The sequence below is a fragment of the Ciconia boyciana genome, chromosome 5 (genome assembly GCF_034638445.1).
Source record: "Ciconia boyciana chromosome 5, ASM3463844v1, whole genome shotgun sequence".
NCBI lineage: Eukaryota > Metazoa > Chordata > Aves > Ciconiiformes > Ciconiidae > Ciconia > Ciconia boyciana.
The window spans coordinates 17405024-17528459 of NC_132938.1; the positions used below are offsets into that span (position 1 = coordinate 17405024).

The 123436-nt window shown below is 39.9% G+C and overlaps 3 protein-coding genes across 13 annotated transcripts; all 3 read right to left on the reverse strand.

The window, feature by feature from the left end:
- Positions 1–3312: 3312 nt before the first annotated feature.
- Positions 3313–9407, reverse strand: FGFBP1 (fibroblast growth factor binding protein 1). Its single transcript, XM_072863176.1, has 3 exons — positions 9397–9407; positions 5366–5518; positions 3313–4054 (listed from the first exon to the last, which is right to left on the reverse strand). Exons 1-3 carry the CDS (start codon positions 9405–9407, stop codon positions 3313–3315), a joined length of 906 nt encoding a protein of 301 aa, XP_072719277.1.
- Positions 9408–25183: 15776 nt separating this feature from the next.
- Positions 25184–25810, reverse strand: FGFBP2 (fibroblast growth factor binding protein 2). Its single transcript, XM_072862845.1, has one exon. It carries the CDS (start codon positions 25808–25810, stop codon positions 25184–25186), a length of 627 nt encoding a protein of 208 aa, XP_072718946.1.
- A 2441-nt stretch (positions 25811–28251) lies between these two features.
- Positions 28252–95463, reverse strand: PROM1 (prominin 1). Of its 11 annotated transcripts, none has more exons than XM_072862898.1 (28): positions 95308–95463; positions 88299–88712; positions 70009–70067; positions 66800–66826; positions 65051–65256; positions 58354–58474; positions 55498–55561; positions 53059–53148; positions 51554–51771; positions 51065–51139; positions 49746–49809; positions 47768–47927; positions 45560–45712; positions 44605–44728; positions 44081–44184; positions 43582–43666; positions 42077–42223; positions 41730–41801; positions 38918–39010; positions 37738–37791; positions 35648–35728; positions 35497–35565; positions 34862–34954; positions 33212–33327; positions 32500–32523; positions 32054–32122; positions 29899–29939; positions 28252–29667 (listed from the first exon to the last, which is right to left on the reverse strand). In XM_072862898.1, the coding sequence occupies exons 2-27, from the start codon at positions 88516–88518 to the stop codon at positions 29921–29923; spliced, it is 2607 nt and encodes an 868-aa protein (XP_072718999.1). In that variant the 5' UTR covers positions 88519–88712; positions 95308–95463; the 3' UTR covers positions 28252–29667; positions 29899–29920. The 11 variants fall into 11 exon arrangements, with proteins under 11 accessions (XP_072718999.1, XP_072719000.1, XP_072719003.1 ...); XM_072862899.1 differs by lacking the exon at positions 95308–95463 and adding an exon at positions 95097–95163; XM_072862900.1 differs by lacking the exon at positions 28252–29667 and adding an exon at positions 31633–31679.
- Positions 95464–123436: the final 27973 nt, after the last annotated feature.

Genomic DNA, 123436 nt, shown 5'->3' on the forward strand with positions numbered 1-123436 from the left:
GCACAACTACATGCATCACAGGTGAAAAGCACCCAGGAACTGTTGAGATCAAGCACGTTTTCCTCCAGCAAAGAGCCACGCATGAAGATAAAAGTCAGTCCTGAAAGAAAACAAGATGAAGCAGCAGAAATGTAATGCATCCCTGGAGAGGAGCGTGCAGCTCCCACACGTGGGTCCAGGTGCTGAAAGTCCTGCACACGGAGATGTAACTCACAACTCTGGAATCCCGAGCTGGAGTTTGCTCTGGGATATGTCATTGCAAACTCTGTGTGCCTGGCTGGCTGGCAGCCACAGGGAGAGCAATGCCTCCTGGCAACTGAGAGCGATCAGGGGCGGATCACGCTTCAGGCACCAAAGTACTTACCATAGCACCCGTGAGGGTAACAGCAGCTAAGGGTAGTTAGGATTGGACATCTTCCAAAACATCTGGTGCAATTGAGCCTCTTAAGCCAGGCCTGCCCAGTGCTCTGGTTGTGATCTGGGACTGTTATACAGGTGTCTGTGTACTGGATTAGATATTCATAATTAATTGCTACAGTGTATGATTGCTTGAGCCGAATGTGTGCTCCTAATCCTTCCTTTGCATCTTTTGACTTCATCTCAATGATCTCCTAATGCAAAGTGGTGTAGGCCAACATGCAAAGTATCTAGCAGATGCAACTCACCTGCACTTTCAATATTTATGTATCTATCTACCTACCTTAATAATAAGGAGCTGGTAGCTGGTTTTCCACCCTGCTTGGCACCAGAATGGTTGTGTCTCCCAGCCTCCACAGGAGTTAGCATTGATGACCCTTTTTACTGGAATTTTGCTTTTCTGTGGGCATCAGTCTAACAGAAATTATCCTGCACAGCCTGGTAATACTCAGTGTTTCCACAGGGTGTGCAGAGGCTGGAACTTCAGTAAGAAAACCTGCTTCATTTTTTGCCATTCAGAGTTGGTAAAATACAGCTAAATCCTTCCCAAACACAGTTTTCCTGACTAATAGCGTCATCCCACATTCCAGATATTAGTCACATAGAGATCGCAATATTGTAAGTAACAAAAAAATGTAAATGAATATCATATGAAGTACTTATGAGAGCCTCCAGAATACTGTCCTCTTTAAAATACTGTGGCTACTGCTTGAGCTGATACCATGCCTTCTTCCCGACTCTGCCAAAATCATTTCAACCCTGTGTAAGAAGGCTTGATTCCTACTAACAAGCAAAAAAAAAAAGAAAAGCTGTGTGTTTAGTAGCACTTTTCCCTCTTATTGAGGACTTCCATCTAAATTTAAGTATTTTTGCTAAGTTAATTCTTCATTGCAAAGAAAATACTAACTGATATTAAATAATGGCAAGGGCCTTTCTGCTGTAGCAACAAGACAGAGTAGCATTAAAATGTCCTCCCCAGACACGCTCATTTAAATAGCGAGTTAAATAGTGAGTATATGTGACAATGAAGGAAAAGCGGGAAGTTGCAGAGGTGTCGTGGTTTAGTCCCAGCCGGCAACTAAGCCCCACCCAGCCGCTCACTCACTCCCCCCTGGTGGGATGGGGCAGAGAATCAGAAGAGTAAAAGTGAGAAAACTCCTGGGTTGAGATAAAGACAGTTTAATAAGTAAAGCAAAAACTGCGTATGCAAGCAAAGCAAAACAAGGAATTAATTCACTCCTTCCCATGGGCAGGCAGGTGTTCAGCCATCTCCAGGAAAGCAGGGCTCCATCACGTGTAACGGTTACTTGGGAAGACAAACGCCATCACTCTGAACGTCCGCCCCCCCCTTCCTTTCTTCTTCCCCAGCTTTATATACTGAGCGTGACGCCATATGGTATGGAATAGCCCTTTGGGCAGTTGGGGTCAGCTGTCCTGGCTGTGTCCCCTCCCAGCTTCTTGTGCACCTGGAAGGGCATGGGAAGCTGAAAAGTCCTTGACTAGTGCAGCAACAACTAAAACATCCCTGTATTATCAACACTGTTTTCAGCACAAATCCAAAACACAGCCCCACATCAGCCACTATAAAGAAAATGAACTCTATCCCAGCCAAAGTCAGGACAAGGAGGTGAGTTACTCATAACACCTTACAAATATTTTCTCAAATATTCTAGCGGTGAGATAATTGTAGAAGGGAATTGCCTATATTTTCTCAAGAAAAATAAATACTATTTTAATTTGCTAGAAATGCTCAGGAAAATTGTATTTCATGAAAGTTCAAGTTTCTCCAAGTGGACCGCTGTGGTAGGAGACCATCCTTCCCAGCTGCGTGCCACCAGAAAAGTGTAACTTGTATATTACATTTCTTCCAGCTAGAGTTTCAAATATTAGCAAAGCTTAGTTGTCATTATTTAACTTTACATTTTCTAAAATGTCTATTCTTGTAGAGTTTGGTTTTCTTTTTTTTTTAAATACAGATGAAGTCTAATGCATAGAAAAGTATTTATTAGTGTGGTCCATACATAAAGATAACAGAAAATGGAACTTCAAAAGAATGTACAGGCAGTGTTGAGCATAAGTGTTTTAGCTGCTTGAGGAAGGGGTCCAGTCCTGTGCCTATGTACGAACTTGTATAAGTCATTTTATCTCTGCATCTCTGTTTACCTGCCAGAAAATGAGTATAACATGCTTCATACTATAGGAGAAAAGAGAGAACGGAAGTTTGCAAAGTTTTATGACATCCTTTGATGAGATTGGAAAGCTGAAACTTTGCAAAGTTATGGAAAAATCTGAAAATCTTGTTGCCCTTCATTATCACGGTGATTAAAAACTAATGATAATGTAGTTCCCTATCAAAATGTTTCTTGGACTGGCTGAGAAAGCTGAAGTCTGCAAAGCTGCAGAAGTATTTTTGAAACTGCTTTATAAGCAACACTTTGCCTAGATCCTGTGAAAGATCAATCTTTGACAAAAGCTTAGCACTTGCAGAGAAATCTAGTTAAACACAGAGAGAGAGAATATTTTGAATATACTTTGAAGTTTATTTTTCTTAATAATTTTTAGATCAAAAGTATTGTACATAACCAAGAAGTGCATAGCACTGAATTCATCGCTTTGGCTAGCACAGCGCAAAGAGGGGCAAGGAGACTACTTATATACTTCTGTGTAGAGTATGTAACATCCATTGTTAACACCTGTGTAGCAATCTACATGCAAATAAAATCTATAACATCTTCAACTACGGCAAGTGTAGTCTGTTGTGTATATACAAAATCAGAAAAATATATGCTTTTTTTACTTATATACACTATATAACATAAGAATAAAATCTGGAATAGTTTGCAGTAACTTAGATGAGACTGGACTTTCAGGTTACAGCATTTTAGAAACACTTCCTCAGCATTTTTTGTCTTGCACCATTGTGATAAAAAAGTTGCAGAAAGAAAGAAAGCTTTCTGGACAGTATTCCTCAGCCACCTTTTTCTGATCAATATAATCTATGTCTTCAACACAGTCTTGAGGACTGTGTTCTAGCTTTTTTTCAGTCACAGAGGCAGCTGCTGGAGTCTGAACAACTTCTTTTGCATGATGAATTGTGTTCCCTTTCGCAGGACCCACTGATGTTAGTAGGCTTGAGCGGGTCAACTTGAGATGCGCGCTTCGTGGGCCTTTCCTACATACTTTAGATTTTAGGACACTTTTGGCGTCTTGACAGATCTGCTTCTGCTTCTTTAGGGATCGGGAGACTTGTTTCCAGTAGGATTTCTGGTTTGCTGCGTACTGTGGACAGGTGGAAGGGTCGCCAGAGAATTCACACCAGAACTCGCTGTCACCATGCTTGCACTCTACGTGCACAGTAGCAGCATTCATGTCAGTCACTGCCCAGGTGCACTCAGCATTTTCTTTGGTTTTAAACTTGCCTTTAGGAGATGCTTTTCCTCCTTTTGACTTCCGCCCTTTTTCATTTTCTTGGTTAGATTCAGTTTGATTTTTCCCACTGTCTTCTATGCCTTGTCTTCCCTTTTTTCTTTCCTTCTGTCTTTCACAGGTGGCTAGTAGCATCTGTGAGACCAGGATCAACACACAAAGAAGTCCAAAGTTTTTGATCCTCATGATCTCTGTTTTGCTTGTTATCTGCCTTCAAAACAAACAAACAAAAATATAAAAATATTTTCACTTAATGCTGGACTCCACTTGACAGTTGCAGTATTTCAGACATGGTATCGCACTGCTCTTTGATACCTATTAAAATGATGTTACTGGCAAAATCCTCTGTTCTTTGTGTAAATAATACCTGGTTTCTAGAACCATTATATATTATCCTTGAGAACTGTAGATGGCTATGGAGTAAGTCCTTCTGATCCAATTACTTAATTATCTATGCAATGTGGAACAGAAGAGAGTCACTCCCAGGACGTGCTACTGCCCAGTGACTGAGGTACCTTAATTAAAATCTTTTCTGCAGTCAGAGAAGGAATTTGAACCTGGGATTTGTCAATCTCAGATGGATATGTTAAGTTATAACATATGAAGAGGTTGTTGTTCCCACGATCTCCCATTTTTGTAAATGGCACATAAGCGATTTTGACTCCAACCTCTGGCTATTCTTCAAAAATATGCCAGACAGAAAGGAAACCATTTGGTTCAAGTTGAGCAAAATTATTTCTTAGGCATCCTGAAAATCATCTTAATTCACTGGTTATGCCAGTATTTCAGTTTTCTGTTGAAAAAAAAAATTATAGTAGTCTTTCCAGACACCAAGAAGTAACTATTGCTGCATTCTTTGCTGCCTTGACTGCTAAATAAACAGAACTATCTTTTTGCTTTTGAAGACACCTGCAGTGTACTGGGCTGTGTCTAAAGCTACAAAATTCGAGGGACAAATATGCAACTTCAGTTTTGAAATGTAGCTAGTTAGCAAATTATTGTCAAGCTGATCCCTCCATCTGCACAGAGCGCATTTATTTCTGTAGGTGTTTCTCTTTATGAAGCAGCTTTCAGGACCAGAGCATACCATAATAGTAGAGGGTTTAAATCTGACATTTAGTAGATTAAATCCCTAAATGTATTTTTCAGATGTTTCCATCATAGCCATTTCTGTAGCCAAGTTTCCGTGTTAGAAAGCAGAATTTCATGTGTAGGCAAGCTAATAAGGAACCTATTTCAACATTCAACTATCTGCAAATATCTTTACTTACATAAATTTAGAATACATAGGTAGCAGCAGAGGTGAGCAGGTCCTACTTTTGCATAGTTCTTACTTGACTTGCTTCATGCCTTATGCTATACACAAAGATTTTCACTCCATAAAACCCTCTTTAGAGAACATCATGTACGATTTACAGTTCTGTTGCAAATACAGCAACTAATAACATTAAAATGAACAATGTGACGGCAACTGTCTGTTGCAAGTGGAACAGTGCAAAAGTAAGATAACTAAAAGACATACCTTGCACAGGGCTTAGAGATACCCAAACGCAACTCCTGATGCAACTCCTCTCTTTCAAAAGAATCAGAGTTAGCTGTAAAGGCAGCGTGGTATTTATAAAGGCAGAGACACACCTTCAGGTCTCCAGCAAGACTATTACAACACAATAGGGTACTTCAGTGCCATGTTCGTTTACCTCTGACACACCTCCTTGGAAAAGTGCCAGCTCTCATCCTTAGCACAAAAAAAAACCAAACCAAAACCAAAAAAAAAAACCAGCTATGGTGGGGTGACAAGGTGTGTTTGTGCAAATTAGACGTTACTTTAGCCAAGTCCTTCCCTCTTCATGAACAATGATAAGAACTTTATTAGGTCATGAGCTTCTCCAAAAGAGCTTTTCCCAGCCATTGAGGGATGTATCCTGCAACGCCCTGAACAAGTTGCACTAGCATTGTGCTTAGCAAAATTTGGGTAGTGTTCGGTGATTGATTCTTTGTGAAATCAAAAACATTCCACAAAGGATTTCAAAGTTACCTTTCGAGAATTTCGTTACCTCCTGTCCCAAAAACGTATTGGAGAACATTTAAAAATCAAAATAAGTAATTATTCTGCATTAAGGACAGCATTCATTATGGCGAGATGGTCATAAGCACAAAGTTCAGAAAGAAATACAAGCTCCCTCAGAATTAGTGACTGTATGGGGTCTAACAGTGGGGATCAATTGCACAGCACTGATCTATGCTCCTACCTCTCTGCCAGCTTTTGTGTATGTAAAGAAGTGGGCTACGTCATGAGATTTCATTATGGGACCATGTCTAATGCATATTAATCTGAAAAAGATGATGACAGTGAAAGAACAAGCATTAGACAAATATGAAATTGCATTCAGAGTTGGGAATAGGCGTCCCTTAAAGAATGGGTAAAGCAGCTAGTGCCTTTGTAGCTCGGTTGTTTCAGGTGGTTTTACTGGAGAAAAGTAAGTGGGACTTTTGTAATATGTGCTTGGGAAATACTTACAAGAATAAAAGGTAGGACGCAAGAAGAGATAAAAGTAGAAATTGGTGTAAGATATAGGCAGGTCTTCCTCTTTGACTCTTTCCCATTAGATATAAATGGAATGAGACAAAGGGACAAAGCTATAGGCAAGGCATTGTCTGGACTGGTTTGGTGATGAGGAGACTGTTAACTTTCTGTAAAAAAAATCAGAAGCCAAAAAGGGAAGAAAAAGTGTAATTCTGCAATGAGTGCAGGATAGAAATGTGGGCAATGGGATTCATTTACCTGAAATACTAAGGACCTGATCTGTGTGCTGGGACGATCCTAATCTATCTATGTATGTTCACTACCTTTGATGCTTTCTGATCAAGTTCAGCCATTAAATCTCTCTTGTGCACCTTTGATTGGCATAAGTTAGTATGAAACTATTCACAGCAGTCCACTAAATGTGAAAGATTTGTGGTTAGCACTGGCAAGGGCTAATGACTAGGGGGAGGGATGACTCATGGATCAGAAAATGTTTAACAGTGTCTCAGGTTGGATGGGGAATCAGAGAATGAGGAGAAGGTAAGAGATAAGTAAGGGAGGGACTATTTTGCTCAGGAATCCTAAACTAACACCACATAGTATCCACAGTATCATCTGGAGTATTTAGGTTTATGGTATTAAGTATTAGTATCAGGTTTACAGTTGGACTCGATGAACTTAAAGGTCTTTTCCAACCTAAATGAATCTATGATTCTATTTAGCGTGGATCCTCCAAACTGTGCAGCTGCATTAGTGCGGCTATGTGCCCTAGCTAATGAGCCTCTCATCAGGGCTAATTACTTTGGGGACAGCATCAAGCCAAAGTGGCTACACTACCTCAGGTTCTGGCACTAATTCTCAGGTATGTCTTTATCATGCCTCATTGCCTTGTGTAAGCATAGTATAAATTGATTTTTGTGTAACAGATTTAGGGGGTTGGTTCAGGCATATCACCAAAAAAAAACCTGCCACCAAACCGCCAACACACCCCACCACTGTGGCTGAAAAACTTCTACAAATAGGGAAGAGAGGAAGGTTACAAAGAAGTATGTAAGGAACCACAGGCAACGGGACCAAGCACAAGGTTTACAGTAAGGAACTACACGTTCCTGTCCCAGCTCTGCCACAGACTTTCTCAGAGATACTCACTAGGAGGTGCCAGATGTTCTTTACCTAGAAAGGGAATATAATACTTATTCCTGTAGATGACGTTGCAACGATTTTTTTGTTGGGGTTTACAAAACACCATTTACTGGTGAAACTAATCACAATGTATTGAAAAATATTTAAACCCTCCACCATTCATCACTTCCAAAATTGCCTATTTTGACAGCTTTGCCTAGCAAATTAGGTTTCAATGTCAGTCTCAGTTCAGCTGCTCCATTGTCGATGGGACATATCAGCACAGCCTTCCAACTTGATAAATAATGGGAGAGACAGGGAAAGAAAAGGCTGTGCAAGAGATTTTCCATTCTGCTGCTTTGATATTCCCTGCCTGAGGTCCCGGCAGACTGGACACGTGTTAGCTCTTCCCATCTTTAGCATGTAGAAACTTCTGTGGCAAATTCTGCAGTCAAGTTGATATGGGTGATTACATCTTTGAAATGATCCATCTTGACCCAGCTGGACCTCTTGCCTAACCTGCCTAGACGATTTCAAAATCTTGGTAAACCAAAACACAGTCTCAGTCTATGGAGGCTGGCCTGGATACCCTGCAGTTTTATTGCTATGCCCCCAGAATATCTTTTTGTTTTGTTTTGTTGTAATTAGACATGAACTGATGTTTTATGGATGCCTTTTACCTACCTGGGCATATAGAGCATATTCATACCGTACCCCAATGATCCTGCTGGGAGCTGCCTCATCACTATCTCCAGGTGATCAGAACATTTGTTTTCTTCAACTTTCACCTTGAAAAGAAAGTACACAAAATTAAAGTAGGACCTCCATTTCTTAGGTGCTTAATTAGCACCAAGAAATATTTCCAATAAAGTATTTTTTTTTCTTTCTGTTATGCACATTTTAAAATATACCTTAGTCTTGCCCTTTGCTGAGCTGAAACACTGCTTGCAAACTGCAGGCACAGTTTTGCCGCAGAACAAACAGTTCAGACTAGTAATCGAAAGACAATTTGATCCATACAACATATAGCAAACCTGAACAGCTAATTTTGCAAGATCAGATTTATGGGGAGCTGTTTAGTTATTAAAGTAGAAAGGCACAGAAAACATTTGGCAACACTAGCAAATAAAAGTAATTGTTGAGAATTACAAACATGGATACCCAAATCCCAGTGTGAGTTTTGGATAGAAAATCTTAATCCAGATGTGTTCCTGCTGCCTTTTGACTGAAACTTGGGACAGTTAATCAGCATTTTAAAATTTTCATTAGAACTGTTATAATTAAATCTAGCTGGTGTCTTTCTGCTGTTCAAGCAAAGAGAGGAAGAGGCTTTGTCTTTATTCCTAACTATGATTCATTGACGTGGAAGAAGTGCAGTATTTTCTAAGTTAGTCCGTATTGCTGCTTTTATATTATCCACAAATATATGTATTTTTATATAGGAAATTATACATTGGTGCATTATTTGCAAACAGCAATTTGCTTGTGGTGTCATCTACGTGACATTGTGAGGCTCCTGTTCATTTACAACTTTTTTCCCCACAGAATAGAAAGTTAATTTTATATACAAACAGTAAAAAGTTAATTTCATTTACAAGTAGTAAATGAAAAATTACTTCCCTTGACGACCTACAAATTTAGGTGGTCATAAGAATGGCTCCATATAAGAGTATCAGCTATTTGTCAGTCACACGTGTAGGCATCAGGATGTTGGTCTCCGTGCAAATGCTCAGGCAGAGTGAATTAAAATAGATCCAGCATCAGTGAAGTGAACAGCTGCTTACATTTCAAACTAATGGCTGTGAGTATCGCTCGGCAGCATTCAAGCAATCCTGATGATGGGGAGTGACTCACTGCATCAGGTAATGTTCCAAGGATACAAAAGGAGGACTTGAGTTTAATGGGACTCCAGAGACATGTGTAGAATCAGTCCCTCTGTCACAATTTTCCTTTTAGCTTAAACAGTTTGCACACAGGCTTCCTTGAAAACTGTGTCACCTGGCACAACGTACCTCGCAGTGGTTCTCCAGAGTAAGTTTGCAAACTTTGTTAAGAGAACGGGATCAGGCATGAGTATTATATATCTCACTTGCTACTTTTACATATACACTAGAAGTGAATATCTATTTGCTGCAAGACCTGAAGAAAGAATGACATTAAGCAGTCTACCTCTAGAGTTCCTTTAAAAATTACCAGCCTGACTAAATGGATGATGTTAAGCTGCAGTTACTTTCAGGGGCGGGGGGGGTGGTGGTGGTGGTGGTGGTGGTGTTTGTTTTTAATGTGACTAGCATTCCAGGTGTTCCCTGCAAGTAAATGAATACCATCAATGTATGTAAATCAGACATTTTCAGTGTATAGGTACACACATTATTAATATGCAGTTCTTACTATAATTAACACAGACTAGCCCGTTCATGTACTGCTTACTAACAAAATATAATCATGTACAGGCTGTAGGTGTACACCATTTTGCTGAAAATACCTGCTGAAAGACTAAGTACGTTAACAAATGTGGCAGTCATACCCCTACCTCCAAGCGCAATACCCTTTTTACTGTGGCGGTGGGTTGTTCTCTGGCACGTCACTTCCATCCCTAGGCAAACAAGCTTCAGGCAAGGAACTCATAACTTTATTTCCTTTTTAATTCTGTGAATCTAGTGTCTACAACAGACAGTAAGCCGACAGTCCTACATGCTGAAGCCCTCTTACATAGCAACAAAAAAGTTGTCACATGGGCAGTGGCACCAATGCCAGCTTTTCTGTATCTCACCACCTGTGCCCAACACTTCAGAAGAATATTCCACAGCCTACTGGCATTTCTCTGGAAGAAGCTAGTTAATTTAAAACGTGGTGATGGTTTCAGTGCTCTGAGATCTGTTTACTAACTATTTTACACAGAGGCATAACTATTTGAAAGAAGGTTGAAGAAAACTCATCAGTTAACAATAATTTTCAGTTACTTCTGACCTGGAGTTAAATTAACATTAGTTAACTAAGTATGAAAAAAGGCACCGGATTCTCTCTTCATTGAGTCTTTAACAGTGTCCAATTATTTCACAAGCTGGCCAAAACTGACAAGTGAATTTGGCAGAACAGCATCCACGTGAAAACTGCTATCATGAAACCCAAATAAGAAAGAAACAAAAACTAGCTAATTCAAAAAAGTGTTAACTTTAAGTTAATCACAGAACAACAGAAACTGTATGACTGCTGTATATTAATTATAAGGTAATAAAAAGAAGAGCATCTTACAAGACTAAATGGTAAGGTTCTTTTACAGCAAACTCCAGTTCATGCTGAGGTTCCCATTTGCAGATGCTCAGACAAGTAAATTAAGTGAACACTGCTCGTTCATACAGTGGTTATCTGTGAGTGAATCCAACAGCTAAATAATTTTATCCATCATTTGTAGCCCTAGTATTGCTGATTACCTTCCTCATCTATGAATCAGTAGTTCTTACTTGCAGTGTCATTCTTCGTTTACTTGCTGCATTGTGTTGGCAACATTTTGATTAAAAAATCCTGAAATTCATTACTGCCAAGGTGTAGTTTCTCTTCAGCAGAGCTCTAACCCTCTTGGCTCCCAGCTCATACCTGGCAGTCAGCAGTTGTTCATCTATTACCTAGCTGCTTATCAACACACTCTCACATGCAGTCAGAAAAGGGAGAGTTTGTTTTCAGACCTGCAGAGTATTGCTTTATCTTGGTAGGCAAGGACAGTGGTGTTTTCAGAAAAATGTAAGTGGTTTTAATTAACCAAGGAGATCCAAGCCAGTGATGGAGCATGACCATTAGGAACGTGTTTCTGAAATGATGAGGAAATCCCTCGTTTCATTAGATAATACACAGTAAAATTCTGTGGACCACATCTATACAGGTGACAGAAAACTTTGATGCCAAATGGGGTTGACAGAGTGTTTCGCCTTGGCAGGAGGAGGCTTTCCAAATTCAAACAAGGATAGGAAAATTTTAGATGCCTCTTCTCCCTTAATTTTATTGTGAAAGTATGTTGAACCAACCTTAAAGAAAGTTTGCCTTGACTTTGAAACAATTCAAAGGCAAAGAAGTATAAATAATTGCCATTGCTAAGTAAATATGATTACCCTCTCTGTACAGGATGTTAAATGCTGCTACCATGATAAAAATGATTGCTACCATACAAGAGTTAGTGGAAAACGTATCCCAATCTAAGCAGATCCTAAGATTTTGGTCCCTGCATATTAGCATCTGATAATGCTACAGGGTCGCCAAAGAAGAGATGGGATTAGATAGATACAAAAAATCTGTTTTTTCCTCTTCTTTAGAATTTAGCTTTCGCAGAATACAAAGGCTATATTTTACAAAGAAAAAAAAACTGGGAAGAAAAATAATGTAAAATAGAAGGATACTATACTGAAATGTGTTTCATACTGATTTTTCCAATATTAGGAGGAACTTAACCTCAAAATCTGAATTTTACATCTTTTCATTTAATTTTGGTTCTAATGGAAGTTATCACTTCTCAATCACAGCTAAAGACTCTCCAAGCACAATCATTTCATTGTCCTGTGCTTTTATTTGAGCAGGCTGGCTGCTTGATTTATTAGCATAGATTCCAGGGCATGCTCAAGTTGTTTTGGCAGCCAGGGGAAACAGCTATTGACTAATTGCCACCTGAACTATTTAGCCTGCTAAGATTTTTATAGCTTAGAGCAATGCAAGAGCCTGTCTGTCTGACCAGAACAGCTTCAGAAATACAATCAGACAAAGGATCGCTCTCTTACAGAAAGATACAACAAGTAAAATAATAAAAAGATGCCATTGTAAATTACTGCCTGCCGTTAGACTGGAGTCTGCTCAGGGTAATGGCAAGTCATGCATATCTATGAGAAGGAAGAATTTGACACGTTACATGAAATCATCAGACACATATCTCTAGAACACAAGGGACTGTCTTATGAGCAGCACTGTTTACCATAAGCAGTAAGCTTAACGTTCCAACCAAAAAATTCTTTCAGCTGTCACGAATGCCTTATCTCTCATTAAAGCACTGTAGTAAAAAATTCCCCGTATGCTTACGCAGATGAATAGCTGAAAAAAGCCTTTGCATTAAGGCAATACTGGTGAAGTTACTAGAGGCAGACGAGGGTAAGAAATGAGATTCAGCCCTCTTCTAGTTCTAATCCACCTTCTCATAAAGGTAAGATTTTTTTTCTTAGTGGGAATGTGAAATGACTTAGGCATTGTTTTACTTTTTTTCTGATGTATACACAACAGTTTCCACTGAATTCGTTCCTTTACAGGCAGCAAAAATACTAATTGATCCTGCATAGCTGAAGGGAACCAAGATCAGCTGAGGGTTATAGTGTGGTTTGGAACATTTCAAATATTGACCAGATCAGCGGTAAAATTCTTCCACACTTTGCTGTGGTTGCAGAGTGATACAGGATGACCATGAATGGAATTGAAGACAGAGTATGTACGGGCCAAGATGTGGTATATTAGAAAGACATTCTTTCCTAGCTGCTGACCACTTTTTTTGAGCTTGTGTCTGGGCTTCTGTAAACCACATCTGTTCTGAACTGATATAATCAACAGTATTTTTTTCAGGGAAGATGCAGCAATTATCTTTTCTGCCTTTTACTTTAAGAAATCAATGCAGCTTAGATTTCCTTTCTAGTTTTTCTCTAATGCAGTCCTGGTCAGAATAGATGGACTTTCAAAAGTCTCTTTTTGGTATCAGTGATAGTTCTGATCTTTGTCTGTTCTCAGGATCCTTTCCATAAAGCTTAAAGCTGTTGTGTAAATAAATTAAGCTGTACCAATAAATATACATGCGCATATATACACAGATGTATATATAATAATATAATATAATAAGCATTGAATAGTTTTCTCCCTTCCTTTATAATTAATTAATATTAATGGTTTTATTTGTATATTTGTTGAAATAAGGGGTGCATATAAGAGTGTGGAGAGAGAAGAATAGAGATTTATCTACTCTGACTAAGACAGTATATTGCGTAAACTCTTATGAGTTTATCAGTGCCTGGTCATTTTGTGGTTTTTAGCACTGATTCCAAGCACAGCAAGATGTTTCTAGCACTTGCTATGGAATAAACATTCACTTCAAGTACACATGTTAAATATAGCGGAGAAAATGGAAACAGGAACCAAGATACTGTTCCAGGAGAAGGAAACCAGGAACCAGGAATGGAAAACCAGGGACTTTATAGTGTAGGAGACTGCTGGGTCTGGCTGGGATGGAATTAATTTTTTATAGCAGCCCATATGGTGCTGTGTTTTAAATTTGTGACTAGGATAGTGCTAATGACACACTGATGTTTTAGCTATCGCTAAGCAGCATCAAGGCCTTCTCTGTTTCTCACTCTGCCCCCTCTCCAGCAAGTAGGCTGGGGATGGGCAAGAGACTGGGAGAGGACGCAGCCAGGACAGCTGAACCCAGCTGACCAAAGGGACCTAAGGGATATTCCATACCATATGATGTTGCGCACAGCAATAAAACTAGGTGTAGTCTTTCTAGAATAGCTGTTGCTTGGAGAGTGGCTGGGCATCAGCCTGCTGGTGAGAGATATAGAGTGAATGTCTTTGCATCACTTGGTGTTTTTTTTCCCCTCTTCCCTTCACTTATTAAGCTGTCTTTATCTCGACCCACATTTTTTTCTCTCTTTTGCTCTTCCGATTCTCTCCTCCATCCCAATGGGGAGGGGGAGTGAGTGGCTGGGGTCAACACACCACAGAGACTTCAGTCCTGCAAATAACTAACAGAAATTTTTATTTCAGTGGATTCTAGTTGGAAAGAAACCAAGAGGGAGTTCAGTCCATGTGCAGAACTTCCCCTTCGCTAAAAATACCAATGTCAGGTTACACTGATACCGCCTTGGCTCCATGCTTCTAAACCACGACAGTTATCACAGCAAAGACAACAAGAAGGTACAGTCACAGTTGTGACAACTCCTTTGCTGATTTAGATTACTACATTTGAAGAAACTATTTCAGCTACATGGAAAAAGTGATCTTGGGCTAACACAAGCTATGCCTTCACAAGTCATGTCAGCCACCACAGCCTGACCTATGGACTGACAGGATGAGACATAAAGTTCATCTTCCATAATCTTTGTGTTATCCTTGAAACATAGTATAAGCATCCTTTAAATGCACTTGGGCTGTAAGGCTCAAGAGCTCACATCTGGAAGGGGCTCTGAAAAGTCCTCCTGAAAGGTGAGCAAGTCGGAAGAATGACTATAAAGCTCTACGTTTCACAGCTACTGTGTGGGCTGGTAGCTCTCACCATTTTAACAACTGACATAAGTCTCTGAAGGCACAGAGAAAGGACAAAGGGAATGGACAAATCTTATGTCTTAGCCATTTTCACTTTACTGAGATCAGCATGTTTGGGTATATAGTGAATAGAAGCCATTAACAAAGAAAAAGGTTTCTTGACCCATCTTTCCAAGTTCTAGTGCAACTTGTTACGGTTAGCAAAAGCTGAAAGGACACACATGCCTCAGCATTTATGATAGATTTGGGGTTTGCTCAGTTAACCAAGAGAAGGTATGACGTCTCTGACTATATTGTTCTTTCAAAACTTAGTGTTTTTTCTTGGATCATTTCTAACTCTACAGCTCCTCCATGTGGAGATCATTACCAAACAAGAAATTAATAATTCTAAACACTAGCTATTAATACTTTTTTTTATGGGTTTGCAGACAACTAGCAGCATTCTAAATATTTAGGACATTTTTTAGAGGTATTCAACCCTGTTCAGCCAGAAACCCATTTTCTGAAAACGGGTGAAAAGCAGTGCAGTAATTCCGTACATCAGAATGCCGCTGCTAATGCTGCAACGTCACAATTCCAATTCTAGTTTAAATTACCCTTTTTCCTCTGTTATCACATAAATTACACAAACTAACCTTTTACTCATGTTTAATTCTATTTGTTCCTGTGTACCTGCATAGGAATCTCACATCTGTGTCCTACTTCATGCCATCAGGGAATTTGGGGATTTTTCTCCTGTATGTTGGTAAAGAGGACCTAAATCCTGGTTAACTAACCTGCTGGTTGGGAACAGGGCTGAAGGCTGTATCTAGTAAAGAACAGCCTTCCCATAACCACTTCCCACACTGCCTGTCCACAGCCTTCAGAAACTGAGTCCTAGATTATTTAATGCAATATTTAAAACAATTATTTAATAGATAGTGAATATTATCTGCATGTTGATGATGACACAGTCCAAATGACTTCATTAAACACTAATAAGCATTAGGCTTGGGGCAAACTGAAAAGATAAAAGAGAACCACCTAACACTCCGCAGGAATTTTGGAGAGTAGGCGCTGGCAGCCTCCATCCCCTCGCACCCCTCCAGAAGAACAAAGGTGGTATAAGGAGAGACTGTATCTCCCCTGCCTGTTCTCACAGCTGAACTGGAAACGGCCAGTGTTCTCAAAGATGGTTCAGATAGCTTTTGGTCATCACAAGGATACCTGATGTATGCCTGTCACTTACAAAAAGATATCTTTTAACACTTTTGGTTGAGGGTTTGAGGTTGAATAGGAAATGGAAGAAAATATGGAAAGAAGAAAGACTTCAGGTGCTGCTAGATTTGGCCTGCAAACCACCCTTTTAATAAACGTCCAATGGTCTGAACTCACATCCACTATTGATTAGTACAAGAGTGCATCTCAGACATGGTAAAACAGTCTTTCCTGATGCTTTTATAAAGCGTTTCCTTAAGCCAGGCCTCAGAATAGTTAGCGACAGTTGTGGGATTCTTTCTGTTAGCTCTGGTCAGGTTTTGACCTCAGATCTTAAAATAAATGGAGCTAGCCAATTGCTTTTGAGAACAGTATTTTATAGCTTTTTGAAGTATAGTTGAGCTCAGCAAAGAAACCTTAGTCCTTCCTCGCTTCAGCACGACTAAAGCCCAGAGCTGCTCTGAACTAGAATAAGCTGCTGACTGAAGCGTTCTGTGTGACTATGGTCTACAGCACAAAAGGGCTTGATGGCTGCCCCACCGCTATGGGAGGGAGTGAGATGGGGTGCACCAGACAGGCTTCTTTCACTCCCGCATTAGGTTGAAATCAAGAAGAAAAATAATAACATTTAGACAGTTTCTGCTCTGAAAGAACAAAAAGAGATTTTTGAAGACAAACAAAATTGATGAAATGATCTCATACCGTAATTTATTTTAAGGATGGCATAAAATAGAATGACTATAAAGGGCAAAAGCAACCTTTTTCATTGCTGTCTTCTCGCCATGTAGACACTTGTAAATGTTAGTTTTGGAATAATCAATGAAATCTTGGCATTCTCAAGGGCCCTTTCCTGTTAACCCATCAATATGTACTCTGTTCCTCCAGCTACCCCAGACCAGTTGCTTACTATTTGTACAAAGCTTTTTCTACTATAAAAACACAGACTAGGTTTTAAATATTATTTTTGTTCCTCTCCTTATCAGCTCTTTGTCCCTTCTCGGAATCACTATATTTAAGGTAATGAACGGAAAGAACCAAAGAGTAATGGTTTTAATTATGTATAAACATAACTAGCCCACAGAAACACTGTTGCATTCAGATGGGAGATTTACATTAAACTGCGTGCTGGCACACATAGGCAGGTCTGTATTCACCAGGCACCCTATATATATTAATCTGCACTTTGCAGCATGACAGATTTATGGTTGGAAGAACTAATGAGATGCGGGCAAACAGATATGCAAGCAGATAAAATTGTAAGCAGCAAGACCTGAGAAAGAGATAGAGTTTGCAGTGCAGAATTTCATTATTGGATCTACATGCATAACCTACTGATTACAGACACCGTAAAACTGTGTAACGGGCTGGCTCTGTTTGAGAGCCCTCACTGCATGTTCCAGATCCAAAGCTGAGGCGTGTGAGAGAGACTTTGTTCCCATGTGTGTACTCATCTAGTAGAATTACAAAAATGTGTGTTAAATTGTTGTTTCTGCTTAAACGCACACCTAGTACTGTTTAACATACTAGCTTCTGTCAAAACATCTGCTGTCAGAGGCCCCCTTACATGTCTCTCTTTCCTAACCTTTTAAAGGTGGATAACGACATTTGTCTATGTCAGAGAGATGCAAGAAAGTTAGCTTTATATTTCTTGTTTTGTAAACATCCTGAAATGTACAAATAGAAGGCAATGTGGAAATAAAATGTATTACAATTTTAAACAATTTCTACAACTGAGAAACTAACTTCTAGCTGAGTTCAGTATTCTGTTGTATTCAGTTTTCCTTTCCAGGTCTACAGGCTGACAAGTGATGCACTTACACAAAGCCGCTGTAGAAAGCACACTACGAATTAAATTGTTATAGGTGTCTTTAAATAGCAACAATTATTTTTGTTTTGAAGAACTTTTAGATAACGCAGGAGAAAACAGAGACATGATGATGACGTGGAAAATTAACTACCTAAGGATTTCCTTTTCAGGTGGATTTCTTCCTCTCTCAGACATTTACATGTCTTTCTTCTCACAGATGCTGAAGGCAGTCAGTTTTCTACACTGCTTTCTAGTCCTTGACAGTATATTTTCTTTGCTCATGTAAATTAGTCTGAAGCTGCAAAGTAGTCATATACTGTTCTTTGCTATTCAACTAGACGTTTAAAAAGGGCCGTGATATACCCAGAAGAATAATTTGTCTGGTGGTAAGCATTTAAGGTAATCTTTAATTTTGGATCCTGGGGTCTTTCCAAGCCAGAAACAGTTGTGACACAATCCCCCACGAAACGAATGAGTAATAGTGAGGAAGAAAAAAAAAGTTTGCCCGTTCCATCAAATCACTGATTGATCTCTTGCACTTCAAATGCAGTACATTCCTGCCAAAGGACACTGCTGCTGCTGAGGTCAAATATGAAGTGTTCTATGAAGTTTTATAGTTCCCTAAACTGAAGGAAACCAGTGTGTCTGATTTCTTTCAGTTGTTGACTCACCCTGAGCCAAGAAGATGTCCAGATGCCATGCGATCAGCATGAAGCAAAACCAAAGGCTATTGAATTGATTCCAACTATGTAAAAGAATTCAGGCCCGAGAAGGCAGGGGAAGCAGATGGTTACAGGTGACGTTCCTTGTTGGTGCTACTCAATGGCTCTTACCTCTTCTTGTCTGGTATATTGTGAAAAATATGTCCTGTCATCCTGGCACAGCTTACCTTCCTGGCAGACGCCATGTGGATTTCTATGGGCACGTTTTAACAAGAAGTCTTGGAACATCTTTCTGATGAGATAAAGTGGCACGGGATGAGTCATGGGGGACAGCAGTATTTGAGGCCGGTCTTGGGGAAAGACGGAGATCTTGTCCTGATGAACCACGTCTCCATAGCCTGCTCCGGCATCCACCCTTGAGGCAAACCCATCACCCCATGGCCCAAGTTCACCAACACAACTTGAAAGACAGTGGTGTCTCTCCCACGCTGGCCTCCAGCCCCCGGCAGGGTCCTGCCAGTCACACCTCCCTGAGCACTGCTGCTCCCAGCCGGACCCTGCAGAACTGCCAAAATGCCAACATCTGCAAGCAAACCACCCTCCTCAGCACCGCTCAGGGCCCCAGAGCCACAACCCAGCCCCAACAGCGCAACGTGGCCCCACAGCACAACAGCATGCAGTCCCCAGGGCCTGCACAGCCTGCTCGCACCTGGGCCGTGGGAGGCTCGCTCAGATGACGACCCTCATGGAGGCCGTGCAACTTCTTCCCCACGCAAAACCAGGTGCTGCTCAAACACTTGAGCTTCAGCTTCATTTGTGCCATCTGAGGCACCAAAGAGGCATGACGGTCTCGGGTAATGTTTTCTGCACACAGATGTGGAAACCCTACTCCACATTTCCCTCCTGTCACCTTCCCACACTGACCAGGTCTCCTGCACGATCGCGAGGGCATTAGATAACCTTCCCTAGCTGCAAACACCAAGTTGTGGATTCCCAAGTTAAATTTCTGGAGTGTAGAAGATGGGGGATCATCTCAGTACCTCAGTGACAGGAGCCTCGTGGCCTGCGCCTGTCTTGAAGTGGGGGGGCAAGAGGGGAGAACGGTGAGCAGCACTCTTGCCTGCCAGCCTGTTTTGGCAGAAGAAACAGCGAGGCCCCTCTGTCAGAGTTCAGAGCCTGAATTTTGCTCACCATTTCCTTTGGCAGGAAGTTTCTATCCCTCTTCAGTTCCTAGGCAAATTCTTAATTTTATTACAGCCGCATTTGTGGGGAGGGCCCCCTCACAGGCCACATTATGCTGGTAAGACAAATAAAGGGGCAACCAATTTCACCATTTGCACATTAATCTTTACGGGCGGTAGCGACAGAGTAATGCAGTTTTTTACATCTGCAGCCAGCAGACCTAAAAGGACACCTCTGTTTCCCCTCTTGACTACAACCATTGTAAGCCTGGAGGCAGTGGGAGCGTACCATGGGCTGGATGCCTATGGCGAGCAGCTGGTTATGCAAACAGTTTTATAACCTGCTGAGGAGCAGGAGGGGAATGTGAATTTCTGCTCCAAATCAGACATCAGCTTCATTTCTTTCTTGCTCTGTACATACTGTAATATAGCTACTCTGGAGATTCAGCACCTGGCCTCCTGCCTAATGTTTACACAGTTAACTTTGTATACAAGACATGAAAGTGAAATAAATAGATTCTCAGTATGTCTGATGTGATGTGTCCATGAGATAACACCAATGTCTTGTCATCGTACAGGCTGCATCTCTTCTGCTTTGTTTTCTTATTCCTGTTTTTGTATATGTATCACATACTTGTTGTCATTGTACAATGATCTGTGAAGTCCAATGAGAGCAATTCTCTTGTTTGTAGGGAAAAAGCAGAGAGCCAAAAGAAATCTCCTCTGCTGCATCTGACTTCTCTTCAGAGAAGAAAGCAGAGATTGGGAAAGGTAACAACAGCAAGAGAAACAGAAAAAAGAAATCAACAACCTTAAAGCTCCTAAAGAAGCAGGAAGGGCAATGGGCAACTTTGGGAAATTTTAGTTTTTCCTTTGTCTTCTTATTTTTGTGGAAGATCTCTGTCCTTAAAATCCATGCCATATCAACTACGACACCTACTGAAAAAATCAAGAATGCAAAACGTAAGACTGCAAACCATGCAAGAATGACCAAACGACATACCTAAACAATTCTCTCAGAAAACACCAGAGTGCACTACTACATAGTTGAGATGATTTACAGGCAGACTGAGCAACATCATTATTGAGGTGTGGATTTGGTCTACTTTAACACAAATAACCTACACACTGCAAACGGTGATTTTCTTAGTTTCAGATACTTGATTTTAAGGCAAACACACCTGATGTTTGGTGTTCCTTAACACCTGAATTTCTTGTTGATTTTCTCTGCTGTCAAAACCAGGCTAAATAAAAATATGTACCAAAAGACAGAGGTACTGAACATCAAGTTATCCAAGATGATGCATTCAACTTAATGATGGGATCTGCCATCAGAACATACTTAAGAAAATCATCTCTCTCGTTTGATTTGATATAGTTATCAAAGAGCATTTGGCTTATCCAAGAACATTTTTTGCACTTCAAGAAGACACAAATGCTAACAGAGATGTTCATTATTAAAAAAACAGAACTTTTAAGCTTTCTTCTGTGTTTCTGTTGTAAATCATAGAATCATTCAGGCCAGAAGGCACCTTGGGGTTTGTAGTCCAACCTCCTGCTCAAAGCAGGGTCACAGTGAATTCAGACTATGTTGCTTAAACTTTGTCCAGTTGGTCCTGAAAAGCTCCACTGATAGAGATTCCAGAGCTGCTCTGGGGAACCTGCTCCTGTGTTTATCCTTACAGTGAATGTTTTTCCTTACACCAAGTCAGAACCTCACCTCTACCAATTTGTGACCATGATCTCTTTTCCTCCTATCACAGAAGTCAGTGAAGAGCCTAGCTCTACAGCCTTCTCATATGTATTGGGGGGTGGCTATTAGGTCCCCCTTAAAGCCTTCTCCAGGCTGAACAAGACCCGTTCCCTTGGCCTTTCCTCACAAGAGCGTGGAAAAGTCCAGCCCCCACCGTCTGGTGACTCTCCATTCGACTCGCTCCAATCTTTCTTGGATCTTAACTATGTGTGTTAAATACACATCCTTTTACACACAGGTTCTCCAAACGCATCATTTTGCTTTTCTTGGAGGCTTACTTTGTCAAAGTAGCAAATACTCATGATGTTTCTGTGGGAACCTAAACGTGAGGATCTTGAGGCAGGTGGACTACCTCACATCGCATTGAATTAGCAGCAGAAGCAGCAGGCCTGGATATCAGGGGTCTCCCTGGTTGCAGGAATCCAGACAAATATTTTTGCCTGCTGTTCCTGTCAAGAAAATAAAGACAAATTCCATCTCCATCTCCTCTCACTTGAGCAGATTCCCTGAGGTACTTACATATATGGGGACTAACAGGTTAACCTAAAATGAATGAAACAGCAGGTTTCATTCATTCACGAGGAACTTGAAGATTGCATTAAACTCACCACGAGCACTTCTCAATTCACCCTTTCAGTAATGAATAGCACTTTCATACCAAGAAGGTAACTAAAATGTCACGACTGTGACATTTGAATGCTGATAGTGCTAAACACAATTAAATGGTAATGTAGCTGGTACAATCACAGTGCTGTTACACTAAGGTGGGGTATTTCAGTTAACATCCAATTTTTAAACATTTTGAAAGCAAGATCATTATAGTTAACTGACTTACTGAGGCTGCATAGTGTTGCCTAATGAAATGCAGTCCAAGCCATGCATCACCTTGGTACCAAAATCTTCACCTTTTTGTAAAATTTAGTGCTTAACTATGTATTTTGGATCCTGGATATTTTACAAAAAGCATTTAATGAAAGAGGGGCCTTTGGTGCAAGACTATTTGATTTCTAGTTTCCACTTCAACAGTGAAGCTTCAGGTGGTCATTCCAGACAACACAGTGCCAAGCACGGAGCCCTGTGCAGCAGAGCTCTGCTCTACTGAAACAAGATATGAGTTCCCTAGGAAACAGTGCACTAGCAAGTACGTGACATTTGTCCTCTACTAAGCAGGATCAATGATGGCCATGTATTTTAGACTGTATCATCAAGAGTTCTACAAAGTGGCAGACAACTTTGCTGCCTTCTGTGCTCGGTGCATATACATAGAAGAGGGCATAAAGAGGAAAATTTCTTTTGGTGAACTGATGAAACCTCCTATTTTCTCTTGCTATCAGTATGGTGGGTGACTGACTCTCCCAGACTTCTCTCAATGCAAGACATTGTCTCATTTTTGAGGTCGTTGCTGTTGTAGTGGATACTGCTGCAAAATACTCACTCTGCAGTGTGGATTTTGCATCATACAGAAGAGGAGTTTTAAAATGTTTAAAAAACACACCTCAAGAAAACCCTCAACCTCCCCTCAACATTTCCAAACAGTTCCCAAATACCACTTAGATGCATTTTGCATGTTTGTAAATCAAACAATTATATTCATTTCTATGACAGAAATAAGTGAATAGGTGTACTACTACATTCTTTACTCACAGCACAAGAGCCTGGCAAGGGTAATTGAAGTTACAAATGACGATTAACCACATTAGATTTATGGCTGACAAAAATACAGACTTGCTTGAGCTTGCATTTTATCAGCATTCAAGCTGTATTTCTGCCTTGTACATACAACCTTCTGCACTGATCCCGTGTTCATTACTTGCTGTTCCTTTCCATATATTTCAAGAGGTTTGGGGATAGAAAATGATTTCAAGTTTTTTTGGTACAAGGCACAAAGTTTAGTGACTGGACAGTCACTATCTGGAATTATGAAGTGAGATTTACAAATCTGTGAGTAAAGCTGGAGAAGTACGTAAGTGTAACAACGCCTTGCAGAAACTGTTTAACAGCAAATATAGAGCACTACTAATTTCTGTGTACGAAGTTGTTTTCAGTTATATCTGTGCTGTGAAGCCCACTTGGGAACAAAAGGGATCATTGTTAAAAAAATAATCTGAATAAAAATGTGCTGTAATCTCTGACAACAGGCTATTAGGTCTTGCTTTGTGTTTTGATGAGATTTATGCAAGTGCACAAGCACACAGATATGAGTTACCTTTCAGAATATTTACTGAACCCAAACATTAATATTACCACTTACAGATGCTAACAACACTGAACTCTGCAGATGCATCACAGATGAACACTTCTAATCTGCTATGTTTAGAAATCTATTCTTACATTACTCTTATTTCTCCAATCTTTTTCTCCCTGCTGGCTGAAACTTATCACTGTAATATAAACGTAGTAACATTGAAAATATTAATATTAATGAAAACATGTTCACAGTGGGAAAGTAATGACTCAGACCTGTAACTTCTCTTACACATTCTACCAACAATCTCTTAAGAAACAAGTATCAAATACCATGACTTTATACAAGTAGCATCATTTAACATTTTAAGAAAGCACAAAGTATGTTTTCAAAAATCTTATTTTATTGTTTGCACTAACTGTAGCATCATTTACAGCTTTCACCTCTAACAAATTGCAGCGAATCAGCACACACAAAAACCTATTTAAGGTCAGCACTCTTAAAGTGGATCCTTGGCTACATAAACGCGGTACACCTTGGTGTGTAACAGACCTAGGAACAGTTAGTACATCCTAACACTTTAAGTACAGTCACTCCAGTTTCATGCATTTTTCAGGGCTGTTAAAAAGTTTCATTTTAGGGGTGCAAAGAGAAAACAGCTACAAGATTTACAGAGATTACTCATTTTTAAACCAAAATTCTTACATCTAAATTATTGAACTACAGCAAGGACCTTTCTTCAGCTGTAAAAATTTTGCTCTGCAAAACAAAAAAGAAAAAAATTAGTTACTTTGCTGTATTAAGCACGAGTAAGATCATTAGCAGCCTAAACACTTGCTGGCTCATGCTGCGTATATTCCCATTTCTGTCAAAAGTTTGCCAGGTTTAGTCACCAGCTCCTGGCTTTCTCTCTGAGCTGAAATGGAAGTGGGTATAAAACCAATCACTTCTGTGAGGGCTTTGCCTTTTTAAATCCTGGCTGAAAACCTGAGACTTACCAGACAAGTGACTGCATGCGGTCCTCTATCACCTCTACAGAAACAGACCCGCAAACCAAGCCAGTCTGTTTGGTTTTACTCATTTCTGCAAGTTGTTCATGAACTAATTTTTAAAATTAAAATGGTTAATTATTAACTAGTAGTTTTGATGAACAAGCCTTATCCTCTCAATTTCTGAATGTAGTTTTAAATTATTCCAGCTAATCCATTTGTTATTGGATCTGAAACATTTGTTATTTATCTTACTTCACTGGCTTAAATCCAAAAGTCAGCACAAGAGGGAAGGAATGACAGAAGGTGGAAAACTAGCCCCATTCAAACAGTTAGAACTGAAATACTATAGGATTAATAACAGATAGGACAAACATCTCAGTACATACTAAAGACCTCACAGGAGGCTGTCAGGGAGTCCTGAACTAGCAGCCATCACTGGGAGTTTAAGCTGTCCAGCCTCTCAGAAGCCACAGTACAGGCTTTGCCACATTAGATTTTAGTGAGCGAGCCTAGAAACTCCCTGTCCACGCTCCTCAGAGACCCCCAAGATCAAAATAAAAAAACCTACAACTGTATTATTCTTAGGTGTATTCTGCTGTGCTTCAAGATGGGAGTTTTACCTGAAGCAAATCCTTAACCTCTAAAGATGCCAATAATGTAGGAGCAGAAACCATGCAGGGATTCCCAGCAATGTTCCCGTGCCAGTTTCATTGCTTCCGTTTCATTTTCAGACCCTTGACCGTGTTGGGTTGGTTTTATAAGAGGTAGTACTGGAGGTTTCCCTATTTTCTTAACAGAGCTTTTCCCTGCTCCCCTTATAGAAGTGGAAGGTTTCTGGACTGATTTGTCCTCGTTTGCTAGATCTTCTGGCTCCATACCAGCAGCTATTTGCTTCATGAGAGCCTCCGTGGGAGCCTTTTGGCACATGGTGGTCTTCAACACTTGTGAGGATTCACAAGCGTGCAGGAGCTTTCTAAGTTCCATGGCGATCTGATTCCAGTAAATCTTTGGATTGTTTCTGAAAGCGCGACAGACTGATGGCTTGCCAGTGAATTCACACCAGTAGGACATGCCTTGGCTTTTGCATTCAATTCTAAGTTTCATCTCCTCGTCCCCACTCATGCTCATCGTGCAAACATCTTTGGTTTTAGTCCGAAAATTGATTTCTTCACCATTGCTTCTTTTCTTTGGCTTCAGCTTCTGTCCCAATCCTCCCATGCCACAGATCACTACTAGGAAAAGAAGAGCAAAACTCTTCATGGTGAGAGGAGCTGACTGAGATCCTTGAGCAACACGATCTGAAAAAGTGAAAGCAATAAGTGGCTGCTCACAATTTAAGGGCTTGGTGCACAAAGAAGCCTCTTTCCAGTGAAACGTGGAAATTTTTTTTTAAATAAAAATAATAAATCACACTGCAGTAGGCATGTGCCCGTAATTTATAGCCTGAGGGAGTGTCGAATAACCTGTAAACTCCCAAGAAGGTAACAAGACAAATCTTGTAAATGCAGTTAAATACAGAATGATAGTTGTATAACTGAGAAGTACATTCCTATTCAGGATGAGCATGTCATATTTGATTTTCAACAGATATTTTCCATTCTCCAGCTGCTTTATAGCTATCTTCATGCCAGAGCTTGTAAGACCATACTGAAGTAAAAAAAAAAAAAAGTGCCAAAACAATCTATGCAGCTACATCTGGATGATTATAAATGCGTCCTACTAATAAGGGCTGATTTGTGGAACAGGTTTTCTGTGGATTTGCACAGTAAGAATGCAACTTTAGTACTTAATTTTGTCAGCAAATGACAGGCAGTGGGGACACACAGAAGAATCAACTGCACATTCTTTGAGCCATGACAGATTTTTAGACTTGCAATATTTAAGCAAGATAAGGAATAAAACTTTAGCAAAATAAGGTATTACAGGCCTAAACATGAACCAAACATTTGGAAGTTTTATCATCATTGTCACACCATGGGTTATTTTCAGCCAACAGAGCAAGACAACAGAACTAGCTTATCATGGGTCTGAGCAGCAGGGAATAGACCCCAGAGCGTGTCAGACATATATTTGCACTTTATCACCTTTCACTTTTTTTTTAAATAGATATTTTCCTGTTCATAATAAATGAACTGTAAAAATGCCATAAAACAAAGGCAAGAGAACAGAAATATTTTAGTGCAGAATCCTGTACTAGCAGTTTCTGCTGCAGTAACTAAAAGCAGAGCTAAGGAAAATCATGCTAACTCCCTTGGCATTCAGGAGGTCATGAGGAAAAATCCCTCCCATGCTGCTGCAAGCCACAGTACTTTTCTGTGCAAAAGGCATTCATTTAACACAGACAGTGAAGCAGAACAAAAAAATAAGATTGCAAAAAATGCTTCTCTAATACTTGACAATAGAGTCCCTAGCTGCTGTGGCAACCCAGCTAGTCTGAGAGCTGCCTGCTTGAAGATGGAGCCCCCTGGAACAGCCATTCTGGGTAGCCTGAACCTTGTTCTTCCAGTTAATGTGTCATGAAGTTCCCCATGACTAAATACCATTTGATGGAGAGAAGAACACTGTTTTCCTTTCATCCCCTCTCTAAGGCTATTTTAGTAACATTTTTAGTAGAGGTCTCATTTCTAGCTTCTTGCCATTTGTTCCTCCTGACTGTCTCTTTCAAAGCACAGTGGTGTGGCTCTCCGGGCAAGTCTTAGGAGAAACAGCAATGGTACAAGCCTACTTAAGATTTACAATTCACTCTTCTGTTGTTTTGGGGGGAATCTTCTCACCCGTCATCCAGCCAGAAGAATCTTGTTGCCCACCGCACACTTCATTTCAATGACTTCAAATCTCTACTGCAAGCACTCAAAGACCTCCTAATACTTGACAAGCAAATGTATTATTTACACTTGGTTATGCACAACAGCACTGACAGTTCCTAGATTAGAAATTAAAGGTATTCATCTCTCTTGTTCTAATAATTGTTAAAGAGTTCAAAACTACTTAAAAGTTACTTTATACCAGTTTCAGATCTCTTGTTCTGAAAGTTTTTAATAAAGTGTAATCATGAAAACAAATCAGACTACAAGGATAAGGACAAATACCAAAGCTTGGACTCAAGAACTCGTATATTTATGTATTACAGTTAATGTTACTGCCTAGTGTTTGTCTCACTCCCATCTGACATTTGTGTCCTCTGTCTGCCTGTGCTTCAGATGAAACAGTTCATGGTCTGTTCTATCAGTGGAAACCAATTGTCCTTTTACAAGTTAAGCTAGGATGCCATCAGTGAACTATGGGAGCTGAAGAACTGCCAAACGTTTAATTCTGCTGTCAGTGCTACAGAAACAACAACAGAGGCAAGCGGTAACACCTCGAGCACTTGCAGGGTATGTGGATATCCTCCACAACTCATTAGCTCAAATCCTACCATCTTTGCATAAATCACATCCTTTGTGGAAGACAGAAGCTCCCTCACCCAGAGTCAATGTTCTTTCAGTCCTTCCTGCTCCAATTCTTGGTCTCTTATCTTGCTTAAGCTAAAGTCATCAGTAAAGTCAAATATAGCAGACATTTTTAATTAGGGTAAAAAAAATAATTTTTGTAAGATCTTAACTCGGTGCAACTCTTCTGAGACAGGTCTACGCAACAAAGCAATTGAGAATCAAACACCAGGTAGTTAAGCAAGTTCTTTTTTATTTAAATGAACTGGGAACATTTTCTCAAATTAAAAATAGAAACTTTTAAAAATCTGCAGTTCTGAACATTACATATACACATATGCTACATACTGTCAATTACAAATGTTTCCATTTATGACCTAAAAATGAAAAATTTAAGGTTATTCCAGATTAAAGACTGGTATCACTTTTCAGCATTTCTTTAAAATTATATGATGATTTACAGGATTATCCCTGGTTCAAGCGAATGAACCTTGTTGGAAACACAGTTAACAATACTGATATATGAAGAGACACTATTTTAGATCAATATACCCAATTACTTCACCTGCCAAAATGTTTTACACTAATAACATAGACATTTTTGGCCTTGTTGATGAATTCTGCTGTTAACTAATCCAGCAATGCAACTGTACGCCTAAATTCAAGGCAGTAACTCTAGTAGTACAGACGTTAACTCCAGTTGCTAAACACATTTGAATTTCAATATTGGAAATCATATTTTGAAATTACTTAGCAAAAATAGTATCACTGCCCCATGAAAGAGCCACAGCTTAGCAGAGATACTATTAAGGACATTACAGAAGTGAGTGTGAATGAGGAAAAGGGGGACAGAGAAGGTAAAGCATTCTAAAAATCACCAACATATGACATCTCTCATGCTCTTTTTGAGTACTACTGAACTCTAGAAAGCTTAGCTTTTTTGCTATATTACGCATCACACACACTCCCAACCCTCCCACCCAAAGAGTTTCAAAACAAACTTCTCCAAAAAGTCCCTTTTAGGTCTATACTGCAAAACTGACTAAATATTAAATAATTAAAAAAAGAGGGAGAAAACAAAACTGCAACTGAACTTTTCAGAGACACAAGGAGATACTGTGGATCGCACTACACTTCAAATTTAGTCCAAAGTGGTCATTCAAGAGCACCAAATAGCAACACTGATCATGCTGGTAAATTCATTTGTGAAGAGTATTACACAATATTAAAATCTTAACTAAACACTTATAAGTTTTAAGAAAAATGTATATACAAAAGTCTCTGTATACAAAATGTGTATTTATGTAAACGTGTATGTACTTTATTTAACACAAATCAACAATTTAAGATAAGAATTTGACCAATTGTCAGAGGATTGCTAGGCAAAGGGTGTTAATCTAGTTAATTTATATACTGTGATATAAGGTAGAAAGCCCAGTGTAAAAAAGTAAAAAACAAAAAACATTTTAATTCAAGCCTTGAACAGTGGTATTGGAGAGGCAGTGCCCTGATCGCAAAATATTCTGAACAGTAGTTTATGGCATAACATTCAATAGTACTTTTGGGATTTACAGTACAGGTGACATAAAACAAGTTGCTCAGGATTTGGAAGATGAATGCAAATGCCAATACACTTGGAAGAATAATGATATATTCTCGTAGAAGAATCTTGAGCCTGATTTATATAGCCTGGAAATAATCACAAAAACAATTGAGGAAAATTTGATGAAGGCAGAATGATAATGTAATTTAAGCAGAATGAAGACACAGATTTTCATATGAACATCAATATGGTTCAATAATTTTTTAGTTTTTATTTTTAAACCTTACACCACTCATGTTACAAAAAGCAGAGCAGCCTTCTTAAAAACAGTAAAGTAGGAATAGACCTAGAATTGACTTAAAAAGCTTATTACTTACCCCTTCATGTTTCCAGTATGTGTTACCACTGTTCCACAGAGCTGTACAAGAAAAAACACAAAACAAACCCATAATTTTCTTTTACCCACAAATGGAACAGAAATACAGTGTCTAACTAAGGTGAGACAAGCTCAGTTGGCACAAACTCTTCTCAAACTTCTACCCATTTAATCAAGAATTTTTCAAACAAAAGGAAATAGATTAATGGTTTCCTCCACCAACTTTTCTGGTTATCTTTGCTTCATGATAGAAAGAAATGCTTGGTTTACCTATTCAACACCATTCTCCTTTGAGAACTTAATTGAGCCTCCAGTTCTGCTCTCACAAAAATGGTGGCTGCATTTGAGGTTATTTGTATCTTCGACATGTATATAAAAACACCTGTGTGAGATACCTATACAAATATAAATATGCCTCATACAGATCTCATACTTGTATTTACATATCTTATATTTATAAAGAAAGATATTTGCATCTCTTTCCAGCAAAATAATCCAGCTGATTTCAAAGGACAAAAAAAGCCCCTATGGGATTCTTTACATCTGCAAAAGTACAGGTGTACAGAGATCTATTCAAAGTCCTATCTCTCAAAGTATCTCCCAAAATAATTTGTAGGAAATGAGAAAAAGCAAGGATAGCATAAAAGCAAAGAGTTTGCTGAAATGAAAATGAAAAACAAGACTCTATTGCTATGGGAATCCCAGACTGAGAAATTCAAAGCATGTATCTCATATAATTAGCAGTTTTTCAAATTATCTCAGTTAGCACATCAGAAGACAGCATTGCTTCAAACTGAATCCTTACATTTTATTATGGAAGTCCATGCTGAGTAACTTAAAATTTAGGAAAAGGAAGTCAGGACTGAACTAGTGGGTCTTTGTTTAAAAGATTATTTTATGTTAGTAATTTTTAGCTTATTCAGGAACACTGTATTAAACTATTCATCAATCACTGAAATACCACAGAAAACATGCTATGAACCTCAAGAGTATTAACGTTCGTATTAAAGAATCAAAGATCAGAAAGGGACTTCTAAGGCCTGAACAATTATTTTCCTCTTATGTAAAATATTGAAAGACCTTAAAACTGAGAGTCCTTAGATATGCCAGTGGAGAGTACTTTTGAATTCAACACCTTGTAGGTTAATTTAGGGAGTGCCCTTAAGCTGCAGAACAGACCACGACAATCGTCATCATAAATATCACTAAAAACACAGTTATATATAAATACTTCCTTCAGAAAGAAATGTGGAATCAAGATTTGGTCAGTAAATAATTATTGTAAAACACAGTTCTAATAAATAATAATATACAACTGATGCAGCCATAAAATCTGGCAAGAATTCCAAACTTTGAGCTCTCTTGGTATTTACCCATTGCTGAAAGAATGGTGATATCTTACTTCTCTGCCAATACTCAACCTATACTTTCAGTCATGAAATTGCAAGTTAAGGCACAGTGAGCTACAGATTTCAATCATAAATTAGATCCTTCCTTAAGCAACTTGAATATTTTGGAAACCCAAATATTGACATTGTGGGACATCCTATGTTATCCCTATGGAAACTGAAAGTCTCACAACTAGCTACCGTTTTACAGCACTAAAGTTGTAGAGACAGAAAAGAACCCAGATCTCCTCCTTTTTAAACATAACTTGAATTTCTTGTTTTGTGATGTTACACTAGTTCTAGCCATGCAGAAACACCAATTTTCTCTGTTCATGTTTTCTGCATACCCTGGATCACCTGCCTTTTGCACAGCAAAAGCTCTTCTCCTCACCATCTAAAAAATAAAACAACTCAGCATTAAGAATGCATCCCATCCTATCCCTTTTAACTGCTATCAGAGTATTTTAATACATTTATTAATTTAGGACCACCCACTGCGCTAGATAAATACCTAATTACCTGGATTTTAAGATCAAATTTAGGCAATTGGTTTGTTAAGTTGCTGGAAATTACTACAATATCTGCTGTTAAGTAAAGAACATTTGAGAAATAGAAATCATACAGCATTTGCTATAGTGAGTAATCATGCAAAAAAATAAATAGAGAATTAAGTGATTCACTTCAAAACATGCAGAAAATTGGAGAAGTGATTAATATAGTAGATTAAGTAAGGACACATGAAGGCATGCAGTTTCAGACTTGGTTTACCTTGTAAAAACAGGATTGTGTATACCATATAAATGCTCTTTATGATAACCATTATTACCATTTTCTGTACTGTAATAAAATAAATACACCAAGAAAGACCATGTTAACTATAAGATGTACTATGTACAGTATGGTTTCTAAGACATGTATATGGATGATGGTATTATATGCAAAGATAAACTGTGTCTGTACAATAGAATATAACTTTTCCTTTGTAACATTCAGGAGTTATGGCATAATTATAATTTTACATTTTTAATATTTTCACATTCTCCAAAAATTAATTAATTATTTTGCTATTCTTGTTGAGTTGGATACTCTAATATAAACTATAAAGTCTAGTGAAACAGAACGTTACCTCTTTTGAAGTAACAAGTTACATTAAAAATATAAACCCTCCCACCTGAATAAAATAATTTTAACAAATATCAGCAAAAATGTCTTACGTTTTCATGGGTATAGTTTCGACACTAAAAAACACAGAAAAGGAGGAGTAATTAACTAGACACCAGTAAGTGAGTAGTTTTAGCTGTACATGCCTGTTTCTGCTCTCCTGACTTGTGAATGTGTAATGAAAAACAACCAGTGTGAAATTTGAGAAATGCAGTGCACAGGCTAACTGAACAATGAGCAAAACAAAGAGTAGAAAAGAAAACAGTAAAAACAAAACTGATGGGAAAATATGTAAGAACAGTTATCATAAAGTAAAATGCCAAGTCCCTGAGACAGAGGAACTGCAATTGAAAAAGGAAAGACTGGTTAGGAATAACTAAGACAGTAAGAAAGCAAATAATTAATTCAAGGAGATTACAAAGCAGGCATAATTCACCTTAACAGGTTACTTAGCAAAGCTAATCACTTGCACATTTGGAAGCTATTTATATAAATGCTGTACACGAAGCTCTGAAGACATCATTCTGAAATAAGTTTCTCAGAGCTGGCAGTATCTGCACAGAATCATGGCAAGTCAAGGCAACCAAAGCCCACCTGCATGAAGCACTTTGCGGGCACCAACCCAAACCTGTAGTATTTCACAAGAACATGCAGTTCTAATCTGACAGTACACAAGGTTTAAGGATTATAGAGCCTTCATGTGAGACACTAGAAAAAAAAATTCAATCCATTTGCCATTTAGCTTACTTAGGAGTATATACTTACTCATCATATACATCCTCTGTATCCATTCTACGATAGTATTTGGAGAGTTTTACAGCAAAAATTATAGCAGGAATTAAAAATATTGACGAGCCTCCCAAACCAAACCAGAAGGTATTCTGAAACAAAGCAAAATCCAGAAGAAAAAAAAAATCAGAGAAAATCTATCAGAAAAGTACTGAATCCTTCCTTGATACTCTAAGCATTGTTACTGGAAGAACACAGTAGAAATTAGTGGCACTGGTCTTGTGGACTATCTGAGGCTCCTTATACTAGTGTGGAAGAGGGCACATTAAGCATTCTCCACTGTCAATGTGAACTAAAGTAAGAACACCACCATCTTACAAATGTAACCAAACAGGAGTATGTCCGAAGTTGCTCAAAGCTACACAGCCATAGTGCCCTAAGAAGTTATTTCAATGTAGTCAGCCTTGGGCTAGAAAGTAATTTTGTGTCTCAGCATTACTTTACTAGCCACATTATTTCTTTTTCCATTCTTGATATTGTAAAGTATTTGTCTTTCTTGCGGTTCTTGTCAAAATCTGAGTTTCCGGCACTTTGTCAAGGTACTTTTTAACTTGCTAACTGCAGCCTGTTTGTGTAACTAATGCCATTATCATACAGTTGAACTGAGTTATCACCAGATGTTAAAATGATGATTTTTCAAATTTGATTTGTATTGGCTAGAGGCAATTTGACTTATAAGTGACTCAGCTAAGTTCTATCATCAGGAAAATCATGGTCCATCTCCCACCAGATGGTTAGTGGCTACACAAAGGAGAACAGAAGCTCTGTAACATATGAGATAATCAATGAGTACAACATGATTCTGGAAGGTTAGGAGGTTTTCGTGGTTAAGCATTATCAAGGCTAAGCATTATCAAGGTTCGAGTGCTTTGGCTTTGACTGATCACATGCATTTACTGTTGGTATGATTAGGATCTGGCTAAAAGTGTAATAAAGTTAAATAATAGCTAGGAGATGTTTTAGGTGGTTTCCAGACACATGGTTTCTTATTTTAATACATGCTGTCCTCTTTCCAAGCTCTTTTGGCAAGATGAAAAAGCCAATATTGCCCTTATATACTGCTACCAGTCATGCTCGAAGTCTCCACTGTACAGGAATGAAACAAGATCTGTCTGCTACAAGTCAAGTGGTAAAACCTCATTCAGGTTTTCTAGATTCCAGGAAAGATAATTGAGAAAATTTTTCCTTGGTATTTCTCACTCACTTCCTGCCCCATCCTCTTAAGTTAGAAATGGTTACAGCTGAAACTTCAGATCTTTATGCTTTTCCATTTCAAGGTGGGTCAGAATCAAGCTGAAACCCACCCTTTTCTAGAATTTTTATTCCAAACCAGTAGTACTGTATTTACTTTGCAATTCAAGTTGGAAGAAATTTAGTACGAACAGTTAATTTTACAGAATTCTTGCTAATAGAAGCCTAAGTTTAATGGGAACCTTAAACAAGTCCAGCACTGGTTTGACTTAGGACTTGATCCAGATCAGAACATTTTTTCCTTGCATAACTTTAGATGTGATACTTTATTATCATACTTCAGAATAGTCTAGCCAGAATAATTAAATGCAGATTTATGTTCAAAGAATTTCCCACTTGATGCCCCAATTTTGAGTAACAGAAAATATTTCTTACCACAGAATCAGTTATATAGCTACATAAAAAAATATCTACTGCTGTATCTATCACATTGGCAATAGGCTTGCATGCTGCTACCTCCATAGCAATCTGAAAGACAGACAAAAAAAAATACAGCTTGAAGTGTCTAACAGAATAAAATAAGAATCTCAAAACTTGCTTACAGATACTGTTTACTGAATTGTTATCTCTCACCCTATCCAAATTCTAAATAAATTCCAGTGGGATATGCTATCAACTGAACATACACATCTTTAAAACATCAGTTTACTTTCTCAAAGGCTGCAGCTGAAGGAAGAAAAAGATGCTAATAACATCAATTTGAACTAAGCAGGGTCAGGCTCAGTGCAGTATTAGCACAAATGGCAGATTTCAGGCTAGCCCTGGAAAAAAGATACTATGTTAAATTTGCATTTTATTCCAATCAACACAATGCATTGTTTGTATTCTACTTTGAACACAACAAAACTATTTATAGGTGACAACATTTCCCCTTCATAATAAGTACAAATATCTTACAAACTGAAACTATAAAACATCCTATCAAAGTAACATTTTAATTATTATTGTTATGTATCTTCTTAATTTTTTTTTTAAACGGAGCTTCTCTCAATGAAGTAAATGCACCTTACCGACTCCTTGACCCACTCAATATATTGCTCAAAGTAGCCAACTATGGTATCCATGTACTTTTTTGTCTCCTAGGAACAGACAAAAGTAAGTGAACAAAAGTAAGGAAACATGACATCATAAATTAATGTCCTTTAATCAAATAAAGCTTACCTGGACAATAACTAGAGAAGCGTTGTTATTTATGAGAAGCTGGGCAGCATTAACAGCACTAATTACATTTTTCACCTTAACCTGGAAAGGAAGAGATGGCATTTAATATAAATAAATCCCTTTCAGGCTGTTACAATGGCTCTGCAGCCATTGTCAGGAACCTATTCTCTTGATAAACCGGTGTCACTGTCCTGTCAAAACCTGACAAAACATGCAATTCCAGACAGAACATGAGCCTGCCTAAGGATTCATGATCATCTGACAAAATTCTCTCACTACTAAAAAAGGAAGGTATCAGTGGTTACGAACAGTATCTTTTCCTGGAACCTATGTAACTGATTTATACACTAGATCAGCTTTCTATTCCATTCCTTAAGTGTAGAAATACTTTCATCAATGTATGTATATACATGACAGACACACACAGTGCACGGGAAGAAAACAGTGGGCCATATACTATCACAACACTTGATTACTAGAGTATGATTGTATACAGCTAGAATATGCTGCTGATCAATATCCAAAAGCACTGAGACACTTCTTCAATACATGTACAACCCTATAAAGTCTCTCAAAGAACACACACAAAGGATAATGTACATACAGCCTGAAACTGCAGAGATGTTCCTTAAATATACTTAAGGGTCAAACATCATCCTTTTCTTATCAACACCTTACGTCATGGCTTCTTACCTCCCCATCCAGGTTCAAATTGCAAATTCTAAAAGAAATCTAGCTGGTCTGCTGCTGTGGATGGGTGAAAACCTTAATGGGAAGAACTGAGGTAGGTATGGCCCATCAAGCTGTTGTGACTATGACTCTTAAGTGCTAGCTAGCGTGGCTGGATTCTTGCTACCAGAGCCAAGGCAGGCTGCTGGTGACAGAAAGCTTTGCTGCCAGAAGAGTAACCATCCTGTTGTTCATTCTCCTGAGTCAGGCAGAACGTGAAGGCAGCTGGTCTCAGTGTGGTGCAGGCACTAGCCGCTACTTAGAGGGGAAACGTGGGCTGCCCTGGGGAAGCCTCTACACAGATCCAGGTTCCCACAGCGAGGATGATGCTGCAGAAGCACGAAGGTAACAAGTACAATGCTAAAGAAACACGGCCCAGTGGGAGCTGGACATTGGACAAGAGGTGGTTAAGGATGTGAATCTGTCCTTGTTTCAGCTGGGATAGAGTTAATTTTCTTCCTAATAGTTGGTATAGTGCTGTGTTTTGGATTTAGGATGAGAATAATGTTGAAAACACACTAATGTTTTAGTTGTTGCTAAGCAGTGCTTACACTGCACTGGTCAAGGACTTTTCAGCTTCCCATGTTCTGCCAGGTACACAAGAAGCTGGGAGGAGGCACAGCCAGGACAGCTGACCCCAACTGCCCAAAGGGCTATTCCATACCATATGGCATCACGCTCAGTATAGAAACTGGGGGGAGTTGGCTGGGGGGTAGCAATTGCTGCTCGGCGATGGGCTGGGCATCGGTCAGTGGGTGGTGAGCAATTGCATTGCGCATCACTTGTTTTGTACATTCTTTTATCATTATTTTCTCTTCCTCTGCTGTCCTATTAAACTGCCTTTATCTCAACCCACGGGTTTTACTTTTTTCCTGATTCTCTCCCCCATCCCACCAGGGGCAGGGGAGGATGAGCGAGTGGCTGTGCGGTGCTTAGTTGCCAACTAGGGTTAAAGCATGACAGAATCACAAAGCTCTCTGTTCTCAGTTGTATTTTTGCATTTTGTTTCTTGGTTGTCCCCCCCTAAGTGCTGCATTCAAGGATTCTAGAAAAAACAACTACATTTTTAGCAACATGAATAACACAATATAAGGAACTGTACTGAAGTCTATTTTATCATGTGACAATTAAGTTTACAATTCATACTTCGAAAAATATCCCAAACATTCTTTTTTCTTGTAGAAAAAGCCATGCAGAAGAGATATCTAAATCCCTGTTACTACCTCAATGCATTACAATCTCTTCCAATAACAGAACAGCTAGAAATAGAAAAAGCTGTACTGAAAATATATCCCCTGCATATGTGGCAGATGGATTTAAAACACATAAAAATGTTCCTGTTGCCAGAAAGAAAAGCTTACCATAAGTTCAGATGATGTCCTCTTCAGTAACCTAATGCTCTGATTTAAAGTGCTCTATTAGAAAGACGGGGGGGGGGGGAGATTAAAGTCATTACTACAGGTAAGAGCCCACCTGTTTTAACATTATATGCATGTTTTGATCTTCTATAGATTATTTTGTTTCTAATACAACATTATATACAGTAACAACAGTTGTATTAAAACTAATATATTGTGGTTTTAATTGTCGCATCAGTATTTCACCGACAGCACTAAGTAGTTATGAATTGTGTACTCGAAGACTTCAGATTTAACTAAAGTTAGTAGCAATAAACTGAGTAAGATTTATTTGAAGGGAAGAGAGAACAGTTAAAATCAGAACCAAGCGTTCAGAGAATTCTATATTATGCAATTTCAGAAGGGAAAAAGCACTTACCCTAGCTTTAACATATTTCTTGACAGTCAGTTTTGTAAAAGGAAAAAGAGATGAGAATAATTAGGAGTTAATTAGGAAAGAATGGCATAGAATTAGAGTGGAACAGATTACCTAATGCTTTTCTACAAGAGGGCTTTGATAGGAGCAGAAATACTGTATCAGATGCCAGGATAAACGAAAAGTCTTCATGTTATGTAGAGGAAAAAGCAACACCTAGCATATATGAGATTCACAGCTTGATACTATACAAATCAGTGCCTGACAAAATCAGGCAGGAGAAGCCCTTTCACATCTTTTATAGCATCAAGAAAAAAGATTTTTCTTTGGCTCTAAATTCTACTGTCAGGAGTTTCCAATTCCAATACTGTTAGGTGATTGCTAACTCCAAGAAATAAAGTGTGAAAGTGATAACTGCTTTTATTACTGAAAACGAATAGTAAGCAAAAAAGCAAACGAGTGATTTAGGGTTAGAAGTTTGTAAAGTTCTCTCCTGCTTCCTCTTTTATTTGTATATAATCACAAATAGATACAGAAAAAAAACAGGGAAGAAAAAGGTCATGATTTTAGACAGTATTATAAAGTAGTAATATTGCAAGTAGGAAAACTATTAAGCATATACTTTAACCAGATTACTCCTCAGTGACATAATGCAAATGCGATCTGTGCTTATATAATAGCAAAAGTCCAGCTTTCTAAACTGTATTTAAGAGATGTAGAGATTCATCTTTTCTACAAACATGTTTCAATTTTGATTTAATATTTTACCATAGCTTGCTCCAGTGGAACGACTTGCTGGTTATGAATCATTCGAATGTTGTTTGCGTGTCCTTTTAAGGCATTTTCCAGTGCTCCTTTTGGCTGCAAAAAGTGCAATTATGCAGTATTGTTTAGTAGTCTCAAAGCTTTCCAACAAAGCAAAAACCAATGAAAGTTGCACATTATACTCATCCACTGCAGAACAGCTGATGCTAACAATGGGATATGGCAAACTGAATTCCCTCAACACAAGGAGGGGAAAAATCACCATATTAATAATTCAAACCTCAAGCAACCAAAACAGATATATCATACTGCTTTTCTGGCTATAACATTATCAGCACAGATTTAACTGAAAAGAGTTTTTGCATGGTGCACTAAGTAATTTTAAATACAGAAGAGCGAGCACATCCCCCTCTCACTTGCCACAAGCCAGACTTCATCACAAGAACCCTGCAGCACGGCCCCCCAGCTGGGACAAGCATTTCCCAGTCATGGGTACTTGCTTTTGTTTTGGGCACAGTGGACATCACCCTGAGGCACTCTCTGCTTTCTGAGTGGCACAGAAGTTTAAATATTTTCAGCCAGTAACTTGGAAAGGCGTCTGCGAAGGGTATTTTTCATTTTTGCAGCTTCCGCCTTTCAGCCAGAAGATATGAGTTTGTGCCCTGATTTTCAAGTCTGAATGCCTGTCTGGAGCTCACACTTGTTGCAAAATACTGTAAAGTTTGATTTTACTCTCAGAAATACATTTCTTTTCCATCTCCTTGTGGTGGCAAAATGACTTGGCTCCCTGCATACACACTGAATACACAGTGAATACACACTGCTAACTCTGTTTTGAAAGTGTAATAATGGCAGACCTCAATGCTCAGAGATGTGTTTGCTTCCTGGGAAGTGTTCACATAAGCAGTCAGCTATGGTCACTAAGCAGCTTCAGGATGCTTCCTCTGCTGTACTGACAAGCTGAATCCACTTACCTAATAACACCTGTGAGCGGTATTGCTCCCTCCTCCATACCCTGACCCCTTGGTTTGATGCAAGTTTTATTCCATTTGCTCCTTCCAGTGTAAAAACATACATTCAATTTTGTGTAAGGTGCCAGAAAATGCAAGCTATACACCCAAAGTTAATTAATTCCAAAAGTTCTTAGTTTAATTTTTAATTGATTGCTCTTGTAAACTTAAAGAACTATCACTAATAACAAAGTGGGATTATAAAATATCCTTGGAAACCAGTATCAATTTTGAAACAATCTAACTTTTATAATATGTCACATTGTTGTGGGTTTTGGGGGGTTTTTTGTTTGGTTGGTTAGTTTCAGTTTTTTAGACATTTCATAGATTACACTAAATAGCATCACAAAGAAGAAATAAAAATGTACACTGTGACAGTGAACACATTTACTATTGTATTTTTCTTTGTCTTTTATTAAGAAGAAATTATTCCACCTGATCTATTCTCAATTCTAATTCTTCCTCTAGATTCTATTACAAAAAAATAATGAAAAACCAATCTACCAGCACAATATATTTTCCTTCACGGACCTATGTAGAATATACCTTTAAAGAGACATCTCAGAGGCAATTCTATGTAATATATAACATGTTTGAGGAACCTCAGCTTTCACTTAGAAAATAGCCCCAAAACAACAGCAAAACATCCCCACCTGTATAACTTTCAAAATGGCACAGTAAAAATTGAAAATGGAAGTGAAGTGTGGCCACAGCTACTGGTATCCATCTAAGTCAGCAGACAACCCACATGAGTAAACAGGCAATGTGTGGCTCACTCATGGTGCTTGGGGAGGATGCTAACTACAATACAAAAAACCCAAAAGCAGCCTAACCTTGACATAAGTGTGCATGTGGCAGAAAAAAAACCCACAATAGAACAGGTGTGATCAAATTATGCAAAAAGCTGGAGTAAACACACCAGGAGCCTCCACTGGTGCCCTCCTCTCCCTGGAGGAGGGATGGATATCTGATAAATTCCAAAAGGCGTGGTTTCACTCTGCTGTCTGTGTCCCTTGGTGATCAAAGCAATTGTAGTATGTGTGCAGCATAACTCTTTCTCCCACGTCGCAATGCAGGAATCTGTCTTGGGACAGTGTCCAATCTAGTGTCCAAACTATGACTCTCATTTTGAAAAATAAAGTGACCTTGACATGCATACGAACATATCAACTGAATATTCACTATCTGTTAGCACAGCTGTGTCATTCTGCAGATTCATTTGCAGGCAATGTTGTAGCTATACCCTCTGATCACTGTCCATGTGTCTGCATTCAAAAAGCCCTTCAGAGCAGACAGGATCTCTTTTGTGCATTCTCCCTCCACAATGGAGCCCCAGTTCTCATTAGAGCCCTTATGAGCTGCCACAGTATTAATTTCATTGCTAATTGCAAAATCTTCTGCTCACTAACTGAAAGAAAATTAATTCAAATAATATTTTCCATCATGATCTAACCAGTTTTATTTCCAACTGGGACCCTAAAACGTAGACAGCATCACAAGAAATACTCGAACAGAGTATTCCCCTCGTTTCTTAAACAAACAGTGGAATTTAAGAAATCACACTTCCAAAGCAGAAACTGTACAACAGTTAGCATACAAAAATCAATAATTAGCAATATTTAAAATACAGCTCATATGCAACATTGTTGAAAGTTTTTCCTTACGTGACAATGCATCATGTATGTAAGTGTCTGAAGTACAAGAATTCTCCTATAGGAAGTCTAAATACTTTGCTATGTATTTATACTTGTATAGTGTATATACAATACATTTTATGTATTATTGTATTAGTGAATTAAACTTACCAGCTGGTCTGCTCTTGCTTCTAAGTCATTAGCAAATGACAAAAGATCGACCTTGGTAACACTTTTGTTGATCTGAAACAAGATATGAAACAAGTAGGGAAAGAAAAAGAGTATGTTATTATTGCATACACAGACTGTTTGCACTTAACCACACCACCTTGTTTAGCCTTTTTTCTTTAAATGTTTATTGACCTTAACTGCTGAAGTGCTTTTGCTCCAAGTTTTGTAATTCTTCAAAACATGCCCTTTCACATAAAAGCAGATTTTTCTTCATCTTGCCCATTGTTAAAGAAACATTTCATGTTATGCTTTGTCCCAGCCTTGGCTCTAGTTTACTACAGTCTCACCTCTGTCAAATATGCTGCAAAGTTTATCCCTTCTATTCCTGAAGAGCTGAAATTCAGAAGATTCTCCTTCCCAATTTCATCCAGCAGAATGATTTTGCTGAGGTTTATCTGAATATGTTCAATTTTAAGTGCTACATCTTCTGTATACTGAGAGGGAAACAAAATAAAGCACAAAAGTAGTTTGCACCTAGTGCAGATTCCTTTATGCCCCCCCCGCCCCGCCCAGCATCTTGCTTTTGCTGACTCATCACTTCCATTAAGAAGCACACATTGATTTTTGCTTACATCAGTTTAATCAATTAACTTTGATAGAATCCATCAGGTAATGTTCTTCCCTTCCCTGCAGTATCCACACAGTCTAGCCATGGCATGTTCTAACCCATCTATGCATCTTTCATACCAATGAATTATTGCCTTCCATTATGTTTTAAGCAGGCTTCTCTGAAGAGATGTTAGTCCCTCCTAAGAGGGGACTGAGATAAAACAGAATTCTCTTTCCCCTCCAGGAAATGTTATCCTTAAAAATGTTAAGTTGTACCCCTGGCCCTAATCAAGGAAACCTAGAGAATTCAGTATCTCAGCTGTGGCCAGGACAGACTGTCTGCTGTATTGGCCACAGGACTGGACAAGACTCCTCTAAATATGTTTGGTGATGACTCAAGATGACCTGCTTATTGTTACCTGAAGTCTTCCTGCACTGCACCCAAATCTAAAATGTTACCTGTCCTGCACAGGCCTCAGAGCAATACATCAGGAATCTGGAAACCTGACTTCCTTCCCAGCCTCCACCATTAGTCTGTTGCGGAAACTCAAAATAATTTTCCCTCTTAGTGAATCTTGCCTGTTCATTTTAATTGTATATTATTTGAGGCAGGGACTGTATCTATTAAGTGTGGGCACAGTGCCTGGCAGAACGGAACATGGGTCCCCTAGGGGCTGCTGTAATGGAGACACAGTACTACAGGCAACCCCAAAATTAGTACAGTCATGTAATGACAGTGCAGTCATGTATTATTACAGCTTAACTGAAAAGATTTTATTTTATCCCATCTCCTTCCCACCAAAATCAGAATCACTCTTAGGTGGTTATGCACAGCATATCATATCCTGGATCAACATAAATCTGACTGGAATCCGAAGACAACACACCAAGAAAGGCATTTATATGAAGAACAAGACTCTCATTAAACACCATAAGCAGCCTTTGGAAGACTTTAAACTTCTATGCAAGTTTCAAAATTAAAAACAACATTATTATCAGCACCCATAAAAAAACCACATCAGAAAACCTTCCATGGCCCACTGAGACTGGTAAAGAACACCCTATTTGTAAATAGATTTCTTTCTTTCAAATCAGCTTGGACAGTTCTTGCCTCCTTGAAGGATATATTGTATATAAAAACCAAAATCCCATGAAACCCAGACATGCTATATTGTGTTTAAGAGCAAACACCTCTCCAGCCTTCAAAAATAATAATGAACTCACTCATACTTCCTTTACTTACCATACTAATATTTAGAAATTCATTGATATTGAACAGGTGTTCTAGGTGAAGGGAAGTATAAATTCCTTTGTTTTCCTTGCAGTCACTATAAAAATAAAAATACATACATCAGCCTAAAAACAACCTTGAGGAGCAAGTGTTAAGAGAATGATTAACAATGTTTCCATATTCTAAGAAAATCAGCTGTTTAAAAAAAAGTTTTGGCTATATTTTTTGAAGCTCAGTCTATAAGAAAGCAAGTAATTAATTTCTGCTGGTCTCACAAGATGCAAAATATTTTTTAAAGAGCTCAACTAGTATCGCTATACAATATTACTCTAAGACTACCTCTAATAACTCATATATATGAGAAAATTGCTTTTGTTAGTGATTCACTAGAAAATCAGAATGTCTTCTGGAACACGTGCGATTTCTGCATGCGCTTGAAATATGACACATGGAAGACACCACAAAAACAATATGTATAAATGGAATTAAGTCGTGACCATAACTTTAATACCTGTACACTTTTTCAAAAGTCAAGTTAATATTTGGATTTTTAAACAGGATGCCAGAAAGGTAGTTTTTCCAGTGTTGATTTAGTAAGTAGGGAGTATCCAAAACCTAGAAGACAAAATTCAGTAATGTTACTATAATACCAAGTTTTCAATTCATTAAGTCATTCATATGCGATCTTTTGACACACACCCACATTTAAGCTTAATCACCCACGAATGGAAATACATGCAAAACAGCAAATTCAACTTCTCTGGTGCAGAAAGTGAATATTAAAGCTCCATGTCACCAAGAAATGCTGAATCATTGAAAAATTAATCTCCAAAGGAAGACAGGCATGCAGTATTTACACTGCAAAGCAAATTAAACCAAGAAAGGATGAATGTGTCTATTCGGTGTGTAAGGGGAAAGTAAAACCAGATCCAAACTCACTTGAAGTGTCCCATAAAAAATAATATGCCATATGTAACTGACAAGACCATCGGGACTCATGGGGATTCTATTCATTAATGACTTGAATAACTTCACCTTGAATAAAGTTTTATCTTCAAAGGGCTCACAGACCAGTTTTTCTACATTTCCACCTGTGACAAAAGTGAGCACCACTACAATCATCAGCACCCAGGAGAAAAGAAAACTGAATCCAACACCACTGAAAAAGAAATAAGTCGAGTAAGTTTTTGCTTTTTAAAAACAAAAGTATATATACTTCAGGCAACAGTGAAGCCAACAGTTAGCAGCTATAACAGATATAAAAACTGGTAGATGGTTGAAATAACTTCTATTTTCCAAATACGTTCTTACCCTCTTAAACATCTTATACATTTCAGCCCTGTAAAGTCTTCAGCTAAGGTGCATCTAAAATGCTCACATTTGCATTGGGCGTGCAAACTCTTTTAACAGTTAAGAGCCACAAAAGCATACAATTTTCTTTTTTAAATTCAGCTCTCTAGCCTTCTGCTCTAAAAAGAGTTTTAGACAGATTTCAGATGCAATCTCCTCTTGCACCCAACAGAAGTGACATTAAACCAGTATTGGGAACTTCCAAGAGCAACCCCAAACCTCCTAAAGTGCTCTGAGAAAGTAAAGTGTTTCTTGTCTCCTTGCATAGCTTTTTTTCTTTTGAGCAAGTGCTCAAGTGTACTAAAAAGCTACTAATTCCCTTTATATTTTCAATTATCTGTTCCCAGTTTTTCCAAATGGGCTTACATAGAAATTCATTAGCTACAGCACTTGCCTTAAAACAGTAGATTCAGAGGTTTTATCCTTCAGCTATGATCCTCACTGAAAGAGCAACCCAAAATCCCCAAGTCCCTCAGTGGAAGAGTACATGAGATTAATATTTATCTTTGTTCTATTTTTTTTCAGCACATATACACAGGTAACAAAACAAATTCTTTTTATACATACATCCTTCAAAATCCATAAAAACAACCTTCTACAGGTACCTTTATTTTATTTTTCACCAATAAGTGAAACTTACGCCATAAGAAAGTTTCCTCCAGTGTTGGAGATGCAGCCTCTGGTTGTTGGAGAAGCATGTTTATCATAACCACAGGTGCCACATAGCAGTCCAAGATAGTAAAAGACCAGAATCAGGACCACCATGCAGCACAGAATGAGACAACCCAGCCACCTAAGGAATAAAAGCCGAAGTGCTTGGTTATTAGCATGCAAAGAACACACTGGAGACCTGCAGAATACATCAGGCAATACTATATTCCCAACTGGCCCACTCTTGATTCTGTTTGAGCAACAAATGTTAGCAATGAAAAAATGCTTTTACTACACTAGCATATATTTTGGGCCAGAACATATTCACTGTTGGATTATAGACAGCTGCTACCAAAGGGCTGGGGAACAAACATCACAGGAACAAGGTGTTCCCAACTCCAGTTACTGCAGCTGGACTGTACAGAAGCGTCAAAGTACTCCAAGTGGAACAAACAATGACCCAGAGGAGGCAGATGTTCAAACAATAATTTATTCAAGAAGCAACAGAGAAATTTATGAATGTGGACTGGCTATTGGTCAGGAAGTACATAATTGCTCTTACTGTAAGGCTTACTACCTTTTGCACATGGTGTGTTAGGCTCGTAATTGTAATTAACTGTATTTAAGGCTATTAAAACCTAGGCTTTGTGTGTCTGTGCTGGAACGCTTTCAATGTATGGAGCAGTTAACGGAACTCGATCAGGAGAAAGATCTTGGATAGGAATTGAACTTTTATTTTTATTAAATCAGTTCAGTTCTATCTGTCCACATTTTGGAGCACATCCATTTGTCCACACATTTTATCTCAATCTAGCCTTTCACCCTCTCCTAATTCCCTCTGCTCTTCCTTTTCCCTTTCGTCGTTACTTCTCCCAGCTTATATTTCTTAAGTTCCCTTTTCTCCTCCCTGTACCTTTGTAGAGAGAAAGCAGCAACCAGAAAAATCAGAGAAAGGAATATAACGAAATGTGCACAGCCAATAAAGAGAAAGAAAAACATTAAGGCTGACAGGCATATTCATAAAAGAATACTTATTAAGAACTACAAATAATGCACCTGTAATTAAGAAAGGGATGGATAGAAAATAATTTGGACAACTACAGGCTTGTTGGTTTCATTTGTACTTCAATCACAAACCCCACTACGTTAGGTTTGACAAGAATGGGTATTTAACTGCCAAGTAGATTGAGATATATTTCTCTACTTTTTTGAATCTAAATACAAAATTAACAGAGGCATACTGTAGCAGAATGAAGCAATATATTTATTTGGTTAAATTCAATCTGAGCTTCAAAGAAAATATTGATAAATTTGTCAAATTAAGGCTCATCACAAAAACTGCCAGGTAAGGAATGGGCTAAAGGTAAGTTTATAAGTAAGGTTCTTAAAGTTCAGTCTTCTGCTCACTTTTATTTAACATTGCATTAAAGCCACTAGCACACTTATTCTGTAGCAGTGAATATGTCACAAAGATAGAAGCAATTATCAATATAGGATCAACTGAAGTGTCAGAATGTGGGGACAACTTGATGAGCTTGAGGACTGAAATGACTAAAACTGGACAAAGTTAAATGATATGAAATGAAAAGCATATGAAATGAAGCATATGAAAATTTATGCTTCAAAATATGAGATTATTACTAAATTACAGGAGTCACACAAGTCTCAAATAGGATGAGTATGTTTTTCTCTAGGTACAATCAATCCATGCATTCACAAGGACAAGTACTACACCAGTAGGAACAAGCAGTGGTGCGCAAAGATTTACAAGGTGTGAAGCAGAATCCCTGCTACTCCTCCTCTGTGGTAGAAAGGGTGCAATAAAAAGGGATTGGCTTCAAGGCCTCTCCAGTCCTGTGCTCTCACAACTTACCTGCAACTCAACAAAAACAAGCCTGGCATTGTGAAACAATCCTTTATGCATTACATCTTCAACATCTAGTTACGTCTATCCTTCCTGAAAAAGACCTGAAGGCCTACAGTGTAGAAACTACCTCTTGCTGTGTAGTGGAACAGCATCCAGTCGTTGCTGCAGCTTTGACTTTTGCCAAAATGCCAGTAACAAACAATTGCCTTATAGCATCTTTGTTTCACTGTGTTCATCATTAATAGTTTAATTGCCTTTACAGAACATTAAAATATTACAAAGTATTAACAACAGGTAGCACTTCACTCCTGCCTTATTTCCTGTACATACCTGTAGAAATCGTACTGCTCCACTACTGGAAAATAGTCTTGTACGTATGCTTCACTCTGTGTAAGATATATTGTCAAATCTGCTAAAATCTTCTGAACAGGGAGTGTTTTTGTGAAAGTAGTGATATTTGAACCAATGGATTCCAGCACATTTTTGATATCTAAAAGAATAAACATATTGCACTGTCACAGATTCACAGAAGAAATTTACATTCCACGTATGCATTATAAAATGCTATTAAGCCATTAGCCACATGTAACAAGCAAGCCATGAAGACAAGCATGAGGAAGAGACAAGCAGGCAACAAAAACATTGAGCTTCAAAGTAACACAATGGCATTTTAAAACGCACACTTTATTTTTAGCATTCAGTTTAATGATGAAAGATGTAGATGGCGAGCCAGAGTTCTCTCTTTCCTTTTGTTATAATGAATGTGTCACTTTTTATCTAGCCAGCTTAAATCTTGCTTTTCATGCAATATTGCAAATGGTAACACTGAGCAAGATAATTAGGCACTAAGTTTACGAAGGAGAAGATCAAAATCTATTTAAACTCCATCCCTTGGGAATACAACACTGTGAAAGAAATTAGACTGCCCATATTGAGAATCTATACTAGTTATTTTCAATCTTATTAAAAAAGATTACGTAAATAAATTCATTCCAATTAGTTAGCAACTCTTGAGATAATGATCAATTAAGCCATTTTTTTCCTCAAATCTTGAACAAACATGCTACCCTATACTTACAGTTTAGATACACACTATCTAGACACACAAAGATATGATTAATTCACTTATTATACATATTGTCTATTTGTAAATCGCAGTTTCTGTTTACTCTTCCCCTTCTTTCAACTTGGACCATACTTGAAACAGCAGGATGTATAACTATAGGTTGCTATTTGGTAGTAGGCAACACCTTTCTCTCTCTCAAACAACAACTGGACAAGTTTTTGGCTGTTTATTTTGATGTTTACTCTTCTAAATTCAACCAGGTACCAAAACACTCTTCTTTTAAAAGTTTACAAATAAATGCAATTTTTTTCTAGTCAAACTATTTTTTTAATTTGATTTGTAACTCAAACTCAGTTTTTATAAGAACAAAACCCCAACAATTTATAAATAGATAAATTAAGATGGCCTGTCTGTATTTATGCATATCAGCACATACCGAAAACGAGTAAATCTGGACTAGATTTACTCATGAAAAGCATAACATCAGTTTTAGAAAACTGGCTCATTTGAGGCAAGTTCACACAGTATACTATGCTTGTATACATACTGTGTTTCATTTTGCCTAGGAAAAAAAGAAAAAAAAAAAAAAAAGAAAAACTTACAAGGAACAGCTGTTTATATATGCAGAACAGGTCCACAATGCAAGAACAAAAATTAAAACAGATTAGTATACATACACTATACTACAGTTTATTCAAATGTCAAGTGTCTGGGTACTGTCAAAGAGTAACAGTTTAAAGCCCAAGTAACAAAACAATTAAGACAGACATTTAAATTATCCTTAAGGCACATTTTTACCTCCCCTTTGCCATCCACTACATTTTAATATAGCAGCATGCAGTTTTAGTTTTTTTAACATCACACTCCGAAATACGTCACAGACACATCGGTCAAGGAAAATAAGCTTTTCAACCAAATAAAGATAAAGTGTCAGTGTGCAGTTGGGATCCCAAGATTTCTCATTACTTGAGCAGTAAAAAGCGTAACAAATAAAACTCCTCCATAAAATACTATATGGTCTATTTTTAGATTTAATTTTGGGTCCTCATTAAGACACAGTTGCTGTCTAGGGTTTTTTTGTGTCACCAAATTTAAAAAAAAATAAATTAAGTTTTATATTTCCATTTTTAATGATCTTTAGCCCAGAAAATATGTTACCAATAAAAGAAAACAAAAACATCAGTAAGTATTTAATGTTGATGTTTTTACATCAATCAAAGTGAAAAGATAGTTTGTCCTCACCTGATAAAATGTTCCCGGTTTGATTCACCACTAAGTCTGGAGTATCATTAAATGCTGCATAGCCCTAAGCATAAAAGTTGGAAAAATTGTAGTAAGTTTCTCATTGCCAAATTACTTGCAATTTTTTTCCTGTTAAACAAGGAGTAAAAGTATACACATGCTAAAATGCACATGGTAATACTATGAAAAATACATTTTTATCACTGCACATTAGAAAAGGTCAAAGCAAAATAGGAACTCAAGTATATTTCAGATTCAGTTTGCTCTCCAGGATATTCCTTGGGAAAAAAAAGTAAAAAAAAAAAAAATCTACATTTAATTACACATGCATCAGTCACAATCATCTCAAACTTTATAGTACTGTCACCTGTCAGATCTATCTCATACAAAACTGAGACTGTTGCCTGTCAGATCTATCTCATACAAAACTGAGAATGCACATATGAAGACTCACTGAGTGAAAGGAGTTACTGAGTACCAGTCAAACACCTCCTCTTTGCAATTGTATGCCTTCTTAACATGAAACGCATGTTACAAACAATGAAATCCAACTTCCTCTAAAGACACTGCAATGCTTTCTTTGGTGAGAAGGGGAAAGAAAGGGTCTAAACTGTGGGGACCAAGCTCAGTAGCTCATCTGGACAGAAAGGAGAAGCCACTGCAGTGGATGCTCAAAGTCTTACTTCCTTCAGGCCTGATCACTTCAGAAGCAGGCAGGGGTCTGAGCCCCCTATACACAGCCTTTGGTTTCAGAAAATGCCTTCTACTCCTAGCAAACGTTTTCAGATTGCTAGATCTTTAAACTGCTCAAACTAAGCCATCTTTTCTAGGTGAAAATCATGGTGTTTTATGGACAGTCTTGCAAAAAATACTAACAGTAGTTACATTAGGTCCATTGCACCAGTTTTAATATCAAGTATGCACATAAAGAATTTGAAAGACATATTTCAAAATAGCTGGAATACAATACAACTAATTAGGAGATCATGGATTTTTTTTTTTCTTTAGTTTAAACCAAAAAATGTAGAGCATGCTAGTAGATCCATGCTTCTGCCTTTTTGTTTTTTAAGGATTGTTCTTTCAAGCAGGCAATTAGAAATACATTTTCGATCTGTAGTATCCTGGGGATATAAAGCACTACATTCATTTCAAATATTAAATCTTGGCCAAACAATGGAATAATAAGGAGACACATCCACCATGAGGCAGGATGAGGTGGGAACAAGATAATTCTGCTTGAGAAAGCCAAGGGAAAACAAGTGATATGTAAGCATCCCAGTTTACTAATTAACAGTTTACAAGCCTGTCAAGAAACATACCTTTTGAACCAGACTAGAAAGGTCTATTTTAAGGACATCATTGACCTTGGCAAGCTGTGAGCTCACTCCTGGCAACTAGGAAGCAAAAAGCATTCTTGAGTCACATCAAAGTAGTAGTCTTGCTAATTTAGTGAATATTTCAAAGATAGGAGAGAGGGTAAAGAAACTAGAAAGACAATTTGTATTAGAATTTTTCTAGCACACTCCTGAAACCTTTGCTGTATAAAAGTAAAATTTAACCTCAGTATTTTTGGGAGGGCAGATTATTTCACTGCCCAGAGCAGCACTTTAATGTAGCTGCTTGACACCCACTTTATCCTCTTCTACACAGAAGATGAAAACAGTGACTGGAATTACCCAGAAACACAGAATAAGGGAAGGTCACTTATCTCACAAGTGACAGCACATGCAGAGCCATTAAGTTGCAGAGATACTCCTGGGCTTATTCAAGGCAATCACACTGTAAAAGTCTGAAAAATATTCTCTTACCCCACTAAAATTGGCATTGATGTTCAGTTGATTTAATGAATTCCTGATGATATTGCAAGTTGAGGCAGCCTGAGCCGCAGAGCATGCAGAATCATTGAGGGTGTTGGTTAGATGCATTTTAACATCTGTCAAGTTTGCATGAAGCCTCTCTGTTCCCTCCTGCAAAACCTCTACAGAGACGCTCACATTTTCCAGTGCCTCCTTCGTTTCTCTGATGGCTGCAAGGATGTAAAGTTTTTTAAAAAATCTTTAGTTAGAAACCAGTCTGTGGATACAGATAAGAGGAGAAAGTGAACATGCATAAATGCTATGATATTCTTAACTCTCTAGCACAGAATACGTATTTTATTGCACATAAAAATACATGACTTATGTTTTCCTACAAACAAATGAATGTGCTCAGGCTACTTTTATTGAGATTCTATCCACTTCCCAGATTACTCTTTTCTACCCTTTCCCTACCTCTCCTTACCCAGTGATTTCAGTAAAGAACTTTAACACTGGGTCATTAGAAATTAAAAGAAAGCCCATATCCACAAAACAGTATTTTCAGTATTTTGGTTATAATCCAATCCACAAATTATGTAGCTGCAAGATGAAAGGAAAAGTGATCATGTTGCATCAGCACGCATTAATGAGTGTCCAACACTGTCCGGCTTTAGATTTCATCCCAATCACACCAAACCAAAAAAACAACCACTGAACAGATGTCTACTAGACAAAAAAATCCCACAGATACAACTAAAAATACACAAGTTACAAAAATAAAGTGCACTTCACACAACATAAGGTTTTATTGTATTTTTTACCTTTGATAGCCCTTTCCACTTTGACTTCAAGACAAATAAGAGAAATAAAGCAAAAAAGGAGAACGATGACAAGTGAATGAGAAAGAATTCATGGGTGAAAAACCAAAAGTGACTCAAGTTCATGGATGCCTTTCCCTTTGCTCTATAAACTGTATCTGCTTCCTGAAAAAACACTTAAGTAGGAAAATAATAGAATATTTTCTTTAAAGGGAGACAGAACTAAGCATGAGCAATCCTAAACTCAAAGATACAATGAAGAAATGATGGTTAGTGCTCTCATAACAGGCTTGGCAGTAAGTATATAGGAGGGGGCCATTGTATGTTCATTCCCTGACTTGTTGAAGACTAAACTGCAAAGACCTATGGACCAGCTCTTAAAGCAGTTTTCTTAGTCTCCCTTATATTCAATGGAAAGGGACAACCACCTGGAGCAGGGAATTCGGATTTCATCTCTCTTCAATGGCCGCTGAAACTAGGTATCAACAATGGCACATAAATCGTGATTTAGTTTTTAAATCTATTTATAAACCTTAAAATATCTGAAATCCTCAGTTTAAAAGAAGCATCAAGGCATGTAGAAAAATGGTAAGTTGAATCATGGTACTGCATAAAGCCATGCCATGCTGTGCACTAGAGAGATGATGCCTGTCTTACCATGGCAACAGAACTTTAATACAACAATATGTACATTTTTACCTCCTGCCATTGTCAGAACCGCATCAAGTGCGGGACGCACTTCTTTTCCCAGCTGTTCTTGAACTCTACTTCCAAGCAAAGGTCCAACATCTGTAGCATGGAGAGATAAAAAACCCATTACACACTAGTTCAATTTAAACCCCCTCTTAGCATAGGTGCTGTCAGACTCTTATTTAACAACGTATACATATACTATTAAAATTTCTCTAAAGGCCTGACAGTCAGAACTTAGTGACAGAAGATAACACAGGAACACAGTTCTCCTTTAGCTAGCTATAGGCCTATAAATGAAAGCAGTAAATCAAAATATGGCAGAGAATATTCACTAGCACTTGACCATATAGGTAAAGACACATAACATTTCAACAGACTCCAAAATATGTATTTCATTGCATTTACTACTTTTTTGGAAACAGATTTTTTTTCCACTATTTTAAACAGGTCCAACATCTGGACAGGAATTTTGTGGCATACACTTTCACTACACGCTATGTTTTCGTAGTGCAAGGGAAAAAAGAAAATTAATTATTTTCCTTTCTCCTGTTCCTCATGTATCCAACAATGTCAAGGTCACCCACAACCCAGACCTGCAGCTATCTCCATTGAAATCCCTTAAGCGTGTTAACCACACATCTGCCAGTCCCTGCCCCCTCACGCAGTGCATTCACAGCACTGATGCTCACAGTGCTGGCTTCATGCTTACCCACGGCTATCCCCACCTCAAACCCTCCTGTCTCACTGCCCACAAACAGAAATGAAGCTTAGTTCAGCAAGAAGACAGCCAAATGCTGAGCAGAGTTTGGTGAAGCATCTTAATGTAACATATCCTTTAGGTAGTCGCTGGGTGCCCTCCATTTTCGGATCATGGTAAATGGCTTTTGAGTTTTTTGCTCTTGATGAGATGGGAATACCGCATGGTACAGAAGCATCCATTACTGTCAGCACTGTCATGTCTGGCTTGAGATGAGAATTTGTATCAAGCAGAAAACACTTTTCAGCATTTCCTTAGGGTGGGCAAACTGAACTCATCTACATTTCTCTCGAGGTTTATGCTACTGTTGATTCCATTAGAATGAAATCCTTTTGTCCCCAGGTATCACACACTTAATTCTGGTATTTCAAGAAAGTAAAAGCTATCTTTATTTATTGATGAGCACTCTCATCACAGATCCAGCTAGGTTCCTGTTAACTAACATATTAAATTGTCATTGAGAACAAATAAATATTTAATTTGAAATTTCATTTGGAGTGCCTGGAAAGCTACAAGCTCGTACTTGAAATGCAGATGTCTCTTTTTTTATTATTATTATCACAGACTTAAAGATGACACACATTTTTTTAGACCAGAGTGTTCCTGCCTAGAATTAAGTAGGAAGACTACTACTACTACTACTTTTGCAACCACATTCAATGTGCTTTAGTAGCCTCATATAGACAAGACACACTGACCTCCAGGTATGACAAGCTGGCTGCATTGAAAACTACCTTTAAAATAAGTTTTAAACCTGGACAGAAGCATAGTTTCTGGGCATGATAAGTCAAGTCATGATAAGTGGCATGCTGCCACAGTTGCATAGTTTGACCCCAGCAACAATCCCGTTTAAAATCGGTTTTGGTATTTCTGTATTTCACTTCAGTCTGAAATGCAGACCTGTACACATTTATTAACACCTGCTAACAGTACATCTTGAATCCTAATCTGCACTGAATATGGTCGGCCCTTTCTATTATTAAGAGTTTTGGAAAGTGATGCTTAAATTTAAAAAAAAAACCCCCAAAAAACCCAAACCACACACCCCCCCCCCCCCATCAGTGGTTTCATTGTTTCTGTTTACTGAGAGCTTTAAAAGGTGATGCTTCGTATTGTAACTGTGCTGAAGGGAAAGTGCAGCAGTTGTATTTCAAGTTTTATCTCCTGCTCTTCAACTGCTCATTCTGAAATGGCAAATACGTTAAGCAGCTTTAGAAAGAAGATAAGCTTATACCTCAGCTTCTAGCTGAGTAGAGGACAAAGGTATAACAACAAAAATAAACAAATACAGAGATCTCACTCACTGGAACCATCAAAACGGCTAGTAGCTCTGTTCCTTGACATTTGGCTCCACAGTTAAAAATTGAGGAATAATACTCTAAAAAAGCATTCAGTATTAGTGGTTACTGAACTATAAAAAGGAAAATAAAATATTAGCTTGACTTATTGTATAAGCAATTTAATAAAAGATTTTTATTTCAGGAAATAATATGCATTACAACAGCTCCGAGACATTTTATGTGAAAAGAATTTTAGGTTTTAGTCTCATTTACCACTGAGAACAGCACTTCTACCTGAAAACCATATTCTCATAAATAAAATTTCACTTTGCATTATGAGCTATTTACATCATCTTATTGAAGTCTTTAAATACACATCACTAACTCCCTTTAAATCAAAGTACTTACTATTTAGGTCAGAGAGAGCTTTATCCTTAGTTGTGTTGTACTGGCTCACCAAGTAGTCAATTTGCTGAAAAGAAGATGATAAAAAACCTATTAAAATAATTGGAAAAAATGCAATGCTTTTAAATAATGATTCAAACTGCCACTTTGAAACAATCAAAATATTTGTGCAAACCCCCCAAATCCTGGCTCTCTACTGTTTTCAGTTAACTAAGTATTTTAAAACCTTGCTTGGCAGAACTGCACATAATAAAAGATGTGTTCAATTGGGAAATCTATTTAATTGGAACATCTCTGGGGTAAATGATTCAGCTTAAAAGTGTTAAGTAGCAGGAACTGTGGCCTTATGAAAGCTACACATCAGTCAGGCCAATAAGGTTTTGCATGTCTTCATCTCTGTTATTTGATCTTCTAGTGGCATTAGTTCCTCCTTCACGGAGAGACACTAGCAAGTTGATGGAGTGGTAATTCTGAAGTCGTTCACCAACCAGACTGGCATGTATCTGAGCAGCCTCTCAGAACTGCTCTTGCAGAAAGGAGCTGGCTGCTCCGTCTTAATGCAAATGGTTTTCCCTACCCCCAGGTGGATTTGGTCCAGTCACAACTTAGGCTCTAACAAGACACCATAACAATATGAAACAGCAACTTAGCTATCACCAGATCCTGGGTTTGGACAAAACGCTATCAAAGAACCATCCCAAGTGGAAATCTTACTGTACTAATTTTGAAAAGACATTAAATAACCTTCATTGATTTCTGCATGTTTAAAATAATGCATTACGAGTCCTACCCCAATTGAGTTAAAGTAATGTAAAGGTTAATACACTTGACAAATGAGGTTCCAACTTTAAATGTGACTCAAATGTGGACCAAAGTATCTGGCTTCAGTCTCAAACTTTCCGTGGAGTAAAGAAAAAAAAAAAAACCAGACAAAAAACCACCCTCAAACCAACCTATCGACCATACAGCAGTGGACGTAATTAAATGACAAAAGTATGAGGCAGACCTCCTTCTTCTAAAAAAGGAGAAAAAAAAGTTTCTTATTAAGAAGACTGTAGATATATTTTTGTTTGTTTGTTTTGTCTTCCTAGGCTAACCTGAGGACTAAAATTTTGCAGGGCTACAGGTTTTACGTCATCTCCAGCAATGTCACAGACAAAAGGCGATTGTGTATAACTAAGTGTTATCACTCAATACTCATAGTCTGCAAATCTTCTATGACATGAAATCTTAACATGTGACTTCTTTTCACAAATCCTCTTATATGCTGTACACCTCATACTGATGAGTCATGGACATCAGTTAGGATTTCAGAGCTTTATACCAAATTAGTTGGATTCTACAACTTTTTCAAGAAGCTGAAGTCCTTCTCCTGTCCTTAAGAAATTCTTACAAATGTGTGTGTATACATGATACCCATGTACCTTGTCTGACAAAATGACTTAGAAGATATATCTGATGACTGCATTGTTAAGTGTCATCAAGTCTAGAAAAGAAAAATTAATAATCTTGCACAGAAACTAAAAACCTACTACCTAACTGAGACTTTGAGGAACCCCTGGCACTAATGTTCAAGTCCTGACACTTTTAAATTCAGTAATTCAGATGTTTTTATTAACTTTTTAGCTAGTGTCTATTTTTTTTCTCTATTAGGATAGTTACTTCTACGTAACAGATTTTCTACTCCAATGTTTCCTGTTGTCAGCAGTCAGTGTGCTGTGAAGGGGAGTCTAGTAGTTTCTGATGCAACTGGATTACATCTTTCTGTGCCCTGAGTCAGCTCCAGACTGATGAAAGGCACTCTGTTTCAAAAGAGATTGTTAGCATTACCTCCACTTCCTGCCATATACCTCCATCACCGGAATGTCACAACACCACGTGCAAGCGAATAACTGTATAGGGAACAACTCCAGATATGGAAACATTTAATGGCATCCCCTAGATGTCTCCTGTTCTCATACAGTCCTGTCAGCAGAAAAACAGCTCATAGGTTGCAGGAGCCCAGAGTTACTGTGACTGGGATGCTACCACACTCGTGGATCCCACGTAATTGTGTGAATTCCACCTATTTCTAATTTATCAGTCACGTGCAAGTAAAACAGATTAATCCAATTAAATTTAATTAATTAAAATTAATGAAAGCCAAGATAATAGGACTGTTGAACTTTTTTCCTCCTAATGCATAAAGAATTGAAATTTGTACATGGGAAAATTCACAAGTCTTCCTTACTAGCATTTCTTTTTTTCTTTCAATGCAAAAAAGATACACAGAGGACTGCTTTTGGGACTTTAAGGAAAGGCTGAAAGTAGAAAGGAGAGAATCTTTCCTGTTCAGTATGGCACAGTATGACACTGGTTTAAAGAAAAAACGGTCAAAAATACTTCTGGAAAAGAAGTTATTGTAGCTCACTCCCAGAGCACATATGAGTAAGTTCAAAATACAAGGAAACAGGAAAGAGCAACAAGGAATCCCAGTTTTCATGTAGTATCTTTTTTTAATATGTATTCCTTTTAAAATCATATTTTTTCCAAATGATTTACCTTCTGCTAGCAATCTACACTAGTTCAGTAGGAGGAAAAGGGCCTACAAGCATCATAGCAGCATACTCCAGGAGTACAGCTCAAAAGTTGCTCAAAGAATGCTGATCCATCAGGATAACTCCCAAACATTTACTGCTACATGAAAATGTCTTACCTTGCATCATTTATTCTACTTCGTGAGACTGACACACAAAGAATAAACAAAATACTGCAGGTGTGATTTATACCAAATAGAAAGAAATTATTATTTTCTGCAATACTTATTTCTTACACCTCTTCCCTCCCACCCCCATTCCCCATAAACAAAAAATTCTTTACCGCCGGAGTGTCGTTAAGGAAAATTTTCAGATCTTTAAAATTACTGTTAACCAGTTTCTTTGCTCCTCGGACTTGGTTAGTTAAATGCTGGTTGGCAGCATATGCACAGAGCACTCCAACACTACAAAAAATACAGATAGTAGATATTTCTTTATTATTGTAAATGCCCATTTTGACATAAAACAGAACCAAAAAATTACACCAAAAAAGTCAACATTATCAAAATAAAGGTCTCCATAAATTTACACACTCTCTTTTTCTTACAGGTTCTCACATGCATCATGAGGCAGAGTAGAGGAATTAGCCATAAGGGCCGATATTGTATTAATAATTCAAAAAAAGAAGGGAAAAAGCAATATTAACCCGAAGTCTTCAGAAGTTATTAACATACAGCTACCTATCCATTTGCATTGATACTGTCAGAAAATGTGTATAGCCTAGGTAAATTGTACGAGACTTAGAAATGTCAGGCTCTTTTACAAATTATCATTAACTTTGACACAGCTACAAGCAAATGCTCATAAAATAACTGTAAAAAGAAATATTTTACACTTGAAAACTTCAGCAACATTTACTCATAATGGACCAATTTATTTACATAATTGCATAGATCTTTTAAAAGCACAAGAATAGTCCCTATTAATGCTAAAATAATATATAAGCATTTCCTGATAGTAAAATGAAAGGTGGAAAGTGAGCTAGACTTCCAGTCAGCACTGCTGCTGATTATTTTCTACTTCATCATTCCCCACTGTAAAATTCTAATTACAGCATGGCAGATCTGCAAAAATAGCAAGTAAAAAGGCAATTAAAAGTCCCATGAGAGGCTTCAAAAGCTCTCTCATGAGCCTTAGTTTTTTGTTTAGTTTAGGCATAAAATAGACTTAAACAGAAGGATGACTTTTTGTTTTTAAACGTCTCACATTCACAACAGTTAACCTTTTAGACAAGCACCAGAAAAATCAAGAGTAACCACTGGAGTGGTAGTAGCCTCAAAAGCAGGCTGACTACAAACTCATTTGATGGGTTAAGCACTAACTTTCCCCAGATTAACTGGTAGACAGCACAGATCCACTCAACACAGGCATAACACATTCCCAGAGGGCAAACACTGCCTAGAGGCTGCAGTCAGGCGCATCACAGGGAATTCCTGGATGGCACATTTGTTCAGTCTCTTATTTTGCATTGTAGTACAGCAGCTCAATACTAGAGAGGCAGCACCCTGAAAAGCCATTACAGACATCCAAACAGGAGAAGGGAGTCATTAACACAAATGGTACTGTACTCCTCCCAGACTGTCAAACCTCCTGAGCTGGGGTGTCCAGAAGACCTAAACACTACTATTCGTGAATAAGACTTTGAGAAAACCCATACCAGGCTTCCTACTGGGCAAAATGTATATGGTAAGTATAATTCTTGCTCCAAAGAATGTATGTTTAAAGGAAGCCATAATACAGCCACTTAAATGAGAAATTAGATGGTGGAGAGCAAATGGGTCCCTAGAATAACATGATTTGCATATCCTGGCAAGACAGGAGCAAACACCCTGATAATGTTCGTCTCTTTCTTATAAATGAACCAAAGCCAAACCTTCATCTTTATTTTGCTTTTCCTATTTTAGCTTTCCTGACAAGGTAAAGGCTTGTTCTCCCGGTAAAACTGATCTCAAGTACAAGAATTTTTGCTGCTCTGACAAATACGCTCAGTAGGAAACTTTTGAATTCAGATCATGATATAGGGAGAGATGGCAAGACTATACGCCACAGGTGCTGGTCTATTAGGATTGATTCACTAACATTTTTCTCAATATCCAAAAAACCTCAGAAGAGGATGACAAGAGTTTGACATAAAGAGGTTGTTTGTTTGCACAAAATTTCACAGCTATGTCTTCAAAACTGGCTATTAACTACCTGCCCAGAAGTCACTAATGAACGAAGGGACACCAACATTTATCTTACTACTTATTTAACTAACAGCAAATGCCATAGTTTTATTTCCACTCTGACCAACACTCGAGCAGCCATTATCATCACCTACCACTCATGGAATGAGCACTCAGAATGCATAAAATACCAAGAAACTGAGTAACTTTCAACATAAGCAGAAGTAAGCAGTTTCATTTTGGACAATGAAATATATATTATTTCTTTTCACTCTACAGTGACAGCAATTGTTTTTAAAACTTTTCTTTTTTTTAAATCAGAAGGTAAACTATCTCAAGCTATCAGGAAAAGTAAACATTTGTATATCACTCTGAGGTTCAGAGTTTATAACAACATCCTTGTTCTTTGGACAGACAGGATTTTTATGTCCTTTCAATGTTATGCTCACAGAGCAGAAAGGTCAATTGGAAGCTAACAAAACAGTACTTTGTAAGACTTGAGCATGATCATTTTTCTCTTCAGTCTCCTAAATGGAAGGAGTGGGAGGAAACAAGATAGTGGAGATTCTTTAAGCAGACAAGGCACTTGGAACACTTTTGACTACATTCTGAACGTAACTAAACAAATACACAATATGAGACAGGAAAAATCTATTTATTATATAACTGAGCCTTGAGTCAACATTCAATAAGCAGCTACAAGGAGAGAGGCATAAAGAGGAATAAAAAGGACAAGCTTTTTCTATAACAGAGTAGAGAACTGTTTGAACAGTCTCTTCGGGCATCAGATATTCCACACTCAATTTCTTGTCAGGTTTCACAGACCGATATAAATGTTACTAATCCAGCTGGGGGAGAGAAAGGGGGGGACACCCAAGCTTTTCTTCAGCTGTGCTTGCAAAAAATTTCGAGTCACACAACAGAAACCCTGAACAGATTTACATACTGGGGAAATGCCACCTTCCTCACTAGTAGCTAATGAATGTAAGAAAATAACGGGCTAGAGATTTCTGTACCAACTTTTTCACCGATTCTTTCAGATAATGTTGATTCCCAGGTTCTGAACAACATGCATTACGAATTCCGCAAAGCCAAGAGGCCGCCTATGAAGCCTGCATTAGGTACTTGCCAATATACCAAGTATCATTCCCCTCCTTCAGACTTGGGTTTCCCTAGCTTCATACGCAATAATATAAGTTCTTTCTTGAAGTTGTGGATAACACAAGCTCTCTTGGAAGGACAGAAAACTGACTATGTATTTTTCTATCTACTGGCCAGGACACTTTCTATCACCAGTATTACATTTGGTATTGCAGTGTACACTTTCTTAAAAATCAAATGTCCCTTCCTTGTCTTTATGATGTAGAGGAATTAATGAAATTGCATTTCTTTCCCACAGAAAATGTGCATTTGCCTAAGCCTACAGATGACTAGAAAATAAAATGAAATAGCAGCTCTCTGTCCCTAAACTCTCAGTTAACCTTTGAAGAAAAGCACATAATTGTTTTAATGATAAATATGGAATATCAAACCTACTCAGCTACCTATTTGACAGATTATTTCTATATCCCGTGCTCTTTAGCAATAGAATCCTACTTTGTATGACAACATGCTTGTATAAAACCTGTGAATTATCAAAAACATGACATGTATTTCTGACTCAATCTACCAACAGAAATATATCAAACACAAACCGCATCTACTAGAAATTACACACTTAAGACCTATTCATTTTAAGATAAACAACTGTGTACATAATCACAAGACTTCTGACTTGCTTCTTATATCGCTCCTTGAGGAAAGCATACTTCCTACATATGCCTCACTTTCAGAGAGCACACCTAGGTAGAACTTTGGTTTTTTAAATTAAAAAAAAAAACAACTGTCATCTTTATATTTCCTTTACATATTATTCCAGTAAACTTAGTATTAAAACCTCATCCTAATTACCAGAGCACTGTATCAGTGGAAAAGTGAGAAGAAATAATATTCCTCATGAGTAAAATCTACTAGCTGAAATCTTCTAAAATCTACATTACCAGCATATATCAGTCAGTGTGAACTTGCATGCTGACACACAGAAAAGCCATCCCCGTGTTACTAGAGTTTTCAAGAGTTGTTGCCTATATACACACAATCTACTGCAAGCTCTGTGTTCGGCGTCTTTCCCCTGCTAATACTGTCTACCATGCATTTGACCTGTCTTTCCCAGCCAAGGAAAGATAGCTTAGACCTGTCTTTCCATAAAAAGTACTGAAAAAAAAAAATAAAAAAAAAATAAAAAAGAAAACATGGCTCATGTTTCCTGCTCTTCAAAGTTCTGATCCGTTGACTGAGAGAATCCCAGAACAGCTGGCACTACGAGAGAGAGAGAGAGAAAAGATGCAGAACATACACTTAGACAGTACACATCCTGAAGAAGTCCATCCCCTAGAAATCCTTCCCGTTCCCTCCAGCAGCTGTCTGCATGTACGTTCCACTGCAGGGCCTTTAAAGAAAAGCTCCATTGGCAGAGATGTGGGTTCAGGGTACTGTGATGGATGCGTGCCTTGCTAAATGCATCTTCTGAAGTGGCACAGCACTTGATGAAAGAGTCTATGGTGTCCCAGTCACCTGGCAGGGGTTTGGGAGACATATGCCCAAAGGAGGCCCCCAGTGCTGCATGAACTTTAAACTATACCTGAACAATGAGAGAACCCACCCTAGAGATTTAACGGCACATCTTGATATAATCCTGTATTAGTGGAGATCATTCAAGTTTTTGTTCTTCTGGCTCTGTCTGCAAGTAGCCATAAAGCATTTTACTTGCACAGGACTAAACTCTTTTGATTATTGTCACAGCTTATGTATGCAGCTGTGGCACATCTTGAATGTGTGGTTTTGGGAAGAACAACTACAGGTAAATCTTCCACCTAAGCTGAAATTGCACAGTAACTTGGGGGAAAAGTAGAGAATAAATCCACAAGGAGACTTAGTCTGAGTACAGTATAAGAAATAGAGAAAGAGTTGTAAGTAAATCTCAGGCTTTCTCCAGTTTTTTTGCAAGGCAATGGCTACCAACAAGACTGTCCTTTTGAGTTTCAGCATAGCAGTAAGCAAGCTGACATGGGCTTAAATAGATCCAGGCATGGCATCTTCTCTTCCCTTATGAAAGACGATCCAGGAAGGGCAGCAGAATCCTGCTTTGTACGGAGGCGTACTGGAGACCTGAGCACTCCGTCAGGCAGGGGTCAGTAGTATTAGGCCTGTAAAGTCCTGTCTTGCCTTGCACAGCACTCACAGCATTAGAGACTTAGCCGGGGAGTCATATGAGATTATCTCCACCTGTGGAAACCTGCAGACAGAGCTCAGGCCAACCCCTCCCTTAGGGGTAAGCATCTGATACTCCTGATGTCTTATACAAAAGGAAAAAAAAAGGATGAGTTAAAGAGGCAGTTTCCTAGTCCTGGAAAGCATGTTACTAGGGATCACTGATCTCCCAATCATGACCTGGGAAGAAGTATTTGCTAATGCTGGATATGCTTAATATCACAAGAATAGCTGGCAGCAAATGCACAAGTTAAAGATACCAACAAGGGGGACGATCTCTTAATTTCTCTGCTAACAGGCAACATTCCTCAGCCATTATAACCAGAACGTAGTGTCCTGCAACACAGCATCCTGCAACATGGTGTAAAGATAGCTGGCAAGCTCTGTGAGCTACCTTCAGTTTAGGCATGCTGAGAGGTAATTTAATAACTTACTTTCTTTGAGGGACCATTGTACTATGAAGAACTTTTGTCCTGTTATCATGGCAGGGATGCACCTATCACCTACAATACCATTCGGCTTTCTGGTCTTCCGAATACTTAAGTGTCATGTTTGCTAGTGATGCCTGGGAGCAAAGAGCATACTCCCATACCTGATAGCAGCGTGGTCTACGTTTGAGCATAGGCAAGGTCTCAATTTGTCATGACAAACCGTAGTAAAAAGAAAAAAAATTCTAGATTACAGTGAAGTGACAAGGTAAGTCTCACCTGACTGAACAGTCACACAGTATAGATCAAAAGACTTGATTTTATTTTTTTTTTAAATATAATCACAGAATAAGGATAGTAGGCAGGTGAAAATACGAAAAAGTTGAAGGAAAATAAAAAACCTGAAAGCAGACAATGTATTTTGAAACCATATACAAGGAAAAGAAAAGTCTGGATTGTAGCCCCTCATCGCCCGTTACACACCCAGCACAGAACAGGAGTATGTTCCTAACACTAATAGCGCAAAAATGTCTCCGAACTCCAGGATTTTACAGTGAGTGCATGCATGGTTTAAACAACTCAGTGCCCAAAAGAAAAAAACCCATTATTTTGAACTAATAAGAAAATCTGGAGGACAGCAAATACTGAAGGAGGTCACACAATTGCTTTTCTCACCACTACTACACTATCAAGAACAAAGCAGTATGTTGTACCTCAAGTTCTCTGTGGGATGGTAACTGAACATAGGACACAGTACCTTATATTCATAAGTTTAATGTAACATTCTGCAATTGCTATTTTGAGACTGGCAAAAACTTCATTTGCCAAATTCAAGCTTAATTTTTTTTTTTTGTTTCACGCCTACGTTCCTCTCAAGTGAGTACATAATGACCTGTGGATAACAATGGCAGCAGCATTTTTATAATGCAGTCACATTTTCTTTAATAAGCAATAATATTACTTAGTCTAATAAAATAATTTCTGCACCTGTAGGCTAATACAGTAACATTATTTGTCATATGACACTGCAAAATTAGTGCTATACCAAGCTTCATATTGTTCTCTTTATTACACTTGCCTTATTATTAAAGAAGCAACAAAAAGAAATGTTGCAAAACAGCTCCTCTGACAGTCAGCATTTTTCTTCTGTCTTTGATGCATTTCCCCACCACAGTTGTCACAGCAACGACACATACAGAAGCAAAGTCCCACAAGAGGCAGTAACAAAATAAATAGCAATCCCAAGGCTGCGGAGACTATAAAACCGATTTCATAGTAGATGGCCTGTAATTCAGACAAAAATAGTGGTAATAGCAGATATCACACAGTAACTGCAATCAATATAGAGCAAATAATTAAAAATCAAACTACAAACTAAACCATCTACTAAGTTACTGAGGTTATGGACTTGGTGTATTTTGTCAATAATTGACAACTTTTCTAACAAAAAGATACACAACATTGTAGATACTGATAGCTAATAATTATTTAGCTAGAATATTAGCTAGGTAAACTACAGGAGTGAGTGCTAAGAGAGAAATATGCTCACAAGAAACGAATGTGAATCAATGCAATTGAAATAGGTTAAAAATGAACACATTTGATTTCCCGGACTACAAATTTACTGTTTCTCACATCTGTTTCCAAAAAGGCTCCACAAATGTCAGCAAGGCTGACCAGATCAACACTTCATCTGGGAGGGGGGAGGGAGGCTTAGCTTGTTCTCCTTTTTAATCAGTTATAAGTGTAAAGATTTGTATGAACCGCAAAGAGAAGTACTTCACTGGATGATCGATGGCAATGGCAGAGGTTTCTCCAAACTGCTGAAGTAAAAACTGCTTAGGGACTGGAAAACATGAAGGAGTGGATTTTAAGCTCTCTCAGGTAAAGACTTTTATTCTGCTGCCAAACAGCAAAGCAGCAGCAACTAAAAGGACTCTTTCAAAAGCTGGAAGGAGCAAAAAGGAATGATGCAATGCAATACCCTAACCAGCTTTTACGCTGGAAGCACTGCAAGTGCCCCAGGACCAAGAAGCTGGGCCAGGCAGCCCTGGCACAGCCCCACGCAAGGCGACGTGACTTCCAGGGGACAAGCTGTGAGCTGGCCATGCTGTTTCCCTCTGCTGTGAACACAAGCCAACACATCCAGAAACGGATCAGGCAGGTGTCTGCACACCGAGGTAGACAGCATGGTGTGGGCATGCCCTAGTGGTCTTTCTTCCCTGATAAATCTCTTTTCTCCTTTCCTTTCCCAATTTTAGCAGAACTAATTCTCACACCAGTACTTTGAGTCCTCTTGTGTTTTACTAATCCGCCAGCACAAGGGCAACTTGGCAGTAAAATGATTAAACTGAGGCTGTGTATCATCCTGCAAAGTAAGTTACAATTTCTCACAAGCTATCAATCACGCTCCAGTTCCAGCTTTGCTGATGCCCTTCCTCACAATCCCTAATTACCAACTGATCTAAATACAGCAACCATCACCATTAGCAGAGTTGCAAATTTCTGACCTAATTACCAATTCTAGGATGAAACCATTATTATTATTATTATTATTACAACTGTTGGTTAAAAGCTGTTATCCCTTATGAAGAATACAAACTAGATGCTTCGAAGAACAACTTGGCTAGATTCTGCAAAAGAATTACTATTTTCTAGTTAGCTGAACACTTCAGAAATTATTTGATAACATAAATTTTAAAATAAGGTAGATGGAAAAACACATTTTAAATAACATAAAAATTAGTTATGGATGTTTTAATAGAAGTAGTGCATATAGACATGGTTAGTTTCTTTTTAAAGCTGTACATCTACCATAAGACATTACCTGAAGAGTCAGGACAACATTTTCTGGCTGTGGAAGTCAAAACAAATGGAGAATGTGTATAATACACAGGCAGCATGCACAAAAACAAATCACGTGAATAATGAACAATTAACCATGACCAAAACAATTAACAACACAGAAATGATAATAAAAAGCCACTAAAGTAAAATAATGCATAGAAGCACCATTAAATAATTATGGAAAATTATTTACAATAAGATACATAGCAGATAATTTCTGGTTTCCTTGGTAAGTGAAAGGAATCTAGGATTTGTCCAACAAATACTTCCATCTTAAAACAACAACAGACCAGTTATTTCTACACGTATAATTCCCAACACGTCTCGCAGAACAGAAGCCCAGAGATTGCATTACTTTGTGGTTTAGCAATTTCTCGATGAATTCCACCTGTCATAACTGACCTGTGATATTCCTGACTAACTTTTTCTTTTCAACGCTTCTTTTATTTTGGCATAAAAGCAGCAGTTTTAGTAGCAGTTTTGGGACCTTAACACATTACACACAAAATTCACCCTCACTTTTAACTAATTATGTAGAGGTTTATTTTAAATTATTCAACGGTAAAAAAGAAAATGCATTCAAGAAAGACTGAAGAAGTCTATTTATCAGGTTCTTAACTGATTTCTTATCTGTAATTTCAGAAAAATACTGAAAACTAAATATTCAATGACAGGAGTTTCAGAAGAACCCAATTTTCCCTTCATTTCCACAATGGAAATAGAATTTCTTGTACTTTTCCCCTTCATCTCTGTATGACAAGTTCACAGCTGATAACACTTTCCCTTTTCTCACAAGCAGAAGAGAAAAGGGAAGTGCACAAGCTAAAGACAGCAAGACCCCTCAAGCCCAAAGTCTGATGCGTGAGAATCAGAAATGTTCTCAAGTTTTAGGAAATTTTTTTTCAGCATCACACACAACTTTATGAAACTTCTACTGTACAATATGCTTAAAATTTGTGCTTGGTTAAATGTGCTTGGTTAAAATGTTCAAAATCATATTTGAAACTATATTTTTAATGGAAAACAAATGCTTACCCTCTCTTAAAAATCTGGTTCCAAGTATGATTTTGAACATTTTAACCAAGCACATCTCCCAGCAGAAGTAAAGCAATGGCATCAGCAGCAAGCTGGCTCCCCGTGAGCAGGCACGGGAGCTGTGCTCAGCTGCTGGGCTGTCCTGGCAGATTGCTGTCCCTGACAGGGGATGGGGAGACATCGATGGTAAGAGTCCAACTGGGAACAGAGGGACACGCAGCACAGAAGTGGGAAGTGCCTCCTGGGTCACTAACACATTCTCCAAATAGGTTAAAAAAAAAAATATATACAGAGGAACAACAGTAGAAATTTAACAGGATAAATATCAGAACCAGATTTCCTGTTCTCACTACTGAAGGGCTATTCCTAATGCTTGGTGAACTAGTGAGTCTTCCTACCTGGATGTACACATGGCCCATTTCTGCCCCTTTGCTTCTGTGATAGCACCATCTTTTGCCCAAATAGTTTTTTCTTCCTGGTGTTTCCTCTCTGTATATATTTATAAGGAGTAATCACCCCCCTTATCAATTATTTTGCTAAGCTGAGCAAACTCTTCCAGTCTCCTCTGAAGACCTGTGTGTTTCCCAGATCATCCTAATACACACTTTCTGAACCCATCCTGCTCCGAGTTCATTCTCCCTGAATTTGAGTGATCAAAACCACAGGCAACATTTCTAACTACTTACCCACACCCTTTAGTGACATTCACACTTCCCTATCCCCACTGGAAATTCCTCCATCTACAGCCATGCTGGCCTCTTCACAGCTACCTCTCACTGATGCTTCTATCTTCTGAGGGACTCTCTACTTGTCTTGATAGATTTTCCTTTACCAAATTTGTTTTAAAGTTTTGCATTGTATTCAGGTCAAAATTATGACCTATAAATGGTCTATATCTGCTCTACTTCCTAAGCACACCTAATAGTGTATTTGCCACCCTCTAATCACACAGTATTTTAACAAGTGTTTCCACTACACAGGATTACAGCTGTCATTAGTCTCAAATTTCTCATGACTTACATAGTAGTTACTAAATACTACACTTGCACTCATGTATGCCACCTATGGTCTAATGGTTTTGTCCAAAGACTCTGCCAACCAAGTTCACTCTACGTTCCTCCCTGGGTGTGCAGACACTCTCACAGAGCCCCACCAAGCAAGCATATGGGACCGGCAAGAGTCGCTTGATGCAGCATAACGGCAATACCCACACACTTGGATGTCATGCAGAGGTTATCAAGCTACTGGAGTGATAGGTTCATTGTCGGGAAGACATGGAAGCACCAGGCTTTCCCCCTTCAAATCCCAAGATCATTCAGGTCATTCTGATTCAAGGCAATAGCTCGGTGCCTGTATGCCAAGTTCCATACTCATCTTCCTGACAGGTACACCATACTGCAGGGAGCACAAACAAGTAGCTCACACAAAGCAACACGTCCATTGTGTGGGCCTGGTTAAGGTTCCTATTGCAGGCACTCAACCTGTGACATTGCTTCAAAGATGGGGTATTGTCCTTGAGATCAGCCTAAAATCAGATCCACGCTATGTTCTATCTTCTCTTGCTACCAAGTACCCTACAAATTTCAACTGTTACAGGATAATCACAAACCTAAAGAGAGAACAGAAAATATCCTTGATGTGATTAGCACGCTACATAAACTAAAATATACTTTATAAGTAGGCTATGGAAACTTCATTTTACAAAGGCACCAGAACCAGCATATACATTCAGCTTTTTGAGGACAATAGCTGAAGCTAACATGAGAGCTGAGCAGTAATGGTTCTCTCTAAGCATTTTTAAATAAAAGCAGTATTTTTCAATACAAAGAGCCTTCAATGTTTGTGCAACAGACACCACAATCACATTACAGCTGGAATTTATAATTGAGACTTAAGTATGCATAGCTTCTTTACAGAAGCTTATTTACAGAAGCTATGCATACTTTCATATGGCTTATGAAATTTTCTTTGTAATATTTTTTGAAAGGTTTTGGTCCCAAATTTTGTATGAAACCATCATATATATCATTCACAAATTTCATTCTTGCACCCTGTTGTTATAGCTTTAAAATACTATTTCCTATTTTAGAAAAAAAACAGAGTTTCAAAGTCATTGTTTTCATTATTTTATGCAGATACACATAGACAATTTACCTTTTGATAATCGCCCTGTGTATTTCCAAACTTCTGCTGTGCTAGTTTTCTGATGAGATCTGAAAATAAGCAAGAATATTCCAGAGTTTTAAACACCATAAATAATAAAAACAGGGGAAAGAGGATGGTATGAATTCTACTGTTAGGTAGGCAAGATGAAATTAAGAACAGACATCAACAGGATAGGCAAGCACATAAGTGTTTCCATAAACCTGTCTAGTAACAACATTTTTAACCAACTGTATATTTTATGAGCTCACAGGAAGATACCCAGGTTATCTATCAATTAATCAATTCCTGCTGAAATACAGTGAAGGTTTTTCTGAGGTCATCCTCTGTACCATAGCATCATCATTATTAAACATGAATCCCAAACTTATCAATTACTTGGACAAAGTTCAGCGATCAGCTTTGCTTCATGTTTATGACAAGTACATACATGCATGCATATATATATACACACACACATATACCGAATTAGATAGATGATGTGCAAAACAAGCATGTTAACAATGACTTCTTGACTCAATGGTACAAGGAAGAAAGCCTTTATTCTTGCCAACACTATTCCAATCTTTTTCTCCCCCCCCCCCCCCCCCGACCAACAGACTTTGCATGAGAATATGCAACACCGCCAAAAAAAATCAGAAAGCCTAACAAGTGCCAACTTACTGTGCGTGCAGCTCCATCTAACACACTCATTTCTAACTTATTCACAATATAGACAAAATACAGCAACCACCAAAAAAAGAAAGTAGTTTAACACAAATAGTGCCACTTAACATTATAAATATCATTTCACCACACCAGTTTCTTTCAGTAAACACCAGCAGCTGCAATGAATGGATCCCCTTTTTGGGACATCACTAGCCTACCCTTATGGAGGTTTTGCCAATCCTATGGGAACTACGCTGGGAACTGTGGCTCCCAGCCATTTCTGTGACATCCTGCACTTGAAGAGGGGCACCCCTAGCTCTGCAGACCCCCAGCCTCAGAGGGGCATCAGCAGCTCTGGGTATGCTCCATGCTAAGTTACCATGCTAGGTAAAAGCAGCCGTGTTTGGGAGAAATGACTGACTGAACTTCTGGTCTCCTCTGATGAAGAGGAAACAACATTAGGAGGGAGCACACTACATCTCAAGGAGGAGCACTCTGCCCCACATACAGCTCTGTTCATACAGAGCTACAGTTCATGGTACTATTGCCCCGTCATTAGTCTCTCCATATGCAACTGAACATACTTGAGAAAAACCTCCAGGAGGTTATCTATCCTGTGGATCAATAAAAGACCTGTAGGTTCAAAACTGGCTGTTCACCTTTCACCTCCCAAAAAATCCAAGCCCTCTCAGGATTTATTGTAGCACTCGTGAAATATGTTCAGTGAGTTCACAGGGGCTCTGCTCTCTCACGCCTCTCTAATCCTGCATGTGGCTCAGGAAAACAAACCCCTAAGCTAACAGCGCCCATAGTCCTTCCTCCCCAACGCCCTGCAGAGCAAGCATGGACTCAGCTGATCTGCAAGCCGAAAAGATCATGAAGAGTTCCTCGCAGAAAACTATGCCCAAGGAAAGAAAACACACAACAGCGAGGCAACAACTGCTCTTTCAAGGAAGGTACTCCCTGCAAGGAAGCTGCAGCCAGCAAGACTGCCAATTAAAAAATTAAAAAAAAAAATCCGTTAACATATCACAGGAGTGTCAAGCTGCAAATCATCCACAGAGGGGAAGTATATTCTAAAATACAGAAAGAGTGCTAGCAGTAGATGATCAAAGACTCTTTACAGTGAGGCAACCTCATTTTGGAAAGACCTTACATATGCTAGAAGATAAGGCTGAATCCCATAGTAACAGAAGTAAACCCAAAACATATGTAGAATACTTATTCTGTAGAACACTTATTCTTGTTATTCCTGTACCTAGGAAGAACAAGAGAGTTACGATCCCTGCAAATCCTTTCAAGCTCTGCACCTTGAGTGTCAGGAGACCGCTGAAGGAAAGGGCACACACCACTGCATGAGCAACATAACAGATCCACCGCTGCAGCTCTGAGACGTCTTGCACACTGGGACCAGCAGAGTCCTCCCTGTATCAAGCCCATCCCCAGGCAGCATCCGTGTTTCTCAAGGAGTTTCAGCGGCAAGGAGATATACAGCCAACTGAGGCAGAACCTCACAAACCTCAAAAATGTAATTCACATTGGCTGTTAGACTTTTTTTTCTTCTTCATCAGAGGCAACATTTCTTTCTTCTTGTTTATATCTAGATACCTACCAAGTAAGTAAATTTAAGAAACACTGGTGCATAAAATACTTAGTGCAATGAATTTACTCTACAGATAGATGCTTTTTAGCAAGCAGGAGAAGAAAAGGGCTAAAATAACCCTTGTTTACATATTTATTCAACCATTTAGCATTGTATGACAACACACTGCAGAACAGCTGCTAAAGAGAAATTTCTACCAACTTTAATCAGAATGCAATGGGAAGGAAGAAAAAGGAAAAGCTTCTGTGATCCCCAGTGGCATGAAGCGGTATAGACCGTCTGTGTGCAGACGGTCAAACATGGGAGCCGACTGCCCAGGACCCTGTGGCATCACCCTCCTTGTTGCTACTCCAAAGCCAAGCAGGAGAGCCCCCAGCAACCTGCCCTCACTTCCAGGCTGCTCCTAACTCAGAGGTTCATCTTGCTTTGGAAAAGGGTTGGACCCAATGACCTCCAGAGGTCCCTTCTGATCTAAATTATTCCAAAATTACCCTACAATCATGCTGACTTTTAATTATAAATTATTTAATGGAGGAGTCAAAGCACTGCCAGGAAGCATGTAAGAAAGCTAAATTTTATTACTGAAAAAAGCTTCCTTTGATATATTTCCTCCTGTCTGGAATAAGTACAAGATAAAATTTTAAAAGCATTAGCCTTTCCTGTTAAATAAAAGTTCAAAGTTTTTATCCATTCTTCTAGTTGAGTGTCTGTCCTGGTCATAAATTAAAATGAAAATTAAACAAAAACCCATTTTACATCAAGTTTTACATACATCTACACACACACATATATTTATGGATATCTGTATGCGTATGTGAATGCATATGTAAAACAACTCAAGAGAAACAGAGGATGGTTGAGGCTGAAAGGGACCCCCCAGGACCGTCCAGTCCAATCCCCCAGCTCAGCGCAGTCACCCACCGCAGGTTACTCAGGGCCATGTCCAGTCAGGTTTTGAGTATCTCCAAGGAGAACATCCAATACTTACTTAAAAAAAACAAAACAAAACAAAACAAACCCAAAACTGCTCTGATTACTTGCTCAGAATGTTCCTGATTCAGTTTTTATTTATACTGTTTCCATAATTTAGAGCCTGCCAGTCAAAAAAAAAAAAAGGGGGGGGGGGGACGGGACAGAAATCAACCTGAATACACTACCACAAACTGATGCAGAAAACAGCATTTTCAATGTGTTTTTGAAATTTAGAGGCTCTAAAGCCTTTTCACCAGAAACTAAAACACCTTTAGGTTTATAGTAAACAAGAAAGCCTGAAAATAGGTACAAAAAGTCCCACATGGATTGAATAAGTTAAATAGTGAGAATAATACAGGTTTCAATAGCCAGTATTACACAGCCCATTTTTTCCCTTAATTTTCTAGAATGTGAGATTTCCCTGCTGAATAAAGATTTACTACTTATATTACTTTGTAATGATTTTTTAGAAGTAACATGAAGTTTCAAGGTGTTTTTCTCACCAGGCAGCACACAGTGATTGACCAGACTTTGCCATGAATTTACTATTTCAATAGCCTTCAGTATCAACTCAATGAGACATGTTCCCAGTTAATTCATTTCAAATGAAATGTGGAAGTCATATATATTCCCATAAAAAATAATTTTGGCTATAACTGAATGTGAGATTACCTGCAGTTACTCACTCACACATCTGTAAGCACAAACTTGCCTTAGTGGTTTTTGCAGAATCAAAAATCTCCCTATTAGGTTTAACATGCATTGACAGTAATCACGGTTACTACTGCAGCACTTAAGGGTTAAGCAGGGGAATGCCCTGTGCCAGGTACTGCGCAAAGACAAGCATCATGTTTTCAGATGTGGCTACACTGCTCACCGTAGCACAGTGAAGAGACACCTCAGCTCACATTTAATTCAGTCTGTGATTTTGGTTTGCATCTGAAGCACCTTTCCTCCCTAGCTAGAACATCTCATCTCTAGCATTCAACTAAGTTTTTATTTAAAATTGAACTAAGGTAACTCCACACGACTCTCTTCTGCGTTATTGGTAGAGTACTACCTTGAGGCTGATTTCTGTTTCAAATATAAAAGTGCTAGGAAGGCGTGATGAAAAGCAGTGTCCTCTGTTTTCAAATTAACAGGATTACTTCTGAAATCTCGGCTTGACCAGCTGCACACATTGTTTCACAGGACCAGTAATCCAAGGCTTTAGCACAGAACACATTTTATCACTTGAGGTTAAAGAGATTTACCTTGTGAGGCTCATTTACACGGCTAATTACATTACTGCTTTGCTCAGTCTCCTTCCTGTTCTCATCACACATGCGAAATGCCATCTGCCCTAGTAAATCTAACTAGCCAGATGAACTGTTAATTTACCGATGCAATTTGTGATGAAATATTAAGCACCTCTGATAAGCCCCGGCTAAGAAAACATAATCACCAACTCCTGCATTGCACACGTATTGTGTACATACACTCAATATCTCATTATCCAGACAAGAAAATGAGGTTAGCACTAGGCTTGCTTCTTAGAACTGTTCTACAGAAAGGGATAGCAAAAATAATAGAGATTTAACAATAAGCTGTCTGGCTATTAAAAACCATCATAAATTAGTTACAAATTCTTCTGCCAAGAAAGCTTTTCAAATCTAGGTGACAGGAAAGCAGTTGGAGTAAAACCTTTGGGAATGCTATGCTTCATCTTCACTCAAACAATTCGATTGAGCCCGTTCAGTTATAGTGCAACTCCAGCATTAATCAAATTATGCCAGAAATTAATTTATCTTTTTATGCATAATGTAACATATTAGGCTTCTATTCTGAAAATTACTTCAAGCAAACCAATAAGAACCATGACTGAAGCATTCAAGTCGCATTGAATGGAAATTTTTCATGACAACGGGGGAGAATTACATAGATAATATACATGATAAATTAATAACTGCTTTAATGCTATCTCATTCTAATGTGTATCATAGTATTTCATCCCATTCCCCTTCATCTATAATAGAGTCAATGGACTACACACACACTGAACAGTTCAGCATCTCTCTGAACATGGGTCAGTTTGACCACATTTAGTGTCATAAATAAGTAGCAATAATTAGTCTGAAATTAGTGAATTAAAATGACTTCAAGCTTGTTTTTTTCCCCTCTCTAATTATGACTCAGACTAATGAATAACTCTTGCAAGTCCAAGAAAACCAGGAAAGCTATATTAGCCTTTCAGACTTATCAGAGATAAAAATCTTTCCGGTATCTTATAGCAAGTTTTACTGCAAGTTGACTTTATAGACATTTTAAAATACTTGCTTTGACTTGAGTGGGGCTTTGGTTGCTTCCCCAATGTTAGAAAGCCTCTAGCCATTTGTGCTGGTTTCAGCTGGGATAGAGTTAATTTTCTTCACAGTAGCTGGTATAGTGCTGTGTTTTGGATTTAGGATGAGAATAATGTTGATAACACACTGATGTTTTAGTTGTTGCTAAAGTAATGTTTACACTAGTCAAGGACTTTTCAGCCTCCCATGCTCTGCCAGGTGCACAAGAAGTTGGGAGGGGACACGGCTGGGACAGCTGACCCCAACTGCCCAAAGGGCTATTCCATACCATATGGCGTCATGCTCAGCATATAAAGCTGGGGAAGAAGAAGGGGGGCGATGACATGTTCGGACTGATGGCATTTGCCTTCCCAAGTAACCGTTACATGTGACGGAGCCCTGCTTTCCTGGAGATGGCTGAACACCTGCCTGCCTATGGGACGGAGTGAATGAATTCCTTGCTTTGCTTTGCTTGTGTGTGCAGCTTTTGCTTTCCCTATTAAACGGTCTTTATCTCAACCCATGAGTTTTCTCACTTTTACTCTTCTGATTCTCTCCCCCATCCCACTGGGGGGGAGTGAGCAAGCAGCTGTGTGGGGTTTAGTTGCCGGCTGGGGTTGAACCACGACACCATTAGCCTTTACTATGGTCAGATTCAGCTCCCATTGAAGAGGTCTCCTTCAGCAGGTAACCCAGGGTATTCTCCTTTACTGCCACATAACAACATAACAGCTCTGCTCACTCTTACTGTCCCTAATCACACAGCAACCACTTGGCTCTGGTTCCACTGCAGAGCGAGGTGGGAACTCAGTAACGCTGATGGCCGAAGAATCCATCATGCACATTGGTGCAGAGACTGCAGAGAGGGTCCTGCCGCATTGCTCACCCTGTGCAGTCTGTCCTCTTTCTGCAGAGCAAGAAGAAAACTCACTCTGTAGGGCATGTGGGAAGTCTCTGAGGTGAGATTTTCTCACTTCCCACACAATAAGAGACCACTTTAGTCCACAGATGAGGAGTCTAATCCATGCATTCACTCAGACAGTCTAGATCATTCCTTTCCAACTCCAGCTTCAGAAGGTTCACTCCCCTCCCTCTTCACAACGTCTCCCTCAGACAGATGAGCTATAACCCTTGTCCTCAAACTAAGAAAAAAACCAGTCTTCTCAGATAAATTCTCCCCACAACTTTTAGGCAAGCTCTCTCTATATACAATTCCCAGGTTTTTTTACCTTGAGTTACTGGGAACATCAGACTGGTTCAGCTTCCACCCTCCTGCTCCTTGCAAGAGGCCATTCTGGCCTTCTTCCCTTCAAGCACAACTCCTGAGTGACACCCACCTTCCCTCGCTTCTGAAGCCCACACACAAGACCATCTACTTACACTACAGAAATTCCCTGGTCAATCACTTGTTTATTCCCGTGCATTAAAGAAATAACGTGCGAAAACTATAAACTTAAACCACCAGCCATGCCTTTGGCCAATAAAAAAAGGCAAGTAAAAATGAACCTTGCTGCTGTACCTCACCACTGATGTGCAAAATGAAGCCCTAGAACCTGTTATTCTGCAAATGGCTGGAAGAACTTGTTTGAATGGAGGTAAAAAGCGACAAATACATACTAAATTGCTTAAGTATCTTAACTTCTCATCTCATCTGCTACGGCAATCTGCCTTTTCACCCTCTTCTGCCTTCAGTATGCCATTTCCTCTCATCAATACGATCATCGTCCATTCCCATTCTGACTCCACATTCTTTAATTACACGTTGATCAAAAGCAAGAGAAATATGCTTAACCCGCAGTACTCTGGCTCGGTCTCAAAATCCAGCAACATACAATATGACATAAGCAAAAACATAGTAAATACATTTTTAAGGTCTCAGCAGACTTGTAAAGCACATACTGCTTTATTCATAGTTGAAAGGACAAGCTACTAGACCACCTAGAAATGAGTCTTAGCTTATACTGGATGCAGTGAGGGGAATTGTGAGAAAGGGTAGAGCTGCAATATGAAGTAGCTAATGAAGAGATGAACAGCTATGAGCAGGATTGAAACTGTAGGAGTGGTCTAAACAGGGTAAGCTTTAACCAGAGCGCAGGTAGGACTAAGCACGGTGCAATTGCTGAAGATGAGGAACTGCAGGGCAGCAACAGCTGCTGAAGGAACCGGGATATGAAATTAAGGAGACCACTTTTGCACCCTTCCTGACAGAAAATACCATTGATCCACTGAAGAAATTATACAGCAGTGGATCAGATAATAGTAACAGTAAATGAACTTAATTCGTGCACACAAGAAGTTCCCCAATTTCCCCAAAATATGGATGAAACAATGGAAATTTTATAAATTTAGCTTCCTCAAGGTTGTTATTACCAGTTTGATCTTTCTGACTAATTTAAGTCTTCCACAGAAAATCCTCACACCTTACAGCTGCCGCAAACTTGAGTTAATTCCTTTAGCGCAGTCACATTTTCTGTTTAGGCACATTCTGCTTTCCATCAACGTGCACAGACAATGTTAAAGAGCCTGGTCAGGAAAAGGTTTAAAGAAAAAAAGAAATTGCCACAATATTGACTGTTACAGGACACCTAGAATGAAAGATTTCTCCTTTGAAAATAACCTTTGCAGGGACTTTCTAGTTGTTCTTTGCTACAAAGAAAGTTCTGTTCTTGCTGAAGTTTTGGAAAAAGAACAAAAACAGAGAAGCCTTTAGAAAAATCTTTGCTTAGGAGGCTGCAATACATTTGCATATATCACGGAGACAAAAAGTCAAGTAGAAAGCTTTGAAGCCGTATTCCACACAGAAACTGCATTATCTCATTTTCTGAAGGCAACAAAACTTCTGTAACGCATTGTTTGTGCCATGGCAGCTATTTTTTGCCACTTTGTTTGCAGTAGCTACCTAAAGTTCTCTCTAGGCCACCATCTGGTAAGGATTTACAACAGATTATGGGCAAAGATTTAACTTGGTGCACTGTATATGCTTGTCTGTTTTAGCACTCTGCAGAAACTGAGCAACTTCTTGATAGTGTGGGTTGTGTAGACATATTGGACTTGTAACTTTGATCAAAGTAGTAAATATTTAGACTGTACGAACAACAGCATTTTTCCTACTCCTTTCTCTCATCAGAAGTTGCTGTGAGCTGAGGAAAGCACAGCAAATCCTCTCTTATATTGCAAAACTTGAACTACTGGAAATATGAACACAGATAATTGGGAATGACATGCTGGAGCCCTGCTGGTACCAGCTTTTAATTACCTCAGCGACTGGTGTTCTGGCAGCTTCACTGAGATTCCTCAGAATTTCCTCCGTTTTCCCATTTCTGCAAGGGCCACAATTTTCCACACATGTTCGATAACTGTGGCACACATATTGGTTTTGAAGTACTACAGAGATCACTACTTCACTCAAAAATCAAAGCAAAAGTAAAGGTTTCTACTCTGAATAAAGTTAATTAGGCCTCAAATTTGTATTTGTTCTGAACAGGTACACCCAGGCATCTTTCAGCTGAGTTAAACAGCCAAGGCAATACTTAGTAGTAGTAAGAATATTCACATTCGCAACTGTAATCACTGTTTAAAGTTCACAAAAATAATTTGCTATATTTTCAGAGAAAAGAAAGATCTTGACTATGTTACGATGCAATACAGGTCATAATTTAATCGCAGAACTGCTTTTAGATGAGAAGAAATATATCTGCATATTGCAAAAAAGTGTCAAAGCAGATTTGTGGGGTTTGTTTTGTAACTGGAAGGCTTACACTAAGAGATATATATATATACTGATAGATTAGCCAGCTTAAACTACAATAGCTGACATTCATGGCAGCTGGTTTCCCTTCTAACAAGAAGATAACTTGCTTGTGGAAGAGGAGGAAGTATACTCAAAAACTTTAATACCAATATGGAAAGATTTAATACTGTTAAAAGGATGACAAAAACCACTAAAATTAATACTTGTACATTTATTTTGCTCCAGCAACTTTTGAATAGTGCATATTCACTTAGAAAAAAAAGCATCACTTTTGTTAAGATCTAAAAGTTACACAAAGCATCTTGAGAAGCAAAAAAAAATAGTGAGAAAAAGGGAGAGGAAAAAAATTCTAATTCTCAATTTTCAATGTAATTAAATATTTAATATGAGGAGCATGGAAAGATGATTTGTTGCAAAGATCTATCAAATTTTTATTACTCTGGCTGACTTCATTCAAGAAAAAGCCATTGTTGAACAAGATCTATGAGTTTGTTGCTCTGTAAATGACAACCTAAGCAAATTGTCAGACAAAAAATGAGAGGGCTAGGCTAACATTATGCAACTATGATGGTCTATAACAAAGAAAAGAGAAAGTCAAATGACTGCTTTTCCAATAACAGGTAGTATCCATACAGTACCTCACATGATTAACTCAAAATGCTTCATAATAGCCAAGATGATGAAGGAACTGAGAGGTCCCTTAGAGGCTTGTGAAAACATTATTCCAGTAAGTTCAGTGACATCCCCTCTCTCTCTCCCCATCAGTTCCATGAACTACAAGTTAGAAAAGAGAATGAGGTTCAACACTATGCGGCTAGATAAGCTTGTAAAAATTAAATGGAGGGGGAGGATGGACAGCAGAGTAGTTGCCATTGTTAAGCTAGGAAAGTCATGGAGCCCTAGCAGAGTGGCCTGAAAACCCTGAAGATGCCTGCAGTCACAGATAATTTTCAAAGACGTTCATGCACGATACACGTTACCAGAGGATCTGGCTGACCCAAAACCTATTCCATCCCACTTCTCACCATACAAGGTGCTGCAGGTATGCTCTGGAAGTCTCAAATAAGCTTTCATGCTTTTAGTGGCTTAGATTTCCTGCTAACAGAGCGAGGGACACAAAGAACTGCCGTCTTCACATGGTGTACTCTGACTGTGATTGTGCACTGGCATCTGAAAGGCAAAACTTAGGCTTTGACCAAGTTGATGTCCAAGTTGCTTATCTCTTTGCTATGAGATACTAAATGGGATGGGGAATCTTACAGAGAAGTTAAGAAAAATGAATGCACACAGAGCTTAATTCAGTGTTTTACTGTAATTGCTAGTACACAGACACCATGCTACATTCAACATATCTAACGTAACCACCCCCAATACACACACCACACAGTAGTACTAATTAGCTAGATACATGCATTTTTAGGATATGGTACCTTTGCTTTTTTCTTTAAAAATATACAAACCCTATCAACGAAGCTTCTTTACCTAGAATGATAAACAAACAACAAGGCCACCTTCTGTCACAATACCACCCTGTACCTCCCACCCTTCCCTTCCTTGTAGTCAGCACCCCTGGATTTAGCTGTGCCCAGAACTCATCCCCTGCACACCAAGGCTGGGAACGCTCTTTGGTTATACCTTGTGTCTCCCATTCATGCCCACAGACAAAGAGAACAGGGTTAGGACAGTCTCAAGCACTGGCCTGGCATTGCCCATGCTATAACTATTAGCAGGTTTGCTGAGCCAACTCAGTACCTGGCCCAGAAAATGCTCAACCCACTTGCCTGGAAAAATTCCCAACAGACAGAATGGACATAGCTGTCTAATTTGGAAGGGGTAGAAGGCAGTTTAGGTTTGGGAAATATGAGCTGAGTCTCAATACCACACAACTGTAGGCCCATTTTATTTATTATTATAATCTAGCCTCCAAGAGGTACTCCTGCTTGAGGTGCTCTCCAGCCTGTTACAACAGCCATCTGTGGTAATGCCACTTCTGAACACCCTCCCCACAGAAAGTAACCCAACTCCCTCAAACTCCACTTGAGGTTCATTTTCATTAGCTTCTCCCTTCTGTCCTAATAGCGTTGAAATTGTGAAGCTGGATTGTCATTTTCCAATTGCTGTCAAGGCATGTTTTTTTCTCCTAGGCGCAGCTGGCAGGCAGTATTAAACCAGATCAGGGCAACCATTGAGGATACTATAGAGAAAGGATTCCAGATGTGTGTATAGTGCAAGATTTTCAGATTATCAACTAGGCTACACTGATTAAAAAATGACTTGCATATTTTCCACATAATACCTGTCTGCGAGACTCATTGTTTATGTAATTGAAAAGAAGTGGGCAGGAAGACACCAGAGAAGTGTTAATGTCTGCAACTGTAGTTTTCTGCGGTAGCCTCTAGTAGATAATCTGTATAAGCCTCCCCTCCCTAAAACATCTGTCTCCTCCCTGTGCACAAAAAGTCCTTTTGAGCAATCTGTTAGATAGTCTGCAGTTTGGAATAGTTCAGGGAAAAAGGAATTACTCCTCTGACGCCTAAGAAAATAAAAAAGCAGGCCTTAAATCTGCTTCAAAAATGTTCTCGGTGTTCCTTGTTTACATGGGTATGTCATCAAGTAGAGCACCTCTTAACTTCCCAGCATGAAATGAGCAATGATTTTTTTAAACACTATTTCCTTAAATGTATACGAGTGGGCAGAGAAAAGAGGCAGCTAATTTATCTTGTATCTTCCTGCTGCTCCGTCTTCTCCAGTATTTCCAACATTAGACACAAGACATTTCTTTCAATGTATATACCATATTACCAAATAAAGGAGCACTGTAAGTCCTCCTTCTTATCCCAGTTCTACCCAAATAACGTCACCACTACTGGCTATATATAACCTCTGTCACTGAAACCTGCATTTTTGATATACACACTTCAGCTACTACTCTAAGTTCACACCACAGCTCTAGCCACAGTGCTGGGGGAAAAAAAAAAAGTTACAGGGATGTGGTGAAGGCACTGACCCTACAGCTTACTGAAACTGTAATTTCACAATACAGCTTAGTCAATCTAACAGCTAACTTAAAGGGCAGGTCTTGCTCTTCCTCCCTTCTTCTCAGTTCCTGAACCAGCAATTGCATCTGTGCTCCCAACCCAGCTCCAGGACATAAGCTTGAAGAAAACCAACCCACATGCAGCTATCAAACACTAGCTCAAAAAAGCAGTCTATCAAATCAGTGCAGTTTCACACCCAAACTAAAACTGAGACTTCACAGAACAGGAAAAAGAATATTGTAATTTAAGCTTTTATAAAAGGTCATAATTGCTTTGGATACCCGAGCAGTATCTTATGTTGCTGAACTGCAGCATCTGCACGTAAGTCAGAGCCAGAGTGCAGTCCTTTCACTGAATGCTGGTGTGGACATGCTGAACACTGCTGGGAAAGTCTCAAGTTTAAAAACAAAAGGGCATTACCAGCTATGCATAGCTGAGCTTAGCTCCAATGCTGGAACATCCAGACACATGCATTTTTTTTGTAGGGGAGCTGTGGAAGATTTATTACTAATAGGAAGCAAAACTAAAGTAGAAACAGACAACCAAGAACTAAATAGTTAAAAAAGGCAAAGAAGTTAGTTTTACACACAAAAAAGAAAAAATTCTGATTTACTGAGTTTTTAACTGAGGGGGTGATAAAGCGTTTTGATTATTTGTTTTAGAACCTCACATCCAACACAGTTAATATATTTAAAAAAAAAAAATCAATATCCTAGGAGCTCAAACCTACCTACAACAACATGGTTTTGCATATGCATTTTCTATTACGGCTATACTAGCGAGAGATGCACTGTTTATTTGCATATCAAGTTATGTGATTTCAAAAAAAAAAAGTTAAGATGTTTTAATTGCTGAACACACTCATGTGAGATATTAATTGCAGAGATAGGGAACACAAGACTAACTTGCTGAACTCCACAATTTGCAGCTGCTTTAAAGGCTGACCAGGTGAAGAGAAAGGAAGACCAAAAGGGGTCAGAGAGAGGACTTTACATTAAAATAGTCAAGTTCTGATCCTCAGTCTTGTGCTCAAACTGTTCAACAAAGCAAGGCTCCATAAACAGAAAGAACTGGGAGGTGTAGTCCAGGTCTAAAAACCCGTTTGTTCTTGTTTCTCACAGGCAAATAGTACATTTAACTCTTCATACTATGTTTTGCTGAGGAAGTACCTGCATTCAACAGCTGATTTTGATGTTGAAGTTTTATTCCTGCTTCAGCAGACACAGGGTGATCCAGAATAAAAAGCAGAAGCTGGAACAAAGCAGTTGTAACTCAACATAAGCAGCACAGTTGTCCTGCAATATGTTCAGGCAGAGTAGAGTAAGGTAAATGGGCCTGTAAGTTTTTGTCTTATTTCACCTAGGAATAGGAGCAGGAGCTTTATTCCCAGCTTGTTTCCTTTGAGAACTCTTCACATTTTCATTGGAAGACAAGCTGTGAAGCCAAAGATTTGTTGTGCACATCCTGCTGGCAAGTGGAATCTCAGATTAACATCATCTTAACTGCAACTAAAAACTGGTTTCCATGGGAACAAAGACAAAGCCATAAGATATTCATAGCAGCCAGAGGATCACACTGACCATGCCCTGCCTACACCAAGTTCACATCTGAAGGTCTCCAACACAACAGGTGACATGCATCATGTCACAACCATGAACTGACTTAACTTTTTAAATAAATTAATGCTTCGGTTTATGACAAATTCTAAGTCAGAGAAAAATTGACAATTTGTTTTGTTAGATGTCCTCTTAGCTGAGTGATAGAAGCAACTTGTAATTTTCCTATTATCATCTCTTTATTGTAAGTGGTGCTATTAACAGGGAAGAATAATGATGCTCTATCTTACACAGTCCTCAACTAAAGGAGCAGTAGCACCACCACTCCATTTTACAAATGGAGAAACCAAGGCACAGCAAGATTTAAGTGACCTACTGAGCCTCAGGTAGCAAACTAGTGACCAAACACACTTTTCCACTCCAGTGTTTCATTAACTCAAAGTGGAGGCTGCTTCCCTGCATAACAGTTTATGCTTGGGAGTAAATTCACTCCCATTTACACCAGTACATCATCTAGTGAAGACAAAAGTATTTGACTGGTAGAGTTGAAAGCAGAATCTATTTACACTCACTGAAGCATTGCAATCAGGTATCCTAGTTCACTTTTTTAAAGTAGTTTCTTGCCATATTCAAAGAGCAGACTGCTGGTCTTAAAGATTCAGCAGTTTAAAAAAACTTAAGGAGTTACAGTTCCTTGCCCTTGTTCTGTTACTGTGCTTTACATGAGCACTTTATTTAATTCCATTAATAACTTACCTATTAAATCTAAACTTAGAGTAGGTTGTATGTCCACAAACTGGATGGCATGAACAAATTTAGAAGTGAGTAAATAATTAATCACTTAGATTTAACTAAAAAAACTTACAGAATATTTCAACTTATTTTTTTCTTTAAATGAAGTGATCCCTTTCAACTTTTAAGTAACGTATAAGAACATTTAAATAAACATTAAGGTTTAGCAGCATGCAAATACTTTAAGAACAATGTTTCCCAAAGACTCTGATGTACTTCATATTTTGCTTTATCATACTAGCTTTCTTCCCAGAAGGCATACTTGGGACTAAAGGGGTATGAATGTTATACTGTAACTTATTCAGCTCCATCGGAGCACTATTGCAAGCACAAAAATGACTTGCAAATGCAGGAATATCTACATGCAATTAGACAATCCTGTCACCTTTTTTCCTCCCAACTAAGAGTACTAACAGTAGATTGGAAAACCTACTACCTGACTGGAAATCAAGTACTTCCAAGTATTAGGAAAAAAATATAATACTACTAAGATCAAAGGTCTAAGTGATTGATGCCAAGTCCTGCACACAAATCACACTTCTCCTTTATGTTATGATTATATGCAATACACTGGGGCATCAACCTGGAGCTAACTCTTCTGAAGCACCAGCCCAATCAGAATGATGAAGTTTTGAGTTAGAAACATCAAAAGGCTTGCTTTCTGTGCCCATTTGTGATTACGTTTATTTTCATCTGTGAATCAGAATTAACTCTATTTCAAGTTGGCAGTTTAAAAACAAAAAAAGGCATTTCAAATATGTAACTATGCCATTAATTCACTGAATGTGAAAATAGAACAGCATATGGCAAGAGAGATTATGGGGATTAACCAATTAAATGGTATGACTCAAACAAACAGGATCCGTCAAATCTGTATTTTGCAGTGAGGTATGTGGGGATATGGGAAAAGGACTTCCCCTAATACAAACACCGAAAGCCAAACTTCTAAAAATAACTGATTTGGCAAAGAGTATCTGTGAGGAAGGAAGCAAAGGTATGAGATGTTCAAAGCTTACAAGCTGAGAACAAAGTGATTTACTTCTGCATGTCTCCTTTCTCTTTAATACTGTATTTCACAACACCTACTTGATGCAGAACTTACTACAAGCAGTCCCGCAGGACTATAATCTTGATCGTAAATTCTATACTCAATGATTATTTACAAGCTTAGGACACATAATATTAAATTTGACCAAATTCCTGTTAATATAAAGACACAGTAAATATCTCCCTGAAATTAAGTTTCCACAATCGTAACAGAATAAAATATTCAAGCAGGGCTTCAGGCAGAACGGAAGCCTGTTTCTAAGAGTTGAACACAGATGACAATCCTAACATACCAGGTCTCACGGAGAGGCAAATAGTTCATCTGCATATTTAATTAAAGAAAACAGGCCACAAAAGCAGAGGTATCTGGAAACAGTTCCTCCAAAAGAATCACAGAATGGTTTGCGTTGGAAGGGACCTTAAAGATCATCTAGTCCCAACCCCCACTGCCATGGCCAGGGACACCTTCCACTAGACCAGGTTGCTCAAAGCCCCATCCAACCTGGCCTTGAACACTTCCAGGGATAGGTCATCCGCAGCTTCTCTGGTCAATCTGTTCCAGTGCCTCACCATCCTCATAGTGAAAAATTTCTTCCTTATAGCTAATCTAAATCTACCCTCTCTCAGTTTAAAGCCATTACCCCTTGTCCTATCACTACATGCCCTTATAAAAAGTCCCTCTCCAGCTTTCTTGTAGGCGCCCTTCAGGTACTGGACGGCTGCTAGGTCTCCCCGGAGCCTTCTCTTCTCCAGACTGAACAACACCAACTCTCTCAGCCTGTCTTCATAGGAGAGGTGCTCCAGCTCTCTGATCATCATTGTGGCCCTCCTCTGGACTCGCTCCAACAGGTCCATGTCCTTCTGATGTTGGGGGCCCCAGAGCTGAAGGCAGTACTCCAGGTGGGGTCTCACGAGAGTGGAGTAGAGGGAGAGAATCACCTCCCTCGACCTGCTGGCCACGCTTCTTTTGATGCGGCACAGGATATGTTAGCTTTCTGGGCTGAAAGTGCACGTTGCCAGGTCATGTTGAGGTTCTCATCAACCAACACCCCCAAGTCCTTCTCCTCCGGGCTGCTCTCAATCCATTCTCCGCCCACCCTGTATTTGTGCTTGGGATTGCCCTGACCCATCTGCAGGCCCTTGCACTTGGCCTTGCTGAACTTCATGAGGTTCACATGGGCCCACCTCTCAAGCCTGTCAAGGTCCCTCTGGATGGCATCCATTCCCTCCAGCGTGTCAACCGCACCACTCAGCTTAGTGTTGTTGGCAAACTTGCTGAGGGTGCGCTCAATACCACTGTCCATGTTGCCAACAAAAGGTGACAGTACTGTCAGCTTCATTGAATTGCGGTCATTAAACCCTGTGTAAGACCTGCTCAGAAGACAGATCCTGCAGCGAACAGGACAGGTTTTTGCTCTCCAGGTTAACACCTGGGACTTCAGGCACTTGTCTAAATAGAATTCATTCATTCAAGTTCATTTTAGCTCATTCTACAGTTATTGAAGAAATGTCAAAAATACAAGCAAATAACAGTTCACAGGTATCATACAGGTATGTGACCAAAGAATTTAAGATTTCAAATGACTAAAGGTTTTAATATATAAATTGAAAGATGTACTACAAAATAATATAAACCTCTTTTATACATAGTTACAGCTAAACCACCAAAAGGAATCAATAACAAACCAAAGGCGTTCTTAGATTTTATTAAGACTTCACCTCAATATAATTTTAAATGCCAATACTATTCAAACACATTAGCATTTTCTTTTAAGAGCTAAATGAAACAAAAAGCTTGTTGGAAAGTCAAATTGATACAACTACCACATCCACAAACACAAAGAATTCCCAAAAGCACCTTTTAATCAATGCAACCTCAATAAGCACACACTTCTCTGATATCTTAACTTTTCCTTTAGAAGAGACAACTTAATAAGAAAGGAATGGAAAAAAATATCTCAATAACACAAATGCAGTTGCAAGTCTTAACTTCAGCTCACAAAGGAACAAGAAGTTACACATGGCTGTGTAATGTAACTGCCCTTATATAAAACTCAACTGTGGATGCACAGATATGGAAACAAATGAAATTTATTTCAAGTTAAGTTTCCATTTCCTGGGCTAAATCTCATAATATTCTAACCACCTGACTGTTTATCATAATATGCAAATCTCAGAGCTGTCTCTTATGAATTTAATATTAAATACAAAGCAGTTTATGCTTAGTCCTATCCTATGCTTCTGAGCATACATAAGAAAAAGTTTCAGTTAAGAAAAAAAAAAGCCTCAAATGCATCAGTGACAGCTTTGAGATACATAAGCAAAGTTCTGTGAAATTTTATCAACATTTCATTTTCATTAACAACCACACACACACGCTATGCTTAGCGGAAAAATGTTAGTTTATATGAAACTGTATACATCTCCAGGCCATAACACATGCTACTAACAAAGCCCTTCATATCATTTAGTTCCAGATGATGGTCTTGGTATCTACAATAGGATGAATGCATCAATAACAAAACTTTATTAAAACAAAATTTATCTACTTACCTTGAGGAAAAGAATTTGGCTGCACTAAGTACAAGAATGCATGTACTATTTTAAACAAAATTCCTATTGGCCCAGGTTCATGGTATGCACCTGTATCATACGTCTTGGCTGGTACAAATCCAAAATCCAAAGTCCCAGGAGGCAGTTTGTATATAGGCTGTACCTCTGAAATAGTACTTCCACAAAACAGCAGCAGCAGCAAACAGAGTTCCACAGCCATAGCTAGCAGTATTCATAAAATTGGAGGTAGAGATATTTGTCCCACCAAGTCTAGAAATCTTCAATACATTCACTTGGGGGTTAGCTTTCTAGCCAGGAAAACACTGGTGCACCCTTACACCTTTTGTTCGTTAATGTATTCTTGCTTTGGAGTGGTACAGAAGCCTCTCGTGGAAGTGACTCAGCGCACCATCTCTGGCAAAAACAAGAAAGAGCTTGTTAAGGTGTGTGCAAGCAAATAGGAAAGTGCAAGAAAACCTGTGATCTTCTGTGGAAATTGAACATATCAACAGTTATAAAAGGAAGCCAAATAGGATAGAACAGGGGGGAAAAAAAAAAGATTGAGGTCTGTGAATAATATGGTCTACTACATACACTGTCCTTGAAAGACAGGGAAAAACAATTATGCATAGTTCCAGGTCAATGAGTTTTCAAAAACAAACAAAGCAGAGCATTGGGACAGCTCCAAGTGAAACAAAACTAAAGGAACAACGTATGAATTGCACTTCTGACTAAGTACAATATGTCATGTCACAACAGCTACACAACGCATTTAATCAGCCACCTGATGTTACCGTAGTTGATGGCAATTATTACAAGTGATATCCTGTAGCTTCTTTAATCTCAACCTTTCAGTAAAACCTTCCAGCTTCAATCTATAACGTTCCAGTTTATACAACTCTGCTTTCCTTCCCCGTGTATGAACTAGCAGATGGCACCCTTCCGACACCTGTTTCACAGCTAAGGCCATAGATTCCACCTCAAGGTAGAATTTAAGATGCCAGCCACTCCTAATTGTCCTCCAAGACAGAGGAAAGAAATTAGTCATCACTGAAAAGTTAACAAAACCAAAAAAGCAACTAAAATTCACCCTCCTGACAGGTGGTGTCAGTAATTACTTTCTATTAACTCAGACTATCTCAAGGCTCTCCTTAGGAACTGGAGAAGTCAAGTCAACAATTTTTATTCATAGCTTGCTAAAGATAAGTGGCATTAAGATGACTTCGGATGCTTACACGTTTACGAACATTCTGAATCTAAAAAATCATAGCAATTTAATCAACCACCACTTAAGAAACGTGAACAGAAACCCCCTCAGGTTTCCAACAAAACAACTGACCACATCTTCATCTACCTGGGCCTACGTAAGACTCCTTCACTTCAGCATGGGCCATGGTGGCCTCCCAGGACACAGACAAAAAAACCCCCAAAACAAAACCAAACCAAAAAAGTCAACAGAAAAACTTCTGCCCCTTTCTGACTTTGGAAGTCACATGTACTCGGTGAGTGTGCCAGCTATCTCCACACTGACTTTCCCACCCAGACTGGCTTGTCTTTGAAATGTCTTTGGTGATACACCGGAATGCCACTGGTGGGGATGCCTGGGAACACACTGCCCATGACAAGCTGCCCACTTCAAACTGGGGAGCACCCAGCACAAACTGTCTTTGCTTAGCATAGTTGTGCCTCTGTTGTCTTTTTCAGCAATACTACCTCATACAAATGTTTTTAATCTCCACCTTAGTGTTCAGAGCATTCACTTGCAAGAATGACAGCAAAATAACACAAACACCTCACGGCCTCAGTCAGCCCAATCCTACACCAATATCTTGACTTCCAAGGTGCTTCCAGGTCAAAGAGATTCTGAAGACAAAAGACTTAAAAATCGGTAGTAAGGTGAGACTTAAGTATCTCCCATGCTTTACAGTCTCTGGTAAAACACAGTCTACCTTTCTGAAAACCAGTATTGACTTGCAAGAAACCATGTTGCAGGCTTGTTTAGTAGTCTGTACTGCATTCAAAGGATAGATCAAGATCAAGAAAAATACAGAACAAAGGAATACAAGACCAGGTCAAAGAACTAGAGACAGTTTTGTTTTCCTGAAGTCCAGTCTAGTTAAGAAGAAAAACTCTAAGCTTTCCCCCTCATGGCTAGTGAAAACCAAGAAGAATGAACAGTAATAATGCTATGAATAGCAGAATTATCCAAGCCTTATTCAAAAAGACAATGTTAGCAACCACTCTGAAAGATGATGCTCAACACAGGAACATAAGAACTTAGAACACGTCAAACCACAAGTGTCTTCCTACCTGGAAAAGAATGTTTTGCTAAAGAATAATGAAGGAAAAAAAAAAAAAGTCCAGCTCCAAAATATTGTTTTTCCTTCTTTAATTTTTTCTTGAGACTAGTTTTCTTCAGCCTAAGAGATATTTTTCAGTAGAATTGTCTTTTATGCACCTGTTACTTTAGGGCTGAATGTAGAAATGGTCAGAAACTGAAAATTGCTTAGGCTGCAGTTTATTATCAAATCTACAGAAACTCTATAGGACAAAATAACACAAGACCAGAACTAAGTGAAAAAAAACCACAACTATTTTGCTTTAATGACAGAACAGTGAAGATTGTGCAAGTTTGATACAGTACAGTTCAACCTGGTTTTCTTAAAAAAAAGTTTGAACACTTTTTCTAAGTAAAGTTTAGTTTTCTGGAGATTTCTCAAGTACAGTTGCAACACTTCAATGAGTCAGGAGAAAAACCTCACACATGTTGACTGAGCCTTGATTACAACAATTAAGGAAACAGATACAAAAGTGTAGAATACAGGGAAATGTTAGGTGTGTTTGTGAAAGATTAAATTGAGAGGAAGATGGCCTCCCTAACTGGTTTCTTGAGGCAACGCTAGACGACAGGGCGTGTTCTCTGTAGGGATTTCTGTTATACTATAGGGAGGGCAGAAGAAGAGAAAGTACATACAACTTATTTTTAGTCAAATTTTAGGTTAAGGACAATTTAAAGTGTATCTAATTGTACCAACAGGCAAATAAAGCACTATCAAAATGTCCTCCCAATGTAGGAAAATAATCATTATGCCTGTTAGAAACGTGAAGTCATGTATTAACCAAGACAGAAAGTTGGCAGTTTTAAGACAAGGACACTACTGAAATTGCAAGGACACTCACTACCTGTACTGCAGATACAAACAATATCCTGCTAAGTGGAGACACGTAAGCAGCTTTCAATTCCAAAGACACTACTGAAGTCTCCAACTCTACATAATTTTCAGGTAAGCTTTTATAAAGTTCAGAATTTTTCAGCAAAGCAGGTAGGTTTCTTGCAGATCAAAGAATCTGCAGAATTCTGACCACATTCTCTTCCTCTCTCTTTGCTGGCAAATATATCACAATAAACGTGGTATATATAATCTTACTGAGCAATTCCTCTAGGCTGACACCAAACCTTCTCTATACTACATAACACACTAATATATTTTCAAGGTTACATTAATAATGATCAGGAACTTGCAGAAACACTATTAAACCTATAACTCGGGATACCTTTGAGCATTCAATATGTATTCAACCTACCTAAAAATAACTCTGATGTAAAAAGCTCCCAGCAGTTAACCTTATCTTGATATCTAAAAGAAACTTAGCTGGAAGCATTAGTAGTTAAATATTAGTAGTTAAATATGCTAGACAAACAGCATTAAAAAGAAAAAATCTATCCATGAAATTTGCAATTGAGAGCTGCAAGAATGACATACACACATGTGACATAAAAAGAATTACACAGCAGTTTATGGTACTCTTCATTGCAGCGTGTGGCCATCTCATTTCCTCAGAAACAGTGTGGCGTCACTGCAGTCGGTGCTACAGTAACTGCCAGTACAACTCTCCCCAAGTTCAAGTAAATAGTCAATGAAAAGAAGCTGTGTGAACCTTTGAAGTGCTTACATTAACTATCAAATAAGATATCCATTTCATTACTATGTTTCAATTAAAAAAAACAAAACACAAACCCTGTTAAGTACTTAAGATATACAATAATGAAAGCATTTCATTTATTTTCTGTGTAGTTTGCAAGTGTCCATCTTTAAAAGACTAGAGCTTTTGCTTTTTATTCTGCAGTTGTCACCAATGTTCTACATGTACTAGTCACTAAACATAATTCCTGGGGTTTGAACCACTATCTGTGGAGAACACCATCACCCTTTTACCAAGTATGCTGCAGTATTATCATATCTCCGATATATCTCACAAAATATTGTAATATTTTCCAAAAACCATTAAAGCTTCAGCAACTCCACTGTAAGTTTAAGAGGGGGAAGGGAGACAGAGCGAGAGATGCAGAAGTTGAGGAACTGCTTCCATGATAAATCAACTCTAAATAGCAGAGCTCAGAAACAGCATGATGTCTAGCTCTTTATTTCAACAGGACTGGCGTCCTTCTGTTTAACACTGCAATCCATGCAAGTACAACACTGCAGTGCAGTAATGCAGCGATAATTAACCCTGTGAACTGAAATTCAATCAACCAGAAGCTAGATTGCTAAAGCTCAATGTGGGAGCCTGCTGGCAGTGAACCACGATGGGATGGGATGGGATGGTGGAAGATGCAGTTGTTCATAGGAAGCCTACACAAAGGACCTGGCTACGTTTGTTACATTTTTTAATTAGTCATTTGAAAATCCAAGTCCATAATCCCCTTGAGTGAGATTGCTCCAGTGAGAGCAACCACCAGAAGAGCGAAATAAACAGCCACAAAACAGATAGTTACAGGTAGACTAAAACTCCTAAGTATGCATTAACAAAACCCCACAACGCCACCTTCCCATTCAAGAGACATAAAACAGCAAGCCAAGTTAGATGGTAGCAGTTTAGAAAGGTACAGTTTTCTGTTACAAAATCTGTCCTAAACCTACCAACAATTACAACCTGTTGCCATAGGAGGAGTAGGAAGCAAATAAACCTAATAAGCACTGGGGACTGCAGAATAGTGTCTGGCAGCACTGATAAAAAACAAACAAATGGAATCTTCCACACAAGGTAGCCTCAGTATGTGTCTGACATGCTTACTATATGCTCAGAACGAGTAAGTGCTCAAGTCAGGAAAAACTGGATATTCAGAACCCAGTTCACTTTGAGCAGCTACTTAATAATTTTAAAATAAATAAATAAAGAACAAGCAACACCAAAAAAATCCTGCTGTTTTACAAGTCACAGACATTTGCTAACACCAGAAACAGACCTGTAAAAATTCCAGGTGAGTATCTTCCCCAGAACATCAGCAGATCCAATTTTTAGCTGACTGCCTAAATGTTTAAAGTATATTTTCACTAACTGAACAACAATAAAAAATATTTAACTTGAAGTAGTGCATTTACCCCTGTATTCATAGAGCATTCCTTGTGAGAGCACTTTTCAGCATCACATAGAAAATTTTAAAACACATTAAAGCCAGCCCATAAACAGGCAGTTTTTTGGCAAATGTAAACTGATAAGGGCTGAGTATGTATCCCAATAGCAAGGTACTGCGACGACAGACCCCACGTATTCCCACTGGCAGCCGAGACGAAGTCTTTCCTTTGTCTTCTTTCCAGTTACTAAAACTGTAGAGACCTCTCCCTCTACCAAGCTGCTTAGTCCTTGATCTGCAAACTGCATAGTAGCACGGGTACCGCAGCCCTGCCTCTGCTGGAATACCGACCGATTTGGTAGTTTCTTCAGTTGCTCCCCTGCATGTGCGTGCAGAGGAAGACACGGCCCGTGTATACCACAACTGCCCCGGCCCCCCACTCTCGGATGAGGTCCCCAGCTCACAGCAGAGCTCACCCCTGCCGAGAAAAAGGTTTGACCATCCGGGCTGGGCTGGCGCGATCTGCCCAGGTACACAGAGAGCAGCAAGCCACCAGCAGCACCGCCTCAATTAACTCCTCCGAGGCGGCATTCTCCGCAGCGCGCTGCCGTACCGAGCAGGGACCCTCGGCGGGAGCAGATGGGCTCCCGCCGAGGGTCCCTGCTCACATCCACGGTTTCACTGCAGAGCCCAGGCAGGGTTTTGCCTCCCTGCCTTCTCCGCCCCTGACGAGCTGATTTCGAGGCCAGCACGGTGTCCCCGTCCCCCTCCGCCTCCCCGGCGCCGCTCAGGCCCCACCGCCCGCTTCCCGCCCTCCTCGCCCCAGGCAGGTGCCCTCAGCGGGCGCCCTCCTCCCCACGCAGCGGCCCCCCCTCACCCCGGAGATCTCCGGGGCTCTCCCCGCCCCGCTCCCGCCACTCCGCTCTCTTCAGCGGCCAGAGACTCACAGCCGGCCCCCAACCCCTCCTCAGCCGTCCCCGCCACACACGGCCCTCCGGGGAGGAAGCCCCCTTCACTCGCAGCGGCCGCGCCCGCCGCCCTGCTCTCCTCAGCGGGCGGATCCGCCCCGACTCCCCGCGGACCGGCACACACCGCCCCGCCGTGCCGCAGCCCCTTCCCCCCGGCCAAACCCGTCCCTCCCGCAGAGCCCCTGCCCGCAAGCCCGCTTCCCCGGGTCCCCTCAGCACAGACCTGCCCGTCGGCCGGTCCCTCTGTCCCCGCCTCACCCCGCGCTTTCAGGGCCGGGGCTCCCCTCCTCAGCGCCTCCATCCCGCCACTCCCGCTCCCACAGGTCGCTCTCCCAGCCCCGACTGGAGCCCCACGGAGATGCCCACCGACCCCCTCCCCACAGGCAGCCCCGCTCCCTCGGGCACCCGCCTTCCCCGACGGCCACCCGTCCCCCCTCACCCGGGTGCCCGCAGCGGCCCCCCGCCCGCAGACACCTCTCCTCCCGCGGGGGAAGGGGCCCTTCTCCCCCGCGGCCGCACTCTCCCAGCCAGGACCTCCTGCCGCCCGCAGCGGGAGCAGCCGGGGAAGGCGGAGGAGCCCCCCCCCCACCCGCTGCCTCCCCCCGCCCCGCCGCGGGCACAGCGGCGGCGGGGGAGGGCTGGCCCGGCCCCCCTCCTCACATACCCCCCGCCCGGCAGCACTCACCGGCCAAGCGGGGAAAGCGAGACGGAGGCGGCGGGGCACGGCACGGCCCGCTCCGCCTGCCGCCTCAGAGCGCCGCGGCGGCGGTGGTGGTAGTGCCGCCCGCGCATGGATTATGGAGGGCGGGCTCTGCCCCGGGCCGGGGCTGCGGGACCACCCCGGCAGGCTGGGGCTGGAGGGAGGGAGGGAGGGAGGAAGAGGAGGAGCGTGAGGGGTTTAACGGCGGAGGGACCTGCCGGGCGAGCGGGAGCGGGGGAAGGGGGCAAGGCTTCGTGCGCGGCTATTTAATCGCGGCCGAGCGGGTCAGGCTGTACCTGTACTGTACCTGTGCGGGCAGGAGGACGCAGCGAGCGGCGACCTGTTGCTCGCCGGGCCGGCTCCGAGGCGGGACCTGGCCCCCGCCCTCGTCCCGGCCGGGAAGGTGGCCCGGAACGCCGGGACCAACGGCCGGCCGCCGCCGAGGCACATTCTTCCTTGCCGCCCCCGAGTGTGGCTGTGCCATCCCTCTTGGCCACTTCTCCTAGGGCTTGGTTTGAGTTCAGGCGGGTTTGCTTTTGCCATCAAGGTAAATTACCCCATTAGCTTTTGGGAAAGCATCTTGTTTTACCCTTCCCGAGGGGTTTTACCCTTGTTTCCTGATGGGGTTATCATTTCTTTTAGGGCTGGTATCCGTGTTCCTAAGTGGTTTTTGTTTCTGAGGGCCAGTGATTTATTGGTAAAATGAGAAGCACTTTTCCTACAGGCTGCAATACAGTAACATACACTTTCAAAGGCTCCTGCACTTTCCTCCTTCTGCCCGTTTTGATTTTTATTTGCAGCTGTGATATTTTAATACAGTTCCCTCATTGCAGTATTAAAACATAAACATGATTCTTACCTCTCTTACTAGACCCTCCATTATTCAGCATCACATATCAAGGCAAAGCAAGAATTTGCGCTGGACATCCAAGGTCATCCTGGTTCCTTGGAAGTCCTTAAAACACTGATGGAGAAGGTGGTCAGTCTCCCTTTTGACAGGCAGAAAGAAATCAAGGCTATGGCTATGGCAGCAGTCTGCATTGCTAATGCAAGTTTGGCCAAACATTGAACAGTTTTCCCAGAAATGGTATTTGGTGTTGCTGAACTCGACCTGTATTTCAGCTCAGGGCATTTGCCAGCAATGCATATCAAAGAACAAGTTGGCGCATCGGCTGCACATAGAAAGAATGATTATTCTGACCACAGCTAATCCTGGACTTGTTCAGCAGGAGGATATGTAGTGGTACAACCCAGAATGGAGTGGCACAGAGCTCAAAGAAAGGCTCTTGACCTAGTTCTTGTTATAGATCTCATATGCACCCTAAGCCATGTGTTAAAGAGGGGCAATGCTGTAGTCTTGGGGAAAACACAGAACATCTTGACAAAAGGACAAATGTGTTAGTTAGCCAGATAGACCTCAAATCTGGAAGTACAGCTCCTGTCTTAAGCTTTGGATTAAAATTGTTCTAAACATAAGATAATATTCCTTCCAAATAATGGGCTGTGAGTGCCCAACACTATACGATGATCTGCTGGATTTGATTCCCTTGCTTTCATACAGGGTTAAAACAGAGAGGCCAAATCTCACCGGCCTCATTGACTCATTGACTGATTTTAAACTGCAGAGTGAAGGCATATGGCTACAGTGATAAACAACTGCAAGGGTGGAATAGTCTGTAGGAACCTGAAGAGAATGTGGAAATGTGGAAGAGAACAGCACGGAATGAAGTTTCAGGAAATCTTGCCTTTCTGGAGCCAAAGACACTAGGATTTTCTTTTGGATTACTAATTTATACAAGTTAGAGGTTTACTACCATTTATGGTAGGCTACCACAGGACTTCTAGGTGAGAAATGTCTGTAGTTTGCATAAACAAGGACATGCAACTAGAGTTACAGGAAAAAGATATTAGCTTTCAGACAATAACTGAAACTAAATCAAGACCAACACTACTAATGGAGGCATTTCTTTAGTAGACTAAGCCAACACCTATTTTCTGATTAGTATTATCCATGTGTAACAGGTTTCCTGCTTTTTTATGGATGATGCCATCGATATAAGAAAGATCCAGTCGCATCTGGTACTATTGGTATCTAGCCTGATACAAGGAGTTTGCCTAAGGTCTCTGAAAGTGACTGAGTTAAGATAATTTATATCATATTAGGTACTGAAAATGTGTTCTCTGAGTAGCACCTAGTTAAAATGTCAGAGCTTGTCACTGTGAGATGGTAAATGGAAGCATGACCTCTTCAGCTGCCTCCCATTACATTGCTGGCAACCCCAAGTATATGTCTGACCCGAAAGTGCTCTGAGCAGCTGTTGACCTTTCCTTGATGTTTCTTCTCTGCTAACTGCATGTCAGGTAGAGGCGGACAACTGTAAAGTGGGAAATAGTGCACCAGTTTGCAGCCCTTTCCTTTGCTCCCTGTCTCCCTGCCATCCAAATCCCTACTGTGTCCGGGCTTGCTTTGCTGCACCCTTACCTGCTTGAAGTTTGGCTGTGGGCACTGCGAACGATGTGCTGGTATGTGGTTTGCAGGCACAGTGTAACGCAGTCACATTAGAGAAGCAGAATGTGTAAAAACGGTGTGGAGTCTTAGCAGGCTCAGAGAGCATCAGGAAAGCTTGTCCTCCAGGGACTGCACCATCTTTTATCTGTGGTCCTTTGTGCCTTAGGGTGATTGGGCTAAAATTAATCAAGATGCCTTCTAGCTTTATTCTTTGTGGCCAAAACTTTTAAATGATCTCATCGCTCAGAGCTGTGGTCAGGTTCCTGAGACAGCTAAACCCCTAATTGCTCACATAAATGAGGACGCGGTCTTTCAAACCACAGCGCAGCAGGTGCTGAGGCCTTTGAAAACCTGCTTTATAAGCATCCAAAACAGGAACAGCTGGATGAAAAAACCTGGCCTGTACTCTGTGGTGAGCATTTGAAAATGTGGCTGCGTATCAATCATCTCTGTTATCTCAGAGGAAAATCCTCAGATAACAGGAAGATACATGAGATTTAGAGCTTAACTATAATGGTTGTATCATGTAATTGATTTTTAAGTAGAGCTCATGATTAAAGGTCTATTAGATAAATAGCCTTTTTCATTAGTTGGACTTAAGCTAGGCATAGCATTGCCTGATGAGATCTAAAATCATAACTCCAACCTTTCCACCTCCCAAAAAGAAGTATGTCGAGGTAGAAAATCTCTTATGTTGCGTTTAGTCTTCCTCTGGCTGTTCCCTGAGTGTGTGTTCAGGGAGAGAGGGGTGCATGGAAGTGGGGGAGAAGAGCAGTGTGCCTTCCCTGCACCAGGGCTATGGAGAAAAGTGATTTACAGCCTTTGCCAAGAACACACCTAAGAGTGAATTATGACAATACCCCAAAATCCAACCAGTCTACTCATCCCTCTTGTCAGCTCTACCCTTTAACCCAATGCCTGCCTATTTTGTCCAGCTCTCTGTGGGTTATAACCTCTGAGTCCTTCCCTGCCCTCCACCACCATGCACTCTGCCTAGCTCTGCCCTCCCTCCTGCCGCCCGATGCCACCCTTCCCTTCGGGTCTGGCTTAGCCCTTTGGATTCTGCCAGCCCTCCCAGTTAGTTAATGCTGCCCAGGAGCACCCACCAGCTACCTGCATACCCCATGCCCTTTTGCTCCACTCCCTGTTGGCACTGTTTTTCCCCTCTCCAACATCCACAGCTGCACCCTCCTCATCCTTAATTCTCCTGTGGGATGCGAGGCTTAAGGGATTATGGGCTGTGTGAGTCCACAGCCTGAACTCCAAGCCGTGAACTCCAGGCTGGAGCCAGGCTAGCCCAGGCTCTGCAGGCTCTGGCAGAGCAGGGAACTGGGGTCACAGCAGGCAGGAAGAACGTGTTGCTGTATTAGACACAAAACACATAAAATTTGAAAGAATGATTAGGATCCATAAAAATGGTGGGAACCAGCACAACTGCTGTGTGCTATAGCCTGCCATGTATTTGCTTAATTTCTTACTCCTGAGGGAAAATAAAAAAAGGAAATGGACAATCTTACTCACATTCATTCTCAAACTTAGAAAACAACGTGACATTCCATTGTAGACCTTTGATTCATGCCAGTTTAGGATATGATTTCAGTGAGGATTGCCTTCATTTGCACGGAAGATTTATCCTTCTGTATATCACTTTAGGATGCCTTCAGAGAGTTGATGTTTTGTCAGCTATATATGTCTTGCCATTACACTCTGCTGTGCCCCCTTCTCGTGACTGTGATAGATCTGCATGACAACTCGTCAAAGAACTTAAAAATTATATTCAACTCTTTTCATCTGAGGAAACCACTAGTAGTTGCTATAACAGATTTCACAGCTAAACAAAGATACAGAATGACAGGGATTACATGATGCATGTACTTGGAGCTTGTAGTTTCTTTTATGAGCTCCCCCCACCCTATTTTTCCATCATCTCTGTGTTTTATTTCTGCTCGCAAGCTTTGACACTTGACATCCTGATAAATTACTATGTCAGGAATGCTTGAAATTAAAATGGGAAAGGCACATCTTTTTTTGACGCTGAAACAAAAGGAGCATGACTTGGTTCTGATGCTGTGTGATATCAGACTGGGGAATAGTGGCCAGCTATCACCCCAGATTTTGGTTCCAACTCCAGCACCTTACGCTTCTCTGGTGACATAAAGGGCCTGGACAGCAGCTCCCAGGTTCTCCCTCTGGGGGAACTGTACGTAATGAGCCGTCTGATAGAGGACATGGCCGCGTCAGCAAGGGCTTTTCAGTTTGTTAGAAAGCAATTTACGGCCTTAAATAAATGCTTTCAAATGAAGTCCTGAAAACCTCCTGCACAAGTGTAATTTCACCTTGTAGAAAAAAAGATTTTCAATAAGGATGCTCCTGTTTACCAAACTTGCACACACAGTTTGGTGCCTTTCCCCTCAGAAACGAGGGTATGGCCATGGGGCACATCTGTTCTCAGCTGCTGGTAATTTCTTGCTTGTGACCAGTTAATCGCTGACTACCACTATGGCTGTCTCTTGTGGTATACTGGTATCTAGTGGAGGCACATTGGGGCTTCATCCAGGCTGGGTCCCACAGGCACAGTCACAAAGTTGAGTCCTGGCTAATGAAGTCACTGTGTGAGTGATGCCAGTGGCCAGCAGCTGTGTGTGGTACAGCACCGAGCCTAGCCTGCTGCCTCGCCTTGGGCTACAGTCATGGACACCTGGAGATTAGGACTGATAGATTGTTCGTTCTCTCTTGTGGCTTATTTATTGGATTTGATTTTGGTTTAATCAATGCATTTATTCACCTCTTCTGAGAGCTAGGACCTGAGCAGTCTGAGAGGCAAGAGAAGCTGTAATATACGGTTTAAACAAGCTATTCATCTAATAAGACTATCTGTATGTCAGTAGGAACAAAACACTACAGAAATAATTAATCAGCCAAACCAAGCACACCCATGAAAGCTAGCACAGAAGCAAAGTCATTGATCTCGGTAGTCAGTTGTCAGGAAAAAAAAAAGATCAGTTTTCATCTCTGTTTGTGACCCTATGATAAGCAGAAGTCCCCTCAGTGCAGGGTAACTCTCCCATGCTTCCCACAAAATGTAATCCTACCTTAGGAGCTTAGCTGCTGCAATGACCTTCTTTTGTCTGCTTGCTCTGGAGTAAATTCTGTCTGACATGAGTAAAGAAGATTGGAAGAAGGTTATTTTTAATATCAGTATAAAATAATCTGTAGCACAACAAAATACAAGAAAGGAAGGCATCTGTTCATTATGTTTTCAGGGAGAATGACACCACCACCTACGACAACTTGCAGGAAGCGCATAAACAACACACATCGCAGGATTAACCTGACAGGGCCCCTTCGCTCTAGTTTCTATTATTAACTTTACACCTAGTGCAAGCCTCCTCAAATGAACTATATGAGGTACAGTGATTTATCTTACACAGACTGTACCTCGGCTGAAAATTTATTACCAGGATAGTAAGAGGCCTGGGTTTTATACGCCCTTCACAGAGATGTGCTGAGTATCTGATCCCTAAGTTTCTTATAGAGTGGGTAGAGAACAATTTTATTGTTACCTTGTCCAGGCTTCTGGTCTAGGTGGTGAACTTTTCCCTTCCTCTCCTCATGTTAAACTGCACACTTAAAAAAAAAACCCTTTTCTGTCCCTCCCTATCCCAAGCCTCCACTTTCCACTGAATGGTTGGGTCGGCAGCCTACTAGCCACAAGCTGTTGTCATGCAAAACAGAAGTGCAGCTTCTCCCCTTTGCCATCGCACAGCTCCAGCTCCCTCCTTGGTCTTCTCAGGTTTGGCACAAAAATGTTCATTACAGCTGAGCAAAAGGCTGCAGCCCTGATGATAACATGCTCCAAGCAAAATGCCATTTTAACCTCTGTAATATAATGGATTTTTTTTCCCCAAGGAAGGTATTTTCAGAACTTTATGGAGGAGATTGGCTTTTTTCCCCCTAATGTTCTCATTAATTTATTATTTCCTGTATTCTACCTCCCTGCTGAATAAAGTATGAGAGACAAAGAAAGAGAAAAGTATTTCTGCTGTTGAAGTATGCAAGACATAAAAAAGAGAAGCTGACCTTTAACTCTGCTCCTTTGCCTTTTGCACATCAGAACGTCAAATGATTTTCCATATTATAAGTATTCCATGGCAACACTAAGCATTTGAGAACAAGGAAACATTTATACTGTCGGAGGATACCTGAGGTTTGTTGCTTTAAAGTTAAACTGTAGTCTTAAAATCTAGCCTGGGTAAGAGGTAGCACATAGCTATATTTGTGCAGGCAGCAGCGCAAGAATCAGCCTCACGCTCCAAGAGCTGCAGTGTGCCTCTTGGTTCTGCCCTGCTGCAGGCTACAGCTTCCCTCCCTCTGTGCTCGACTTTGCAGTCGGGCTGAGGAGTACAGCAGGGGCACATCCACGTTGTCACGCTGGTTTGCTCTTTGCTCAGGTTTCCAATCTCTGGCTGCATAAGTATTAGTTCATGTGTAGTCTCCAGACTGGCAGAGTTCAAGGGATAGTGAAGCCTGGGGTGCAGGTCGTTCACTTGAGCACGTCCCACAGTCTGCACCCTTTGGCCTGGGGTTGGAGGCCCACACAGGCACAGAAAACAGAGACATTGCACACATAATCTGGGCAAAACAAAGCCCAACTTTCATCACCCATTCATTACTTACTCATCACCTGCTTTCATAAAAGGGACTGCAGCAAGTCATGCACTCTTTGGTCTGCTCTGCATCCAGTGAAGAAATTAATGATCCAGTGTTGTTTCATAAGCTCCTTGATTCCTAGTTGTTTTTTTTTAAGTCAGAGAGGACTGTTCTGATCACCTTGCATGTCATTCATATGCACAACATACATGAAGCCATGAAGACTCACATACTAGTTTCAACATCAAGCTCATCAGGTATGGCAGACTTCTGGAGAGAAGTACCTAGGTTTCGGGTGACAGTAGATCTTTGTGGGATTGTGAACTCTCTGAATGGCCATCTTCTATCATTATTAAAGACTAAAATTTTAGCCTTCACCTGAGTTGTCTAGTTTCAGCTTCCAATTTCGTTTCTACTCTTTTGAACAGCCTCGTAATAGTGATGAACACTGTAGCGGCTCCACAGCACCAAGCAATACCAAAGAATTAGGTGTGGTAGCACTCAGTGGTGATACCAGTCTTCAAGTCTACCCTTCACATCTTAGCCCAGCTCTGTTTGGTGCCACAAACTAAAGCTGTTATGACAGTGTAGCACCTATCTTGATGAGAATCTTGCTAAGTATAACTTCCATGCTTTTCTCTCCTTTTCTGAACTAAATATTAGAAAGAACCATGTTAAAGAATGTGTTTTAACACCCACCAGCACGGGTGTTGCCTCACCATTTGATTATAATAGTGCCTGTGATTGAATGTTGTTGGCTTTCCCTGCGATCAAGTATGGCACAAGCTATACAGTGTAGAAAAGGAGGGTCTGTGCTTGGAAGAGTCAGTGGTCCAAAGTGGACATGACAGATAAAAGATGGGGATTTTGGTGCCAATTCCAACTAGAAAGCAGCAGTATTCTCTTCAGCATATAAAGCCTCCAAATCCTACACAGCTGCTAAAGTAGCAAAGGTATTTTGAAAATCTGGAAGCCATTGTTTGTTACTCTAATGCTTTATCTATAAATCTGAACCTAACTCATATTGTGGCAGTCTTTCTGCTCTTTAATTCCCTGAACATTGAATTACAGACATTTGAAGAGCTGGAGGTCTAATGAGCTGAGCTTAGATTGCAAACTCCTGTTCCCACTCCTCTTGCTAAATGGACACTTCATTTAGCTCCTCTGCATTTCATCCTGCCTATCTGAAGAGGCAGTCACCAAAAGACCTTAAGGACAATCAAGGGCAGCTACCTGCCAGGCAGATTATTCCCACAAACTTAGGGACTTTGTGGTTTTTTGTTGTATTTAACTTTACAAGTCCAAACGATAGTGATTTTCACCGTATTTTGGCAAAGCTTTCCCAAGGCTGCCAGATTTCAGTTTCTGTTGCACCTTGCTCATCCTAGCATTTGCCTCTGTACAGGCTTAAATATTTGCTTTTGCAGATTTGTAGTATTCACCCTCTGCTGTTTGTAGTAACGAAAATAAATAAATTCCCAAATCATGCTTCAGTTGTAGAAGCAATCATTGTATTGAAAAAAGTAATCCACAATACACTGCAGTAAAACATATTAGTTTATGTATTCTATATGAGCTATCTGAGAGTTGATACAGTACAGGCATGCAATTAAAAATTGCACATTAGACGTATTTTAAGCTTTCTTTAGCAGCTGTTTCATATTACCAAACATGCACATTGCAGTGGTTTTGTAACTGGATTTAAGTAGCTTGCAGGGTATCTCAATACACAGAGCAAAACCCAGCAAAACATTATAAAAAAAGTGTGCATAGTAATTCCATCCAAGAGTTGCCAAAGCAAAAGCAGAGAGATCACATGAAAAATATTTCCTGCGTATGTGCAATCTGTGAAAATTCCCAGAAAGACTAGGAAACAAAGTCTGCCCTGGGATGGGAATACAGTTTACATTGAACCCAACAAGAGGAGATATATGTGTGTGTAGCTGTCAGCCAAATCTGAATTCTGGTATACATCAAATGTTATTAGTTTGTACGTAGTGACACAGCATGCAACATACACTTGAAGAATCCTTCCAGTTGAATTTCCAGCCTAAGTGTGTGTATATTATAACCATTCTGATATTTATTTTCTGCAGTCACTTCGCAACATCTGGAAGACAGTAAATTAAATATCTTGTCTTTTGATTTTGACTGAGAAGCCAAATTTCTTTTTTAATATTGAAGTTCTTCTGTGATGGAGAAGGGGGGATAGTATTTTTATAATTGGATGCTTAAAGATTTTAAGTATACATTTTCTCCTCGATTTTAGAGAGGGGAAAAAAATCTTCTAAGATGTTTTTGCTGCTGAAGCAGGATTTGCAATACTACCAGGGACTGCTGTTCTATTTGTGAGCTAAGATTACTCTCAGTGAAATGGCTCGGCTCCCCAAGGTTCGCAAAATTCCCGTTACGCCTTTGCCAGATTCACAATAGTCTCGCATTTGTTATTTCACTAAAAAGAAAAAAAAGGAAAAGCACGTGCATGGCTGAAATAAAAAGGAAAAGCATGTGCATAGCTGAAAAGCTTCAAAAGCATCTCCGCAGAGCACCTATGTGCTGAAGAGTGTAGAGGATCATTTACTGCTTAACCAGGAGCTGTGTATCCCAAGGCTTGGAACAAAAGACTAGGGGACAGACATTGTGAAGCTAAAACATCTTTCTATGAATCTGTCTGCCGCCCTCTCTCACCTTGAGAAAAACATTGTACTTGCTGCAGGTCACTTTACCGGTTGGCAAAATGGTTATAATAAAACTTGCCTTTTTCACAAGTTTCTGTCAGCATATATTTTGGAAGTGCCTCTGGAGCCCTGTTTGAAGAGCGCTGTATGGTACCGTACAGTGTCTTGGGAAATCAGACAGATGTATGCCATGTTTAGAAATGATTTGTCTGTTAAATGAGATCATAATTGGTTAAATTACCGGGTAATTAAGGAATTTTTGCTCTTCTTATTAGAGAAACAGGCTTTTTATTGCAAACAGTTCTCGTCTTTCTAAATCAGTTCCAGGAAACCCTATAATGTCAGTCACTATTAGCATTTGGAATAGCATTAAGAGCTTTATACGAGCTCATATTAATCTGTCTAGGTTAACCTTTGTATCCAGGCTGCCTCAGTTGCTGTATTTCAAATCTGCAGAATGTCAGTTCTTCTCGATGGGCAGGAAGAGGTTTAGCACAGATTTAGCAGTGCTTTGATCATCGTATGAAGTCATGTTGAACTTATTTGTGACCAAAAAAATTTCTCTGGAGCACTTTTATTCAGTCTTATCAAGTGAGTTGCTTAACCAGTTGGAGCAAACTTTTAACTTCTGTCTTTTCCTCTAGAAGCTGCTATGAAGACCAGAGGAACGTTAAGACAGATAGTAGTGTCAGGAATATTACATTTCATTTGGGCACGGATCTCAGAACTTCAGAAATACCACACAGGCATACAAACAGAGTAGGAAGGGTCCCCAGTTCCCTCTCCCCGCTGCAAAGTCCAGAGCATGCCGAGGCACTTGCCCAACCTGCACTCCAGCACCTCCCGTGAAGGCAGATTCACTGTGTCCCTCAGGCAGTCTGGTCCAATGCTCACAATGAGAAAGTTTTCCTAATATCTAACCTAAATATTCTTCTCTGCAAATTAAGTTCATTTCTGTTCATCCTACCCTCAGTGGACATGGAGAATAATTGATTGTCATTGTTTGAAATACTGGAACATGCACTGGAACATGTTACCGTGTCCTTCCCCTGGTCTTCTGTTTTCTGGATCAAAGCCCAGTTCCTCTAAAGCTATCCTAAGAGTCATGTTTTATTTTCTGTCTTGTGACCTCTCTCCGATTTGTGCATGTCCTTTAAAAACCATAGTTCCTCTGGGTAAACATGCGACTCAGGGTTCCCTTCCTGAGGAAAGCAACCTAATGATGTCCCATACCATACATATAATTCTCTTCTTCATGCACTGCTGAATCTGCCTTCTTGGTAAGAGCATCCCATCCTTGGTGCATACGCAGTGTGTGTATTGGTCCTTGCAATGTCCAGAATCTCTTGTGCAGTACTACTGCCCAGGCAAATATTTCCGGGGGTTTTTCTGTGTGTTTGATTTTTTCCCTCCTTTTCACTTTGCTTTCTTCAATTTCATATATTTGATTTAGGACTTTCTCAGTTTATAAAGATTCTTTTGAATGATCCTGTCTCCAAAATGCTTGCTGTGTCTCTCAAATTGGCGTCAATTGCATACTTCATAAGGACACCCTCCACTCCCTTGGCTGTTTCATTGAGGAAAGTATTGGAAGGCACAGAACTGGGTCCCAAAAGACCCCGCTTGAAATGCCTTCAGAGGCTGTCACTGAACTATTGATATCTAACCTCCCTGTTGCGTTCAATGAGAAGATTGACATGCCATCAGTTTTCTTGGTTGCACGCAGAGCAGGGTTAAGCATGGTTTTGTGGTAACAGCACAAAACTAGGAGTCAGAGAGTTTTGATTTTTTTTTGTTCATTTTGTCCCCAACTTTTAATAGATATGGTAGAAAGTTATTATAACCTCTCTTTTCATTGATTTCCTTGTCTGTAAAAAGGAAACGAAGATGTTTGTGAAGTGCATGGCTCCTCAGCCGGAAGATGCTATTGAAGTGCAGAATATAAATGGTTGTGTCCGGCCCTGTCATCACTCATGCTAGTTGAAACTAACGTTGCTGAACCCAGTGAATCTGTAGGACTCACGCTCTTGGTATCAGAACCCAGACTTGTAGCATGCTGTTGTCTTGTGAGGACGCTTTACTTCGATTTCCTCTTCTAGCGTTTGGCAGCAGGATGTGTGTTTGTGCTTGGCTGGCACCAGCGCTGTGTGAAACGCAGCTGGAAACAAATTCTGATTACAATTCTCTGTGTGCACCTGGCACAAACTTTGCACCATTAAAACGTACCAAAGTCACCAGGGGAAATGGGGTGTGGGACGAGTCTATGTTAATGGTTGTTGCTATGATTTTGTAATTCATATTTAAATAATTGACTTATTTCCTTTCTGCTTTTAAGCTTCCTGGCAATTATGCAAACCAGTTTTTTAAAGCTTATTTGCAGCAAAAGGTTATAATAATACAACAGCTTGAAGCTGCAGCGAGATTTGGAATCACAGGGGTAGACAAAACTTGTTCCAAATAAAAATGCACCAAAATGCCTGCTCAGTGCCGCCAACAGCACGGGGTAACCGATCGAGGTGGCCGAGCCCAGCGTCGGCCCTGCAGCCCGTGGGACAGGGACCTGCTGCTGTGCCAGGCACTTGGGTTTCAGCCCCAAGGGGGGTGCCGGGCTCCGTCCCAGCCTCCCGGACCGCTCCCACGCAGCCTGCCGGACCCTGCCCGGCTTCTCTGTGCTTGGTGGCACCAGGGGGACCGTGGTGCTGAGCCTTTGAGGGGAAAAGAAGAAATGTGGATGATTCTGGAGGGATGGTAAAAAAAAGTTGATGTTTATAACTGGCTGCCTGCTTGCTATTTAAACATGCAGGGAGACATCTGATAAATATTTAAGTAGCACCAATTTATTTAGTGCTGTACATGTTTAACAAGATGAATACTAAAGAGGCTAAATAGATTAAGATTTCTAAAATGATTGTGCCAAATGTGTCTTTTTACTTCAGGCCTCTGTGTAGCAAGGATGTTTCCACCAGTGTAACTATCTTTTAATACATTAATAACTCTTGTGCTTTGAAACGCCAATGAACATATCCTGCACCAAGGTAGCCACGCTGAAGTAAGCAGTGTTTTGTGCCACTGGAACGCATCCATGGTGTATCTGTACCAACAAAACACCTTCAGGTCAGACCAGGCTGGGGATTCTGCGTGTCTGCTCTGGCTGTCACCTTGAACATCTTTATTCTCACCTTGAAAGGCTTTGCTTTTGCATGAAGATGGTTTTAATGTTTAATATTGCCCTTCCACACATGCACGCTAGTCTCACCAAACTCACAAGTAAATGCATCTGTATATACATGAAATATGTGACCCCAGTGTGTTTCTGTCTCAGTCACGTGTGGTGGGGAGTAAGTTTGAGTGTGGAAGATTAGCTTGAGTACTTTGTATGACATATAAAGCCTCAGTGAATCTCACTTGATTAGTTCTCCTGTCCTGACCCTAATACAGAGGTAAAAATACTTAATGGCCTGTACTAAATTAAGTAACACCAGACTGTGACTCAAGTATGCATGACTAAATCTAGTTTAGTGATTCTTATGCTTGAAGTGTGTCAGCAAGCTACCCCCAGAAGAGAATGGCTTAGGTGATCAGCTTGCAAAGGAAGAACCACTTTTGAATACGTGTTTATATTAGTCATAACCATGCAAGAGCCCTCTGGCAGTGCTGAGCTTTTGTTTCAGATAGTAGAATACCCATTAGAAATGAAATTACAGCATCGGCATCATTGAGAGCTTTTTCCATTTGTTGTATTTTGATTGAGAGAAAGCCTGCCTTCAGCATGACACTGTGCAGCTATCATGGCTGTTGACATCAGAACAGAAGACTCTAAATATACATTAGCCACCATTTCGTGCTTTTATTTGCTCCCCCTGCAACACCAGAGAAGCCCAGCTGAGATCAGAGTGTCGTGGTACAAACACAGGCTCGCACCCTGCTCAGAGGTACAACTTCACATGGGCCAGGATGGGACAAGGCCAATGCAAGTCGTCTTAACGAAGCAGACAAAGCTGAACTTCTGTTTCTTAGCTGTGAACATCTCCTCGATGCGGCTCCCGCTGCAGAACGGGGGCAGAGCTGCCTCTGCCCCACCACCGGAGCAGCCCTGCCCCACGCAGACGAAACCCTCACCACCAGCAGCAATTCCCCTTTTGTAGGCAAAGGAGGCAGTGGCTGCTTCTTGTAGGGTTTTTGCTGTCCCTGTCAGGCTTCTGTTTTCAGCAACTGCCTGTTTTGCCCATGGTATTAAGCCACTTAAAGGAAGGGGAGAGTTTCCACACAGTCTGGTTAATTCTTTTTTGAGCAGAACTGGAGCTATAAAAACCTTAAAAATGCTTTAGAAATTATGCTATCATGTATGAGAAATACAGCCTATGCGTCCATATATAAAACAGGATTCCATATTAAATGCATTTATCCTCATTCTGTCATCCACACAAAGTTATTTTCACCATTAAAATTATGTGTGACAACTTGTTTATCCATTCTGAATGCACTGGACAGGAGCTAGTTTTCTGTATTTAGAGCAGAACATACATCACCTCCAAACACAAATATCACATCTATTTGAGATGCTTGCTGGAAGATTTAATTCCTATATCAATTTTGTTAGACAGCATTTCAGAGCATTTCAGACGGAGCTCTGGGTTCTGTACTGTGGAAAGATCTTCCATCGGTCTTACTAACATGCAGTAAGAGAAAGGCTGTTGAAGCTCTCTCAACAAACAGCAAGGAAGGGACACTTTGCCAGTGAGGCAATAAAAAGCCTAATGGGAGGCTACCAAAGCCACAGCATTATTTTATTTGGGAGAGGTTTGCCAGGACAGCGGGAGTCCTGGTGACTCAGAGGCTGGAGGCTGAAATAAAGACCAGAACACTGCTGTCAGCTGGAGGAAGACCCAAGGCCTTCGACTAAGTCTGCGCAGTTAATCTGTGGAGATCAGAGACAAGGCAAAATGGGGTTTTCTTGTCCTCTGTAATTGGAAGAAGATGCAGAGGAGTTTTTTGCTCCGGATTTCACGGGACTTGGTTACTTTTACTTACCAAAACATAACGGGAGGGTCTGAAGAAAGACTCCCCGGCTTGTGGCCCCACTTTGAGAAGGCACAGTTTTTGCTCCTGCCGAGCAAGGTTACCCAGGGCTTCCTCCACCACCAAGACCACTGCAATTACCAGAGCAGAAAGGCAGTAGATAAGATATCGGGATATAGAAAAACTAGTTGCCTACTGCCTTCTGTATTTACGATTGTTTTGCACCAAATACAAACACTGTGATCTATTCCAAAGAGCCATTTAGGGATGTGGAAGCAGAGGAAGAGCTCAGAGTAAATTAGTGCTGCTTTTGAGTGAAGGTTTCAGTAGCGTACAAACACTTGCAATGCTTGGTCTCTTGCTGTGAATATCTTTTTTTCCCTAGTCCTGGGGTGAATTGCAGTATGAGATACAGCCTTCAGAAAAACATTAATTAGTATTTCCAATCCACAGCATCGAGCTTGAGCCAGCTGTTCTTTTAGATTCATCTACAGCACATGTCCATCTCTGAGATTTTATAAGCAAATTAGACTGTATGTACTTGTTTTCAGTAGCACACAAACAGGACACACATTTTATGTGAATTTACCCTCTAGCGTCTGGAAAGTTCAGTATTTGAACAAGTCATGCATTGGAAGCCCCCATCCATATAGTCACAAAAACCCCCTTGGGATGAGTGAGGGCAGGAGGGGAGAAGGAATCATCAAAATACAATTCCCAGCTTGTCAGCCTGCCTTTGTAATGGCTGCTGGGAGCTGTATGTGTTCATGTGGCTGAGACGTATTTTAAGCATTATTGTCAGGCATCTTCCTGGTACATTCTCCTCTGTTTCAGAAGCAACGGGTCAGAGTTACTAAGCGTATGTGCATTATTTACACATCAATGCTGCGCAATTTCCATCATCCACCTACAGAAAATATCCAAATTCAACAGCACACTTACCTATTCATTATGCGTAACTTCCCAAGTCTCAGATACACACTTCAGGCCATGCTTTCCTACATGAAATTCTTCTTTTTTTTTTTTCTTTTTTACTAATTTACTCCTCCTTTGCCCTACAAATATATATAATTAATTTTGAATATTTTATGCAAAATGCAATACTAATGGGATTTGAGTCTTCCTGATAAGGATTCAGGTTCTGTAACTGGTATTCATACAAAACTTAGTCTCTAGGTTTCAAAATAGATGCGATTCACAGTGCAAAGCCTCTTAAAGGCACAAAAATAACAATGTTTAAAAGGGAAAAAAAAAGGAATAAGTGTCACTCATGCAATTCCCCAAGAATTCTTCCTGAGCAGGAAGAGCTGCTTCTTCCCCAAGAAGATGACAATGCTGAAACCTCTCCCATTACCCATTTGGAAGAGGATGAAAAATAAAATGCCCATCCTCAAGCTGGCAGCTGGATCATGCTGCAATAGAGTCTTGTTTTCGGTGTTCACAGTCCAATCTCTAGTCAGCTTAAAGGGGGAGGATGACATGCTCCCTCCTGTGGTTTGGAGCAACATGCACCCTGAAGGCATACAAAAAAATCAGTTCTTTTACTTTCCAGTTGCAGAGAAATAGAGATATTTTTGTTCAGCCTGGAGCATTCTCTCAGTATTTTCTGGGTGCACCCAGTTATACTTATGCCATGAGAAAAAAAAAAAAAAAGATTTGAACTATTTGGCATCTCATCCTCTCTGGCTGTTTCTTTCTCTCTACCTGCAATTTGGTTGACTGGAGAAATTTGAGTTTTTATTTGCACTCATGTGATACTTCCACTCAATGTTATAGTCCATATCATACCGTGCCCTCATCATTCAGCATCCCTCTATTACCCATAAAGGGTGAATATTGCCTTCCTTATGGCATTCATTGGTCAGGGAGCGCTCCTTCATGCTCTCAAAATCAAAGGAACCCTTTCTTTTTATACAATTGTGTTCTACACAACATTTTTTCATACAATGGGACCAGACCCTCCAAGCCTATTCATGCTAATAGCCAAAGCAAAAGTAAGGACACCTCTAAGCATGACCAGTGAATGAAGCAGCGTCAACACCCCTCTTAAACTGCCACATTGGGTTACCCTTTATTCGCCAGCACTCGTCATAAAGAAGCTCCACGTGAAGTGATGTCTGACATCCAAAAATTGTCAGCCCAGTGCTCCATCTGTACCTTTGTCAAGCATCTAAGAGACAACCAGAGCTTGTGCAGCCTTTGCTTGTGCAGGGCTACAGTCCCTGTTACTTGAAGGAACCCAAGACTCTCGCTCAGACAGTTGTGGCTGTGCAGAGTTACACTGAAATCACCTGTAAGGCAACTGTAGCTTGAAAACAGACAAGTTACGTGGCAGAAAATTATACATCCCAGATGCAAAGAGTCAAATTTTTTCAGGACAGAATACGTACAAAAACAATGGGAGTTGATTTGGCTTCCTGTCAAAATAACATGCAAGACATTCACTTTTTTTCCTGAGTAACTTGCCTTTTTTAAAAAAAAAATAGAAACCTTAGAGGAAATAGTGATCCTACTAGAAATAACTCTCAGATATTCATCAAAAGAATTTCTGGTGACAATAGTGTTTTATATTTTTGAGTTGGACATCAAACAACAACTGGGCAGAGCAGCACATAAACCTGGAAAATTTCTCCCTAGAGTCTTTCACAGATATCAGATTCCAGCTCAGTCTCTCAATTGTTGAAAATCTGTGGGAATTATATGAACTACCTCTTGCTTGTGTGTGTGCAAGTGTCTTCCCTGATCATTAGGGCTATCGGGAATATTGCAGGGTCTGGGAAACGGACAGAGACAAATAGAGCAGGATGGGTCCAGAGCAACCTCCCCTGGCAGAACGCCAGCAGCTCCGTTCAAACACTGCAACAGCTTGTGCAGCGCCGACTCGGTCTCCCTGCAGAGTTCAGGTTTCCAACATATGGTGGCCATAAAAGGGCACAAACAACTTGCACTAATTGTGCGAGAGAGAAATAAGCAGTAAAAAAATGGGAAGATCAAAGAGGGAGAGATTATTAGTACCAACACCAGATGTTCTGGAAAAAGCGGTCCTAAGTGACTGGAAAGGAGAAATTTTTGACGACCCTGTTTGTGCACTAATTCACAGTTGCATTTATCTTCGTCTCGTCACTATTGCCAGTGAAAGAGGGTCTTCTTTGGAAAGGGAGCTGCTGTTGGTATGCTCAGGCACCACTATCCTTTTCTCTGCTGATCATTGCTTTCTGCCATGGTTAGTTCTCATGTAAACCCACAGTGAGAACCACTGGGTTAAATAAGACACCATTAGGTTAAATGAGGTTATTCAGGTGTTAGAAGGGCCTTGTAACAGGAAACAAACACACAGAGTTGAGGGCCTGGATGTTAAAAGGAGGGTCACAGTTTAGAAAGGAAAGTGTGTGTGAAGCCCCCCAGCAAGCCTCGGCAGTCTAATTTAAACTCATTTCTTTCCATCAGTTACCAGGATTTACCCCAGTTAAACCATACCCAACAAGGGAAAAGGACTCCTATAGTAAAGTTGATGTGTTTTCAGAAGTGGTATCTGTTTAAAGAGGCAACCCTCTTTGAATCCTATTAAGGGCAAGGCTAAGCCACAAAGCTCACTTGGGTATTGCTTAAGTAGGCGTAGGTATGAGCACAAGAGAAGGAAAAACAACTCAGAGGAAGCCAGTGGGGACTGCCATAGGTACAGCTGCGAAAGCACATGTAGCAGGACCCTAAAAGAAAGTCTGCGAAGACAGGGCTCTGGGCCAGGGTGCTGGCTGTAAGGTCGATGAGATGTTAGAAAGGAAACGCCGTCCCGTTTGATCTTTCTCAGGCTCCGCTAAAAAATGCCAGAGTCTTTGTCAACAAGCAGGATCACATTAAAGATGCATCCACATTCAGTTTCCTCCTGCGGTTAAAACAGTTTGAAAGCCCTTTCTGATCTTTCTCTGTCTTGGTTCTTGGGCAGCAATCCAGAGTGAAACCTGTGAACATGTTAAGTAATTCCCATATGAAATTTGCACAGTGACCTTTGCTGCCCTGGGGCTTGTCATTGCGTTATCATGAACAAGACAATGAAGATGAGCATTACTCTGCTTTCAGACTCTTAAGAAAGCCTCCTAATAGAGCCCTCTGAAATTAATGGAATGTTTAGCATGTTTGCATTGAGGAACATTTGAGAAACAGCATTTGTTTCAAGCAGTGTTACTAAACCTTTGATCAGTTCTATATGCTAGAACCATACAGGTGTATTATGTTTGGATTTTGAAACAGAAGTGTTTGATTTATATTTCATTATTTTTCTTGAAAACAAATACATTTGAACTACAACTTACTCAAAGAGTTTGTTGAAGAGAACTGGCCTATCGAGCTCCGACCTAAAGCTGAGTTAGATAGTTTCGACTTATTTTTCAATAGAGTAAGGAACAGATGAAAACTGCCTAGTTCAGCACAAGAGACATTTCTATGTTGTTTTATCTTCGTGCTCCCAGTCAACTTCTGCAGGTGAATATTGCTAGAAACAAATGGTACTCACTCTCAAGTTTCCAGATCATCAGGTACTATCTTCAACTGTCTACACAGTGATAGCCATTCCCAACGTGCATTTATAGCTCCCCTAACACAGTGACCTGAACTGCAGCACAGTGGTTGGCCTTGGCTCAGTACAGTTGTAGTTATCAAATAACAAATACACCTGCTAGTGAGAGAAATGCATTCAGAGCACATCCTCCACACATGTTACCAGTGCTGAATTTCATTACGTTTTTAAGAACAATTGCTAGGCCAGAACTGGGCAACAGACATACAGATTGATGTGTTTTGGAGGATGTTGCCTGAATGGAATGAAAATAGAGAAAAGATGGTTTTTCAGTACTTACCCAACCTGAATTCTACCGTTAGCTTTCTACTACAGCCAACGACACTTCTGCCAGATGAACCAAGGAGCTCCAGCAGAGTATTGCTGCCACAATCAGAACTTACCTGGTAGATAGGATTAATGTATACTTTACCTCACTGAAGCGGTACAATGTTTTTTAGACTGCCATACTAAATTTGATCCAATGGTACATCAGGTCTGGAGCAGACCTGCCTTCTCACCTCTAACTGTACCATTTGAGAACACTGTAGAAATCAGGAGGTTCAAGAATGAGGAAGACATATTCTTTAATGAAAAAGACTTAGATTTAAGAATTCCTGGACATACATTGAAGAAGGAAAGAGAAAAAGTGTTCACTGCATTATCGGATTATTATTAGCTATAGAAAGCTGTATATGACTGTAAACTCAACAGCTTGTGAGAACTTTTCAGTCAAAGTAAATTGTTCTGCAAGCCAAATACCAGCTAACCCTGTTCATAAAAGGGTCTGTTCTAATTGCTGCCTTGAAATGAAGTTGCATGAGCAGCTGAGGCAACACTTACTAGTGTGCTCATGACAGAGATGGGAATTAGGAGTTGTTCAGTTCTTACTATGATTGCTCTTAATAAGCCTGTATAATTATGTGGTAATACAATGCGAAACTTCTTCTGTGGGTTCTCTGCAATAGAGAAGCCTTTCACCCTGGGCAAAAATGTTTAGTTAAGGTGGCAAGCCTCATTTTTGCACTGCAGTCCTGCCAGTCTCACAGTACTTGCACTTGCTGTTATTTCCTATGGGGTCTTCTGATTGTATGACAATCTGCAATTTATGTATTTATTTTAGAGAAAAAGCCTCCAGCTCTTTGCGTTACAGACAAAAGCTTCCAAAAATAATAATAATAAAAAAAGATGTCCTGGGAGTCCAAGAAAAGAAAGTGGTATCCAAACCTTTTTGTTTTTTAAATCTCATTGTGTATATCAATCATGGTGCTTCAGAGAAGGGTGAACCTGCTCAGAATTTTATCCTAGGCTTGAAATACCCTTGCACATTCCCTTGGTGAAGCCCAGCACAACGACAGTAAAACAAATAATAGTTTCCTTCACTTCACGGAAGTCCTGTTCTTTAGGATGGACCAGCGCTATAGGTCCTTCTGGCCTTGTTCCTTACTATGAGACAGATTTAGGGTCAGCGAGCTAGATTCTCTGTACTTCATTTCATGAATTTCTTAAGTGGAAATAGTCTTTTATGTCCCACTCTTGGAGAATGTGCTGCCGTGCAGCTTAATTGAGATTTATTGTTTTTGAGATTATTGGCTGAAATGTGAAAGCATGGTATTATATTTGCACAGGGATTTATTGCACATTTCAAAAAGCAGAAAGGATTGTGGCTTAAGTGAAAGCTATTGTAGAATTTGGGGTATATGTTTTAATATGTATATCACTTTCAAGCAGACACAAGCTTTTAAGTATTGCCAGTTGTTTGCTAGGGGAGTTGCCTAGGAGGAACTACAGTATATTTCCTAATTAATTACTGCAGATTAAAGGCATCTTTAAATATTACTGCATTGAAGGGCAAGCTATGTTGGTGCTTTCAACTTACAACCTAGGAATTACTAATTGAATTTGTTTTAATTAGGAAAAGTCAGCTAGAACGGAGGAGCTGCCCCACATCATTTTGAAGATCCATGTAAATTACAATGCCCTGGAAATTGCTGTCATTTGCCTTAAAAAGACGGCGTGGGGTGGGTTTTGTAAGGTTTGGGAGCTTTTTGTTTCTCTTTTGTTTTTTAAACAAGTATTTGACTTCAGGTTTTTTTCATTAGATGTTATAGACAAGAGTGGGGTCTTTATACTAAATTAGCACTATATAAAATACATTCATCACACAGGAAACCTGTCGGGGTGGAGTATGTCTCTCTGATTCTTTGTGGTCTGCTGGTATTCCACCGAGAGTACAGGCTCAGAGACGTAACTTCTTGCCTGAAGTATTTTATTTCAATTCTCATCCAAAAATATAACATCCAAATATTTGACACCTCACTGGAAGTGTAAATGTAAAGATTATTGAAGTGCAAAGGAAATCAGGCAAAGCTTGCACCTTTCATCTCTCCTTCACAGCGCTCCATCTAGGATTTCATGTCAAGAGAGTGGCACTATAAGTGGAGCCCATATTGCCTCTTAATTGCCTGCTTCAGGTCTTGAAAAAAAGTGACTTTTGATTACCTATAATCAAGGCGTTTGGGTCCCAAAGCAAAACCATTAATCCATATTTATGGATTAATAAAGAGAAGTGACACCTTATTACACCTTAATAAAGAGAAGTGACAATCTCAACACAATATGCAAGAGATCAGTTTTCTAAAAGTATTCAGGTGCCTAAATAAAATTCCTTAGCATCTAAATCCTTTTAAAGTCTAGCCCAGACTTGGTGCAGTTGGCCATGCCGCTACATGGGAAACGTCCAAAGTTTATGTTGACAGAGACAACCTAATTAAAGATTTGCTTTATCAACTATAAGGTATATTAGTAGGAGCATAACATGGAAGGGAAATCACTATTCTGTCGTTTTTGTTCCCAGTGAAGCCTTGACAGGAGGACTGCCTCCACTCTTGGGGACAACACTTCAAAGATGCAGACAAATTATGGACAGTCTAGAGGAAAGAACACTAAGCTACTTTAGTCTAGAAAAAAAGATGGTCAAGAAGAGATATGATAACAGTCTTCCACTAAAAATATTGTTCTGAAGAAAGTGATTCATTGCTTGCTTTATCTGCTAGGGTAAGGAAAAAGGAAATTAACATATTGCAGGCTTCCTCTGCTTCTGCTCTTAATGCGTAGCCACCAGATTAAAGATGGTTTAAATGGCTGCTCCAATGTCCTGCCCACAAGTAAAGATTTGCTCTTTGTTGCAGAAAACGACAAATAGCTTGCCTAAAAACCAAGTTTCACAGTCACTACTGCAAGGAAAAAGCACCAGGGACTGGTGACTTTCAGCTGGGCATGATACAAGGGCTCCCGCCCAGGAGATGGGGTCTCTGTTGGCACCCAAGCCTCAAAGGCACTAGAGAGGCACAGACTCAGCCAAGAGTCAGTCACCAAGTGACCCTGGCTGCTCAACTCAGATGCTTTCAGGAAAGGCTTGAACAGGAGAGAAAGTAGTGGTGATGTTGCTCTAGGCTTGTGAATCCTAATCCTTTTGCTCAAGGATCAGGTGGAGCCAAAAGCTTCCTGGAGATGAGCGCACAGATGGTGTTTCCAAGATGGCTTTGTCACCCTCAGGTGACGTCACCCTTTGTCACCCTCAGGTGACGTTGCATGAGCTGTTGAGGAAGATGGGAATCCTCTTGATGAGGAAAGTCTCTTTGCCTGTCAGCTTCCCAGGATGGGGAGGCTTCAAGTAAGATTTGGGAGGGAAAGAGTAACAGGAGCCCATTGGTAAGCAGTAGCAGCTTGACCTGGACTAAAGTCTAAGGACCAGAATAAATCAGGTCCTTATTGTAAATCCAAGGGAAGGACAGGAAGGAATATGGGGGAATCCCTCCACTGAACATTTTAGATGCCCGAATACTGCCTGAGCTGTACGCTGCTCCCTCTCCCCGAGCTAGCAAAGGACCAGGACAGGGGCAGAGCCACAGTCCTCACCCTGTGTTCAAGAGCCATGGTGGGACACAGCCTTGCCCAGCTGACTTTGCAGGACTTTGCTTTCTTCTGACTCATCATTGGACATTAGGACATCACAAGACACTTCAAAGGTTTATCTCATTTCTTCCCTATTCCTCCTTAAGGTCCTTCAATAAACATTGCTTCTGGTGATAGGTTAGCACTTTCTGCCTTTTACCCCTATAGCTACTTGAAGGCACATTAGTAAGGCTTTGCACAACGTATTACGAGAGCTTCTTACTCGATTCATATCAACCTTCTTTGTGGAACACCACATGAAGACAAAGCACAGCAGTACAAACCCACCATTCTCCCTACCAAATATACCACTGGCAGTTTCATGGGGACTCACAGGGATCCTGGCATGTCAGTACTGAGGTATGTGAGATGTTTTCACTCAGCTTAGGCCTTATCCTGGGCACCAAAACAAAAACTCCAAAAAGTGACTAACAGAGTCATTAGCGGTTTTCTTGTGATTTAAAAAAGCAATCTTTAGAACAGGGAAGAAGGAAACGATAGATCAAACCAACTGCAGTCTTCCAGAATTTTTCTGGGCAAGTAATCAGATTTGGGTTTTGTTCTTTTTAGTGCTTGAAGAGTAGCATGGGGGTGAATGAAAGCCAGCATAAATGTCAGATCATTTCAAACCAGTGCATTTCCCTTCAACAGTGTAATACACCATAAGGTGAGAAGCAGCAGATATCACATATGTTGATTTTCATGAGGCTTTTGGTACTCTCTTACATGATATTCTCAAACTAAGGAAACATAGAACAGATTAAAATTGCTTGGAGCAGTAGACAAAGCTTGTTGGGAAATCCTGCTTGGGGAGTATTTATCACTAGTTCATCATCACACAGCAGTAAGATTCTGCAGAGGTTTCTTCATGCTCCATTGCCATTGCATGTTTTTAATCAGTAGTATTGTGCTGGTGCCAGAGAAAGGTAAAGGAAAGGCTGTGAATCCGCTACACGACAGGAGTTCAAAACAAACTTGACTAACCACAGAAACGGATGGTAAAAAAATTAAACCGAAGCTGCTCTAATACAGGATTTTACGTTTTGGCAGCACTACACTACAGCACAAGTTCAGGCTTGGGAACAATTAGGCAGTTCCATAGAAAGTACATAGATCTCACAGTGTATTCAAACTCTCCCGGGTGAGAAGTGGGATCCTGTTTTTAAGAGGTAAATCCCATACCAGGATATGGCAACTAAAATCTGGCGGATGTAATCCTGAGGCTCAGCTCAGCTGGGCAGGAAGGCATCAGCTGGAGTTCTGTGCCCAGGACGAGCATGGGACAAGCTGTCCGCAGAAAGAGACGCTGAACTCATTGGGGTGGTTTAGCAAAGGAGCCTGAAGGGAAACGTGAAGCAGTCTCAGCTGCCAAGGATGTAAAAGAAAAAGAGAGAGAGGGAGGAAGATGTGAAATTTATTCTCCCTGCCCAGGATGGACAAAAAGTAGGGGTGGTTAAATTTCAGTAAAGAAGACTTAAAACAGACAGTAGGAAGCTTTCTACAGGTAATAACAGCATTTGCAGTGTACATATTTACTGTTCAAGAAGGTCGTGGAATCTCTGTCATTTAAGATTGAGGAAGATGTTAAGCAAATATCTATCAGAATGTACATGAATGGGATGCTGCATTGGACAGGACCCGAGCTAGAATAAGTAGCTCCCTCCAGCTTCTGACACTGTGAAACAGGCTTGATTAACAAGGTTAAAAAACATAGACAAGTAAAAGAGCGAGCGCAGCAGTGAGTACTGGAACAAAACAGGCAGAAACCAGCTGAACAGCCCAGAGGACAAACCTCAGCCCTGGCATCACGCTGCTCTCCACTGCTCTCGTGGCAGGAACCCAGCCACCAGCGCTGGACTATGTGACGAGCACCAACACAGAGGAACAAGGAGGAAACGACAGCAGAATAAAACCAGAAAGATCCAAATTACGACATTGGCCTCCCAAAATACTCTAGCTGCTCTAGCCTAGTGTACTGGACTGTCTTCCCTGATTCTTTAAAAGCTGTGACTGTTGTGTGTATGTATGGCCTAATTAATTAGGCAAGTAACTTTAAAAGGTCCAGTAGTGGAAGGGCGGGAGCTGCCATACTTGTAGGATAACTCTATATAAATGCCTCCTTTGCCATCTACAAGGCGCTGGCTGGAGCTCAGATGTTCTTACCCCCACCTCCCACAGCGTGTGCCAGGCTGCTACATGCCCACACACAACCCCACCCCATTCTACATGAGGCGAGTGGAACAGAGCCCATCTGCCTTCTCCCTGTGCCAGTCAAATCACACCGTCATCACCACCACCACAGCAGCACCATCCCTCACCCCCCTGGGTGCTCAGTTGTCTCTCTGAGATGCATGAGAAGTCTCTAAATGATTCTCTCTGGATGCCAGTGTGCTGTTTACTTATTACCACACGGGGTCAAGTAGGAAACTTCTGTACCGTGAGACAAAGGTGCATTATTTATGGTTACAAAGGGGGCTTTGACAAAGGCCTCCATTTTCTGCTCTGTTCTCTACATGCAATCTACATCCAGGAGAGCCTGTCAGAGTTCACATCAGGCCATAGCCTCACCTTGGCACCCATCAGCAGAGAGAAACCATACCTGGCCAAATTCCTGAGATGTCTAACAAAGGAGAGGAAATATCTGCTCTTATAAAGTGCCCAAAGCCAGGTCCCCCCTACCCCCAGCTCAGCGAGTCAAGGATTACACCGATCCATGAGCAAAAGGGCTGTTCGCATCTACTTCCTCAGATCTTGTTCTACGAGGGCTTCTCATCTGGTATCTCAGACAATGCTCCCCAAAGGAAGACCTTCCTCAAGTCCTGAGCACATACCTTTGCAGAGGCAGCTACATGCTTTGAAGACCTGGTATCCAGCCGGGGGAACAAAAGCGCACAGTAACTAGTGTTACAGCCAAATTTTTTCAGGGACCATTCAGTTGATTTGAAGGGGCTAGGCTGACAGTCAAAGTGACAAAATGGCATGGCTTAGGAGCGTGGAATGACAATGAAAAAAGACTTTACCCTACTTTGTCCCTACCACGTAAACATACACAAATGTATCTCTGGAAACGCGCACCCAAGTGCAGGTTATTCCTACTGTTACACTTCAGGTATGAAGTTCTACATTTGCAGAGGGTATTTTCAAACATTTTTTTTTTTCTCCTGTGGTTGAAGTTATTTATCAGCCCCCTCCCTCCTTCCTTTTTTTTTTTTAATAAATAAAATCCTATATATATTCTTTGTAGATCATTAGCAACCATATAAATGACACAGCTTTAGAAGGTCCAGTCTGCTGAGCATTACACCATGGTGGGCAGGAGGAGAAAATCTCTGATTATTTTGTCTGTGAAAAACATTATCCTGACCGATTTCTCTTCAAGACACTAGGAAAGACTTTCAAATGCTCCATAATATGCTAAACAGAACTAACAGGTTTCATGTGGCGTTTAGGCCACAGCTTCTCATTGATTAGGGAGCTCTGGTTTATAGCCATTGCAGGATTGTGTTTGAAGGTTACCAGGTGTCCTCGTACTCGTGTTATCCAGTCATGAAATCATAACGCTGAGAATTTGATACCCATCTCACTATTGACCACAGGCTGCCGACAGCTGCTTGGAATATTATGGCAAGCCCAAGCCAGCGATTGTCTTTAGAGGAAGAAAAGGTAATTACTATAAGACAATCAACATTTTTTAATAGTCCAAGAGCCCTTCCCTTCTCAAGTTAAATTCCAGTGAGAGTTATTTTCCTCTACAGGCAAGATTTATTCAGTCTTTTTGTCTTAAAAAAAAAAAAAGCTTCAGATTATGGCCTGGATGAACACTAGAATAATGAATGAAAATTTGCCATGTCCAAAATGACAGCAAGGATAACAGATTTAAGTTCTAGCTCATCTCCTTGGTATTTAAACTGTAAGGAGAATTTACAGGTAAACTGTAAGACCCGCAAACTGAGAATACTGTGTATCGGTCTCTTATTCACAGTGCTCTTCCTGCTCTCATGGACTGCTCACACCAGAGATAAACCAGAAATTATCTTGCTCCTTACAGTGGTTATGTGAAACTATGGAGCTTGTATTTTTGTTTTTTAGGGTTTGCAGTTTGGTTAGCATATCAAGACCTTAGCACACCTACTGCCCTCAGGCCCCCTGGGACAAAAATCTGCATTACTGAAAATTGGGACTACTGGAATTTTAATGTTTTAGAAACTAGACTTGTCAAATCAATTAAATAAATAGCAATAAAAGAAGACACATATTCAGATCAAAAGCTGAAACTTACCTCATGCAATTTGCCATTTTGAACATTAGATGTACAAAGCAGGTAAATCAATCCCACAAAATTACTCCGACGCCAGTAGCAGAACATCTACTGTAAAGAATCACTTATTAAATATACACTGGGGCTTTCGTCCTTGCTTTTAAGAAATGAGGCTCTAGCACAAAAACTAGGTAGAGAATTTACTCCTGCCTGCATGGAGGCAAAAGAGCACGTGGTCACTAAATAGCAGAACAAGCACCATAAACCATTACCTCAGATGGAGCAAAACTCACTCTCATCCAATGTCAAAGTAATTTTAATTGACTAAAGGCAACTCAAATTTTTAGATCAGCCTAATAGGTGGGTTCTCTGCTTCTGTATTCAGGACATTGTCTCAAATCAGTAGCTAGTGCCAAGCCTAACACAAGATTCATTTTCATTACAGCTACGCCTTGCAGGAGTCCAAAAGGCACAAAGTGTTAACTGACCTG

Excerpts from the sequence above, each read along its gene's own strand:
- FGFBP1 (XM_072863176.1), bottom strand. Across the intron at positions 4,055-5,365 it reads ATCTCTAAGCCCTGTGCAAG|GCAGATAACAAGCAAAACAG; the intron begins GTATGTCTTTTA and ends TTTGTTTTGAAG.
- FGFBP2 (XM_072862845.1), bottom strand. The coding sequence starts at position 25,810 with ATGAAGAGTTTTGCTCTTCTTTTCCTAGTAGTGATCTGTGGCATGGGA.
- PROM1 (XM_072862898.1), bottom strand. The coding sequence starts at position 88,518 with ATGGCTGTGGAACTCTGTTTGCTGCTGCTGCTGTTTTGTGGAAGTACT. Across the intron at positions 55,562-58,353 it reads TCCTTAACGACACTCCGGCG|CAAATTGACTACTTGGTGAG; the intron begins GTAAAGAATTTT and ends TCTTCTTTTCAG. Across the intron at positions 32,524-33,211 it reads ACAGAGGATGTATATGATGA|TGTCGAAACTATACCCATGA; the intron begins GTAAGTATATAC and ends TGTGTTTTTTAG.